The sequence below is a fragment of the Tetrao urogallus genome (assembly GCF_951394365.1).
Source record: "Tetrao urogallus genome assembly, chromosome: 8".
NCBI lineage: Eukaryota > Metazoa > Chordata > Aves > Galliformes > Phasianidae > Tetrao > Tetrao urogallus.
Genome location: NC_136821.1, coordinates 36,099,641 through 36,240,704, shown reverse-complemented (window position 1 = coordinate 36,240,704; position 141,064 = coordinate 36,099,641). Strand labels below are relative to the sequence as shown.

General features: G+C 51.4%; 5 protein-coding genes across 5 annotated transcripts; 2 read left to right on the top strand and 3 right to left on the bottom strand.

The window, feature by feature from the left end:
• Positions 1–5,645: 5,645 nt before the first annotated feature.
• SLC19A1 (solute carrier family 19 member 1) lies at positions 5,646–7,896 on the top strand (the record flags this gene model as incomplete). The annotated part of the gene is made up of 5 exons (XM_079538838.1): positions 5,646–5,867; positions 6,287–7,064; positions 7,224–7,416; positions 7,510–7,651; positions 7,732–7,896. 5 exons carry the CDS (start codon positions 5,646–5,648, stop codon positions 7,894–7,896), a joined length of 1,500 nt encoding a protein of 499 aa, XP_079394964.1.
• A 1,524-nt stretch (positions 7,897–9,420) lies between these two features.
• Positions 9,421–25,013, bottom strand: COL18A1 (collagen type XVIII alpha 1 chain; the record flags this gene model as incomplete). Its single annotated transcript, XM_079539256.1, has 41 exons — positions 9,421–9,634; positions 9,860–9,975; positions 10,157–10,354; positions 10,437–10,688; positions 10,767–10,802; positions 10,914–11,042; positions 11,122–11,195; positions 11,270–11,414; positions 11,545–11,658; positions 11,761–11,804; positions 11,879–11,941; positions 12,068–12,101; positions 12,218–12,289; positions 12,412–12,486; positions 12,716–12,769; positions 12,862–12,897; positions 12,984–13,058; positions 13,139–13,201; positions 13,281–13,307; positions 13,402–13,431; positions 13,640–13,729; positions 13,809–13,844; positions 14,021–14,083; positions 14,177–14,248; positions 14,341–14,412; positions 14,493–14,633; positions 15,439–15,483; positions 15,612–15,674; positions 15,784–15,933; positions 16,002–16,055; positions 16,171–16,257; positions 16,369–16,431; positions 16,522–16,548; positions 16,626–16,805; positions 16,935–16,961; positions 17,054–17,157; positions 17,244–17,382; positions 17,460–17,519; positions 17,607–17,684; positions 19,742–20,286; positions 24,449–25,013. The coding sequence occupies 41 exons, from the start codon at positions 25,011–25,013 to the stop codon at positions 9,421–9,423; spliced, it is 4,512 nt and encodes a 1,503-aa protein (XP_079395382.1).
• Positions 25,014–52,712: 27,699 nt separating this feature from the next.
• Positions 52,713–65,188, bottom strand: LOC306949498 (aryl hydrocarbon receptor-like; the record flags this gene model as incomplete). The annotated part of the gene is made up of 11 exons (XM_079539408.1): positions 52,713–52,862; positions 53,632–55,237; positions 55,412–55,553; positions 55,857–55,966; positions 56,085–56,287; positions 56,931–57,061; positions 57,297–57,420; positions 57,868–57,957; positions 60,086–60,192; positions 64,785–64,966; positions 65,148–65,188. 11 exons carry the CDS (start codon positions 65,186–65,188, stop codon positions 52,713–52,715), a joined length of 2,886 nt encoding a protein of 961 aa, XP_079395534.1.
• Positions 65,189–66,652: 1,464 nt separating this feature from the next.
• On the bottom strand, positions 66,653–89,184 carry LOC306949499 (aryl hydrocarbon receptor-like; the record flags this gene model as incomplete). The annotated part of the gene is made up of 10 exons (XM_079539409.1): positions 66,653–68,159; positions 68,308–68,449; positions 68,752–68,861; positions 68,965–69,167; positions 69,329–69,453; positions 69,641–69,719; positions 71,269–71,358; positions 73,987–74,105; positions 85,195–85,382; positions 89,144–89,184. 10 exons carry the CDS (start codon positions 89,182–89,184, stop codon positions 66,653–66,655), a joined length of 2,604 nt encoding a protein of 867 aa, XP_079395535.1.
• Positions 89,185–92,416: 3,232 nt separating this feature from the next.
• NDUFA10 (NADH:ubiquinone oxidoreductase subunit A10) lies at positions 92,417–133,568 on the top strand (the record flags this gene model as incomplete). The annotated part of the gene is made up of 10 exons (XM_079539172.1): positions 92,417–92,509; positions 92,699–92,867; positions 94,144–94,359; positions 95,131–95,217; positions 97,443–97,564; positions 101,611–101,690; positions 104,588–104,642; positions 111,079–111,164; positions 120,415–120,523; positions 133,111–133,568. The coding sequence occupies 10 exons, from the start codon at positions 92,417–92,419 to the stop codon at positions 133,177–133,179; spliced, it is 1,086 nt and encodes a 361-aa protein (XP_079395298.1). The 3' UTR covers positions 133,180–133,568.
• Positions 133,569–141,064: the final 7,496 nt, after the last annotated feature.

Below are 141,064 nucleotides of genomic sequence, written 5' to 3'. Positions count from 1 at the left end.
GCCGGGCCCCAGCACGGCACGGTGCGGTGGCACACCTGGTGGCACGGGGAGATCCGCGGCACAGCCGGGAGCAGCTGGTGTCCTGCGGACGGATGCGTAGAGAGTCTAGATCTTCGCCTCCAGATCCCCGCACGGATCCCCCGCCGTCATTCCCGAGGGATGGATCCCTCCCATCTGCAGGAGGGTTGGGCGCTGCGCCTCGAAATGCAGCAGGCGTGTATGTTTTCAGGAAGCCGCCACCTTGCGCTGGCGGAAGTCAGCACCACAGGTTTGCCCCTTGGAGGCTGGGGAGGGTGAGTCATCCTCCAGCCTCTGCCCCTGAATCCCAGCCAAGGCATAAAAGCTTTTACCGCAGCCAGACACAAAACAGCCATCAGCAAGACACCAGAGCCAGGCTCTGGGCTTAACCTCTTCCAGGGAGGTGACAACTCCAGGATGCTGTCACCGCCAGCTTGACTGGCCACCGGGGCTGCCCGCATCCTGGCCATGTCGCCTTGGTGTGGTGGGGACCGGGGTAAGGACACTGCCGCCCTCGGGAGGTGACACACACACCTGGCTCCTTAAAGGAGCAGTTTTCCGTGATGAAAGAGGGATGAGAGCATCCGTTTGTGGCCACATAGATGGCTGTGGGGATCTCTGTGAAGGGATGGAAGGGGGGAGAAAGCTCTGCTGTTCCCCACCCGTAGCTCCCTGCAGGGCCAGCATGGGAATCCACACATACAGTGGTGCTGCAGCACTGAGGGCACAGCTACTGTGCTGGTGGGAGCACGCTTCAGCTCCAAAATGTGCCCGTGCTCTCCCACATCCTTTGCACAGCCCAGAGACAGAAGCTGGGGTACCCATGCACAGTCACCAGACAGATCTGGGCTGGAGGCCCCTGACACAGCCCTGAAAGCCGAGCGTCTTCCAACCCACTCCAGTGGCACAGGTTTTGGCACCCGTTTTGGCACCTGCTAGGGACAGCTCTGTATCATGCATCAGAGCTGCACCTTCACAATATAAAAGCAGTTTGGAAATGGATTTTCCCATCGCATCCGCCCAAAGGCTGCAATGGAAACAATCCTAGAAAGCGTGGATGAGATTCTGGGAGCGTTCCTCACCTCCCATCCCTAGGGCTACAGCCAGGCACAGCTCTGCATGGGGTGCTGCTGCCCACGCCATAGGAGACCCCTGCCCAACCCAGGGCCAGAGGGGATGCACCGCAACACAGCGCTCTGCGCCATTCCCGGGGGGCCATGCAGCAACCGTGCTAGGGTGGGGATGCTCCGCAGTGCTGCAGCCATGGTAGGAAGCAGGATGCCTGAATGCTTGGAGACACGGGCTCCAAAGTACCAGGGCCTCCCTCGCCTGCGGTCACTGAGGATGGGGGGACATTCACCTGGCTGTGGGTGCAGCCATGAGTTTGCTTGGTGGGTGCTAGGAGGGCCAGAGATAAAGGGCTCAGGCACCACCAGCGATGCGGCACATGGCGCATGCAGGACCCTGCAGGGGCTCACACCCCGAAGGCAGTGCCCAAGGCTCACCCACCCATGCCACATGCCCGCCATCGCTCATCTCAGGGCCTGAGCTGCTCCCACCCGTGCAGCTTGGGGATGGGGACGCGGGGGCAGCGCTTCTGGTCTCTCTGTCACCATCCAAGCAGGGATGGGATCCCATGCCGGGATGGGACCAGGGACACCAAATTCCTAGCAGTGCAGGAGGTGGCACAGCCCCGGGAGAGGCACAGCAGGGCGTGAACAACTCTGGGGGCTGCCTCTCCCTCCCTCCCTGCCTCGCCGGGGGAAACGCGCCCGGACCCTCCCAAAGAGAATAAAGTCTCGGGAAAGAAAAATCCTACCTGCGTCTGATGGGCGGACGGACGGAAGGGCTCTGCAAAGGCGCGGAAGGACGGGGCAGGGGCAGGGGGTCGGGGAGGAAGGAGAGGGGCAGAGCGGGGAGGGGAGGCCGGGGGCGGAGGGGGAGGCGGCAGGGCGCGGCGGGGCTGGCTCCGAGGCGGCGGCAGCCGGAGCTGTGCGTCCTGCCCGGCCCCGCAGGCCCTGCCCACCCCGCCGAGCTGAGCCCACCCCGTCCTCATCCTCACCCTCATCCTCCCGTTGCCGCCCTCAGCACCTGGGGACCGCCACCGGCAACACCGCGGGGTGACAGCCCTTGGTTTTTGGGGACCCCTGCCACAGCCAGGCGGTGCGATTAGGGGTGCGCCGTCCTAAGCGGGAAGGACCTTTGGGGCGGGCGGTGGCAGCGCGGTGGCACCGAGACGCAGCTGCTGGGGCGTGGGGCCGGGAGGTGCTTCGGGGTTCCCAGCGGGTGCAGGCAGCACCCGGCAGCGCCCCCAGTCCGCACCGAGATGCTGTAGGACATATTGGAGGGTCCTGACCCCTATAAATAAGCAACGAGCCCGCCGGGCCTCTCTTTGAATGGAACGGGGGCAAAACGAGAATCCCCCGGCGAATCCTGTGCGCACCCAGGCTGCATCCAACCTCTGTGTCCCGCACCCGAACATCACCTTCGGGCTCCGATTGTTTGTCTGAGATAAGGAGGAAAAATACAGAAACAAAATAAATGCGGACTTGTGGCGATCGACGGGACTCCCCTGCAGCGGGGGAAACAAGAGTTCTGCCCGCCGGGGCTGCGCGCAGTGAGGCGTTATGGAGCAGAAAGCCCCGTGTTGGGACCTCCGCCAGGCGGGCGCGGGGCTATGAATATTTCATCGGAGCAGCCGAGGGCTGTCGGGTCGCATCGCTTCTGGCACAGTGACTGCCGGGGGCGGAGGTGGACACGCGCAGCCCGGCCCACGCTGCGGGCAAGGGGATGGATGGGGCGGAGCATTCGGAGTTGATGCCCGTTTGTGGCTTTCTGCGCTATTTATGGAGTGATGGATATCCCCGCAGGGACGTCGAAAGTGCTCCCATCGCCCCTGGAGTGCAGTGGGGGGGGGAGGGGGGGGGGACAGCAGCGGGGACGCAACGGAACACGGCGCTGCTGCGGCTCGGTGGCACAGAGCGAGGAACCACCGGCACTTGCGGACAGGCCCCGAGGAGCCCGGAGAGGTGCGCGACGCACGGACGCCGGGAGGATCCGCAGACACAGATCTAAAGGGCTGCAAACCGACGAAGAGACCCGGCTGGGGCTGGCCCTTCCGGGCAGCGCGCCCTTCCTCCTCCTCCTCCTCCTCCTCCTCCTCCTCCTGCTCTGTCTCCTCCTCTTCCTTCCGCCCGCAGCACTGTGGGGGCTGTAGTCTCCTTACCCCCGCGCGCATGGGATGAGACTACATTTCCCGGGTTACCCCGGCTCTTCCCTCCTTCCCCCCTTCCCCCCCCACTTTCGTTCTACTCCTCTTCGTCTTCATCCCGCTTCGGCGGCAGCGGGGCCGCCCGCGTCCCTATGCCCGCCCCCGCGCAGGTACGGCCGGGAACCAGGGGGGCACTGGGATGCAGGGAGCCGCGGTACCGAGGATGCGAGGGATGCGGCGTGCGGGGATCCGGGCACCGCGCACTTCACTCCTCTCCCACGTGCATCTCAGACCTGGCGCTGGAGGCGCACCCGTCCCTCGGCTCCGGAGATGGGGGGCTGAGAGATGCCCTTCAGGTGTATTTTGGGAGAGGGGGGGGCAGTTTGTGGGGAGGTTTCTCCAGTCGGTCGTGCATCCCACCCCTCCCTGCCGGCTGGGCCCCTTCCCACCGCAGCCCCCGAAGCGCTTGTCCCCGTCGTGGGACGGGCATCCCCGCAGGCGGGCCGGGCTCTACGGGTCGCTGTGTCGCCGTTTGGCCGCCTTCGGCCCTTCCTCAAGGTCACAGCCGCCGTGCTGCCCTCCTCACGCGTGCCTGCGTCTCGCCCGGAGCCCCGCACGAAAAAGCCCTTTGCATCCCGTAAGGCTTTCCATAGGGCTGCCGTTTGACAGCCCGATGGCAGGACCCCTCCGTGGGGAAGAATCCGCGCGGGCCGGCGCTGGCCGTGAACTTGCGGTTATTTGGGGATAGGGCTTAGGAACGGCGCGGCGGAGCCGTGCGCTGAGCGGGTCACGGGATTTGTAGACCTTGGTCCCGGTGGCACGGATTCCTGCGCACACGTGGAGCTTGGCGAGCGCTGCCGGGTAGGGAGGAGTGCTGGGAGGACAGCGGGGCATGGGGCGTTCGCTGCGAGAGTGAGGAAGGGAGGGAGCTTCATTCCTCCGCAGAGCTGCAGACCCCTTTTCTTTCTCTGTTTTGCACGTGGCCTCCCTCGTATGGCTTTGAAATGCCAACTGGAAGGGGAACGGCATCCAAGAGCCTGATGTCTGGGAAGACAGATGCAGGCAGGGATAGGGAACTTTGTGAATGTGGACATTGGCAGCTGTGGGGTTGCGTGAAATGGAGCAAAGGGATTTCTGCATGGGGTTTGCAGTCGTAGAATCATTAAAATAGGAGAAGACCACTAAGATCATCTAGTCCAACCACCAACCCCATTCCACCATGTTCCTCGGTGCCACATCTCTGTGTTTCTTGAACGCATGCAGGGATGGTGACCCCCTGGGCAGCCTGTTCCAATGCCTCACAACACCTTCTAAAGAAAGATTTCCTGCTGTCCTGGCCCAGCTTAAGGCCATTCCCTCTTGCTCTATCGCTGTTACCTGTGAGAAGAGGCCAGCCCCCACCTCACCACAATCTCCTTTCAGGCAGCTGTAGAGAGTGATGAGTTCTCCCCTAACTGAACAATCCCAGTTCCCTCAGCTGCTCCCCATAGGACTTGTGCTCCAGACCCTACTCCTGTAGCGATGCATGGGATTGCTGTGACTGCAGTGCAGGACCTGACACTCGGTCTTGTTGAAGCTCATTCCATTGGCCCAGTGGTCCAGCCTGTCCAGATCCCTCTGTAGGGCCTTCCTACTCATACGTAGATTGACTCTTCCCAACAACTTGATGTCATCTACAAACTTACCAACGATGTGCTCAATCTCCTTGTCCAGACCGTGAATAAAGATAGTAAACAGGGCGAGCCCTAATACATGACAGCATAGGCAGAAAAGCAGCTCCTGGAAGTGCTTTCTGAAAGCCTGTGTAGTCATCGGGGGTCTGTGCCTTCCCCATTCCATCCCGTGACTGCTAATCAGTCACGGTGCCAAGTTCAGGGATTTGGACATTAATCCTCCAGCAGACCGTGAATCTCGTGGCAGTTCAGTGCACTTCTCTCCTCTCCCTGACTGTTGCTGCTTGAGCGTAACACTCTGGCACAGCTTTAGGTGATGCCATTATCTTTGGGTCCTCTAAAATCCCACGGCCTAGCCACTGTGAAAATGCACCCAAAGGGCAACATTGCTTTGGGCAGGGGGCAAAACTCCCCTGCCTTTAAAACAGGCGGCAGTGCGGTGGGTGGGGGGATGGACAGCCCCACCACAGTGCATCCGTAGGATCTTGAGGCATGCTTTGAAAACACCGCCTGAATCGGAGGGCCCCCTTTGGCAAAGTAAAGCTCTTTTTGATCTCCGTGGGCTCACATTGTTGCAAGAACATCTCCTGGGGAGAAACGTTAGTGGTTTATTTGTGTTGCTGTTCTGGAGGAGTTTGATGCCGTGCCAAACTCCGCTCTCTCCCCCAGAAGCTGCAGCAGCGATGCGCTGGGGAGCGCCGGCAGCCAAAGCACAGCAGCCCGGCACAGCGGCACCCGCGTAGATGACGGTGCCCAGGCGTGAGCCCCTGTCCCAGCGCAGCACTGCCGCCATGCCCCAACGGGACGAGGGCAAGAAGCCGCCCGTGGAGACGGCGCCGGAGCAGCGCTGGAAGCTGCAGGTCTTCTACCTGTGCTTCTATGGTTTCATGACGCAGATCCGGCCTGGGGAGAGCTTCATCACGCCCTACTTGCTGGGACCCGACAAGAACTTCACGAGGGTGGAGGTGAGATGTGTGTATCCCCGCCTCGGCGCGTTCCTTTCAGCCACTGGCACCAGGGCTTGAGCTGTGCACCTCCCAGCACGGGTGCCAGCACCAGGGAGCAGGGGGTTGGGTAGCTGCTATCCCCCGTAGGCCTGGAAGCTGCTGTCGGGGTGCGGGGGGTTCTTGGTGGGATGGAAGGCTGAGCTTGCTTTGTGCTACTGGGGATGGGGGAGGTGGGGGTGCGTGGCTGGGGCTGCCGGTAGTGAGAGGGTTAGGCAGGATCTCCCCTGCTAAGCACTGCTGACCCCGCTCCCAGCCTCCATGGGAACGCCGCGTTCCCAGCGCAGGAGGGGGTCAGGGCTCAGCTGGGCTGAGCACGCAGGGCCGAATTCCTCCCCAGGCCGGTCACACAGCACTCGGCCTTCCCCCACACATGGCAGGTGACTAACGAGATCATGCCGGTGCTGACGTACTCCTACATGGCGGTGCTGGTGCCCATCTTCCTGCTGACCGACTACCTGCGCTACAAGCCGGTGCTGGTGCTGCAGAGCCTGAGCCACATCTCCATCTGGCTTCTGCTGGTGCTGGGCACCTCCGTTTTGGCCATGCAGCTGATGGAGTTTTTCTACGGTGTCACCATGGCCGCACGCATCGCCTACTCCTCCTACATCTTCTCCCTCGTCGCCCCGTCCCGCTACCAGCGCATGGCCAGCTACTCCCGCTCCTCTGTCCTCCTGGGCGTCTTCACCAGCTCGGTGCTGGGGCAGCTCTGCATCACGCTCGGCAGCATTTCCTTCCTCACCCTCAACTACGTCTCGTTGGGCTTCGTCACCTTCGGCCTGCTCCTCACCCTCTTCCTGGAGCGGCCCAAGCGCAGCCTCTTCTTCAACAGGGCCGAGGCGGCCTGCAATGGTGCTGCACCCACTGAGCTGGATAAGATGGCCGGTGGGGACAAGATGGACAGTGGGGACAAGGCAGACGGCGGGAAGGGAAAGATGGGGGGCTGGCGCCAAGCCGCGCTGTGCCGCATGCTGCGGGAGGTGTGCACGTTGGCCAAGCAGTCCCGGCTCCAGCTCTGGTCCTTCTGGTGGATCTTCAACTCAGCCGGCTACTACCTGGTGCTGTACTACGTGCAGATCCTTTGGAACGACATCTACCCGGCCAGGGAAAACCGGCGGGTGTACAACGGTGGGGTGGACGCCGCCTCCACGCTGCTGGGTACGTGAGTGGGGCATCCTCATCCCGTTGCGTGCCTTGGGGATGGGGTCTTCATGATGCTTTGTGTGGGGTGGGATGGCGCCAGGCTTTGAGCACATGGTGGAGCAGCATGGTGCGATGGTGAAGTGTTGACGGCGTTCCCTGTGTCCCCTTGCACAGGAGCCATCGCCTCCTTCGCAGCCGGCTACTTGAAGATCCGCTGGGCGCTGTGGTCGGCGCTGGTGATTGGGGTGGTGACAGCCATACAGGCGGGGCTGCTGCTACTCATGAACACCACTGGAAACATCTGGGTCTGCTACACAGCCTATGTCCTCTTCCGTGGCTCCTACCAGTTTCTGGTTCCCATCGCCATGTGTGTGGTACTCCCAGCCCTCGTTGGGAGGGCTTTGGGGTGTTTGTGTGGGGTGCTGGCGGGGCTGGTGCTCAACCCCTCCTCATCTCTCAGCTTCCAGATAGCTACCTCCTTATCCAAAGAGCTCTGCGCCCTCGTCTTCGGGGTCAACACATTCTTTGGCACCGTGCTGAAGACCGTCATCACCATCATTGTGGCTGACAAGAGGGGCTTGGGCCTCTCTGTGTACCCCCAGGTAGGACGGGGCTGGGGAGCACCAAGGAGGACGGGTTCCCGTAGTGGCACAGGGCTGGCTGCAGAACCACTCTCTTGCAGTTCTACGTCTACTTTGGCTACTTTTCACTGCTGGCACTGGTCTACCTGTTGATGGCCGTGGTGATGGTCGTCCGGCACAGCCGCCGTGCGCAGCCACCAGAGCTGATCCCCACTGAGGGCCAACTGCAGGAGAAGAGCCCAGAGGCAGCTACCGTGCAAGCCTGAGTGCCAGCACCCAGTGAGACAGGATGGCAGGATGGACTGGCTCCTTTGGCACGGCTCAGTCAACTTTGGCTCAACCAACGAGTGTCACCGCCAGCATATGCTCCCACCTCCCATCTTTCTGTCAGTGCTGAGCTTTCTGCCCCAGCCACCCTGTGACCAGCAAGATGCTGGCAGTACACAGCTAGCACCCAGCCCCCAGGGTCACCTTCCACCCCCTACTTGGGGCCCAAACATACCCAGCAGAGGCAGGATGCCCGTTGCAGCACCAAAGGGTACCACACAAGGGGTACCCCCGTTGTCCTGCAGAGCTGTGCGGAGCCAGGCTACAAGAGGATAACGTTTCTTTATTCAGTGCCTTTAGAAAATGGTTTATGGGACACAACAGACAAAAAATATAAAGATCCACAGGCTTTAAATTGCATTAATTACACAAAATACAGTAGACTGTAAGAAATAGAGGCCGTGTGACTCGCACAGCTTTTATGGTAATAATTTCCATAAAATAATAAAAAGCTAGTTACAGATTTATCTTTTTTTTTCCTTTTCTTCTTTTTTTTTTAGCACCTTGGATATGCCCACACCAATGCAAATGTCTTTGCTCCGCCGTGGCCCCTGGGGCACAATAGCGGTGGCCCAGCAGGTGCTGGCGGTGTCTGGCCTAGGAACCACATGTGGTCAACATGCACACACACGCAAACGCACGTAAACACATGCCAAGGGTATGCCGGGCCACCCCACTCCTGCCCCAGCTGTGGGGCTGCCCCACCGCCCTCAGAGGTCCCCACTGAGTTGTGCTGAAAGCACCTGGGGCAGGGAACACACAGAGGGCTGGAAGCCTGACCCTAATACCGGGGTAGGCAGAAATGGAGCGGGGCCTTTGGGGCGGATATGGGGACCAGAACCCGGGGCTCACCTTGTGCCCAGCGAGGGATGGGTGATGGAGAGGAGGTGCAGGGCTGGGTGGGATGGGTCTTACCTGGGGAGGACGGAGACTGCAGAGGAGCAGGGCACTGGGGAACCCCACCACTGCCACGGGACGGTCCCTCACCTAGGAGGGGACAGCTGGGGTCCTCCTTCGGTGGGCTGGAGATGCCGCAGCCCTTGCAATGTGGATTTGGGGCTGGCCTTGAGCTCCTGGCCAGGACAGAGCAGGGCTTTCCAGTAGGTGACTGCACAGCATCTCCAAAACCTCTCTGCGGAGCATCCTTCCCCACCCAGCCTCCCCTGGTGAGTATTTGAGCAGGGAGGAGGAGCGGGTGGCTGACACAAGGGTATGGCTGAAGTGGTTAAACACAAGGGGTTAGAAAAGAAGTGGAACCAGAGGTACAGGAGGAAGAAGGCAGCCAGCCCACAGCTGCCCAGATCCTCAGGGATAGGGGTGAGCCCCCTCCAGGCCAGAGCAGTGGCAATGGCGATACTCTTTGGCTTTAGGTCTGGGGGAGAAGAAACCCAGTGGGGTGAAGGCAGGAGCGTGGTGGGGAGCAGAACCTCCCCAAGGAGGTGTGCAGTGCTCAGAGAGCAGGGTCATTTTTTGGCGGCAGTCATGAAGCTGTTCTCAATGCAGAGGACGACAAAGGCATGCTGACAGCTGCTGGCTGACTGCTCCAGGAGCTTGCCTGAGCTCAGCGAGGAAGCCTGCCCGCTGGTATCACGCTTGTCCGTCCGCCATGCCTCACAGTAGCTCTCGGGCAGGCGACGGCCCTTGGCATCCGAACCATGCCAGATGCTCTTCTGTGGCCTGAAAGACACAGCAATGTGAGGCTGCTGTGACGGGACCCAGTCCCCAGCCACCCTCCCTGCAGGGATGGCTGGGGCAGGATGCAGCATGCAATACCCAATGCTCAGGGGTGGTCAGCACAGGACGCAGTGCGAGGTACCTGGTGTGTCCACTCCAACCCCGTCCCCTCTCTGCCTGCAACAGGCACATCCTGCACCCTGGCAGGCACAGCGGCCCTGCACTCACCATGCCGAGTCCTGCAGGATGTCCCGGCCATCAAAGGAGAGGATGCGGGCTCCAGCCCTCAGCGGTGCCTCGCTGCCAGTGAAGAGGGCCTCCCAGTTACTGAAAAGAACCTCGTCCTGGGGGCAGAAATGGGGATCAGCCCAACCCAAGAGTTTGCAGCTCCAAAACTCAGATCTGTGGCTCCCAGCAGCCCCAAGCAGGGGATGGTCTGCAGTCACCATTCCTGCCAAGCTGTCTGATGGCAGCTCTGGGTGCCACACGGAGGGACACGCCACAGTGAAGGGGCTGGGGCCGTACCCGGAGGTTGACGATGGGCACAGAGGTGCGGTCGGCCCTGCGCACGATGCTGTACAGGTCCTGCAGGCGGGAGGAGAGGAAGGCACGGAAGGTGCCGGCCAGCCCGACCTGCCGGGCTTGCTGGAAGCACTGGAAGTCAGCGCCACGAATGCCACGCATGCCGCCGCTCAGCGGGGTGTTCAGGGCCACCAGGTGCAGCTGCAGAGGAGATGAGCAATGCTAGGGACACGTCATACCCCACACCATCTCCCTACCCAGGGCAGGGACCGGCGGCACTCACAGCAGGCTGGAAGTCCTGGTGCACGTGGGCAGCCACGGGGGCTGGATCCGGCCAGCGGTGGATGTAATAGCTGTTGAGGAGCTCGTGCTGCTGCAGCAGGGGTGGCTGGGGCAGGCGGTGCTGGTTGGCCACCACCTCATCCCCACGCCAGGGCCGGGCAGTGGGCGGGGGGTTGTGGTTGCGCAGGGGATGCACGGGTTGCTGGGCCCCTCCGTAGTGAATGCTGGGCAGCTTGTCGTATACCTCATTGTCCTGAAGCAAAAGGGAGAGAACGCTCAGGGCTGCCCAAATCTGTGCAGGGGGCATGCAGGTGACAGGGACAGGACTCACCAGTGCCGAGCTGGGGACCAGGGTGTGCTCCTCCAGCTGCAAGGACACAGTGTGTGAGAGCAGAGCTGCTCTTCCCTCCCCAAGAGCATCTCCAGAATGATGTCAAACCCCAGCTGGAGCAGCCTAGAGCCACCTGTCCCCACTCACCAGCACTCTGCGGAAGCCCCCACGCAGGCGCACGTAGAGCTCCTGCCGGTCAGTCAGGAAGATGAGTCCTCCCTCAGGCAGCTCGTGTGCAGCACTCAGCATCGCCTGGTATGTGGGCATGGCACGCAGCTGCAGGCATACAGAGACAAGGCTCAGCCTCGGTGTGGGGACATGGTGATACCTTCAACCCATCCCAGCCCCAACTCACCCCCAGAGATGTCCCGCTGGTGCCTGGTGGCCCAGGGGGGCCTGGTGGTCCAGGGGGACCGGGGATGCTGATCGCTGGGTGGAAGGAGAGTGAGATGGCTTGATGTCCTGTGTCAGAGAGCAGGCAGAGACACAGGGCAGGAACTCACCTTGTCTGTGGGGACCTGGGAAAGAGGGCGGCCCAGGGGGACCGGGAGGGCCTGGGGGGCCTTGCCGCCCTTCGTAGCCAATGCCAGGGGGTCCCTGTGGTCCAGGAGGCCCCGGTGGCCCAACAATGCTGTCCCCTTTGGGACCCTGGATAGGGTGAAAGAGCATCCCTGAAACAAAGGCACAGCCCCAGCACCCAGAGCCTTGCTGCCCCTCGTACGATGGGGTACTCACCATCAGGGTGTGGGGTATTCATGGCAGGGTGTGCAGTACTCACCGGTGGACCTGGGTAGCCCTGGGGCCCTGGTGGCCCAGTGACACTGGGGCCATAGAGTGTGGAACCACCTGGCTCGCCCTTCTCTCCTTTGGGACCCGCCTCTCCCTTGTCACCCTGTGGTACAGCGTGCCCTTAGGACAAGCAGTTGGGTGCACCCTACAGCCCCAGAAGGCGCCAGGCCACGTACTGAGGACATCCCCATGACGCAGAACTTACCCGCAGGCTGGCACTGAACCGGCTCAGGTCGTAGGGGAACTGGCCTGGGGGGAGGGAGAGAGATTGTGAACACAGAGCAGCCACCACTCACCTCTGTCCATGGGGATGTGCCACTCACCTGGGGGCCCTGGGGCACCCACATCTCCTTTCTCTCCCTTTTGACCTGGAAACTGGTGGAAACCTGTGGGGAGCACATGGGTGATACCATCTCAGAGGTGCAGCCCCACGGCCACCACTCCAACAGAGGCACCCTTGGCTGGGATCCCCCAGGCTGCCAGGAGCTGCTGGGGTGCAAAACTCCCCTTACCTGGGAAGGCGGGACGGCTGGCATCGCTGAAGCCCTGCAGGGACACAGACAGCAGCTGCTGGTGCCAGCCCACATGCCAGCTCTGTCAGATAGCACTGGGGTGCCCTCTCCAACCCCACCAAGCACCGAGAGGACCGCAGCACTACTCACATTGTTACTGTCATAGACCACACTGCCAGGTGGCCCGGGAGGGCCAGGGGGACCTGGAGGGCCAGGAGGACCCTGGAGGAAGAGAGAAGATGCATCAGGGTCCTGGACAGGTTCCCATAGAGGACTGGGCCCTGTGCCAAAGGGATGCAGGACCCTTCGGTCCCCTGTCCTCCCTTCCATGTAGCTGCACTCACCCGCAAGCTCAGCATACCACCGATGTCCACTGGGTCGCCCTTCTCGCCCTTCAGCCCATTCATGCCAGGACGTCCCTGAGGAGAAGCACAACATCAGCTTCACTCCTGTCCCCATGTCATGGTACAAAGGACAGAGCTGGTGTTCCTGCCATTGCGTTCCCTCCCCAGCACTGCTTCCATTTCCACCATCCCGTGCGGACACAATGGTTTGGGGTCAGGAGGGCATGCTGTGGGAGCACCAAGGAGGAGGCAGTGGCCCAGAGGCAGAGGCAGGGATAGAAAACAAACCAAGAATGGGTCTTACAGGTCTGCCTGGAAAGCCGATTTCTCCCTTCATCCCTGCTCGCCCATGGGGGCCCTGGAGGGAGAAGAGAGAGGACAGGAATGTTCAGTGCACCAGAGAAGCCCCATCCCTCCACGGGCACAAGGAGGGTAGCGATGCTGACTTACAGATGGGCCCATCGGTCCTTGCAGCCCAGGCTCCCCCTGTGGAAATGTCAGACAGGGAAATGTCATCAGCATCAGGACGGCAGCATCACAAGCAGCACCATGCTCCAGCACGGTACACTCACCTTCTGTCCTTTCATGTTGGCAGCAACAATGGTCCCATCCGGGCTGATGATGACGCCAGGCTCTCCCTTCTCTCCCTGCAAGAGGCATACAAATGGAGCACACACCCAGTGTCGTAGGGCTGGCACCAGCCAGAAGAATGATCAGAAGCTGCTACCTTCATCCCTGGTGCACCTTGGATGCCTGGTGATCCTGGATCCCCCTTCGGTCCCACTGGGCCCTATGCAGAGGAGCAGAGCCCACATCAGCTACCAGCTGGTACCCAGGGGCTGCCCCACTGCTGGCACCCAGACACTCACCGGGAAACCAGCATGTCCTGGTCTGCCCTGCAGGAGGAGCACACAGTGAGCAAAGAGGTGGCTGTCCACGAGCACTGCCGAGGTACGGATAGGGGAGGTATGGCTGTGGAGAGGCACTTACCTCTGGGCCCGGCAGAGCTGCCAAAGGCCTCTGGAAAAACAGTCAAAACGTTTTTTTTTAGTGGAATCTTTGCTCTGGAGGCCAGCCTGCAGCACACAGAGCTACAGCAGACATCCCCTGTTCTTTCCGTGTAACAAGGGCAGGACAGGCCCTTTTTCCCCCAGCTTCATCTCCCCCCAGCATGGGAATAGCACAGGACTTGGGCACCAACCCGATGGAGCCAGAAGCCATTACTTACATCCTCACTTGAGATGTAGATGACCTGTCCGGGGGGACCCGGTGGGCCAGGGGGGCCTGGCAGCCCCACGCCATCTTGGCCTCGCTCACCCTGCAGGACACAAGTTGTCAGAACCAGCTGCCACCAAGGGGCCCCACTCACGTCCCAGCATTGCCCAGCCCACACCCACCTTCTCACCAGGGCTGCCACGGTTGCCTTTCGGACCCTGCGAGGGAATGGAAGCATGGGTGAGTATAGGGAAGGCCCTGGTCCTATAAAGTGCTTGGGGTGACGCTGGAAGCATGGAGGTATCCACGAACTGATGGGGACTGGGACGAAAGCAGCATCTGTGTCTGGAGCAAGGAGCAGGGTTTGGGGCAGGGATGGGGCTGTGGCTCCTACCTGCGGTCCAGGGAAGCCCTCCAGGCCAGGGCGGCCATCTACGCCAGGCACACCAGCATCCCCCTGTAAGAGCATCAGGACAATGTGAGGCACAGGCACAGCATTGGTGTGAGACACGTCTCACCCACCCCGTCCCTCCCAGCATCCCACTCCTACCTTTGGGCCTGGAGGGCCAGGCTGCCCGAGGCTGCCCACCTCGCCCTTGATCCCCGGTAGTCCTGGCACACCCTGTGGAAGCCACGAGGACGAGGGGACATGAGCACACAGCGGCCACACGGTACAAACCAGATGAGGGAGGGATGGAGTGCAACAGAAGCTACCTGTGGTCCACTGGGGCCACGTGGTCCAGGGGAGCCGGTGGCGAGTGGCAGCCCAGAGCCCTCCATGTCACCCTGCGACAGGAGAAGGGGCTGAGCCGTGCCTGCCCCCCTCACCCTGCAAGCACTGCCACCATCCCCATGAAAGCACTTACAAATCCAGCCTCGTACCCCGGCCCTGGTGGACCTGGGGGCCCTGGGGGCCCTGGCTGCCCTCGGGGTCCAACTGGCCCAGGGAGGCCAGCCAAGCCAGTCTCTCCTGGGGGACCTGCTGGTCCTGCTTCTCCCTTGCTGCCCTGCAAAGGGATAAGAACAAAGGAGTGGATGGGATGTGCAGAGCCGTCCCTACACAGCACAGTGCCCAGGTCACCGTGCAATGTGCATGGTGGCCACCAGAGGCTCTTCTACAATCATAAATACTTTTTTTTCCTTTTTCACGGGGGTAAACTTCGCATCAAAGGGGGACACTCGCATGCATCCCACATTTTGTTATGGGTATCTAAGTGCTGCAGCCTCTATCTCCCACCCCACCTATGCTCTCAGCGCTCATAACACCTGGGAATATCCATTCACAAAGCTCTGGCCCCCAGCTCAAAGCTCCTACCCCCAGCTCAGCTCTGGGGCTGTTGTGGGCAAGGGGCAGGCTCACCCCATAGGGAGGGAAAGGACAAGCATGCGGTTCCAGGCATGCCACCTGCATGCTGTTACCTCTTGCCTCTCCCAGAGGCAGGGAAAGAAAGAAGCCGGAGCAGGCAGGAGGGGAGAGGAGGTGGTTTGCTCTGGTTAGAGGAGGAGTGGAGACAGAGAGAAGAAAGATGTGCAAGAAGACAGTGTGTTTCCAAACAGGTATGTGTGCCCACTGGCTCCTTTAAAGGGTATTCTCACGTTAGAAGGCAGACAACCATTTCACTTGTGGGTAGTTCACCCCTCCCTTTGCGCTCCAGGCTTGGGGACATCCAAGCCTGGAGCTTGGATGGGACCCACACCATTGTGTGAGTAGCAGCCCCATGCACCCCTGAGCCAGGGAACCAAGAGTTCCAGCAGTCCCCTCTCCATGTGGCAGAAGATTTATCCCCAGTGCAGCACCCTAGAGAACCTTACCTTTGGTCCTGGTGCTCCGGGGAGACCAAGGTCGCCCACATCACCCTGGAGAGGAGGAGGAAGAAGTTGTTTAGAGGAGTGACCTGGGGGCTCATGGAGCTGAGATGCTCCAGGGGATCAAATATCAGGAGAGAGCAGAGCCATTCTGGGTGCATGGAACAAGGGATGCTCACCCGCTCTCCTTTGGGCCCTGGCGGTCCAGGCATCCCATCTTTTCCAGGAGGACCCAGAGGACCCTGCAAGATGCCCAGGAGGTGCCTTCAGTGCACATGGCTCCAGTGGGCACAGAGCTGCCACCACCATGGGACAGCCCTGGAATGGTCCCCTTGGTCACTCAGCCCCTACCTCTGGCCCTGGGGGCCCAGGGGTTCCATCTCTGCCTGGAAGCCCTGGTGGTCCTGGCAGGTCTGTGCTGTTCATCCCAAACCTTCCTGGCTCCCCCGGCAAGCCAGGCACACCTGGGGGACCTGGGGGACCAGGTGGCCCTCGTGGGCCCTGCAAAAGAAGAAGGGGACAATGGTCACGTGCATCTTTTACTCCTTGCAGAGGAGTCTTGCACTCACCCGCAGGGTCTCCAGGTCACCACCGAACCCAGAGCCTTCCATGTCAATGAATGTCTAGGGAAGAAGCACAGACAAAATATCAGGGCTGAGGTGCCTGACGGCACAAGATGCTGTCCCACGGTGTCTCCATGCAATGTTCTACAGCCTCCCAGGTTCCAGGGGTACCTACCAGCCCGTCCTGCTTGGAGGAGGGTCCTGGAGGTCCGGGGGGACCCGGTGGCCCCGGAGGGCCCCTTGGCCCCACACCAGGGTCACCCTGTGGGATGGAGAGGAGATCATGGTTCACAAGCACAGGCAGGTTGCCTGCTCCACTGTGGCCACAGTCATTGGTATGGCCACCAGCACGGCCACCAGCACGCTTACTCACCTTCTCTCCCTTCTGCCCAGACTCTCCTGGTGTCCCCGGAAACCCTTGGGGCCCCATCTCACCCTGTAAAGGGGAGCAGAGGAATAGGCATCAGTGGGTGGTGGGGCACAGAGCAGCTGTCCTGTGCGGTATCCCGCAACCCTTCCCACTTACAGGTTTGCCGTCCTCGCCGGGATCACCCTGGGGATGGCAAAGGAGAGGGATGAGTGGAGCACAGGGAAGAAAGGGGTAGCACAAGAGAGAGGGGCTTGACTCACAGGTTCGCCGTCCCTGCCAGGGGCCCCGTCCTTCCCTGGGGGGCCAGTGGGGCCGGGGGGGCCAGTGACTTGCTCCAGCGACACGCCATCAGTATGCCGTGAGAGAGGGCCAGGGGGGCCAGGCTCTCCAGGCTCACCTTTCTGGCCCTTGGAGCCAGGGTAGCCAAAACCAGCGCTGCCCTGGGGAGGAGACAGAAAAGCGTCCGACCATGCTCAGTGGCATGGTGACTTCTTTGCACTCCAGGGTTTGTGGCCAACATGGACACAGCTTGGCCCTACATCCCTGCCCAGTTCTCCAGCAGCGCTCACCTTGATGCCCAATTCACCTTTCTCCCCCTGTGGAACAGAAATGGAGACAGATGAGCGTCAAACGTGGATACACTGCTGCAGACTGGTGGGAGAGGCAGCCCCAACAGTCCCTTGCTCACCTTCTCGCCCTTGGCAGTGCCTGGGCCCAAGATGCCACTGGTCCCCGAGTCCCCCTTCAGGCCACGTTCACCTTTCTCCCCTTTTTCACCTTTGGGGCCAGTGCCTGCAGGGATGGCAGACGGACCCAGTTGTGTCAGGGACCAGCACCACTGTGTGGTGGCACAATGGGAAGGGGACAGCTGCCGTTACCTCCTGTGGAGACCTGCAGCCTCTCCTCCACTCTGGTCCTTTCTGCCTGCTGGGGGGATCCCACACTGCTCCTTGTCCCACCGCCCTCCACCACAGGCGGGGAGGTGACAGGGACAGCATCCAGCAGCCCTGGGATGCCCTGTGCCAGCGACAAGGGGACACTGACTTTGAGTTCCCCCAGTCTGTGTATCGCCACCGAGCGCAATGCCAACTCACCTTATCCTTCCCCGAGGGACGGTGCCTGTCCTCTGCCCCGCTGCCAAAATCTCCAGATGCCTGCACTCAGCCGGGGGAGAGACAGAGTGGCTCAGCCCAGGAGCTGAGGAGGAGCCCCTCCCCAGGCTGCATCTGCTCTGTGCTCACCTCGGTGTCATCCTCCTCCTCGCAATGGTACTCGGCCGCCCGCGGATCCCCTCGCAGCCTCAGGTCAGCAATCACACCCTGCAAGACATCGTGCCATTGGGGACGGAGGCGCACCGGGTCCTTCCTGCCCTGCCACCATATCCCCAAAACAGAGGTGGATCACACCAGCCCTGCGCCGCCGGATGCCGAGCCATAGCAAAAAAAGCCATCTGCCTGCTCTGTTCACCAAGAGGCTGCAGAAGGGCTTTGGGCAGCCAGACAGCAAGGCTTTTACAGCAAGTCTTCAGGATGTGCTCTTCATTTCCCTCTTGCCAGAGCATTCCCCATCCCAACTGGCCTCTCTTCTTCACCACTTCCCAGCAAGGGACACCTGCCAGCTCTCCAGCCTGCTGCTGGAAAGCTCCCATTTTGTATTTCTTAGCCTAATCCCCACTTCCTTACCATTTATTTGGGTTTTGCAAGCGCTGTGCGCATTCAGAATGCTTATTTATACAACAAACCTCCACAAATTCTTTCCTAAGTAGGCCACCTCAGGAAGAGCCTCACAGCAGAGCTACCTGCTAGGAGGGCACTGCACCACCCGGCAAAGCCCAGCTCCTTGCTGCCAGGACAGGACATGGCCATGCTCTGATCCCAGCAGGGAGGAAAGCTGGAAGAGGAAAGATGCCTTGTCACTGGGCAGGACACCTAAAACAACATTTCAGCTTGCTTGAAAGCACAGCGCGCTCAGGAAACATGAGGGGTTTGAGAAAACAAGAATCAGAGGCAGCTGCAGTGCGGCCAGGTTGGCTGTTAGCTGTCTATCTGTACATAAAAATATATGGAACTACAACCACCCCCCCCAGGGAAATGCCACCCACATGGGCTCTGAGCTTCTCAGCCCATCTCCTGGGGGATGCTCAGCCCTGTACCACCAATATCCAGCACACCTTTAGGAGCTGATCCTTATGGATCCCTTCCAGTGCAGGATATTCTGTGGTAAATGCTGCCTGCCAATGGCTGGCTCTGCTGCTTGTCTGGGGGCCAGGATTTAATCAGCCCTGTCGGCTGCAAATAGCATGGGCTGGGTCATGAGGCAGTCAGATGCCGGGCAGATGCCGAGCCTGCTGGGCAGAACCTGGGGAGCTGCAAGGACTCAGCCTCCCCTTCCTTGATGCCTGCTTATTCCCTGCGGGAGAACTGGGGGCCATTCCGCAAGAGCTTGCTCACAGCCTTCTCCCCAAGGCACAAACATCACCTGCTAGAAAGGCAAAAGCATCTGTGCTCTGCTCCAGGCTTTTACCTGCATCTGCCAGCCAAATCTCCACCAAACCTCCTGGGGAGGATTTCCTCCGTGGCCATGGCTTGCCACCCCAGCAAGTTCAAAGAAAGAGGTTGCCCTTGAGATCTCCTGGAGCCTCCTCAACCGCTGGTCCACAGTACATCAATCATTAACACCTTCCTGGGAGTTTTTTTGCAGCCTCCTGCCCTACATGGTTTAATAGCTTTGCTCATGTGCCAAGGCAACGTTTAATTTCACAAACGCACTCTGCAAAGCTCCTTGGTAGAAGCACTGTCCCATGGTTGGGCAGAGCATACTCAACCCAAATGAAACCTCACAGAGCAGTGAAACCTCACAGTGGGGGATTTCCATGTCAGCTGCATTTTCCCCACACTTCCAGTAAATCTTATCTAACACATGAACCATTCGCAAGCCACAGACTGAGCTATCACCTTCCCTCCCAGCTCTCATCCGTCTTCCTGTAGATAAGGCCCAACAAAGATATGCTCCAGCCTGAACATTTTTTCCAGCTAAGAGAGACAGTTCAGCAGCCCAGTTAGCAGGCACCAAAGGAGAAGGGTATTTTCAGTAAGAGGAGGCTCAAAGAGAGCATTTGCCGAAATGGGGGTCATGGTGGATGCTACAGCGCTACCACATCACCCCCTGCCTTAAGAGCTTTGGGTTGGGGATGCCCAAGAACATAATGATGGCACCTTAAGCCAATCCCTCTTGCCCAGGTGATGCACACAGAGGGTGTCCTTTGGTTTCTCCTGCCAGAGGTCAGTTCAATCTCTTTGAACCAACGGGCTGGTGACACATCCCTACAGCCTCTCTTCTCCTCAGACGCCGCTGGTTGGGATCACAAATACATTACCTGGTATTTATCTGGGTCAGCCCCTCCAGCCTGACCAACAAAGAGCCCGGCACCTTCTTCCAGTTCCATCTCATCTGGGGAGCGCTCAAAGCGGACCCGCTCGTGCTCCTCGCAGTCCAGGTAGAGGATGACTTCGTCCTCCTCCACGCTGATAGCAAAGTTTGCCCACTGGTTGAGCAGGGTGGGCACGGTGAAGGTGGCAGCCGCGTAGGAGCTCTGTGAGCCCGGCTCAGTGTAGTAGAAGATGATCTGCTGCTTGCCCATCTGCAAGTCTGAGAGCTTAACACCCACGTAGATGATGCTCTGCGTGGAGTCTGTGATGGCAAAGAGCACGCCGGCCCGCGGGGTGGTGGGCTGGATGTGAAAGAGGAGAGAAAAGTCTCGGTAGAAGGGGCTGGGCAGGTGGTACCGGGCCACCTGGCCTGTGTTGGCATTGGGTCCAAAGACATAGCCAGGTCTGTTCTCATGGCCGTAGATTTTGACGATCCCCTCCGGCGGCGGGTCTCCAATCAGCTCCAGGAGGCTGACCTCACTGCTCAGGTTCTCTGCAAAGAGGAGGGAGAGGGGATGGTGAGAAGCAGCACAGCAAGGACATGCAACTTCAGCAGGCCCCTCTGCTCTGTGCCTTTGGGGACGCTGCTCAGGGCCACCCAGTGACGCTGCTCCACAGTCTGGGGACATTAGGCAGCTGGGGGCTCGGCTTCACATTGCAGCTGCTGAACCTAAAAGACCCATCCAGCCACGAGGGAGCCAAGCAGTGAGCTTTCAGGCTATTTTGAGCCTGCGCCAATTAACAGCTACTTCATTTTCTCATCTTGTGGATGTGACCCCCACACTCACCATCCCTAGAGGAACATTTCAGTGCTTTTCTCTGCAGCTAACCCTGCTCCCAACCCCACTGCCTGGAAAGATGCAGCTTCCCAAAGGGAAGGAGGGCCCTTCTCCAGAAAACAAGAGGAATTTTTATACATGGCTAGAGAGGTCTCAAGTCTCCAGTGGGCTGCTGCTCTGCTGGATCTGGATGGACAACCTTTCTCCTGGTCAAAAGGTGCTAGGGTACAAGTAAGCACATCCACATAATGGAGCAGTACCATACTCAAGGACCAGGATATGCACTGGAACAGAGCAGTGAGTGCTGGGGAGCAGGGCCGCAAGCAGATGAGGCAGCAGCGTTCCTCAAGCTGCAGAACGAGGATGCAGCTCCCAAAACGCATCCCAATCCCTGCTGCTGGCTCTCCACTTAGAGTGGCATGGCATCCCAGAGCTCCAATAAAATGAGATATCTCACAGGTACAGCTGCGTGTTGTGCTCTCGCACACCCATGCCCGCTCCAAAGTCATGACCAGCCTTGCAACACCCTGTCCCCATAGGGTCACCATGGCTGGGAACCATCCCAGCCCTTTCTTTGCACCGCCTGGGAAAGCGGCTGGGACTGACATGCACCCTGCCGGCTTCCCAGATGATCTCAATTTCGAGCTCGTCTCCTGCCCCAGCTCATTTTCTCAAGGCACTTCAGGGAGTTCTGGTCAGGACAGTCTCTCCTACCAGGCACAGCTGAACATCTGGCCGTGTGAGCCAGCCCTCTGGATGCAAACTCCTGTTGTTTTGGCAGCACGCACATCCTCATCGCCCACACAATGGGCGCTGGATTCCTCCTCTCCTATGTCAACCATTCGGGCCGGTGCCAACTTGATGTGAGCGAGTAAGCAAGCGTGCTGTGCATCGGTGATTTTTAACTCCAGATTTCCCAGGAGCAAGAAGATATCCAACAGCCGCTCCCAGCTGCAGGTTCCCATTTTGGGGTTCCCAGAACAGCCAAGGACTGCAGCATGGGATCAGGCTCCTTGCTGCCAGTGAGGATGGCACAAAGGGCCTCTATGAGGAGCTGAAACAACTCAGTGCCCCCCTCCCTCCCTGCTGCCGAACGCAAGCCGGGTATATTGGGGTGTGTGCAGGAGCCTGGGAACCCCCACCCTGCTCTGAAGCAAGGCATTTTCCTCCAGAGTATCTTAAAAAAGAAAACCAAATATATGTATTTAAAAAAAGAAATAAAATCAGCCCAGCCCAGCCCAGCCTGGGAGGGAAATATGTCCTTTGGAATGGTAGGAAGAGGCAAATACCTGGGTTTCTATTCCAAAGCGTGGGGGCATCTGAGCACACAGAGCATCCCAAGCTCCTGTGGCAGCCAAGCCAGGATGCCAGGGCTGGTCCTTTCAGAGAGACATCAAAAATGCCTCATTCTAGAGGCAGGGGGATATTTCTCTCTGCCAACCTCAGTTCTGTGGATGGCAGCCAACCATGAGTTGCCCCACACATGACAGCACATGCAGGCACAAGGCAAAGCAGCTTCCATTGCGCTGAGCCATGCCATGCAGTGCTGCGCCAGCTGCCCCTCTGTGCAGCAGCCCTGACCTCAAGAGACACCACTGGGAAGCATGGATGGTGCTTATCTTGGCTTGGAGGAAGCCAAATTCATAAAAGCTTTATGCTAAGAGGAAATCAGAGCTTCCTCCCAGGGGTCCATGCAGGCAGGGGTCCACGCAAGCAGGGGTGTAGGAGCCATCTCTGCAATTCTTCATGCAGACAGCCTGTCCTCTGCCTTGAGGCTTGAGGTGGGGGCTGGGGGGGGGAAGGCTGAAAGAGGCTTTTGTTAGCAATGCAATTCACAGTCCTGCTTCCCTTGGTATTTCAACCATCTCTGGGTTCCCCCTTCCTCTCCAAACACACCACTTGCGCCCTGGCTCAGAGCAGGAGTTGGGCGACGATACAAGGAAGCTTCCCAAGGAAAACAGGCTCGCACCTTGCAACACGCGAGCGAGCCCACGATGGCCACAGACGCATCCAGATCCCATCTGCAGGGTGGGGACGGTCAATCTGCCAGCAGCACGGCACTCACATCCCAGTGCCGTCCACTACAATGCGACATTGTGCGCTCGCCCCCGCAGCAGGACTCCCGCCTTGCCGATATTCCTGATCATGCGCAGCTGGCAGCAGGGGAATCCCCCAGCCGTGGCTTCATCCCAACCCCAAACTGTCCCAAAGAGACTCCTGGGCAGCCCATGGATTGCAGTGGAGGATTGCCAGCACCCCAGAGCTGGCCACACAGTTCTCCCATGGACACCATCGCAGTTCCAGGTGGCGCTGGCACGGAATCACACAGGGATGCCTGGGGCCACGGTGACCGAGCTTTGGCTCCCGCTGCCCTTGGAAGGGCTCCAGAGATGCTCAAGGCTGCTCTGCATCCCCGCCTCTCCCCCTTCCCGTCGCATCCCACAGAGAGCTGCTTTGACAGCCCAGGGGGCCAACAAGGGCATTTGCGCCTTCCTTGTCCCCCAGACTCGTCTGCTCCACGTCACCTGAGGGCACAGGGTCCAGCACGACAACACAGCCCCATTCAGTGGAGCTGCAAAGGGCAGCAGTAGGAGCTCCCATTCTGGCTTTCATCCCCTGCTCCCGGGGGTGTTTCTGTCCCCAAGCTGCCACCCTTGGCTCCTCGCCCCGCCGAGGAGGCCTTAGCTGCTGGCTAAGCCACACAGGGCTCAAAAGCACTTTGTGGCAATAGTAGAGCACCAAGCACCTCTCCTGCTTTCTGAGTAGGGGGATCAAACATTAGCTGTGGGTAAATCATTAACCCCAAGGCAGGGCAGCAGACATGTGGGTGTGCATATGTGAGGTCACAGCCCTGGCCCCATGCGGGGAAGCGATGCCCTGTGGCTCCCTCCAGCTGCTGCCTGGGGTCACCTTGAAGCCCCCATGGTGAGCTCCACATCCCACACCAGTGGGGATAACCTGGGGATGGGACGAGGAGGCTCCTCTTTGCAGAAGGAGCCCAAACCCAAAAACTGAGGCAGGGCAGAGAGGCTTTTGGCCAGAGACGAGGCAGTAGCATCCCTTGGAGCACTAGAAGGCTTTGGCTGATGAGACATGCAGAAGGAAGACATGAACAAGGGTCACCAGCCACATTACCTGCGGACACATTAACAAAGACACAAGAATAACCTCCATCCTCCTTGGGGAGAGAGTCACAGGGCAGAGGCAGGCGCCCACCAGCCGAGTGCATCCAGCACAGGTCTCTGACGGCCTCACAGAAGCCCTGGCACGGCGGGGGGGTTACAGGGACTGAGGCACTACACCCAGGGACCAGGAGCAAGCAGAGGAACCACTCCAAGTAGCGGTGGCACCGAGACTCAAGCAGCCCCTCCCACTCATGCAAAGCAGCCCGAATTTCCACCTCGCTGCCGTGGCTGAGATAATTCGGCAATCTGACATGGTTGGTGCCCAGAACGGAGCAGAAAGGCAGGTGGGCCGGGAGGGGCAGGCAGCGCCCGCCCGCTGGCAGCAGTCTGGGAAAGGAGGGAGCAAGCCCCGCGCCAACAACTCGCAGGGTAGAGGTTAGTAAATCGAACTCAGGAGGACCAGCAGGAGGAGAATCCGCACCGCTCACTGCCCTCAGTTTGGGCGCAGAAGGGCTCTGGTTCCCACTGACACCAAGCAGTGCCGACCCCTCGCCGTCGGTGCTGCGCTTCAGGCCCCCATCACCCGGTGATGCAACACCGGGAGCGGCGGGGGATGGCCGGGGGATGGCCCTGGGTCGCCAGCCCCATGTCTCAGCATGGTCTGCAGCACGTGGCGTGGGCGATGCTCCGTGTCGCTGCGCCGTGGGGTGGTGGGCACTGTCACCTGATGGGAAAGGGAAAGGAGCTCTACCTGGACGGGCGGCTGCTGGCCTCTGCGGGGAACCCCCTGTCCCCTCCTGCTGCCGGGGCAGCTCCGTCGTATTGGGGTTCCCCATTCCCAGAGGCTGTGGAGTCTCGGTGGGGCTGCGGGTGGGTGGTGTACTGCGAGGGGGAGCGGCAGTCCATGCAGTGCTGGTCGGCACCGTGATCCCCGCGGTGCTCCCGTCCCCCTGCTCGGGGCCATCCGTGCTCTCAGTGCTCTCCTGTCCCGTAGGTGCTGCCGTGCTGGGCTCCCGGTGCCGCTGCGTGGTGGCCACATCCCCTGCTGCTGCTGAGCTCAGAGGTGTGCTCAGGGTGGGTGAAATCTCTGCAGTGCTTGGCGCCGTGGGGGTCCCCGTGTTTTTCGGGCTGCCCCAAATCCAGTCGAGAAGCTGCGCGTTGCAGGAGGAGAAGCAGCAGGAAGCCAGCAGCAGCCAAAGCCCCAGGTGGAGCACAGCCATGGGGAGGGGAAAGCGAGCCCCCCGGCTTCGCAAACGGAGGGGCTCGGGGGCAGAGGCAGAAGCTCGGCCCCAGCGAGGCGCCCACAGCGCTCGCATCGCTCTCTCCTCCCCAGCGCCTAGCCTTCAAACCGGAGCGCTGGGAGGAGTGGCCCCGCTGCCGGCCGCGAGCCCTCCTCTCCCAGCCTCCTCGCAGCAGGCACGGCCCCCGAGGGGCGCGCAGCCGGGTTGCGACCCACTCGAGCCCCCTGAACGGCCAGGAGCAGAGCCAGCGGTGCAAGCTCCCTGGGCTGCTGGCCCACACTAGCCAGCTGCCGCTGCTCCTGCCTTAACCCCTTCTGCCCCAGAAAACACTTCCAAGATTTCTGCCGGCTGAGAAAGCAAATAGCCCCTAGAGCAGCAAGCGCTTTCAAGACCCTTTCCTTGCTCGGTTTCACGGCCAGAAGCCCCAGGTGCTGCAGTAGGCTGATGAGCGAGCGGGGCCAGCAGACGGTGAGCTGGAGGAGCACAGCGGGGCCCCAGCACCACGCGCCGGCACGCCTCCAAGCCAGGGCTGTGAGCAACAGCAGCCTGGGGCTGCAGTTCTGCTGGAGCCGGTTGCGAAAGCTTGCAGCAAGCAGCACAATGAGGAGACATGCAGGGACAGCCCAGGTCCTCCATGTCACCATGTCCCCTCACGCTGACCATGAGAACCACAGAACATCCAAGTTGGAAAGGACCCACAAGGGTCACCCAGTGCAACCCCCAGTCCCACGCAGCACTTCCCAAACCCAACCCCTGTGGCTGAGGTTGGTGTCCCAACGCTCCCTGAGCTCCAGGAGCCCTGGGAGCTGCTCCGTGCCCACCGCCCTCTGGGGCACAGCCTTCTCCTCACCCCACCTCAAACAGCCCCAGGCCGTTCCACTGCCACCTGAGCAGAGCTCAGCGCTGCCCTTCCACTGCGAGGAGCCGCAGGCAGCCACGAGGCCTCCCCTCAGCCTCCTCTTCTCCAGGCTAAACAAACAAACCAAGGGATGTCAGCCACTCCTCACACATCTCACCCTCAGACCCTTCACCACCTCCACAGCCCCACAGAGTCCTCCTGGTTCTCCTGCTGTTCCAATTTGTAAAGAAATTAAACAGGAACAAAACAGGGTCAATGAGGCTTGCAATTGTTTTAAAACAGCCTTTTGGCAAGGCTCTGCTAGTCAGGAAAAGTGTGAAACTAATGCTCAGATGTCTATTAGCTCCATGCACTGCTTCCCACGCTGCTTTTTGGTGTGATTTGTGTGAATTTTCCCACTAAAATGGTGGCTGGCACGGGAATAATGCCACGCTAATATGCCTGCCCAAAGCTGATGTTGTTTCACGAGTGCTTTGTGGAACAGCTTTCCCCTGACACAGCACAGCCTACACCCAATGTCATGCATTTTTTGCCTTTAGGGTCGGGTTTCCACGTGCACCCCCTGCTCAGCAGCTCCTTGCAGCTACTGTCAGCCTGCCCCGTCATGTCCCAACAGGGCTCTGTGCTGCTTCTCAAGGCCGCTCCACCCCACGAATGTTCGGAGGACAAGTCTTGGGTGATCACAGAACACCACAGCATGGCTTAGGCTGGAAGGGATCACAAAGCCCAGCCATTTCCACCCCCTGTGCCACAGGCTGGCTGCCCCCATGAGCTCAGGCTGCCCAGGGCTCCATCCAGCCTGGCCTTGAGCACCTCCAGGGATGGGGCACCCACAGCTCTGGGCAGCAGTGCCAGCGCCTCACCGCCCTCCGAGTGAAGAATTCCTTCCTAACACATAAGCCTCCCCTATTTTAGCATTTGAAAGCCATTTCCCTTGTCCTACTGCTAATTACACACGCCTCCCTCAGCAAATGCATCACTTCAGAAGTGATACAAAGGGGGCTTGTTTTTTGCACCAGAACTGACCAAACTCAGGACACAGGGAAACCCTGACCACAGGTCCTGGTCACAAAGCCCCAAAAGGTCCAAGAGCAGAGGACAATGATGACAGCCTCATTCCTGGCTGTCCAGATGGACAGACGGACAGCTAAGCTGTTCCTGGACAGAGCCCAAATCCCTTTCTCACGCTGGTGAGTCAGGGCTGGGGGCTGCCAGTCATGTTGCCCATGGGAAGGATGGGTGGAAACCCAGGCTCAGCAGTTCTTGCAGGGGCCCAGGGCAGTGGGGGGGGGGGGAGGGGGAAGGAAAAGCCCCGGTATCCACGCTGAGCAGTGCAGAGAAATGGCCCTTTTAGGCACCCTGACAATGGAGAGATTCATTTTTGCCACAAAGGGGCTGTTGATGGGGTGCAGGCAGGGCAGAGGAATGTACCCTGGACAGGGGGACACGGGCGCCATTTCCCACGGCTTCTCCCCCAGAGATGCAGAACGCTGGGTGGGAGTACCACAAGCCCCAGCAAGCTGCCTTGCCTCCACCAGGAGCATTCCAAGGAGCAGGGCAGGCTGAACGCGCAGACGCAGTGCAAGCAGAGATCATGAGTGCACCATGCATGGGGTGTAAAGAAAAGAAAAGCCAGAGAGCCCTGGTTCGAGACCTGTATTCCACGCTTGTGGTTAACAAATAACCACACCTGAACAGGGCGCCGAGCCAAAGGGTTTCCAGCAAGCTGGCTGCATGCTCCCCAGAGCAGTGGGAAGAGCATGGTGTTGTGACACGCGACAGGGGACCTGGCCAGGGAAATATCTGCTTGTGCAGTGCCAGCACTGCACACATGGGCTGGCTCATAGTGCCTCCCAGTGTGGTGTTTTGAGCCCTCAGCAGGGAGATCTGGGGGATGGATGGTGGGACCAAGGGGACAAGCACCGCTCGGGAAGGCCCATCCCACGAACCTAGCTGGCTGCTGGGGACTACCAGCCAGCCCCTGTGGGGTCAGACTGCTCATTCTTGAGGGCTCCCCACCCAGAGCTCGTTGAGCAGCGTGAACAGATGGATGGACAGACAGACAGCAGAGGGAGCTCCAGGTCCGAGCACTGCACAGAGTAGAGGTCACAGAGGGGTCCTGAGGGATGCTACTGTGCCCATAGGCACTGCACAGGGATGTCTGCACCCAGCACAGCTCCAGCTGCAGGACCTGAGCGCTCAGCTGGGGCAGGGCGAGACCCCAATGGCCTTGCCCCTTCCCTCTAGGTGTCACTGGCCCACCAAGGACCTCTCTTTTCCAGGCCAGGAACCCTTGAACATACTTAGCTAAGCAAGCCCAGACAGGGCGAGCAACCTGATTCCTCCATCACCTGCAGTTCCCTGCCTCCTCTCTTGCTTTTGGCTCTTGCTCAGGATACCCCCAGCCCCTTCAGCACAGCCGATTCCACCTTCCACCCTCTGCCCCCACCCCCCACAGGAAGCCCCGCAGATTGTCCCATAGCAGCACAACCCATTGGACAACCAGAAGGACATCTCAGATTGCTCCTAGGGGAGGATGAGGAGTCACCTCCTCCCTGCTGCACACACCAGATTTGTATTACGAATGCCTCAGTGGAGGTGCTCAGGCAACAGCCCGCCAGGCCTCTTTTCTCAATGTCAAAAGGGTTTGGTGTGCTAAGGGAGTGTGTTCTGCTGGCAGGGCATCCCTGTACTTCTGCCATCCTCTACGTGGCTCAGCCCAGGGATACGAACGACACCCCATGAGAACACACCATGGCCCCACAGTCTTTCCAAAGCACAGCTCCATCGTTTGCTAGCAGAAAGCAAAGCCCTGTAACATCAGAAGGCTCCTACTGCAATGCATGAGAAAGCACCAGCTCCAAAAGGCACAAAATGCAATGAAGCAAACATTTGAGAGTGCTGCTTCCTACCAGCAGCCCAAGTTTCCCTGACACATCCCTGGAAGCAAGACTCTCGTCCCATGCCCACAGCCCAGCAAGCTCCCAGAAGCATGGGCATCAGGACCTCAGAGCCTCCCAGGCATGGAGCAAAGAGAGACTGCAGTGAGCTGTGGGAGTTTTCTGTTGCTAAAAATCACTGCTGCCAAACAGTAGGGCCAGCTGCCCACTGATAAAGAACTGCACACAGCAGGTCTCGATATGCAGCTCCTTGGTGTGAAATAGAGGCACACAGGGATGCTGCCCTGTCTGTGCATGTTCTCCTGCGTGAGTGCTGCTGGGGAAGTGACAAAACCTCAGCACTAGGCCAGCAGAGAGGCTGCAGGCGGAGCATTCAAGCACTGAGCAGAACAAAATCCAGCAACTGTCAGAGACAGATGGTATCTTTAAAACCTATCGATGTTTGGGATTTTAATCTCTTCCTATCCGAAAGCACAAACAACAGTTAAAAGGCACTCATCAGGACGCACGCGTAAGAGGCCTAAGGATATTGCTACATCTCGCTGACCTCCCATGCAGCCAGCGGGACAGACAGCAGGACAGACAGCAGGACAGGCGCCCGGCAGCAGTGAGCAGCAGCAGAAAGGTGGCTCAGCAGCTGCACCCAGGACAGGGACACCAATATCCCCAGCGCTGCACACTGTCCCTATCCCAGGGATCCTGCAGCATCTTTGGAACAACACCAAACACAAATTCAGTCCATAAACGCGACGTACATGAGCCCAGCCTTCCAAGCCCTGGCAAAGGGCAGTGCTTTTTGCAGGGGAAAAAGATGCTGCATGGTTGCAAGGTATCGCGTATGCCAGCAGCTGCTGAGGCTGGTGACGCAGGTGGTGGCTCAGAGAGGATGCAACCCGCAGCCACACAGCACTGCCGAGACCCCGGGACCGCAGCAGCGTTCCTAAACATTTACTCATGGAGAGACAGAAACTTCCTCCCAGCGAATTCCTCGATAAGATAAACCATTAAAATGTCACGACTGCCTGGGGGAGCGATCAAATCATCCAGGGGATAACAAACAGCCTGGGTGCACCACTGCAGTGGGATACACCCAACCCAGGGCTCCCACACAGCTTCAATGAGCATTGGAACCGAAGTGCCCTAAGCCTGGCCCACGTGTCCCCCCTTGCGACCCTGGCCACGGGGTCATTGATGCCCACCAGGGCATCGGGGCTACTCACTGAGGAAGTGTCTGTCAGTCCTCATGGGAAATATGCAGACTATAGCAGCAGGCACGGCAGAGCTGACACCAAGCAAACAATCTCCCCTCCATCCTCCCTGGCGAGACTAAAAATACCACCGAGCCGCTTCCTCCGGGAGCAGCACAGGACGGGTCAGGTCCCAGCAAAGGCACCATGTGTTGACCTCGTAACTCGTTACCCAGCCCAATCGGAGGGCAGCAATATGCTGGCAGCTCCCTTTTTCTCAGCACAGCCCGCAGAGCCGGCTTTGTCTGCAGGCGGGGAGCAGGCTGGGGGGCACCAGCTCTGCTTCCCATCACTGCGGGGCCGCCCGACAGCCAGGAGATAAGGCAGCGGGAGGCGAGGGAAGGAATGTGCCCCCTTCCTGCCCCCATGGCAATGCATCACCCTGCAGACTAAGTGTTCCCTGGAGGGGGGGAAAGGCACAGAGCCCACCCTAAGCCACCTCCATCCTGGTACTGGTGTGCCACACTTTACCACCACTGGCAGACTTCCTCCTCTGAGTGGGAGCACACAGCATTGGGCACTCCTCTGCCCTATCCCCCCAGGAATTCCCAAACCACAATTGCATTCCTGGAATTCCTGCAGCCCCCAGGGAGGTGCCGGGAGCACGGGGGTGATGGGAGGGTGTTGGTTCCCAGCTCTGCTCTGGACAGGGCAGCCAGGTGCTGTTTTCAGACACCTCCTTACCTGCAAATACAGGGCACAGGAGCTCTGCAGAAAGAGGAGCTTGGGAACCAACTTGAAGCAAAGAGCAATGCTAAGCTGTCGAGAAAGATCTGCCTGGGTAGGGGCTGGCCAGGGCTCAGACAAAGCCTTCCAGTGTTATGAGGAGAAGGAAACACAGCCTGCATCTCCTGCAAGTGCATCTCCAGCACACAGCACCTGAAGGGCACTGTGTCCACCCTGCCTGGGATATCTGCACCCAGGTCTCACCCTGCAGCAAAGAACCCTGGGCATTCCCTTGCACAGCCAGGTGGTGGGGAGCTCTACTCTGCCAGGCAACCAGAGGAAAAAGAAGGCATAGATAGGGAGGGCCTGACCCCAGAGACCACCTTTCAGTTGCCCTTGGTGTCCACGCTGACACCCTGACACTCAGGGGCTTTGTGTGCCTCGAGCCTCAGGGCACTGCTAACAAGGCTCTATGCCCTTCCACCTCTCTGCACTCCTTGTACAACACCCCATCCGTGCTGTTGGCTTTGGCATCTTTTTCCCAATCTTTCACAAGTGCCCACCAAGCTGTGACATCCCACCTCAGCAGCGCACCTCTGTCCCATCCGGGCTGCCAGCCCAGTGCAGGGTCACCACGCTCCACACCATGCCCTGGCACGGCTCCGGTACTGCAGCGAGATGCTGGGAGCAGCCTTCAGCAGCATCACCCTGCCCTTGAACCTGCCCTGCCACACACATCATAGGGCTCAGTGCCTTGAAATGCGTCTGTCTCGTGGCAATGTGATGCCAGTCAAGGTTGCTGCCTTACAAGAGGGTCTTAATTGAAATTCTTGAGGATGTCAACCAACATTTACAGACATTAGGATGAATGGCATCTAATGGGTCTAATTTGCTGCCGGTTGCTCCAGCCTGGCATTCCTGCAAGTACGTCACCGTGAACCTTTATGCATGGAAAGGGTTAAAAACACAAAAAAGCCCCACACTACAAACCAGCAGGCATGCCTGGAGTGGGGGATTAGAGAGAATAGGGCCATTTCTCAGCACTGACTATGGCAACATAAATAGAAAAGTAACATTACACTGGAGCCGGGGCCCTTTTGCCCTGCTCTGTCCCTACAATGCCACCATTGTCCAGCTGACAACTGGCAATTTTCCCTGTGTGGGGCTGACATCCTGCAGGCTGGGCATGGCGCTGGGGGACCGCCTTCCCCTCATCTCAAACTGTGCCCCAGCACAGCCAGGGGTACCCGCAGCACCGTCACCGTGCACCCCAGCGTCGGACAGATGCCCCATTGCATCCCATGCAGTGCTGCTTTCAAAGTCCACTTGCAGGGCTTGACTTTGCAGGGAGCAAGGATGGTAGAGCAGCAATAAGGCAAGCAGAGGGATGTGGCATTTTCCCATTGTGAACAACAGCACGGAGCAAGCAGAGGGCAAATGCGGGAGGCGGCTGCGCGCCCCAAGCACCACAAGCAGCTGCTCCGGGATTCTTTCTTCTGCATTTTAATTATACAACCACTCAAGTTTCTTCCTAATGGGAATGCTGAAAACCAGTTTTTCCTGCAGCAAGGCCAACTCCACAAACGCTAGCAGTGACCTGTGAAAAAAGCCCCATAAATCAACACGGCAATGTCTTCCCCCCCCCCTCCCTTGCAGCATCACCACTACTATTTCACTGGTTTTTTTCCACTGTTTTAGCTTTTTTTTGCTTTTGTTTTATTTTCTGAGTTTATGGTGGTTGTTTTTTTTCCAAGGAAAGCATCTGTAAGTAAATAAACCACTCTGAAGACTCCACAAAACCACCTTCAGCACCGCAGCATCCCTCATGCCCACAGCCACGTGGCTGCTCCTAGGATGAGGCACTCCATGTGGAGCAAGCAAACCCCAGACTTCCAAGCAAATCCCAAACCTCCCCTCCTGGCTGCTGCTGGGCAGCAGACAAAGGGCGCTGAATTAGCAATTCCCCAGTGAGAGCTTGGTGCTGCTAGAGCTGAAAAGAGAAAAGGGGGAGGGGAAAAAATAAATAAATAAAAGAGGAAGGAAAAAAACAAAACACCAGCAGAAAAGTTGACGTACGCAGGAACTGGCTGCGGGACTCCATGCAAGATGCAGCGTGCCCGATGAGCACCCAGCCCAGCAGCGGGGAGCACCCAGCGCTGCCGGCACAGAGCCCAACACACCGTAGTGGTGGTGCTGGGACGTGGTGCAAGCAATAGGAACAGGCAGCAGGACAAAGGGCGGGGGAACACAGGGCAGGAGAAAGCCCGGAAGGGGGCCGCGGGGAAGGAAAGGGAGCACACAGCAGATTGCAAGGGGACATTGTTATTGGCCGATAATCCGTGCGGCAGAGGGTCCTGAGCACAAAACTTGGTCTCAGCCTGTTTAGCTGCCCGGAGATGGGAATTCCCCAAAAGGGATGGCCACGGCCAGCCTTGAGGCTCGGGTGTCAGTCTGTCCCCAGCTGCAGGGTACTTGGACAGACCCTGCTGGCTGCCCCAGCATGCAGCACGCATCCTCTGCCCCCTGCTTCCAAACCCTGTTGCTAGGACACTCGAGGCAGCAGAAATACAGCGCGGGGCGGATTAGCGTCTAGACTGGCTGACCTCTCCCTCTAGGTAGCACCGGGGCAAGAATTGGGCCCCTGGCACTTTCCTTGGAGGAAAGGAAAAAGAGGGCTTTGCGCAGCCCCCAGAAGCGGGAGCAAGGCAGAGGGATGCTGCTGTGCCAAGTGAGCTACCTGAAGCCCATTGCTAGCCGTGGGCCTGCCCAGCAACCGGTGACAAAAGGGCCTTTCATGGAAGGGACATGTCAGCGCCACATTTAGCAGGGGAAAGGGAAAAAAAAAAAAGAGCTGAAAGAAGATTATTACCTCCAGCGCTGCCTCTGGGGGCTGGAGGCTGCGGGGCCCCTTGCAAACATGTACGTTAACTCTTTAGGTTGAGCCCCGGCAGCAAATAGGGGATGGAGCGCTGCTTCCCATAGCTGCCTGCCATAGGTGGCCTGAGTCCTGCAGAGCAGTCACCAGGTGTGGCAGGGTGGCCAGAAGGTCCCCAGGAGGATGGCTCTGATCCCAGTGCAGAGGGAAATAAGGCTCCCCGCTGCCAGCCAGCTGCTGCAGGTGCAGAGCATAGAGTCGTAGACTCGTAAAACAATTCAGGTTAAAAAAAGACCTCTAAGATCATCTACTCCAACCGTCCCCACTAAGCCCACTCCCAGCAAGGTCTTCCTGCCAGCACAGCTACGTTCTTGCCCCAAGAATGAGAGAAGAACCTTCACTTTCACAGAGAAACCAGCTCAGAAATATCCCTCCTCCGACTCACAAAAGTGCATTTTGGGGATACGTTTCCATTCTGAAATAGAATCATAGAAACATAAAGGTTGGAAAAGACCACTAAGATCATCGACTCCGACCCATCATGTTGACTGACCACATCCCTCAGTGCCACATCTCCACAGTTCTTGGACACCTCCAGGGACCAGGACTCAACCACCTTCCTGCGCAGCCTGTGCCAATGCATTAACACTCTTTCTGAGATGAAATTCTTCCTAATATCCAACCTGAACCTCCCCTGATGCAACTTGAGGCCATTACCTCATTCCTATGGCTCCAGCACTGGACCAGAACCATGGAGCCAGCAGGGAGTAAGGCCATTTTCCTCCTGGTGATACCAGGTGCTAGACAAAGGGAAGCAACCCACTCTCTCCGGGAAGGCAGAGCTGCAGAGAACAGTGCCTTGGCTCCTTTCTATCACCTCCGTAGCCAGAGATGCAGGAATTTGCTACACAGCACCATCTTATCGCGTGGTGCCCTGCTTGGAAACCTCCTCCAGGAGTCTGTGCAGATCCCATCCTCCTCTTGCAGCCTCTGGTTACATCGTCACGCCAGGCTGACAATGGCACCTTTGGGCTTATCTCGTGGGGGTGGCAGCACTATAGCCTGCAGCTGATACCCCTCTGTGGGCTTGAGATGGCGCACAGTGGGGCTTTTCTCCTCCACATGCCCAGGGTGAAATCCAAAGCCAGCAGTGCATTTTCCCTTCTGCTGCTGTGCCCAAGGAGGGAGCGCTCCTGGTGAGACCTGGGCTCCCCCAGAGCACCCATCCCTCCCTGCTGCCTCCCAATAGGTCCCCGGAGCCACTGCGCCCTGTGCCAGGGATGCCTGTCAGCTCCTTATCTGGGGTTATCAGAAAGGTGCCCCTTATCCAAAAGTCAACAATCCCCGGCTCAATCAAGTTACAGCCTAATGAGGGAGGTGGAAAAAAAAATAACCTGTTTAACTGCGGTGTTTACTGGAGGGGAGGCAGGTGGCTCACTTACGGACTGTAAAACTGGAGACGGCTTCAAGGGCATCTGGGCAGGCAGACAGAATGATGATGGGAGATTGCTGGGGCTGCCCCCAGGTGCTCTGCTGCTTCCCCCCCTCTCACAGCCGAGCGACAGGGCCAGGGGAGCAGCCCCATCTTCCAGTCCCAGGGCCCGGGAGGAAGAAACCAGCGGATGGAGCTTGGGAATATAACAAAAATACAATAAAAGTCACTAATGACAAATTTCCATCTAAAAGGGGCCGGGATGCGGTGCCAAAAAAAGCAATAAAAATTCCACCAGAGCAACCTTTTTAAGTGCAAACGGGATGTCACAGAGCAGATGTTGCTCACTGAGAGCCCCCTTGCTGCCCTCAGTCCTCTCCCAGACTCCCCTGCTCTGACATTTCCCCCCCGTGCTCCCAGCCCACGCCGACACAGCTCCGAAAGCTCCCAATAACCGCGTAAATGTCCAAACCAGTTCCTAATCCCACTTAGCTCCCTGATTCAATTACATTCTGGCAAGAAACACTGCGGGTCAATCAAGCCCTATGCTGAGAGCCAAAAAACGCAGTGCTACCACACACCTTCCTACATCTGCACAGCCAGCACCCCACAGACCAAAGGGGTGTAGGGCAGAGCTGGGCTTGCCCCCGAGGGCTGCCTGCAGCCCAGGGATGCTCTTAGGGTTCCCAGCACTTCCTCAAACGCCACCAGATACTCTGGAAGATCATTAAAATGCTTTATTAATCCCATACCTCTGGGCTGCTGATTCACATCCGATGCTTAATCCTAGATGTCTCCTTCAGCACTTTGAACTCAGTGGCTTATGCCAGAACTCATTCTGCACTGGGGAAGCTCTCGGCTTCTGGACAAGACGCGACGCGCTCGGTCGGGCTGCCACGTAGGGGCTCAGAGCATCACTCCGAGCATAGCACAGAAAAGGACTGTTTCCCAGCACTAGGTGCCTACTTTTGGGTTTTGTTTGTTGTTTTAGTGCTTGGCAATAGCCCTTGCAGGGCTGTTCCCCTGAGTGCCTGTCCTCTCTAAGTGTTCAGGCTCACTATTTCAGCAGCGCCTACATCGTAATGAAATAAACAGTGTAAGGAGACGTTCTTGCTGCTGCGGACCAAAACAAATAACAAGAGTTGCCAAAGAGGGGCTGCTCTTCAGGGCACAAACAGCACTGCCCCAGGGCTTGGCAGTGCTCGTGCCAGCAGCCACTGTGCCAAGGGCGTGTGCCATGGCCCCATGCATCCAGGAGGGCTCAGCTCCCGTTCCCCCGCAGATATCTGAGATCCAGCAAGGCTGCAGGATGCTGCGGATGGATTGAGTCCAGCCCAGAGCCGCAAGACCACGGAGAAAGTCAGGGTCAGGTCACTTGCTGAAAGGGAAGGGAAGATGAACGCTGCCTGAGAGTGCAGCACTACTCATCTCTTTTTACACTGAGTTCCCAGCTCCAAAGCACAAGGCACTGCGGGGCCATGAAGGCTGGCAGCCATTCCGCAGAGCTCTGCCAGCAGCCTGGGCAGGGGCTGGGTGCTGACATGAGAGACACGTGGTCCCTGTCCTTGGCAAGCCAGCAGATGGGCAACACCGAGGCACTTCTGCTCATGGGCAGCAGTTGGGATGCTCAATGTGGAGCTCCTCCTAACCTAAAGCAGCACCTGCTGGTGCCACCTGCGGCACGCTCCTCACCCAGCCCTCCTCCTTGTCGGAGAAATTCCTCAAATAATGTTTGCGAAAGCGCAGATCCACCTGTCAGAAATCCCCACAAGCCTATGCCAAAGCAGTTATGTCACAGGCCATAAATCTCTCTGCACGGCACCTGCTTCATCTCTGAGGGCTCGTGCTTGTGAGGCACCCGAGCCATGGAGGCCAACGAGCCAGCGAGGACGGAAATACACAGAGCGTGAGCTGCCAGCAGCATGTCACTCTGGCACCTGCTGCATTCAGCAGCACAAGAGACAGCTGATCACAGCTGTCCAGGTGTTGTCTGCTTCCTACCACCACCAGCTTGACCTCAGTGTTCTGGCCCAGCATAGAATCACGGAATGGTTATGTTGGAACAGACCGAAAGCCCACACAGTTCCAATCCCATGCTGAGGGCTGGTTGCCCTGCACCAGATCAGGCTGCCCAAGGCACCTTCAGGGATAGGAGCTCCAAAAATGGGATGGAAGCTCCTCATCACAGCTCCAACAATAATGAAGAGAAACCCAACGTACTGCAGGCTGCAGCACTGTCCCAATTTCCCTGCGTTCTCAGGATGGGACACGCAGTGGCATCCCAGCAGCATCCCTGCCCCAAACTCCTGCTCCATGCCACTCTGAGGGATCTCCAGGGGAAAAAAAAAAGCCCATCTCCAGGCAGCTCAGCTCCCAAATTTGCAAGAAAGGCAGATAAACAGAAAGGTTATCTCCTCGCCAGGACGGCCTTCAGAGCAAACATTCCCGAGGAGCCCATCACAAAGAAGGGCTGGCAGAACAGGCCCTGCAGTCCTTGGACATTGAACCAAGGGGAACAAAAAAGGAAGAAAAAAAAAAAAAAAAAAAAGAAAAGAAAAGAAAAGAAAAAAGCCACACTGAGACATGTTCAAATTCTTTAAAACCCGATTCGCAGCTTGCCACTGGGAGCTGGCCAAGTCAGTGGGACGAGACGGGCACTTCCCTGCCAGCCCTGCTGCTGTGCCTACCGAGTCTGGACAAAGTGGGGGGACCCTGAGGGCAGCGGGGACACGGCCCTGGGTCAGGTACAGCTCCGTCACCTGGAGCCAGGGTGGGAAGGACACGAGGAGCCATTTCTGCTCCAAATAAGCACCCTTAGAGCAGTGCCCAGCCCTGCAGCTTGGCTGTGTTGGACACTCTCCAGAGACCTAAAATAGTCGATTCGGGATTTTGCATGGGAATAATTTTCTCCCTCTGGAGACGTCTTTGTTGCTGAGATCCCTGGGGACCCATGGCCCAGACAGCAGTGTCACGAGCCCAGTCTGGGGCGCCTGGAAAACCTCTCCCCATGCTCCCGGATGGGTTCCAGCAGTGCCAGGCATCCCTCCTGCTGGCTGCACCCAGCGCCTGCAGCGCAGCCCGAGCCGAAAGCTGTACCTAGATGGCATAAAGCCTCGCTCCAGTAAACAATCCACAGATTTCACAGCCCAGCATCTGTTGACTTCCAGCTCGCCCGTACCTGAGCAGCCTCCCACAAACTGGCGGCGGGATGAAGGAGGGGCAGCAGCCGAACCTCCCGACCTGCGGAGAGGTGGGAGCGCTCCGTGTGGGACACGGAGAGCCGCCCTCGCCCGTTGTGGGTCAGCGCTCACAGCGCTCGGCCGCTCCGCAAACAGGCTGCGGGCAAGCCAAGCCTCCCCGAGCGTAATGTACCGGCTCGTGCCTCGTGGGGATGAAGGACTTGGAAAACTGAGCCTCATTCTGCGTCTTCGAGGGCGCGCGCAGCCCGGGGGGCAGCGGTTCCCCATAGGGCAGAGGGATCCCTCACGGCACGTCGGGGCACCGCGCGTCTCCCAGCGCTGCCCCAGCGAGGACCCGCGGATTGGGCACCTCCGGCGCACGGCTGTTCTGGGGCACGGAACCACAGAATCACAGGACTTCCCGAGACGGAAAGGGCCCATCAGAATCACCGAATCTTACTCCTGGGCAACGCCGGCCCTCCCGCCCCGCGGCCACGCGTCGCTCCCTCCGGCCGCTCGCGCATCAGACGAAGCAGCGGATGGGGCGCACGGGGACGCAGCTCCATCTACCCACCCCTCCATCCAACCGTTTCACACGGGCGGCCGCGCTCGCAGAGCACGCCGCGGGCACGGTTCCGGGACCCCCATCCCTCCCCTCTCGCCCCGCGCACGTTACCGGGCTCCTGGGAGGAGGCGGTGAGCAGCAGGAGCACAAAGAGCCCGAGCAGCAGCAGCAGCCTCCGCGGGGCACACCTGCGGGAGGAGAGAGAAGCACAGAGCACGCTGTCAGCCTCGACCCCGCCGCCGGCCCCGCTCCCCCGGCCCCGCCGCTCACCCCGGGCGCATGGTGCCCGCCGCTGCCGGCTATGCGCGGCTCCGCGCGGCACCTCGCGGCTCGGCCCGGCCCGGGGGGGGGCGGAGCGGGACGGGGCGGAGCCGTGGAGGATTCAGCCCGCCTCCAGCCTCCGGTACCGGGCTGCGAGGGCCGCGTTGGGCGGAGGAGGCGCGGCTCGGTTGTCCCCGAGCATCCTCGACGTGCTCCGGTGCTCCTATTTCTTCTCTCTGCAGCCCTGCACAAAAAAAAAAAAGAAGAAAAAAAAGAAAAAAAGAAGTGCCACACCTCGCTTTGTCCTGTGCGGCACTTTGGTGCCCCGCGGCAGCGTGCTTCAGGAACGCGAGCCTGGAAACTTCCAGGGGATCCAGGACTGATGGCAAAGGCGGTGTCTGAGCTAAGTGAAATAACACACGAGGCAAAACCCACAACGGGGGCGAGAGTCTGAGCCCGGAGCTGCCTTTTGTTTGGGTGATCCCGCGTGGCCAGGGCTCTTACATTTCCCCTTTCCAGCCTGGATGCCTTTCTGCCAGGTGGAGGCTGCACTGCGCTGCACCTGAGCCTGTGCAAAAGCAATATGTGGCAGCCCCGAGCCCAACCCCCAGGCTGCCATTGTGCATGGGGCTTTTGGGGCTGCAGGAGGCATTGGGCCTGGATGGTGCTTGGGAAACCTTGAAAACTTCAGCTGATTCGAGTGACTGGGGCAGGCTGAAGCCCACCATCACCCTTTGGCTGCCTTCCTCCCTCCCCATGCTGCCAGTAGGTCACCATCCCCCCCGCACAGCCCTCCTCGCACCATCCTGGCTGCCACCGGGGAAGTTTCCCACCATAAAATGTCCTCCTGCTGCGCTTTCAAGTTGGAGAGCCGCAGAGGACAGATAATGAGGCTCATCTTTTCCCAAGCAAACAAGCGCTGCCCACCAGGGGGGAAGCTGCCAGGGAGGCAGCCCTTTCAAAAGCCAACCAAATGGAAACCAGCAGCGCTTCCATGGCGGTGGTGCCCCAGCCCAAAGGGCCTCCTGCCCCGCAGGCTTCAGGCTCCAGCAAAGTTTTGGCATTTCTTCTCTCCACACGGCTCCTCCAGGGCCCTGCTGTCCCCTCACACCCCGTGCCTCTGGGTGGCCTCCGCACGGGCACCCCAGTGCCATCGTCTGGACGGAGGGGCTGTGCTGGATCCCGGCACACCGCTCTCAGCAGCTCTGCGGCTGGGATAGCACAGCAGCCAACAAGTGTCACCCTGGCAACCCTGCGGGATGACGAGGCTGTTTCCCCCTCCTTTCAGTGGAGAAGGGGGGTTTGGAAATGCCGATGTCTCCAGCAGAGCTCCGACACGCTTGGCCTGCCTCCGCCTCCTCCTCCTGCGCGGCGGCTGTGAGCGGCAGCGTGTCCCAGGCTGCCAATGTCCCCAGCAGCCATGGCCCGTGTGCTGGCGCCTGCAGACCCTGTGAACCGTGGCTGCCAGCACTGCTGAGAGCCGGCTGCTTGAGCAGCGCTGCTGTGCAACGCAGCTTGTGTGGTGGAAGGAGGCGGGTGTCCTGGTCCTGGTGCCGCCAGGCTCCTCCTGGGGGGCTGTGTTTGGAGGCTGGGGAGCAGCAGGGGCTGTCGGGCAGTGAGGAGCAAGGAGGCAAAGCGCGATATTTGGCAAGCGGCCTTGCAGGAAAACAAAGGCTGAAGCAATGCAAAGAGGGCAGAATACCACGAGTAGCAGGATGTCCTGCCTGCGCCCGCCTGCAGCCCTTTCCTGTGCTGCTTGTTGGGGTTCAATCCCCGGTGCTGGGTTGTGGCCTGAGGATGAGGCAGCTCGGGAACATCCACCACGGTGAACCCTGCTGGAGGCTTTGCATTCTTCCCATGGGAAGAAGCAGGGGTCATAAACTCCCCCATAGGAACCCCGGGGTCTGTACCTGTGTGGGATGTAGGGAGGGTTTCCTGGGTTGTTCTCCATGGGGCAGTCTGAGCAGCGAGCATCCAGTAACACACAAGGTATCAGCATCTCACCCCTGTCTGCAAAAGGCATCCCCACTTCCAGAGCTGAAACACGCAGAGCCATGAAGGTGGGCGTTTGGGTAGGACCCAAGGAGCTGAGACAGGGAGCGGGGATAATTGGAAACCCAGATATCCCAGCAAAGAGGAAATCTGGCAAACGCGAGAGCTTGGCCGAGCATGTTACCCTTCCATGTGCGTGGGGGTGAGCTGATCCTGGGGAGAGGGAGCATCAGGAGCCTACCCACACCCTTCCTGTTGGTGCAGAGAGGCAGGATAGTGCCGATGGCTGTGGCTCAGCAGGGCTGTGAAAGCCATGCGATCAGCATGGCTCACATTGAGCAGGGCTCAGGCTAGATAGAAGGAGGTGGGTGAAGGGGCAAGGACCCCAGGGGTGGAGATCCCCATGCAGTGTCAGAAGGGCCCAGCCACGTGTCCCCCCTGCTCCCTGCTGTGGGGTGGTGCCCTCTGCACCCAGTGTGGCTGCCTCCAGGCATGGGCACCCAGTGTGTGTCCCACAGCCTCACCCCTTCCTTCCAGTTCCTCCGTGAGTCATCCACTCAACGGGGAAACCAATACTTGTGCACACATCAGCTGAAGCACACAGAAAAGCATTTCATGGGAACTGGGCCGAGGCAGATGCTTCTTGCATGCCTCATCCATGTGGCTCGCCCTTAGGTCTCTTCGCCTCTCAGCTGGGTGTGGGAAATGGCACTTGTCTGCCTTCCTGCTGTGCCTGGGTGATGCCAGGGGGAGCTGGGGAGGGCAGATTTTCACAGCTGTGCAAAGCCCTGGTGCAAGCACGTCCTAGAACAACATGTGGGTCTGGTCCCCAGTCTTAAAGACGTGCCTTGCAGCTGGAGGCAGCCCACAGAGGAGCCCCTACGAGGATTTGGGGCATGGAGCTGTTGGATGGGAAAGAGCATACTGGAAGGGGCTCAGGTGAGGGGCGAGAGAGCAGGAAGGGGAAAGGTGGAGGGCCACATGCCCCCAGAGTTGGTGGGTGAGGGGATGCAGAGATGTCAGCACCACGTCCCGTGACACCGTCGTCAGATGAAGGCTGGGAGCAGATAGTACCAAGTAGGTATTTCTGTCCCTGTAGTACATGCCTGGAGCTTGCTGCTGGGATGGGATGTGGAGGTGGGTAGGACCTGCAGGCCTGGCAAGCAAGAAGGGAAATGCATGGCCAGGCAGTCAGTGAACAGGTCTCTTCTACCTCAAAAACCACAACCCAGCATCAGACCTGCTACCCTTTCCCAGCCCTTCCGGAGACCTCTTTAAAAGCAGTTTATTTTTAACACAAGAGCATGTTCCTCCCGCTTCCTGCATTGACAGACGGGTGCTTGATTGAGCAGGGGGAGAGCCTTGAACGTGGGGCCATGCAAGATGAGATTGGCAGGAGGGAGCAGGCTCTGGCACGGCGACAGCACTGAGCCCGTGCTGCAGTTTGGGAGATGCCCATGAGCAGCACTGTTGGCTTGCTGGACTTGATGCTAACAAGCTGCTGTTAGCACAGTGGCATGCGGTGGGAGGACATATGGGTCACAGTGCACAGCAGTGCCTGGCAGAGCAGCCAGCAGAGAGCTGGAGGCAGTGCATGGTGTGCACAGCCCCTTTGCTGGGAGCAGAGCCATAGCTACGTTTTCCTTCTGTGCAGGCAACAGCAAGAGCAGACAGCCCTACAACCTGGGGTCCCGGCAGTGCTGCTGTCCTGGTGCCTTTCCAGAATATATGTAGCATCTCCCCCGAAACGATCAAATAAGCCTCAGAAAAAAAGAAAAAAAAAGAAAAAAAAAATTGAAATCCCTGCTCCAGCAAGACTCAAAATAGGAGCCGTTTCCTCCCTGGGAAGAGGAAATGCCTCACTCCCCACGGAGCATCTCGTGATGGCTGGTGCTGTGGGACCATCCTGGCCACACTCCTACTGACCATCAGCATTTCCCACCCCTTTCTGGCCCAGTGGGTGCTGCAGGAGGTGCTCCTCCAGCCTGCCCACAACCATGTTGCTCTCCCTCTTTTTCCCAGTTTGCTTTCCCTTTGATGAACCTTCTGCTCTCCAGTACCAACCCCGGCTCTGTGCTCCCTGTTCTTTCCCAGCTGCTGCGTGAGGTCTTCACGGCCCTATTTGCTCTCTGGTACACGTTGCACTGTGGCTCTGAGTACAGCATTTCCCTTCAGCCCCTTGGCAGCGCGGAGACCTCTGGCTTTGTGGACCACAGTGTTGGGAAATCTGGGATGGGCCTCTTTCTTTTTTCTTTTTTTGACACATATTCTTACACAGTCTCTCGCCTTGCTATTGAATAGCCGCGTGATGGATTTCTTTTGCCTGCTCTTCCTTACCACAAAATTAAAACCAAGTGGTTTCCCAGATGTCCCAGAGCTGTGTCCCATGTGCTGTGTGGGAGCTGGTTTGGGAGGGCATCTTCCCCCTGGCCATTCCCAGACCGCTTCTGGAGGAATGACGGTGTTTACTGCATTAAAAGGTTTTATCCTTACCTTCTGTGTCCTGCGCATCCCAAAAGGTGACAAGGAGCCAGGACACACAGCTTACACTTTGTCACTCACTACCCTACGTGGATTGGTACCTCTGGCTTCTCTGCTGGGGTCCGAGCATTCCCCTGGCAGCAGACAAGGGCAGTGAGCATCAGGGCATCCTACTGCAGTTGCTGATGGTGTGCAAACAACTGCCACAGGGCACCGCTTCCCCAAAGGGCCTGAACTGCTGCCTGAACTGCTGCCCACCCCCAGAGAAGAAAAGACAGCCCCTTTTCTCCCAGCACTTGCGAGCTGCCTCTGGCTCGTCTTCACTTGCTCAGCAAACACCCCTGAACAGGTCAGCACTTTCTTTACAACAAAACTATGTCAAGAATTTCTCCTGAGGCAGCCGGACCCTTTCCAAAGAGAGTGAGCTGCCAAATTCTGCTTCCCCCACCGCCCCCCACAACCCTCCTTCCCTCAGCAGAGAAACAAGGTGCAGGCTTGGCCTCTGAAGGCTCACTGTGCCCTTGTGGCCCCCAGAAGGGGCTCCTCTGCCCTCTCTCAAGCCGTGTCTGCCACTGCTGGCTGGTGGGCTGTGGGTCTCTCCAATGTGCAGACTAAATGGGGGTGGGGGATTCCTGGTCCTGTAATTGGTTTTCCCTCCAGCTGCTTGAGTTTGAAGAGGCTTCTCAAAACTCCATCTCCTGGCTTCTCATGCTCAGACAAGATGTTATGCTTTCCAATAAAAGCCCATTCCTAGCCCTTGCTGCATGGAGAGGCAGTTGCACAGGTGTCCTCACAGGCACACGTTTCACCCTGGGTTCTCTAGAGTTTTTAGAACCTTTTCATAGACCTCTCTGAAGTATGGTAAGCACCAAACGGTGGCCATGCTCTGCAGAATACCTCCCTCCACCTGCTGACAGCCATCCACCCTCGCTCCATGCTGTGGAGAACAGCCAAGTCTGGCAAGCTGCAGGAGCGTGCCCTCCAGGCACAAACAAACATCCCCTGCGTGGCAAAACCAGCTGTAGCTGAAACTGCTTTTCTCAGTACCTGCAACTTCCTCCCCCGTAGGAGCATGCTGCTGGCTGCAGGTATGAGGCTGCTTATCCACATTGTGTTCTGGGTTCGTGACTTCTCTGTCCCAACACCTCGTCCCTCGTGAAGGCACAGCCAACCCTGCCTGGCCCCCTACCCCTGAAGTTGGCTTTTTGGCACATCACCCCAGCAACACAGCTGACAATCATCTGCATCATTCCTCTGGTGATGATTCATCGTAGGAAAGTTGGGTTTCTTCTCCTGCCCATCTGCTGTGAAGGCAAAAGAGCATCTTAATGGGATGTGGCCCTTTGAAAGGGGCTCTTGAAAGCCCAGCATCCTTGGCCACCCAAGGCTTGGTGACTCAAATGCACTTGCGATTTCACTGAAGCCAAGACACCAAGTGTTGGAGCTGCTGAGGGCTCTGATGGAGTGAGTGTCTCTGCAAACGTGGCATCAGGTCCTTCCTGAGCCTGGAGATTGACCATGTCAAACAGCCACAAACTCGTGGGATAGTTGTGGGTCATCAGCCACGATCACAAGTGGGAATGGGCACCATCACCACGCAGCTCCCTCAAGCCCATCATGATAAGTAGCTCCATGCAAAGCTTCTGGCACAGAGGGTGGCCCAGGCCCCCTGCTCAAACTTTGGGCTGTTTGAACTGTTGGACTCCTGAGCACACTAATGGGTCTCGATGGCCATGTGCAACATTACTGGGGATCACCCCATCCGTGGGCAGTGTGCTCCTTCAGCTCAGCCCGGGCCACGCTGTGGCCTGATCTCTGATGAAGGCATCCTTACGGATGTGACCCTGGATGGTGGCCAGCTGGCCACACATTTGTTGGGCAGAGGTGTGATGGACGCTGTGGCATAGGTCACCTTCAGTGGCATTATTCCTGCAGTAGCAAGCTGAAGGGAGCTGAAGAAGAGGCCAGGAACCAAGGATACATTCTGCAATGAGATGTGTGTGAAAGCAGCTGACAGCCAGTCAGCCCTTCTCCAATGGGGTCTCATCTGCTGATGGAATATCAGGTGGTTTCTGTGTTCCAGTTTGTGCCCATTGCTCCTTGTCCTTTTGCTGGGCACCACAGAAAACAGCCTGGCTCCATCCACTTGACTCCCTCCCTTTAGATATTTATGAGTGTTGATAAGATCCCTCCTCAGTCTTCTCCAGGCTGCACAGCCCCAGCTCCCACAGCCTGTCCTCATGCAGGTGCTCCAAACCCTGACCATCTTTGTGGCCCACCGCTGGATTCTCTCCAGCTGTTCCCTGTCTGCCTTGCACTGGGGAGCCCAGACCTGGACACAGCCTTCTAAATGTGGCCTCACCAGGGCACAGCAGAGAGGAACTATCACTTCCCTTGGCCTGCTGGCCATGCTCTCTGTAAAGCACCCCGTGGCACCATTGGCCTTCCTACCAGCAGGGGCACGCTGCTGGTTCATGGCCAACCTGTTGTCCACCAGGACACCCAGGTTGCTCTCTGCAGAGCTCCTCTCCAGCAGGTCAGCCCCTAACCTGTACAGATGCAAGCAGTTATTCCTCCACAGGTGCAAGACCTTACTCTTGCTCTACACTAAACCTCATCAGGTTCCTCTCCATTCAACTCTCCAACTTGTTCAGGTCTCATCGAATGGTAGCACAGCCTTCAGGTGTGTCAGCCTCTCCTCCCAGCTTCTTATCATCCGCAAACTTGCTGAGGGTGGGTTCTCTCCTTTCATCCAGGTCACTGATGAAGACACTGAGCAAGACTGAATCCAACACCAACCCCTGGGGAGCACCACTAGTTGCAGGCCTCCAGCTAGACTCTGTGTCATTGATCACAATCCTCTGAGCTCTTCCAGTCTGCCAATTTTCCGTTCATCCCACTGTCCACTCATCTTCCCATACTTACTAAGCTTACCTATGAGTATATTATGGGAGACAATGTCAAAAGACTTCCTGAAGTCAAGGTATACAACATCCATTCCTCTCTTCCCATCTACTTAGCCAGTCGTGACATGGTAGATGGTGAGCAGAGGGGTCTCTGCACGATTTCCCCTTGGTGAATCCGTGTTGACTACTCCTGGTAATCTTTTTTTCTCCTTCTTTACCTCCAAGCTCTAGGGTTCCTGAGGACCAGTCTTATCAGTAAAACAAAGAAGGCATTCTGTAACTCAGCATTCTCAGTGTCCTACTTACCAGGGCACCCAACCCATTCAGCACCTTAACACCCTTTTTATGTTGTTTAGCCCAGAACTGCACATAACAGTCAAAGCGAGACTAGATACAGTGGGAGAATCCCCTCTTTTGACCATGTGCTGATGCAGATGCACCCCAAGATACAGTTCATCTTCGTGGTTACCAGGGCATGCAGCTCCAAGCTGCTGTCACCAGCACCCCCAGGCTCCTCCTGCACAGCTGCTCCCCAGCCACTCATTTCCCAGCTGTGCCTGTGTCCAGCATCGCCCCAGCCCTGCTGCTCCAGTCCCTGCTTCTGGTGCTGTTGCACAGTCTTGGCTTGCCATCGTGTGGCAGAGACACACACTGGCTCCTGGCAGGGGAAAGCAGCCCTGCGAGGAGCATGTCAGCCAAGGACGGGCAAAACTGTGAGAGCACACAAGGAAGGAAGCGTGGTAGGTGTTCCTGCGGTGGGGTACAGAGCTGCTCCCAGCCGGCAAGGCGGGCACAGAGCTGCATCGAGTTTGCTCAGAGGGGAACGGGACTGACCCGAGGCTGCGTGTGGGGGCACAGGGCTGGTGTGGGTCTGCTCTGCGTCTGCTGGGACGGTGATGGAGCAGACCTGAGGACACTCGGAGTGGCTTTGGGATGGAGCCACTGGCCATTGCCACTGGCAGTGCAATAAATGTGTTTCGTTAGGACAGATATTTGCCATGTTCATTTTACAGGTGGGCTGCAGCTCTACTACAGCTTTATCTCTCTTTTCCAAACTGTGTGGCTTTCTCTCCCTTCCCACTGAACTCTGCAAAGCTGGGCTCTACCACCAGCAGGCAGAGGCTGAACCTCATGCTTGTCTTGCATCATTTTGGCCCGCTTCATCATCTCTAAGAACATCTCAGACCGCAGAGGAGCTGATAATGAGGAAGCTGGCCAGCATGTCCTCCTGGTTGTGGTGCTTGGGCTAGAACAGAGCCAGAAGCATCGCACAGAGAGGTATGTAGTGTGGGTACAAAGAAGAGACTCCTCACAGCATCCCCATGTACCTGGCCAGACCAGGAACTTGATAGCTGGAGGCATCCTGCACCGTATGATTGCACTCTGGGACTGAGCTGCAGCCTCTATGGGGCTGTCAGCTGTGTGGTCTCTGTGTGGTATAGCAACATCCCCTTTTCTAAACCTCCTGGCCAGCCTCTGTGTGCTCACCAGGGCAGGTGAGAGGGTGAGAATAACCTCCTTTGACCTGCTGGCTGTGCTCTTTTTAATGTGTCCCAGGGTACCAGTGGGCTTCTCGTGGGATAGTATGAGCCTCAGCAGGTTGTGCTGCTTTACTCCCTCACCACCACCACCCTTTTTGTTTCACCACTATTGAATGCCCAGCAGCAACCAGTGCCTTCTCCATGCTTGCTCTTGCAGTTAGTGCTAGATTCATCTGTTGCTGAGTTTAAACTGCCCTGACCAAACGCAACCAGGAATGGCAGCAGAGCCATTATTCCACATTACTGGAGGTTCCACCTTCTGGCAGGCCTGTATATCCCATTAAATTCCAAAATCTGGGCTTTTGACGCTCAGGTGGAGTGGGCTATGAGGTCCAGTTGGACTTCTGACCTAGATTTCCAGTTCTCAGACCACGCTGTGGAAAATTCTAAGCACAGATGTAAAAGCGAGATTAAATAAATAAGAATTACATCGACAGGTATGCCACCAAGAAAAGGTCTCTATCAAGGAAGAACAACTTCTTTTGCTGGTATTCGTGTCCAAAGGATTTGTAAAGCTATATTTAAACAGGAAAATCTCAGCTGTTGTGTATTTCTGGGTAGGTACAAAGATAATAAATACATTATATATACACACAGACACTGCAGGATGAACTACTGCATGCTAAAACCATATGGTCTTCTCTCCTTAGAATAGCATAAATGTATATCTTTATTCATAAATACATAAATGCATTTGCAGTGCATGTGGTCAGCTCAAGCAGTCCCAGGCTGAGCAGCAGCATTCCTGGCACACATACACGCGCAGCTCCTGGGCTCTGCAGCCCAGAGAACCAGCATCTCCAAGAGGAAGAGCAGAGCCAAGGGGATCCCCAGCACCCATGGATGGGTGCCATCACCACACTTCGGTCAGCAAGTCTCCGTGTGCGTGTCAGGATTCCCCAAACCACAGCATCCTGGTACTCTGCAGCCTTGTTCCTCCACTTCCTCTGCCAGAGAGGAGAAGGACGGCCTGGATGCCAGGCAGGATGCAGCCACCTCCTCTGTGTTTTGCCCTTTTGCAAATTGAGCTGCTCTGTGGCCTCTGCTCTGCTTAATTGATCCAATGTCCATCTCCAGCAGAAATAAAATAAAACAAAATCGTTCTGCTGTCTCGTTCCTAATTTGCTTCAAATAAAATGCGCTTCTGCCTGAGTGAATGCCCTTCAGGGATACTTTAAATTGTCACAATGCATAAGGCTTTCCCTGAAATCTGCATTTTTACAGTGCTGAGTCTCCGCAATAGCCCCTGGAGCCACGCTTAATGTATTTCAAGGGATGTAAAGACTTGCCTAAGCAACTTGGCTAGAAAAGCTAAGATTGCTTTGATCTAATTTCTTCCCATCTTTTCTCTCAGAAAAAAAAAAAAACAAAAAAAAAAACACAACATAACAGGCGAGTGTTGTTTTTTTCATTCTGGAAACAAAGAAGAAAGCCAAATGCCAGCAGAACTTCTTGACCCAGCTCTGAGAACCCACTAAATCAAACCCAAAAAATCCAACTGCAACAGGACGAGAGGTGTAAAGATCCAAGTCCCTGTGGGATCAGAGCCGCTGCAGCTGATTCAAACTGGTCTTGCTGCTTAAGGAACACACTGAGAAAACAGCAAGGTTGATCCCACCATCAAACCATGCTTCAAGAAAGTAGCTAGGGTGCTCAGTGGGTACAGTCTGCAAACATGAAGCCCCACTAGAGGTCTGTAATTAACTCCAGACCTAATGACAGAACAGAATACCGCCAACAGAGCAGCCATCACTGCTGATGCATGCAGAAGATCTCAGACCTGAGCACCTTTCCTATGGATTTGCAGGACATGAGCCAAGAGCAAGCAGAAAGTCACCAAATGCCCTTCACCTGCATGGCTTTAGTGATGCTAGACTGCCTCCACAGCCAGCACCTACAATGATTGCCCCTTTCTTTTCCCAGCTGGCCTTGCCTGGCTTTCTTTCCCCCTTTCTTCAAAGCCACTTTCACTGCAGAATTCTCCAGGGAAAGAGCGCTGAGCTCAGCCTGCTGCCCTCCTCCTCCTCTCTGTGGGTGCTGCTGGAGAGCCCCAGAGGCTGCCCAGTCCCACCACACCAGGCTCCCTTTTCTGCCAGCACTGGGAAGAACAGCATCCAGTTCTGCTGCTGGTGAGCCTACAGGCTCCTTGGGAGAACAAGTCCCAAATTAACTGCAAGTAAATACCTGAAGGACAGCATCTAATCTATGAGCCTCAAGGTCAGATTGGTAAACTCTCTCCTGCCACTGGAGAAGGAGGAAAAGCCTCTTTTTGCAGAGGTTCCTATTCATGCCCTAAAATGTTTCAGTGAGGGGTAAACACAGGGTGGTGTTTTGTCTGTAGCTTGATTTCTGAAATCCATCAAGAAAATTCAAGCACATCTCAGTCTGAAATAATTAATTGGGGGATCTGAAAACATTTCCTATAGAGACGTTTCTCATTAGCTGGCAGATTATTTTGGTGATACACACAGTTATCGTAAAGAGCATGGAAACTTTCAGCCCATCCAAATTAGACTTCCCAATATTCAGAAATAATAAAATAAGTAATACAAATAATAAGGCAGCAGGGAGGACACGGGCCAGGCGTGATGAATGGTGCATTCCCATGCCAGCCTTCCTCTCTATTTCATGTGCAAACCGTAAGAAAGCCTTCTGCTCTACTGCCCACAGCCCCGTGTATAGTGGATGTGCATGTAGATGGTGTGAGCAAACACCAAGCTCACTTTTATAGAGATGTTTACCTTACAGCCCAGTGCTTTGGGGCCCTGGGAGATGCCTGCTCCCAGCATCCATGGTGCCACCATGGGATATGGGAATATCACCATGAGATATGGGAATATCACCGTGGGACCAGGGCCTGCATGTGGCAGTGGGCTCCTATTGCTGCGTTTGCCACGGCATGAGGAGAAAGAGGCAGAGGGAAAATCTCCTTTGTTTTCCTCCTCTCCTGCTTGCACAAAGTTAGAAGTGTTAAGCTGGACTTTCAGCAGACCTTCAGTCCCACGGTACCGATGGAGCAGAGCCAGCTGAACACTTGAGGAGATCTGGAGCCATGAGTCACTACGGCTCATCTTCCCCTTCTCCAGACAGAGCCAAGCCCACTAGCATCCTCATCAGCTTTTCAAGGTGAAAGCACCCCACCAAGCAAAGCTCACCCACCTGATGCTCCTTTCTACAGCTCAAGGCAGGCCGTAGATGCTCAGATATCAGACAGCATCTTCTCCTTTGGCACAGCTCCAGCTGGGGTCCCAGGGCTGGCCTGGTGCATTGCAAATAGGTGTTATAAGGCCAAGGAGACAAGCAGCAGCTGGTGTGAGGCTGGGAATGAATTATGGATGTGCCGGCCTCCCTGGAGAGCTTGTGGTGGGGAGCAGAGGGGCTGCAGGGCACCTCCTGCTGCTGAGGTGATGGCTTTTGCTTAGCAGACCTTGCAGAAACACCTCGTGGGACAACATCCAGCAGTGCACAGCTTGATGGCATGGCCAAGTCACAGGCCCTGGTCCTACGCGTTGCAAGTCCAAAACCACGTGCTCACCCTTCTCCATTGAGTTTTGAAGTCCACTTCGAAATTGTTTCTGACTTTAATACAAAAGCAATCATGCTTCTTGAGACAGGCACACAACCAGCAAGAGAGAAGCCAAGGGCTGAAATCCAAAAACATTTATTGAAAGAAAAAGTATTGACAGTTAACACAGAACCAAAGCTGGACACATAGGAAGAGGGATGATGTTTTGTCAGGTTTCTTAAAGGGTCGTCATATTTCTGATCTTACACATAGTCTGTTTGTCCCATTCCACAGATGCTACTTCAGTGCTTTGTGAAACAAAGAGATTTTTTTTCTCTCCCCTGGATTGGCATAAAAATATACCTGTCAACTCATGCTCTATACGTACGTATAGGCTGCGTTTCTACTCAGTGGGAAAATATCACCATACCATATGTAAAATTAAGAATCATTCCACTATTTTATTTATCTTACTGAAAACTTTTTTTTTTGTGCACTAAATCTGAAGTCTCCTTAGATTAGACAGCTCCACAATTTACCTGTGATCTTTTTAGGCACAGATACAAGTTACGGCTTATCTGCCATCCTGCTCCCAATACTTGAGAAGGAGCAGGCAGAGAGGGTCAGACCCAGCCAGCCTGATGCTGTCAGGGAGAACTGAACCATGGTGGCCAGGTGAGAGCCACAGAAGCAGCCTGGATTTCTAGAGGCCCAGCAATCTGCACCAGAAATGCACGTGGTTCATGGCAGAACTGCAAAGGCTGGTGTGGAGGAGAGCACACTCCCTGAGGATTTGCCACATGAACACCACTTCTTCCAATGCAGCTACCTGGTCACTGTTGGAGAGCAAATTTTTCTCTTTCTAGAACCACAGCTAGGCTCTGAATGCCACTTAAAGCCAGAACATTTCAAATTTGACTCTCATTAAGGTACATAGACAACACGGGCAGAGTTCACAGTGGGGAAATAGGAGCAAGGAGGCTGGAATGAGAGACAGCATGGGAGCAAGGTGCTCCAAAGTTGGAGGTCCTCCAAATGACCAAAGTGACACAGCTCTCAGATGATGCAAGATAAGGATAATGCTACACAGGCCAGCTGATCTTCCTCACCGTGCCCTGGAGAAAACTGCCATGCCATGGCTGTCACTTCCTTGTCCAAACCAGGGACATCTCCAGGGGACCAGCATGTGCAGCCTCTGCCAAGGCAGGATGGTGCGAAGTTGAAAAACCACAGAAACCAGCCAAGCCAAATCACCAGGAGCAAAGGCAGGACGCACATGGCAGGGGAAAGGTCTGTTGTCTGCAGCTGGAGGGCAGCTCCTTTCCCAGTGAATAATCCCACTTTGCCCAGTCTGATCTTGTTCTCCTAGAGATAGAAGTCACCACTGAAAGTGTGGGGGTGATCCGGCAGCACTTCTGCGTGGGGATGCAGCTTGCAGGGGGGAGCAGGGCTGCCCTTTGGCACATCTGTAGGGAGTCCCGTGCGAGAGCCAGGCAAAACACAGCTGCTGTCAGGCTAGGAGAAGAGAGAGGAAAGAGAGTGGTGAAATATTCTGTAGTGTTTTACTGACACTGATGGGTTGGGTGCCCAGAGGATGCTGCTGGGAGGGGAAGATCCTGCATTGCTTCCCCTGGAGGTGCTGGGGCTCAGCAGTAATCCCTGTACTTGTTGCACACCTTTCCCCAGCTCACCTCTCACTGGCCCTCCAATTCATTGACAAAGTTGAAAGCAGTGCAAGTCCATCCATACTCCCCAGTGGACACCAATTTTCACCCACTGACTTCATAATCAACCTTTGCAGAGCTGACCATGTATTGCAGCCCTACAGTTCACTCATTAATCGTATCCGTAAATTACAGGCTCCCGCTCTGCACTGGGAACAGGGCAGTGATCATGACACCGGTCATGGCACCAAACCTGCTGGAGTTTGAGAAGCATTTAGACAACACTCTCTGTACTGTAAAATAGCAGATCTTCATCTCATATGGACCACCCATCAAAGCTTAACATCGCATGGCTGGAATATGCCATAGAAAGGACAAAGCATATGGAAACCATACCCCAGACAGCCAAGGTCTAAAGGGAAAAATCCACATTCTGACTTTCCATTCTGCAATGCTTGGTGCAAAGAAAAGCCCCTGAAGTCCTTATTTCTGACTGCAAAGTGGCAGAGCAAGGTGATTCCTGCCTACCAAACAGGCAGTGCATGCCTTCCTGTGCTAAGACCCCCCAGGAAATCCCAGCACAGAAAATACTGAGCTCGAGTGCAAAGAGAAACCTTCACCTTGTGGCTGCTCTCCTGGCTCAGTATGGAGGTGTACAATCCATAGGAGTTTGCTGGAGCCTCCAGCACACCGCCAGTGCTTCCAAAGTGCTCTGCAGATGAGCTCAGGAAAGGGTACATGGAGGGAATAGAGCTTGGATGCGTCTCAGGAACAAGCTGGTATGAGGAAGATGGGAAAAGCCCGGAGTAGGGAACCATCTCCTCCTGGGACCTCTCACTGTCTACAGCGTCTATGCTGCATAATCCATTCAGATTGGAGCCTAGTGCTGGCACGGCAGGCCCAGGCACTGGACCCAAGTAGTCCTGACGCTGGCAGATCAAGTCTTGGCTGATGCCATAGAAATCAGGCTGAGCTGAGGATGTCAGGAGAGGGGAGACGTAGTCCTGCCAGGGGCTGCTGCTGCTGCTGGTGGTGAGGAAGCGTGGAGCAGAGGGATGATGGTGAGCACACAGCCTGTTCATCAGCAAGCGCCGGCCAGCTTTGTGTTTCGGCTGGCTTGGTGCTGCCCCACGCCCTCGGCCCGGGACGGGCAGGGAAAAAGTCTGGAGAACATCCTCTGGGGTGGGATGCACAGCTGGGAAGTCACCGTCCAGCTGCTGAGCCTGCGGCGGGGCTCCCAGGTGTGAGCTGGGAGCTACGGTCCACGGAGCGACCTGAGAGAGATGCAGGAAGCGGAGCAGGTCCTCCTCCCCAGCGCCTCTGCTCTGCAGGCCTGCAGGCAGCTCGGCCTCCGTCGGCTTCAATGGCAGCGGGGACTGCTGTGCCAGCGCATCATAGAGAGGATGCTCCCATAGCAGAGCAGCAGCTTGGCCTGGGACAGTGCCGGGCTGCTGTGTTTGCTGGGATGGGTACTGCAAGTCCTTGGCCTCTGCGTGGGCCTGGTATGCAGCAGAGCATCCCAGTGGGCTCGAGGTCGTGCCTAGCGGGGGACGAGCCTGTAGGTCTTCCTTGTGCTTGTTCCCCGGCGTGGTGTGGATGTAGGAGAGGATCTCGTTGCTGGTGAGGAAGTCACTCAGGGACAGAGTGTGATCGGGGTCTGTATCGACCATCACCATTTTCTCATCCAGGAGCAGGAGCTCCAGGTCTTCAGCGTTCAGCCCCAGGCTCTCCAGTGCACTGAAGAGCTCGTTGTTGGAGCAGCTCTCGTCGCTGTTAATTGTCAAGGAGTTCAAGGTGGCCAAGAGAGGGTCCTCCTGCTGCAAATGCATCCACTCCTCTTTGAGGCTGTCCTTCCTTGAGGAAAGTGGAGCGGTGCTTGTGCTCCAGGCCCGTCCTGCGCCCAGTGAGGACGTGTCCTCGAGGTGGGCCAAGAAACTGCTGTTGAAGGTGTGGTTGGGTGAAGGAGCTGGCTGGGGGGCATATGCTGCCTTGTCCTGCTGCAGTACAGCACTCAGCAGAGAACCAGGGGCAATGCTGTCCTTCTGGGAGCATCCTCCATTGCTGTGTGAGGTCTTCTTGGACTTGCTGATTTTCCCTTTGCTCTGGAAAGCATCACAGAAGCCCAGGAGAGGGAAAGCACTTTGGTATAAGAGTGCTTCTCCTGTAGCAAAGGTGAAGGGAAGATGCATGGATCGTTTCCGAAGGTGCTCTCCTCCTTCTTCATCTCTGCAGGGGAGGAAGAGGAGACCGCTGTTTGCACGTGTACAAGCACCTGCTGTAAACTGCTTCTGCAATGCAGAATTGCAATTTGTGTCATCCCAGGCCCCTTTACTACAACCAGCCCATGCGCACCGATGCATGCACACACAGGTGTGCTTATGTACAAACAAATGCACTCACACAAGGGGTCTCTGTGTGACGATGATGTACTCAGGCTTGCTGTTCTTGTAGACAAGCCGTGCATTGGCCTGCACCCACTTCCAGTGCTTGTCCTTTGTCAGCAGGCGGAAGACCGTCAGGCCACTCTCCCCTGTCTTCATCACTGCCGGGAAGAAGCACAGATGCTGGTGCCCATCAGCACATCACCTGAGGCAGGACTGCCCCAAGCAATGCTGCTGTTGCCAGCAGGGATAAGCAGGTAGAGTCACAACAGAAGGATGCCCTGGCTGGTTCCATGTGCAGGGAATACACCTCCCTGGCTAGATGCACCTCCCTGCTCGCCACCAAGAGCATTGCAGCAAGGCATAAAGCAAAGCGTCTTATGGACAAAAAGCTGCCCGGCTCAACACAGCTACCAAGGGAGCTTTGGTCTCAGGGGTGAGCATAAAGGGAAAAGGACTCTTACTTCTGATGTGGTTCTCGGCACAGTAGAGCATGTCAGCAGCATGGATGAACTGGTAGCCGGTGCCACACATCCGCAGCTCTGCCTCGGTGTAGCCCAAAACAATCTTCCCCCTACAGGAGAATGCACCCAGCTCAGTGGCAGGTCCAGGTGGGACATCACCCGGGCTCAGCATGAACCAGCACAGTGGAGGCACACAGCATCACCCCACAGATCAGCTCTGCCACCTACTTGGCATCACATGCCAAGGGAGTGAAGTCCAGTTTGTGCTTTGTCCTGAAGATCATGTTCTTGGTTCTGATCTCCAGGATGGATGGGGGCTGCAGAGGGGTGGAGATAGCAAAAAGAGCCAGCTGCGGGGGCAGCGCAGACCCATCTTCAGACCTTTTGTTCTGCCCGTGAAGGAATCTCAGCCTGCCTTGAAGGTTTAAAGCCTAGAAAGAGAAGATAAGGCCAGTGTCACACACATTGCTGAGTGGAGAGGAAAGACAGGGAGGAGAGCTCCATGGGAAACAAGCCATCTTGCTGCAGAATTGATGCAAAGAACCAAGCCCCAGGAGAAAGAGGCTGCCCAGCAGGAGCAGTGAACCTCCATACAAAGGAGATACACACCCATCCTGTGTGGGTCTGACACTGCCCAGGCCAGGGTAACACCACAGGTCCAGGAGTATTGCTCCTTGTGGCCTCCTTGTTCCCTGGTGGGTGCAGAGGGAAGCTTAAAAGAATGCTATGCTGGTCTCCCCACAGCAGCATCACTGATAACCCAGATACTGCAGTTGCATCAACGCATCACATCATGCATAGGCTGCTCTTTGTTCGACGTGAGCTACACCTCAACCCCACCGAGAAGCATTGCTTATTAGTGATGGATAACCAGAACATCTGTTCAAGGTTCAGTGCCACTGAGAGGACAGGAATAAAATCCACAGGAAGAGGTGCAGGCCAAACACAAACACACACAAAAAAAGCAGAAAAATCCCCTTCTTGAGGCAGGCAGAAAAGAGTTTCAACCCTTTCAATGTCAACTTTCACGCTCCATCATCCCTTAGCATGAGCCTGCTACAGACCTGCACTCACCAGGAAGCCAGAGGAATTATCCAGGAGGCAGCGAAACCTGCACACAAAGCTCCTTTCCAGAAAGGAAGAGTTTTCCAAAGGCAATTGATCAGGCTTGTAGGCAACAGCAGGAAAGCTGAGACTCTTCCTCCCTGTAGGAGAGAGGGGTTGAGGAAGCAGTAAAGGCTGGTGGTCCCAGTCCTCAGCAAAGGGTGGTGGTCCCCAGCAAGGGCAGCATCGTGAACCACAGCTTCTGTGGAACATATTGGCAGAAGCTATGCTTTGTGTTTTGGATGAATCTGTGGCCACAAGGATGCAAACTGGGAGCAGCTGGGAGCTGTTTCCCCAGTGCCTGTGGGGAATGGAGCATCTCGTGCCTACACGTACCTTCAGGAGAGGGCTCACCCTCAGCACTTTGGGGTGGGTTGAAGGCCCAGTGGAGGTTGCGCCTGAATTCCTGGTGGTCCTCAGTGTGGATCAGCTTGAAGATGCTCTGGTGCATAACATCTGTCTAGAGAAAAAAACAGCTGAGTGAGCTACGTGGCCTGCCCCAGCCCCTGCTGTTGGCCATATCCCACCACATCTCCCTGTGCTCAGGCCTCTAGCTGAATGGGGTTGGACACTCCCCACCACAGTTGATGTTGGGCTGGTTTAGGGCACGAAAAGCACAGCACTTTTTAGACACTTCACCCCCCTCTGCTTTGAGCTCGGTACATCAGGGGCACTTCACATCTCAAATTCCCAAGCCACTGAACCCATAGGGAGGGTAAAAGGCTTCCCCTACTGTAGGTCTCATTCCTGCTCCCTTTGGGATGATTTTTGAGCCTGCAGAAAGAAGGGATGGTAGTAGGGCCAGGACACCCAGCAGCCACAGACTTCTCCTTGCCTTCCTCCCTGTATGTGAAGCCCCACATGGCCCTGCAAACCCATCACTGCAATTCAGGGGTGTCCCACGAACCTGATGAAACCCCAGGTAGTCCTGGATGGTGTGCGAGGAGTAGAAGATCAGCCCTTCTGATGTCACCACCAGCACAAAGCCATTGAGTGCCTAGGAGAGAGAGCAGGCCAGCAGCTGAGCTCTACCCACATCACCCTGTCCTAGCAGCTCAGATTCAGATTCAGACATTTATCCACATCCTATGCAAAGAGCAAGCACAAATCTCACAAGGACTTGCAGAATGAAACCAGATACATTAAGGACCCCATCCATTCTGGAATCCTGGTGGAAAAGTGCCTTTCTGACAACAGGGGATCAAAGTGGCATTTCACATTGGCCGCATTAAATTTGACCTGTGTCTGCCCCTGTGGCTCTGCCTGCATGGTTCCCATCCTTCCTACAGACCAGGGAGGATCCTGGCAGCTGGGGGAATGAAGACAGGGGATGTGCAGTGAGGAACAAACACGCTGCATATCCCAGCGTGCTGGCAGTGCCTGCTGCTTTCACACCCCTCCCACGTCCCCCAGGTGCCAAGGACCCACATGGGCTCTGCCCACTCTGCTTACATGGAATCACCCCTCGGCAGCACTGCGTGACAGCAGCAGGACCAAACTTTGGCGTTGTTAATGCCAAAGTTAATTTGTATTTTTAAATATTTATTTATTTATGCATACTCTACAGTTCAGTGGCCCTTCTGTGCACTCCAGTAGCTGCAGGACTGCAAAACCAACATCTAAGGGAACACTGCATTCCCAGGCCGAGCTGCTCAGAGCCTCTGTCCTCCCCAAGAAGGGCTCTTTCCTACCAGCTTAACACGTTTGGGTGGTAATTTGGGTGTTCTCTCTGAGACAGCAGCCTCAGGGCTGGCAGCAGGAGGGACCAGGGCCAGTGTCCCTTGCCCCTGGAGATCTGTGAGGATCACAAGGTGCAGAGAAGTTGCCTCACAGGTTTGACGGTGCAGTTGCTATCCTGGACGGCTTTAGCATGCAGAAGTCAGAGCGCTCTCACAGAGCTCTCAGGAGCTGATACCATCACCCAGCCACCTGTCCCTAAGGACACCAGGTCCTCCTGGATCCCAAAACCTGGCTGCAGGCAGGGCAGCCAGCCCCGTCCCACTTCCCCCACTTGGCCATCCACAGACATCAGGATCAATTAGAGTCTAGCGCGTTGTCTCAGCCAAGTCTGGCTATTGTTGCTGCCAATTCCCATTTCATTGTCCAGGTCCGTGTTTCTCCCCCCTCTCCTTCCCTTTATCCCAGGCACAAATGCTCTCTCTATTTACTGGGTTGACCTCAGTGTGTGGGAATCTGCTGCAGAGGTTAATTAGTGCTGCCAAACGCTTTTTAACCCTTTGAGCAGCCCCGGAGGCCTGGCCTCCTCCGTGTGCTGGTGAGCACACTCTGGCAGCATTCTGTCCTTGTTCAATGGTGCTGGAGAGAGGCAGACTGGAGGTAATATGCACCTGCATGGCTGCACACCCGAGGATGCTGCACCCAGTCCTCAGTCCTAAAGCCCAGCCGCATCCCTCAGCCCTGGATGAGACTAAAATGTTCACACCCTGCTTGGTGCCTCTACAAAGGCAGCATCCAACCTGAGGAGGAGCCTGATGAGCAGGGCATCAACCCTTCTGAGCGCAGCTCTGTGCTTTGACAGCGGAAAGCCCTCGAGGTTTTCATGATTAACCAGCTTGGCTTTAGCATTTCTCTCCCCAGACACTAAGATCCTGGCTCCGCAGCAATCAGGCAGGACAGTAATTATAAGTACTGCTGAGTGAGCTTCTGGGTAGGTGCCAGATGACAGCCAGGCTGGGAACCAGGTAGAGAGGAACAGGGGAACTGTGTCCTCGTGGGACCTCGTGGTGCTGGAGCGTGACCCTTTATGCAGCCCATGCATAAAGGCATGTGAGTATCCCCATCTGAACGTAAGGGCCACAGCGACTTGCTCCAGGAAAAGAGAAGGAGAGGCAACACTCCCTTTCTGCCCCAGGGATCCAAAGAGTTATAAACTCTGCTCAAACACACCCACTATGAGTGAAATTACTGCAGTAAGTCCTGTAACCACTGTACTGACCAACAACCACACCAGTGGGACAGCAGACGGCGTCCTCCCTTCATCACAACATTCACCAAAATGTCTTGCAACTGAGAACAGAACAGCCTGTTCTTTGGGCAAATCTCAAAGGAAAGAGGACCCAAGGAAAAAGTTCTTGAAGGCATCTGCCATGGAGAGGACCACTGACCTGCAGGAGCAGCTCGCCCTCCGGTACTGCTGACATGCCCAGAGCTGGGCTGCTCTCATGGTCTCCATCCCTCTCTGCTCCTTCAGCACCGTGGTTCTTCAGAGCAACTGCAGCAAAGCACAGTGAAGGGACATCAGTGCTGCAGCAACATCTCCAAGTCACCGCCACAAGCAGCCAGAACAAAGACGTTTCCCCTGCCTTTCCATAACTCCAGAATTCCTCTTTTATCCTCTTTTTCTCCTTTTCATTTCCATACCTTTAACAAATCCAAAGCAAAGAGCAGTTAAAGCCAGAGATCATTAAAACAAGTAGGCATAATTGCTGGAACAGCTGCCCAGAGAGGCCGTGGATGCCCTGTCCATCCCTGGAGGTGTTCAAGGCCACATTGGATGGGGCCCTGGGCAGCCTGGGCTGCTATGAAATGTGGAGGTTGGTGGCCCTGCCTGTGGCAGGGGCGTTGGAGCTTCATCATCCTTGAGGTCCCTTCCAACCCTGGCCATTCTGTGATTCTGTGATCTGTGGAGTAACCATGAGATCCTGCACTCCATCCTGCAAAAAAATCCACATGTTTAGTGAGCTCATCAGTTGGAAGTTCCCTCATCATTTAGTAATGGACACAGAGGTCCTTTGTCCCAGGGGGTTCAATGCCTCTGTCCACCCCTTGCAAGGAGCCCTCAGCACCGTGCTATGCAGCCTGAACAAGCTGGGCATTGCAGGCACAGCAGAAACTCCCAGCAAGGAGAATGGATCGACTCTTCTCGTCTCTGTGAGTAAAATGCAGGGGCTATAAATTATTGAAGGTCTTCTGTCCTCCAGATGGCTACGCTGGAGGTACAAGACAAATATAAACCTGGTGGAGAAAAGAGTCAAGGGTTGCTGAGGTCTGGTTTAATGGTTTTGTGTTTGCCAGCAGAAAGAAAACTTGCAAGTAATGGTCTTGAATCACAAACACTGCCTAAATATAGACTTCACTATTGGCATCTGGGCTGCTCCTAAGCTACGGGGCCAGAGGACACATCAGTTAAAATCAGATGGTACATTGTCCTCTGTACCAACACCTGCCACTGAACCCAGCCACCATCCTGCATTCCCCATGAGGGTTTTCCTGACCTTCCAGACCATCCCCAGCGCCCCAGAGATGTTCTGCTCTTGGCCAGGACACTGCACATCAGCCTCCCGAGGAAGGTGAGGAGAGATTGCCACCTGAAAGCAGTGGTCCTTGGGCACAGGAGGGAGGGCTGGGCGTCCTCCTGCATGCTCAGCCTGGGGAAATGATTCACGGGAGGCCGAAGGGACACCTCACTGGTGAACTCCTGAACCTGCAGGGGCTTTGCAGACCTGAGAAATCTCTGCACCGGCAAGCTGGTATTAACATTTTTGAGAGGATATATCCCAGCCCCCTTCCCTTTCTTCCATGCGGGCAAAACCTTCGAGTGGGAACAAGATTTTGCATCGGTCACAGCTTAAAAACAAGAAGACTCAGACCAAAACCCAGCCCTGGGGTTGATACAGGAGAAGCAGAGGAGAACTCAACCACCTCATGGCTCTTCAGGAGCAGCAAGAGTTCATGCCCAGCCTCCTGGCTGGCATCACTTAAGGCAAAAAGCCACACTTATTCTTAATGGATACAACAGTTTTACTTATAATACCTACCACAGATCCCCATTGGCACAAATTTCATTAAATAGATTAATTATTTATCCCTTGTCTGAACGGTGCAGAGACAGCAAGTTCTGTAACCAGGCGTGGTGAATAATGAATGTCCTGCTAAAAGATCTAATTGCACATCTAAAAGCAAGGAAGGCCTCATCTACACATCCCTGTTGCACCACTGAAGGCACACTGGTCTCAAAGGAAGAGCACGTGCACAGGTTTAAACAAGGACAAAGAGGACAGTGGTGTGTCAGGCTGTCACTTCTTTTTGCAGCTCTTCTAACCCTTGTAATGCTGATAAATCACAGTCCTTCAAGTAATGACAATCCTTCACACACAAACAGTGGCAGGACAAGGGGCAATGGTTTTAAACAGAAAGAGAGCAGGTTTGGAGTGGATATGTAAGAAATTCTTTACCCAGAGCGCTGGCACAGGCTGTCCAGAGGAGCTGTGGATGCCTTATCCCTGACAGTGCTCAAGGCCAGGCAGGGTGGGCTTTGGGGTCCCTTCTGACCCATCCCGTTGTATGGCTGGGCTTTGGGGTCCCTTCTGACCCACCCCATTGTATGGCTGAGCTTTGGGGTCCCTTCTGACCCCATCCCATTGTATGGCTGGGCTTTGGGGTCCCTTCTGACCCATCCCATTGTATGGCTGGGCTTTGGGGTCCCTTCTGACCCACCCCGTTGTATGGCTGGGCTTTGGGGTCCCTTCTGACCCATCCCATTGTATGGTTCTCTAAGCTCCAGGAAACAAGGAAGCACCACTTCAGGCTTGGGAACATGGCCCACAGCTGAAGTGCTGGAAGACTGCTCATGCTGGTTGATCTTAGGCATTGCAACAGAGGGTAAAGACTCCCTCCATCCTGATTGTAACACGCAGAGAGAAAGCTGCACTTTCTGCTGTTTGGAAATAGCTTTGCAGACCCTCTCAGTGCCACCTCCAGGACAAACCTCTTGTCCCAGGGGTTGACGCAGGCCACCTGCCTGCACCCAGGGCTTGGCTCCTCAGGAGCTGGGCCCAAGGGGAGGGATTAGGGGAGCCAGGCACCACCAGGCTAAGCTGACACATCATGTGCTGCCCCTCGGGTGTCCCCGAGGTGAAGCTGGGGTCTGGCACGTGATGGTGGCAGCCAACTGCAGCTCCGTCCCACCCTCCTGGGCCTGGCCAGCGGTGCTGGGGTTTAGTGCAATACCACCTGGATGGGATGTGGGATGAAGCAGGGCTGGGCTGGATGGCTTTCCCCAAAGGGTCTGCATCTCTGGAAACACCATGCGAGTTCACAAAGCCCCAGGTGTGATTCCTGGCAACAGGACATGGATCTGAAGGGATGAGCGCAGCGTGATGGTGACCATCTATGTATAGATCCAGATACTCAAATAAAATTAAAAGTAATTGATTTTCAAATAGTTGGGAGAAACAACAGCCTGGAGACGACAGCATTCCTGGCTTGCAGTGAATTATTTAAGAAGGGGGCTGGAGAAATGGCAGCTGGCAGAAACCTGCTGGTGCACTGATTGATCCACTTGTGGGACAGGCTGCCTGCTATCAGTAAACCAAACAATAGAAGTTGAGGAGGGAATAGGCTGTGTATTTTGAAGAGGAGCACTGCAGAAGCTGCTCTAAGGTGAGCTTCATCTCACACGGCTTCTTAGAGTGGCATCACTCTGCATTCACATCAAAAGGGACTGAAGACGCTCTGAAATCACCCAATTTTGTAGGCTGCTTTTCTCAGAGCTCCTGTTAGATAAACTGCTTAAATCAGGAGTTTTATTTGTTTTTTAAGCAGCAGGAGAGCTTCAGCTGGATCCACAGGCACTGTGTGCATCCCAAAGGATGGGGGTTTCCCCTCTCACACCTGAATTGCTGTGACCTGGCTTAAAGCAGGGCAGCCGGTCCTACAGCTTCAGGCACACGGGTGGCTCGGCTGCTGGGAAGATGAAATCAAACCGCATGGAATGACCAAGGCAAATAAAGAAAGAGAGAAGCTCAAAGCAGGGGATTTCCCAGTTTCTCACTCTGCTCACCAAGGTACCCATCTTGCCAATGCCGCCGGGATGTCGGGCTGCAGGCAGGGAGCTGGGATGGCTGCTCATGGCCCCAGGGTCAGCCCCTGCTTCCCTTCCCCAGCACAGCGCCCCATCACACCGCACAGGAGGCCAACTCCACACACCCCAACCTCTGCCGCCATGCTTCACGACAAGAGCAGCCATTTCAGAACTGTTCTAAGGAAGAACCGACCACCCTTTCGGTCTATAAATCCTACAAGCCTTTAAATGATTCATGTTTCAGGAGAGCAGCGAGCCTGCACTGCACCACACACCGTTACTCCTGAGAGAGCAGTGGTGTTCCCACAGCCTCCAGCATCACCACGATGGGTCTGAGGCTCCACGCTGGGCTCTGTGGAGGTGGATGTGGGCAGAATGGAGCAGCGTGGGCTGCCCCAGCATGGCTCCTTAGCGGGGCAAAGCAGCACGGAGGCTGTGGGCGATACGGTCAAACAAACAAATCGACCCGGAGCTGCCAAGCAAACAACTGCTCTCTCAGGCCATTAATTTTTCATTCCATCCGCCTGCCAGTTCCACCGTGCTCGAAAGAGAATGGGGAAAAAAAAGGAAAAAAAAAAAAAAAAAAAGACTTCCCATTCATTCAGTGATTTGGAGTTGGAAAAATATCGTTTGTGAGGTCACCAATAGCTGCTGCTGTTTGGCCAGCATAGTGCAGGGCTGCCCGAACACTCCTCCTATGGGCTATTCACTACAGCGGCAGAACGCAGGAAGGTATTTAATGCGGTGTGTTTTAAAAGGCTCCCAAATAAACTCTAACCACACCGCGGTAATTATCCACTGTCAAACACCGAGCATTTCTCAGGTCCGTTACAACGGGAAAAGCCGCTCTCACAGTGCCTCCTCTCAGCCGTGCCCTCCAGCCCAAGCGCCAGTTTTCTACTTCAGTGCAACCCACAGACAGAACCAACTTCATCTCCGCGCATCGCCCTGATTCCGCCGCGCCCGAAGCCCGCTTCGCCCCGAGCCGCTGCGGCACTCACCGCGGAAGAAGCTCTTAGCGCGGAGAAAAGCGGCGCTGAGCCGCAGGATGGACAGCTTGTCCAGACCGGCCGCCACCTCCTCGGGAAAGGGCAGCAGCGCGGCCAGCCGCTCCAGCTCCCGGTTCAGCCGCTCCCGGTGCCGCTTGGAAGGGTTGGAGCGCCCGGTGTCTGCAGCGTGCAGCCTGCGGGGCGCAGCCACGCGTTACCGCGGAGCCGGCGCGGAACCGGCACCATCCATCCCCCGTCCCGAACCCAGCCCCGCTCTCATCGCTGATCCCAATCCCGCTCCCAGCCCCGCTCCTATCTCTCACCCTGATCCCGCTCCCGGTCCCGTTCCCATCGCTGACCCCGCTCCGCACTTACGCTCGGGCCGCCGGCTTCCTCCGCTTGCGCCCCGCGTACATGGCTCAGCGAGAGCCGGCGGCAGCCGCAGGAGAGGAGCGGGGCAGCGCGGAGCAGCCCGGAGAGACCCCCGCAGGAGCGGCTCCGCCTCCGGCTGGGAAGGAGGGAGGGACGCGGGGACGCTGCGGGTGGGGAGGAGGTGGGCACCGGGACCGGGCGGCAGCGTGGGTACGGCGTGTGTGCGTGGAACGAAGCTGGGAGCTGGGCTCGGTCAGCCTGGGGAAGGCTGCGGGCAGAGCGAACCGTGGCTCTTCTGTACCGGCAAGGGCTATGGGAAAGCTGGGTTCAGATTGGACAGGAGGAAGAAATTCTTTACTACGAGGTAGGTGAGGCCGTGGCAGAGGTCTGCCCTGAGAAGCTGTGGATGCCCCTTCCCTGGCAGCGCTCAGGGCCAGGCAGGATGGGGCTTTGGGCAGTCTGTTGGGCTGGGCGGATTTTGGGGTCCCTGCCAACCCAAACCAGTCTGCAGTTCTGTATAGAAAACGCAGGGGATGGGCCAGGACCCTCCTCCTCCAGCCTTAGCCCAGAGAAAAACTGAGCAGCTTCCGCAAGTACTTGCTCAGCTGAGAGGGAAATGGAGAGATGCTGTTCGAGGTCACAGATCACAGAGTGGCTCGGGTTGGAAGGGACTCCAAGGACCTCCAACCCCCCACCACAGGCAGGGCCACCAACCTGCCCATTTAATACCAGACCAGGTTGCCCAGAGCCCCATCAAACAAACTGTCACACCACTTTTTAATACAAACCACATTTTAATACACAACAAAGTGCAGTGAGTGAGTTGCAGTCCATCTCTTCTTCCGCCCTGACGCTGGTGAATGACATACAAAGAAACCACAGAGTGGAAAATGAGACACTGCCACAAAAACAATCCACGGATGCACAGACATAACGCACACAGTCGAGATGCAAGCAACGGAGCAGCAGGGGTCTGCTGCAGCCCCCAGTGGCAGAGCACTGCAAGGTTTGAGGCTGGTCAGTGTGTAAGGCTCACATCAGGTGCTTCTCCAGGCTGCTGCAGAAGGGTCCAGCATCGCTCTGCTGCCTGCACCCTACAGCTCAGCATCATCCCACCCAGTGCTGATGACTTGCCGAGGCCACAGGGCATCCTGCAGCATCCCTGCCTGGATCTGGTTTATTAAGGATAGATGCAGGGCTGATGGAGCTCTGTCTCAGAAACAAATTTTAAAGCCACAGAATCGGTCCTAAGCACAGAGGCAGGCGGCAAGCGCTGCCTCCCTTGATGCCTTTCTCATTGCTTTGGCAAAAACACACCATCCTCCATCTGATGGCATGGGTAAAGGTAGGGAGAAAACCAGGGGAAGGAGCCATCCCTGTGGTCTGAAGCACCTCTTTCCCTCCCTGGGTTCACTCACTGTGCACACAGCTGCAGTTACCTCATCCCACTGTCTCTCCAAAGATGCCCCCCACTGGCCCTCAGGTCCTGGAGTCCCCACCACACACCTTCACTGGACATTGCACGCACAGAGGGGCTGCCTGCCTGCCAAGGAGGACAGTGGAAAGACAGCAGCTGGCTCACAGGAGGACGTCCTCACTCCCACCTCTGCAAAGGGAGATGCTGAGCAACTCGAACTCAATCCTGCCAGTGTTCCAGGGTGGTTTGTGCAAGGTAAAGCACTTGTAGGTATTTTAATGGCATCCCCAAGAAAGGAGTTCCCGTGCCTGAAGACACCCTGGCTCGTTCTGTACTCACAGTGACGCAGCATGATGTTGTCTGTCTGACGCGTGCCAGGGCCCTCACTGACCCCTAGCACAAGTCCCTGAGGTTGGGGCCATGCGTCCCTGCTGAGCACCTGCTTCCCATTGCAATGGGACTCTCTGGGGAAGCTCCCCCAGCTCTGGGAGCTGCTGGTCAGTGCAGTTTGTGATTCCAAGGATGCTCCCGTTGCTCCCAGCTGTTTTGGAGCTGCCATCCAAGCATCCAGTGGGCAATCTCCTGGGGAAGTGCTCTGGCCCAAAGTGCTGCCCAGGTTTGCCCATACTGGGACATCATCATGCCGTTGGGACACTAGAGTGCTGGAGTCCAAGGGAGGTGGGCAGCTCAAGCCCATCAGAGTGCACTCAGACTGGCTCTGGCAATCAGGAATGATGGTGTCTATGGGAATAGAGGAGGGAAGTCCTACTTGAAACTCCAGTCCCGAGTTGACCAACTGATCCTCTGCACAGGGCTTGGTGCTGGAGCCCAAGGCATCCAGAAGCATCCTCTCCTCCAGACTGGCTGGGTTAATCAGGATCTGCTGTTCTGCTGGAGCAGAGCTGCCCTCTGACATAACAGAGTCCAGAGAGAGCACAACATCCTGGCCTTGTGCACCAGCTGCTTGGGGCTGCTGTGGGGCTTCTGGATTAAATCCCCAGTGCTGGAATTGAGCCACATAACACCCTTCCTCATTGCAGTGCATGAACTCCATGCTCTTTCCATCACGCTCCCTGACCAGCATCTGCTCCATGTAAGAGGGCAACTCACTGCTCAGCCTCTCACCAAAGTCCTCAGGTGGCAGGTCCTCCACGAACAAGCTAAGCAGAGCGTCCTCCCACTGCTGTAGCTCTGTACTGTCCATGCTGAGGCTCTGGGATACGTTTCCATCCACCTCACTCTTCTCAAAGAGGGTTTCAATATCTACCAGGAAGGAGCTGCTGTCCTTGTCATGACCAGCTTTTCCATCTTGGCTTGGTCCCTCAAGCTCAGCATCGAGATCTGGCAAGGTGAACTGAGGGACATCAGCATGGGAGAGAGAGATGGATGCATCCTGTTCCATCGTGGTCCCCAGAATAGAGTTGGGAACTACAGCATGCTGCTTTGTATGGGTGTCTGTCTTTGTCTGAAATTCCTCCTTAGCCTGAAAGGAGCCTAGGAAATTGGACTTTTTCCCATATATGATCGCTTCCCCTGTGGCAAAGCTGAAAGGCAGCTGAAGGCTTCGCTTTCGCAAACACTCCTCCCCTTCTTCGCTTCTTCAGAGTGGAGGAAAAAGAGAGGGAAACACAATGAGTATATTCTCCAGGCCAGGCAGGACCAGCCTCCAAGCAGCAAGATGGGAGCTCGCAGACTTGTCCAAGACCCTGGGCGAGGGGACGCAGCTGGAAACCCAGCCATACTCACGACAGGACTCGCTGCTGGGCGACGATGCAGTCAGGCTCACCCCCTTTGTACACCAGCCAGGCACTGGACTGCAACCACACCCAGGTGCCCCTCTTGCTCAGCACCCGGAAGACTGCTATCTCACTCTTCCCCGTCTTTATCACTGGGGCAGGGAGAAAAGAGAGGTGGCACAGAGACTCAGCTGGGCACCGCAGGGGCGTGGGCAAGTTGTGCCTAGGCACAGAAGCAAAAACTGCAGCCGGCACACCGTGCTGCATGTCAGAGTGTCCCTGCACAGGATGGCACTTTACCAGCTTCCTGTGCAGGTATCAAGCAGGACACCTCATCACAGCTCCTGCAGATCTCAGGAACACAAGGGAGCATGGCCAGGGCTGCACAGCTGCTAGCCCACAGACTTGCCACAGCCCCAGTGTCCCTCCCTAGGTTGCTCCCCTCAGCACTCACCTTTCACATGGCTCTCTGCACAGTATATCATGTCGGCTGCGTGCACAAACTGGTACCCGGACCCTGTACTGCACAGCTCCTCCTCTGTGTAGCCCAGGATGACCTCCCCCCTGAGGGCAGAGCACAAGGCATGGGCACCCTGTGGCACTCTGGCTTTCTGTTCTGCACTTGTGGCCACGGGTTTTGCCATGATGAAGGCGGGAGATGCCATACCAGGAATCACAGGCAATGGGAGTAAAGTCCAGCTTGTGCTTTGACTGGAAGTACAGCGCCTTGCTCTGAAGCTCCAGGATGGAGAAAGGCTGAAAGGGAGTCACGATGGCAAAGAGAGCGAGTGGAAGAGGCCCCAGGGACGTGTCTGATGCCCTCTTCTGCTGCCCAAGAAGAAGTTTCAAGCGTCCTTGGAAATTCAAGGTCTTGCAAAGGATGAGAAAACAAGGCAGGCAAGGTGAGGAAATAGGAGCTGGAAACCAGACTGCCCCAGCTCACATCTGCATGGGACACGAGTGAACACAGGCACGCAGCAATGTGTCCAGGGGTGATGTGATGCCAGTGCTTAGAGGCATCCTGGCATTACCAGAAATCCCAAGGAGTTAGCCAGCAAGCAGCGCAGGCGGCAGGTGAAGTTCCTCTCCATGCAGCCAGAACACTCAGGGCACTGGTGATTGGGGCTTCCTGCAACGCTGCATCCATCAGGAACGGCTGGAAAAAACAAGTGGAAAATGAAGCCACACCTTACAGACCTGCTAGGACACTGCAGAGCTGCAGGAAACCACACATCCGCTGGTCACAAGTGGTTCCCATGGATGGACGGCAGGTCCTGAGGTGGGGGTTGGACCTCTCTGGGGGTGACTAAGGCTGAGCCCACACTTCCCAGCCCAGCACTCACCACTGTGCAGCTGGCAGTTGAAAGCAGCTCTGTCATCCTTGTGGATCAGCTCGTAGATGTTCTGGTAGATGAGATCCGACTGGAATGAGACAATGTGGAGAGCAGGTAGCACCTAACAGGTACTGACCCCTGGCTTTTCTTTGCGGGTGGTAAAAGTACAGTTAATGAGGATAAAGAAATGGGAATAAAGGGTTTTGAGCACAGCACGGAGATGTACCAGATGAACCTCCACTAGGAATGGCAGGGATCGAACAGGCTCTGTCATAGAATGTGCTGCCGACCCACAGCCCACACACAGACTTTCCATTCCATCCTAAAGCAACGGCACGTTTTCCAACTGATGAGGCAGCAGAGAGAGGTTTAAGTTTAGAGAACAACAGAAGAGTGGTGAGGTCTGAAAAATACTTTTGTAAACAGAGCAAAACCTACAACTTCCTACTGTGTGAGAAAACATGTGCCAGAGCATGCCACAGGTACCAAAGGTGTGCCAAGAAGGCAGAGTGAGCCTGGGCAGCTGCACTATTAGCTGTCCCAGGTGCAAGTACAACCAGTGGGTATATGCTGGGAGAAATTGTACAGATATTAGTGACCTGAAACACACTGCTACCAGGAGAAATCCCCTTGGAAGGTATCTACCGTTACCACACACATGCTTGGTGCAACCTGGAGGTGTTTCTGCCTCAATTCTTTTCATCACGTTAGAAATACCCATCCTTGTCCCGAACAGAAACTACCATTTGACTAAGCCTGTGGGAGTGTTCTGGTGCAAACCATCTTCCTAGGAAACACCAGCAAGTCCTCACACCTTCTATCTCCCAACACACACCCCTTCTTCTATAGCCATGTCTTGGAGCAGCCTTTCTCAGCCTGGTCCTGCAAAGTCGTGGCCCTGCTGAGCACACAGGCAGCTCAAGCCATCCTCTGCCATGTCCCTGTCCTCAGAAATGTGCCAGAACAGAACTTGCTGCTTAGCCAGACGTACAGGAGAAGAAGACCACTCCCTGCCTCAGACAGCTGGTTTGACTTGGCCCACCTGCACACGAGGATCCTCCTACAGTGAGCTGGGAAAGGGTGCAAAGAGAACAAAGAGAGGAAAACATCAGTCTGCTGTTGAACCAAGAATCAGCACTGCCCACCTCACAGCTTTGTCTACAAAAAACTGAGTTTGGTAGCCTCATCGTGTTCCTGTTGACTCGGTCCTTTGAGCTTTAGAGGAATCAGAAATAATGGGGTGAATGGGGAAAGAGACCTTCTTTTTCTATGGCACCTCACATAAACCTCCAGGCACTGATGATGCTCACCACCGTGATAACCCCTCCCACCCTCTCAGTGAAGGTGGACATGCCCATCAGCACGACACCACGGGATGAAAAGCTCACACCCCTCTCACAAAGAGGAAAGGATGTAATGCCTACCATTGCTCAGTTTGCATCTGTGGCTACTAAGCTCACAAGCACGTTTGTTGGCTTTCACAACCCCTGAAGAACACAACTCATTTGAAAACATCCATCAGGAGTGACCAAATTCTGGGCAGGGAGAGAAAAAGCACTGACATTGGCTGGCCAGCATCTCCTTCCCAGGCCTGTGCTGCATCCATGTGTGCACACTCAGGAGAAAATAGCACCCACCTGATGAAAGCCCAGATAGTTCTGCACGGTAGGGGAGACGTAGAAGATGTAGCCGTCTTCAGACACAGTGATGACAAACCCATTAAGTGCCTGAAAGTATAAATTGAGCCCAGAGTTATTCTCCTTAGCTTCAGTTTAGCAGCTGGCTGGCTGGACTATCTTAAAGTGCTGGTGTTATTTGGTGGGGAGGTCTCACAGCCAGCATGAGCAATGATCAGAGATAGCCTAGACGTTTTGGTAAACCACTGTATTTTGTAAAACATCACCTGTGTTCACATACAGGCAGGGCAACTACTGTATTAAGAGGCATCAGCCAAGAAGTACACGAAGTAAAGACCAAATTCAGCCGCTGTTATTGTTCAAATATCATAAAGCATCTGGAAATAGCAGCCACTCTGTACTTTGAAAGTCCAGAGGTGACAATATCTGGAAAACCAAAGCCCAGATGAGGCCCTGGCAACTGTATTTGCAATGTCTGACATGACATCCCCCATGCCCTGGACATGCAAAACAATGTGTCTTCGAGGAGCTAACGCCATCCCATCTAATCAGCCTCTGGTTACTCAACAGTCCCTTCCCGTTTGATTTTAATCTTGCTTCTGACTAATGTCTCAGGAGTCTCCATACTTTCAAAGGCCTCCAAACACATCCTGGCATTCAAGTGCCACTGTGAGACACCAATCTGCAAAAATTCCTCTGTTCCGGCCTATGTTGCAGATGACAGAAGACAAGGCTTCACATGCAAGAAATGAAAACAAAAATCAACTCCATAAAACATCTTTGTGCTCACACCAACTGCCAGCTTCACTTTTTGCCTTCCACTCTACAATTGCATGTACATGGCCTGCAGTTAAATACATACCCAACCAGTAGCTACTTGCTTAAAAACGGCCTTTGTAGTCATTTGTGTCACATCCTTGGAGGTCAGGAAAACAAATCACAGAACCACACACCGTTTATGAACCTCTATGAAGAATGTTGAGGCTCAAAAGTTCTTTCCCCCAGCCTTGCAATCCTGACATGAGTGCAACCTTCAGAGAGCTGGCAGGATTCCTGTGTGCTTGGGTAACTCCCTCTACCCCAATTTGCAATTCAGGGCAACTTCAAGTTGCTACAGTGGTAGAAGCATGATTTCTTAGTATGACAACAAACAAAGCAGACCACAGGTTGACCAGCTGCTAACACCAGAAGCTAGCAGGGATGGACAACTCGTGGTCCACCCTGCAGCTCATCCTAGGTGCACTGTGATGGATGGGATGCTCCAGAACAAAGAGAACCAGGCTGGTCAATGGAATAAAAGGACAGAAAAATGGAAATTATTTTAATTATCTTGGATTATTTTAAAACCTGTTGGTTTAAGCATTTTGCTTGATACTATGCACATCCAGCAGGCAGGGAGACTGGTGCCTTCCCTTCATGTGCTGCAGCCCCCACCAACGAGCCCTGAGTCAAAGCTTTTGGCAAATTATAACGTGTGAATAAAATACTTTTTAAGGAAAAAAAAATGGGCAGCTCAGCTGTAGGGATTTTGGTCCTATTAACATCCCACATGCTATCCAGATGCCTTCAATCATCCACAGCTGCCAATGCGCTGATAGCTCAACAAATTGCCAGCCATCATGTGGCCTGGCTCAAACTCCTGGAGAGCACTTGGGAGAAGCCTCACAGAGAGAGTTGGGCAATTGCTGGCTCCCTTCTGGCTATTGTGTTATTCCTCCAATTCATCTGTGACTATCATACTTGCAGACATCTGAGATGAAGAATCATAGAGACGTTAACGTTGGAAAAGACCACTAAGATCATCTAGCCCAATCACCAAAGATGGGAGAACTCAAGATGCAAAAAGCACAGGCACAGGATGCCATGGTATCAGGATTAAAGCCACGAAGATCGAATGCCTTCTGCAGACTTGCCCCGCATCCACAAGGAGCATCATATATTTTCACTTGAGATGCCTAAGTGTTTATTCAGCAAACAGCCTTTCTAAGGAACTTTTCTGAGCCATTTCCTTCTGGCTCGCATTCACAGATTGCAGCCTGAGCTAGCAGCATTCCTGCCAGGTGAATCCCTGTCTCTTTGCTCTCTGACACTTGGCGAGGGCTGTTTCACTAGACATACACTGGCCTTTTCATAAGGCAAATTTGCACTGTCCATTGATTTTGTCCACAATAGTTTCCCAGATCCATCTTTCTTCATTTCGCTCTCAACTTTCAGACTGAGCCTGGGTTTCTTCCATTCCAGACAGCTGTGAACTCACGACAGGGAGCTCGTGTAGGGAAACCAATTCCTAGCGGACATATTATCACACAGCTATCTCCTGTCTTCTCTTGGCATCCACTGGAGCATAAGGAACGCACCACCCTGGAAATTCATTGGGATCATTCCCTACACTGCTGTATTTGATGCCTCTGCACCCTTCTGGACAGAATGGACAAGCTTGCATATTGGTACCTGCCACACTGTAAGCTAAGCCACAGCAAACTGAATGAGAGAAAATGAGCCAGGCAGTGCCTCCAGTGCCCTTCCTGAGGTGCTCAGTGCCTGCTCAGGATGCAAAGATCACAGTGAAGCACCTCCTGGCAAAAAAGGGTCTCCTCTTGCTCTACAGCTGGGACCACACATCCCACTGCTGCTGGTGCAGTCTGATGGGCAGGGCCCAGACACTGTGTCTGGCAGGAGGTAATGGACAACCCCATCGACCAAACCAGGGCACAGTACCTGGAGCAGCAGGTCCCCCTCTGGAAATGGCTCCCTGTTGATCTGCAGATGTGTCTGTCCATTCCATCCTGAGGCTCTGGGCTGATCCAGCATGCAGCTGCCAACATCCGTACCTACAGCTGCAAGTAAGGCAGCAAGAAATCAGTGTGGAGAGGCAAACCGGGAGCCTCCATCTCAGTTTTGCTTGTGAATGGGTGCATCATGCATGTGCAGGCAGCTCAGAGGAAAGAGAAAGAAGTTCAGAATGGGTGGGAACTGGAGCAGAGCCCCTTTACAAAGGCATCCTCACTTGCTCAGCACTTCCTCTAAGATGGTGTCTTCCCTGCTCAGTCCCATTTCTGGGAAATCTCGCTTCTGCCAAGGTCTGAGTCAGGAACAACAGAGGGGAGTAGAGTGTGACAGGTTGGGAAATGCAATCACCACAGTAAGAAATCTTTAGCTCAGGGCCTGGTAGAGCTGGAGCTCACCACTGTGGGCCAAGTGCTACCCCATTCTTAGCTTCAAGCTGCCCTAGTGCTGTGAGAACTGCAGCGGAGAAAGGCCCTCCTGCCTTCGGGACTGATGAACCTGTGGCTGTGAGCTTCCCATGCTGATTCACAGGCTGCTTCAAGCTTCCTTGATCAAAGCCTTCAAGGCAACACCCACAGGTGCAGCTGATACTGGAGGAAAGGTAGGAAATGAGGAAAAACCCTAAACCACCCTAGGTCTGACCACACATTTAATCCATCCCATGGCAACAGATTACCTCAGGACCACTTCAGACCCCTTCAGGCCTTGGATAATGATGGGTGATGCACAAGCAGCAGCCACGTCTCCTGTCATCCCTATATCGCATGCTCAGTCTCTCAAGGGTATGGCATGGTCTCCCCAACCCCAGCATCCCCTGGGTGAGTCAGGCCAGCCCATTCCCCAGATCAGCATTTCCCCATGTGTAAGCTCACATTTTTTCCTGCAGGGGAAAACCATCCTGTGCAGACACTTCCCAAACAAGCAAGAGGTTGATCAGCCTGGACGAGGGATGCAAGCCCTCTGGGAAGGGTTTAGAAAGAAGAGGTTCAACATCTAAAGGTGTTTCAAAAAACAGATGCAAGGCAGCCATGAGACAGAAGCCCCCACCAGGCAGTGGGGGATCACAATCCCATCTTGCAAAGGCTTTCAAAAAGTCAACGTTCTTACAAATCAGGACGAAAGCAAACCAAGAGGAGAGCTTCTCTCATGATTGCCAACTGATCCACAAGGAAAAATATCCAAAGCCCATTTGTACCATTGGTATGACTTCAATTTGCACATGATGGGGTGGAATAGTTTCAAAGCAAAACTTTTTTTTTTTTTTAATTTGTTTTTCTTCTTTTGAAGTGCTGACTCCTCTCTGAAGCGTTGAACTGGGGCAGGAGAATTCAAAAAGAAACCAAGTTCTTCCAAAACAAAGCTCCCAAAGGGTGGAGAGGATGCACATGGTCCCCAGCTTTTTCCCAGCAGCATTCAGCATGGAGAGCTGCAGCAAGCCAGAGGGAGCAGCATCCAACACAAAACACCTGCTTGCTCATTTTACTGTTTCCAGCAAAATGATTTCACCCTCCCCTCCCCACTAGCAGCACAATATCCATCTTCTCAAGGGTTTTTTTGATTTCTCCTTGGAGATGCTCACTTCCCCCTACATTCTCAGTGGCAGAATGGTTCATTTCTGCACAGCTGTGCTGGAAAACTGCAGATTCTGCCTCCTATGGGGCGTTTAGGATGGCCTGGCTTGGGTAGAAGGCTTAAGGGTACAGAGAGCCAGTAGCAGGCCCCAGGAGCTGCTATTGAGCTGTCTATTTCCATCTGTCTGATACTTTCAGTTAGGTCTTGGGACTGCAGAGGACTTTGCTGCCGGGCTGAGGCTGTCCTCAGGAACCACAACCATTCCTCAGTGGTCTGCAGAGTCTGGAGAGCTTCTGTAGGGGAAGAGCCTGCCCACCTCCAGGTGATGACCCTCTTAACGTGTCATAACTGACTACTTTGTTTCCCCAAGTTCTCCATAACTTTCCCCAAGCACCTGCAGTGAGGAGCCTGGAACAAAGCATCCCTACAGCTTTTGCCCCTCCAGGAAGATTTCCAAACTCATTCACGCTCAAACTGCCAAGAACCACAGGGGCTAAAAGTGATCCCACAAGAGATGGGAGATGAGAACAGCCACACAGAGGACTCCAGGCCTATACAACAATCAAGGGATACAGAGGCTATTTTCAATCATTTTAGTTTGGAAGGGAAACAAATCCTTTTAATCAAAGAGCAGAAAAACCACCCCATTTGCACCCATGAGAGAGAGGGAGCACTTGTGAAACATCTGCTCAAGGCACGTTACCTCCTGGGGGATTTCACCAGCACATAAATCCACTCCCATCAGAGACAACTGGCAGAATTGCTGCCCCACAAAAGGCAGTGCTCCCACTGCACGTGCTGGCTGGCTCTGCTCACTGATGACACAAGCTGATGGCTTCAAGCCCCCTGCCCTCCTGCAGCTGCGAGGCATTGCTGGGTGACAGAGCTGACAGGCAGTGCTGTGCGCTGGGTAAATCACCCCCAGTTTAAGACACACATTATAGCATAACATTGAGACTCCCACAAGAAACAGTCGAGATCAGAAAGTTCATCCCATTAAAAGAAACCCCAAGCCTGCCTGAAAACCATTTAAAAGAAGTGGTTTTAGCTCTTTGCTGTACTTCATTCCCTTGCATATCCCCCAAGCCCAGCATGGGAGCACAGAAGTCACCGCTGATTCTTTTTGCCCTTTCTTCCTTTCCTTTACTAGACACCCTGCTTCCATGTCCACTGAAAAATGAGCATAAAATAAGCTTTTGTTAGTTTTTAAGGCTAATGCCAGAAAATCTCAGCACCCTGGTGAATCACATAGCAAGGATTTCCAGGAAAACCATCAATTAATGCAAGACAGGAGATAGCATGACACACAAGTGATCTGCAGTTACTACACAAATCCCTGGCACTTGCTGAAGTAATTTAGGGACCATTCATGTCTTCATTGGGCTGGGAAAGAGGCTTTTGGTGTGCAATGTTAAAGAAGAGGGGAGGAAATACAGCCAGACACAGCAGATCCTGGTGCCCGTGAACTGCACATACATCCCCAACAGCACTCTGCTGGGTTGGTGATCCTTGCCTTCAACAGGAAGTTTCTAAGCTTTGCAGTGTGGAGAAAGAATGAGAAGAAGGAGCAAAGCGATCAAAACTCTTCACCTTTTGCTCATTGTATTATTGAGACAAATTATAGCAGTGTGACCACAGAAGCTGACACGTCCCTTGCAAACTGGCATAGCTTTGTCAACGGGAAAAAAACATTATCAGTAAAAGATCCTGGGGTCAGTCCTGCTCCCATAGGTTGAGTTACACCAGTTGGAGATGAGAGACTTCACCTACAGCAAAAATTCCCCTTTGAACAGATGCTGGGGATGTTTGGTACCACAAAACCAGGAGCTCTCAGATCTTCCAGTAACACCATGCTGCTTGTAACTGTTTTCCTCTTGGACCCAATCCTAAACCCAACAAATTAGCACCAACTTTCTCCACCATTGTTCAACCATTGCACAGTGCCAAGCAGAGCAGGTACACATCATCCAAGGAAAACATCCTTCTGCAGGTAAATGCCAAACCCACAGATCAGAAACTGTTGCAAGAAGTCATCTAGTATTCTCCCAAACAGTGCATGGATCCCTGAGGGAGCCCACGCCACCCCCTCCAACCTGCTGCTACGATCCTGCAGAACCTTGCCCACAGACTTGACTTCCTTCATTGAATTAGTTACTTTAAGACTAGATGCCTGCAACTCTGGGTTATGGGAATAACAAGCAATAAGGAGGTGAATAGAAAAGCTGTTTTAATGCTGGCTGCAGTGGTGCCCCACAGCAGAGCATTACAGAGTCAGACAACAGCAGAGGTTGGAGAGACCTCCTGAGATCTCTTAGGCCAACCCTCTGCTCTAGCAGAGTAAGTCTCCAGCACAGACAGGGGCCTGGCATCTATCCCTCCTACCTGCACAGTGCAGGGACAGTGAGTGTCCCATACTGCTGGTGGGAAATGTGGACATAGGAGAACACATCCTGCAACTCTTTGTCAGATCAATGGTGTTCCAGTGGGGCATCAGCTCCCTCTGATGACAGAACCATACTGCTCAGCTCATCCTCAAGGGATCACAGAATTGTAGGGTCTGGAAGGGACCTCCAGAGATCATTGAGTTCAGCTCCCCTGCAAAGCAAGCCTCCTACAGCAGGCTGCACAGTTGGGGGTTTTGAATATCTCCAGAGAAGGAAAATCCGCAGCCCCCCCAGGCAGCCTGTTCCAGTGGATGCATTTTTGCACCAGCACCTGCTGGTGCTCAATTGCTTGTCTGCAAAGGGCAGCTAACCTTCCCCAGGCTGACAGCGGGCTGTGTGTGGGCCAATGGGTCACAGGAGGTACCCTACTATTGGCCATTGTTTTTATGAGCTCCAGAGCGTGGTCTTGTACTTGGAGAGGGCTCTCTACTGCAGATGCTGCCACCTGCATGACCTTAACCTGGGACAGTGGTATAGCAGCACACACCCTGAGCATGCCCTCTCCACCTGGCAGAACATTTTAAGCTCTGGGTTCTGTTTTTGTTTTGTTTTTGCTGCTCTTGTCTTTAGCACAGTCAGAACTTTGCCACATCAGCAATTACTCCAAGATGTTTCTCCACAATCCTCAGCATCTGCTTCTTTTGTTATGCGAACTCTAGAAAACAAACCCCAGCACAGATCTCCAGCTAGCTGGAGGCTTTCCAAGCCACTCAGCACTAGACAAATCCATCCAAGCTTTGAGGTCTCACTGTTCGCAGCAAGTGGGGGTCCCACCACATCAGGAGTCCAGGGCACCCAGCAGCACTGCAAACGCAGAGCCAAGCTTTCCTCCTTTGGCACACTCTCACAAAGATGAGGATCGGCGAAGTCCCTCCATATTTATCCAGGACACTGTTGGATCCAAGTCCAAGGAGCAACCACTGCAAATTGCTGTTTGTGGACAGAAACGCGGTGAGGTTCATCTATCTTTTACAGAAGTAACAAAAGTGACTTGAAGTGACTTTTTCTTTTGATGGTTTGACTGCTAAGAAGCCAGAATGGGCCAACTGTAGGGAGAAGTAAATGAAAAACTGGACAGTGGTTCACCCTGTTCTCACAGCACCTGAGAAGAGTTCCCAGACGTAGAGCAGCGTTGGCATCACAGAGCTGTTCAGAACAAAGCCATCCTCCAAACTGAAATGTGGGCTGTCATCAAGTTGTCTCCCAGAGGTAGAACTCTAGTTGCTCCTACTGCTAAAACACATCTGTGCTTGAAACCATGTCACAGCCTATGATGGTAAAGCACAAACTAGCTTACTCATTGAAATAAATCCTAGTAGGCAGGTTTCAATAGCACCAGAGTTGTCCTTGCTATCCACCAGCACTCAAAGGCTGTATTCAATGAACAAAGCTTGGAAGAGATCAAGCCCTGAACCTTGCCATGTTTTTCCCATATAACCTAGGGAAGGACTCAAGCTTTCCTACTTATAGCAGGCTCTAACAATGGGAGTCTCGTGGTGTTCCGAAGAGTGAACACAGGACTCCTCCACTGTTACAGGTTCCTGCTTGCCCCAAATGCATGCAGCAAGCTGTTTACTGTCTTGCTGGCACTTGACATGCACCAACTGGGGACCACCAGAACTCAACACACACACCTCTCATATGCTGAGACTGAGATGGTGCTGCACCACACTGTTCCTTGGAGAATGAGGGGATCAATCCAAGCCCATTGAATCCAAGCTGGGAGCTGGGCTAGGCTAGCCTGGGGAAGGCTGTAGGCAGAGCTCCCCATGGCTCTTATGCACCTACAGGAGTAAAATAGGCAAAGCAGATTCAAAGCTAAGTCAGTCCAAACAGTTATTACCCTGCAATAACATCTGATTTCCAAACAGCACCATGCACCAGAACAAAGTTCAAGTAAAAAATCAAAACACAACGACGACGACAAAAAACCCCACTGTTTCTTTCAACTTTCAAAAATGAAATCCTTGTGAACTTCCAGCTGCAATCGTGCTGACCAGGATCCTAAGCAGAAATCATGATAACAGTGACCCTTCTCCAATGCAGCAGAGGACTCAGAAGCATCTACCTGTCTGCTGCCCATGCACTCACCTTGGCTGTCCTCTTGCTGTGCATGCTGATGACCTCTTCCTCATGTCCCAAGAAAGACAAGGATGAGCCAAAAGCAATGTTATGCAGGAATAATGCAGGGATATCTCAGGAGGGACATGCAAGCTTCATACCAGGTAAGAACAGAAAAGCCACGGCGATGCCAGAGGTTTGGAAAATCATTTCCCAGAAAGTTTGGTCATTTATTCCTTTTCTGCTTTGAGTTTGTTGATATGAATGGGCAGGAGGGGTTACCCTATCCCATGCTAAGCATGCTGGCTGGGTATGCAGAGCAAAACTCGCCTCTAGGTCACTGAGCCTGCATGCACCTGACATGCAAAGCATGCACCTGGCTTGCTCTGTCCAGCAGATAATGCAGTCTTGCACAAGTCATGATGCAAACACTTACAGTAGGCATAAAAATCTGTACAACAAACCCAGCTCTAAATCCAACACTATAATATCCTACAATAAGGGCATCTAGGCTTGTTCCCTCAAAATGACAGCCTTGCTTGGAACAAGATATAACCTGGTAGGAACACCAGGAAATGGTCACTTCTTCCGTGAACTGTAGTCAACCCCCAGGAGGGCACAGATCAATCATTTACTAGACAGAAGGTGCAGAGCTTGTCAGAAAACATTAACCATGCTTGCCAAGCTTTCAGCCCATCTATACACGTCAGTACCATTTCTGTCAGGCTTAGAAGAGGTCTTACAAAACATTTCTGAAACATTCCTCTCTGCTTGTTTATGGCACTTTGCAGGGCAGATGATTTATGGTGATCTGGGGCAGCGTCACAACTGCCACGTGCATTTTCATGAGTGTGCTGGTAAATGCACTAGTTTTCCTGCTTCAAACGTCCAGGTAACAGCTCTCACTGGTTTAAGAATAGAACAACCTGCTCTGATGAAGAGCTTCTGTCAGACAAGCTTAGCCCATGAGCTGCAGTAGGACAGAGGCCAGGGATGTGACCTTACAAGGCACAGCTACTGGATGCCACCTGCATTCTGGTGTTGGACATGCAAACCTGTCACAGCCAAAGCATGTTTCTGAACACTCACACAAAGCCTGACCAGCTCAGCAGAAGCCAGCCTCCAGGAAGGCTTCCCTAGTAATTCAAGCAGGTGTTGTATGCTCTTCAGGTCAGCTTGCCCTTCTCCATCTGGGGAGCAAGGTACATGGATCCCTCCATCAACACTAAAAAGAAATCAGATGAAGGTCTGTCACCTCTGCAGGGTCTTCCTGAGAAAGTTTCCAAACCAAAAAAAGCTGTATTGGGATGAAATATGAAGAAGAAATATGGCCAATGAATGCATGCAGATAGGATGAGAGGATTGTTCCATCCATCTCTCATCAGTTTCTCCCTAAACATTTGAATTGAAAAGAAGAAGGTGAAGAAATACACCACCAGCACCAAAAAGCCAGACCCGGGAGCTCTGTAACGTATAAGACCTGGGATCTCAGGCAGTCCAAGACTATGCTTTCCATGAATGTCTGTTTATTGCAGTCACGAGTGAGTAGAGAAGGAGTGTAACTGATCTTGAATTACCTCAAGATCAGGTGGACCAAACCCTGAGCAACTTGACCTATCTTGGACTAGATGACCTTTAAAGGTCCTTCCAACTCAAACAGCTTTATGGTTCTGTGAAAGGCTGCAGGTGAAATATGCAGGTGAAATACAAAGCAGAAAGTAGCAAAGAGAGATTAGATAGTGAGCATGAGTCCATTCCTCATATCTGTTCACACCTGCTTTCACATGCAAACTCCTGCTCCAAAGCGCTGAATATCTGCTGCTTTGGCTTCAGGTCTGTGCAGGGATCTCAGTCTCGGATGGACTTTCTGGTACGTTGCAAGAACCACCTCTAGCAGTGGGATTTTTACTTCTAACCTACAGCACAGCCTGCGTGGGCACACAGCCAGGATTGCCAGCACCCGCCTCCCTGCCAAACCGGTTATAACCACGTACTTTGGCTCCACACAGAATACACAAACATTTCTCCTAGGAGAAGGGGCATGTGCCTGGACTCACTAAAAACATTTGGAAAGAGGAGCTCTATCGATATGACACAAATCAGAATGCCTGACTGGGTGCTGAAGGGGACAGCAAGGGATGGAGATGCTCGCCAAGGTGATGCCATGCTCTCCTGCTGCTTCTGCAGGAGGGAAGGCAGCATGATATGGAACACACCCAGCAGCAAAACTGAACCAGAGAGAGCAATAGGAATGATTTTGTTGTCTTCTCCCACAGCGCCTGAGATGATAAACCATAGGCAGGTTGCCATGACTCCTTGATGACACATGGCTTCAGCAGACAGGGCCAGAACTGACGTTGATCTCAGTGAATCAGTAGAATGATCTGAAGTCAAACAAGATTAGTTTCAAAGCAAACATGGGCAAAGCAAGGGAGGGGAAATAAATCAAGGGCACAGTGCCCAAATGGCAGTAATTGGGCTGGCAGAAGGGCTCTGCACTACAAGGATGAGTTTCAAGCTGAATGTGAATATACACGATGATGATTGCTTTTCTAAAGCAGCTCTCACCCTGGGAAAATGCATGCTGAGAGCACACAGTGGGATGCACTCCTGCTCAAAGGCAGAGACCCAGCTGAAGTGTGCTCGGCAAGGGGTCCACTCATGGTGATGTGCATCCCTAGCTGGAAGGGCCCAGGGAGAGCCCCAGGGGACAGCTTACAGACCGGGCATAGGGCAAAAGCCAGGAGAGTTGAGTTTATTTGTCCTAGAGGAAAGATGACTTAGGAAGAGTTTTGGAGTGTAGAAGAATGCTGGTGGCTTTCTGACTTCAGTGTGCTCTGCCTTCATCTTCTCTGAAACAGCACAGTTGGGTCCATCACCTCTCCCACAGAGCACAAGGCACTGGTGAAGAACCATGTGCCTGTCCCTGTCCCCTCACCATGCCAAGCTCGTCTCCCCCAGCTGCAGGATGAGCACTGCTCTGCAGTATTTACCTGCCCTTGTAAACAAGTTATGAAAGCAATCCCCAGCTGCCTTTCTGGCTTTATTTGTGTTGCAGTCTGAAGTTCAAGTCCCACCAGCAGGGAGGTGACTCATGAACACGTGGAGACAAGCCTGCCTGCCAGGCTCTGTATGGCTGTTTCACTTCCTACCTGCTGCAGAGCCCCATGGCACTGGTACAGAGGGACAGCTGTCCTCCTTTGAACATCAACCAAGCAAGGCAGGTTGATGTTATGCCACCACCATCACCTTGCACAGCAGTAGCATTCCAGACCTACCTTGCCCTCATAGCGTTAGGCTGCATGTCAGCAAGGACCTAACCACACAGGGGGCTGAATCCTATTTCCCAGATTCATTCCCCAAAAAGAAGACAGAGGAAGACATTTAGCAAGGCTTGCTGTCTGTGCAGAATGGCTTCTGAGGAGCCCAACAGTATCGAAAGCACATACAATACTACACACACAGCAAGGATTCTTCTGTGCACATGCAGCCAATGTGACATACTCTCCTTGTGTGGCAAGGTGCCTCCTAATAAGTTCAGCCTCCTAAAAGCAGTTAACCTATGGGAAAGCAGTAAGGAAACACTGAGCACCCCATGACACAGAAGAAAGGAAGCTGTGCATGACAAGTACAAGGCAACCTTTGCTCCTCAAGGCTGAGTTCATCCACAGCAAAGGCAAAGTCTGGAGGAACAGCTGGGAGTCCTCAGCACAGGACTTTTAATCAGTAGTAACTATCTTAGATACACCAACTACCGCTGAAAATCCAGAAGGCAATAGCTGCTGTAGGGAAGCCGTGAGCAGGAGGAAGGGAGCTACACAGGGCTTCAGAGGGGCAAATGTAAGGAGACTGGTCTTCCAGGTATATCAGCTCAACATTCCACTCTGCAAAATCAGACAGGGGTCCCTCGTTATGAGGCATCATGCCCCATTTCACTGAAATGCTCATTTCAGACCCAGAGGATCCACCACAGCCGAACCTAGCTGTGCCAGGCAGGCAAACAGCAGTGAGCCTCCAATGTACACATGAACTCCAGGAAGAACAGGAAAGAAATGAGCTAACAGTGAACATGTGCCTTAGGATCAACTTTGCTTAACCTTCCATCCACAGGGCATCAGGGTGACAAACAGAACAGCCCTGCATTGGATTTCCTACCTATGCTTGACCAGAAGAGATGCAGCAGCCCACAGATCCCTATAATGTAAAGAATTTTTTGAAAATTTTCACATGGATATCCCCTTTCCCCCATCCACGTCCTGTGTGGGCTCCTGCAATGTCCTTCCTGGACATTCCTGGTGCCCAAGTTGTCCTTGCTTTCCCAAGGTTGTTTCTTTTCAGGGACTTGTAACTCCCTGAAGAGGTTTAGATCTGGATGTGAAGCAGTCAAAAATGAAGGGCATTCTTTCCAGAAAGGACAAAAAGTGTTTTCTCTGGAAGATTTGAGGGATTGACATCCCATGATATATCTCCCAGCTCCACCACTGCCTACACATTTTAGGAGACGTGGCACTTTTCTCCCCAGTTTTCCAGATTATCTTTGGTCTACTGCTAAAGATGCAACATCGATGCAGTATTTAAAAGAGGATTATAAACAGGAGGGGAATCAACTTTTTACAAGGGTAGAGAGTGACAAGACAAGGGGAAATGGTTTTAAGCTCAAGGAGGGAAGATTTAGATTGAATATCAGGGGGAAGCTCTTTACAGAGAGTGGTGAGGTGCTGGAACAGCTGCCAGAGAGGCTGTGGATGCTCTGCCCCTGGAGGTGTTCAAGGCCAGGTTGGATGGGGCCCTGGGCAACCAGGTCTAGCACCAGATCTTGCTGGCCCTGTCTGTGGCAGGGAGTTGGAACTCAATGATCCTTGAGGTCCCTTCCAACTCAAGCCATTCTGTGATTCTAAGATTAACATTCAAGGATTTGATATCACAATCATCATCCTGTCTTCAGGGGATACAACTCTCCACCCCAAAGCAATCATCACTTCAGGATGGGATGTGAACAGTGCAGCAGGGATTGAGCCCAGGTGCTTTCTCACTCCTCTCAACCCTGACACAAGGCACTTACCCGTAAGATAATTCTTCACCTTCAGGTATCCTACCGTCAGTCGCAGGGTGGAGAGTTTATCAAACCTGGTGCATACATCTTCAGAGAAGGGCAGCAAGCCAGTCAGCTTGTTCAGTTCCTCATTGAGTCGATCTCGATGCCTCTTGGAGGGATTGGACTTCACCCCCTCAGGAGGTGGTGGTTTGGGGCTGGAAAAGGCAAAGCAGAGTTTGATTAAGTGTGTCCAACAGGCTCTTCCCAACCCCAGAGCTGATGTTACTGCAGCCATAACAGTAAAACACTGACAGATCAAGGTAAGGCCATGAGATAGTAAAAGCAAGCCCCAACAAAGCCATGAGGCCGGGGACAACATGGCCATGCCAGCTGGACACCTCGTGCAGTCCCTGGTTGATGTCCTCCAGTGGGAACATGGAGAACCTTAACGTGTCAGCAGAATACTACAGCCTTGCTCCCATTACCAAGCCTTGGCAGGGAAAGGGACACTGAGTGGAGACCTACAAGCCATCAGAACATCTCTTGGGGGTCTCACAAGAGCATCTTTTGGTCCAATTAGACTCTTCCACCCTTGCTCCTTCCTCTAACTCCTCATCCTGCACCTATCCCACATGGCAGGCCCCTTCCCTGTCACACTTCACATGCTCACATAAGCTCCTCAGGATGGCAAGTGCTAGCTGAGCTCCTCAGGGGGTTCTACCAGCAGTCCTGCCCAGGGCCTGATCAGCACATGGCCAGACACTGGCAGTGAGCAGACAAACAGATAGTAAGAATGAAAAGTAAGAAGGTCCAAGAAGATGTTTTTGAATTTTTCTTAGTTTACTCTAAGTTGTCCTCCTGCATCACATGTATCATCTTACGCAGAAGGAAGCTCCACAACCAGACTTCTTTTCTTAACTCATGAAGAAGAGTGTGAATGCTGAGCCTGAATCCATTCCTTTACTTGTTAACTGATGCTACAAGGGGAAAGCACACATGAAAATCAAAAGCAGTACTTGGATGAAGAGATACCACATAAGGTGGTTTAGGGCACGGCACTTGGAAAACAGCCTTTCCAAGCTTATGATCTCTAATCCTTTCATATGGGCACTTCTAAACTAAACATTTGATGCCAGACTTAGGTTCTGGGACAAACTCTGAGCTTGCAGGTTCTGTGAGAGCAGCTCTTGTCTGTCACAAGCTGGCTTGGAGAGCCAATCAGCTGCAGTTATTACACACTCACCACCACTGAAGTCTCAGCCACAGTGGTTAGAGGTTAGCTAATGACTTACATGAATCTGGGATGTCACCTTGTCTCTTTTGGATTCCAATTTTTTAGCTTGAAGAAAAACAGTTTAGATTTCACGAGGGACCCACACCCCACTCTGTATTCGGTTGAATTGCATCTCCTAACATGCAACCTGTGTTGTTTTGATGTAATTTGTGTAACCACAAACTCTACCTCCACAAAGCAGCTTCAGATAACAGGATCTGCCAGTATTTAGAAGCAATTTAAGCTCTTCCCTCTAATACTGCTCTCAAATCCCATCTGGCAGGACTGCTCACATGTGTGACAACAGAGGAAATGAGTACTAAATGAAACGCAATGAGGTGTCTGTTGAATTTTCATTACAGAGAGCTACTGATGGGTCTAAACATGGATGGAAAATTTCTCCAGAAAACCTCAGTCGGGCTGTTTTGTAAGATGAGAATCAGGATGGACAGACCTTGCTTCTAGAGAGATTAGGTGTAACTCATCACCAAACTTATTTACACAAGCCAAGCAGAACACTGGCACTGATGCTTTGATGTACTCTGTTAGCCACTGGCTTAACAAGCCCTTCTGAAACTGCAGTCATCAGGGAAGAAAAATGAAATAGCTTTCAATTAGAGCGTCAAGGAAAAAAACAAGCAATTCTGTAAGTAATTCTGACTTTCCTCAGATATCTTTAAGGAAAAAGAATTTTCTTTTTCTTTAAAGATATCTGAGGAAAGTCAGATATATATACATATATATATATATATAGTATACACACTCGCTACACAGGCACGCTCCACAGAAAGAAAAAGGGAGCCAAGCAGGCAGTGCTGCTCTTTATGGAAGGGGAAATATACAGAGACATAGCAGGGTCTCCTGCTATGGAGGAGCACTGATGGCACTTGCATAAGTGGGGTGTATGGCCAGCACCAAAGCACTGCAGGGAAAGGGCAGGAGGGCTGCAGAATTGCACTGGCCCATTCATGTAGGCCAACGCCATACCCTGCAGCACTGGATCTCCAAACCATCCTCATGGATGCCAGAGAGAAACGTCTTCTGGGTGCTCTTCACTCTCTGTGCAGTTATGAAGCTTTAAAATGAAGCCAGCAGGAAAACTGACAGCCCCCATCACACACACATAGCCTGGGAAAGGCACAGACATGAACACAACCATGTTATTAGCTACCAGAGAATCTGCACAGGTGAGCACCAGTGGGGAAACCATGCATCCCCTGAAGGCAGAAACTTTGTCTGCTAATGTGTTTGACTTTCTGTCCTTAAGGGTTCTGCCTGTAACCTGCTGGCAAATCCTTCTGGGAAGAGAGTGGGAACATCTACAGAGACTGTGAGAGCCCCAGCAACTGGAGCTGCAGGGCTGCCAGGATGCTGGGGGGTGACCAGGACTTTGCAAGGGACAAACTCGCACATGTAAGGAACATACCCAGGCAGTGCTGGGAGAGGCGGTGATGGATTGATGGTTGGCCTAGATGATGTTAGAGGTCTTTTCCATCCTTCATGACTCTATTATATCTCATCTCCTCTCTTCTTTTCCTCCTGCTATCCGCTCTGTGCCTATCACCACTACTAAAGGAGACGTCAGGGTGTTTGAGCCGTGGGGTAGGGTGAGGGACATGCCAGGATATGTGAGGGACAAGCCCAGGCAATGCCCGGGTGATGACTTAGTCAACTCCTAAAGAGCCCAGAACAGTGCCTGTGCCATTCAGTCACAGAAGGGTCCTGCTGTCACCATTTTGGTTTGGTTGGTGTCTGGTGTCTCAACCAGTTCTGGACTGGAGCCAACTACAGCCCTTCCCTGGGTTTGGGCTGGACAGGTGCCTGTGTCCTGCCAAACCTGCTGAGATTCCCTGTCCCTAGGACAGGCTCCATGCACACTTCCCAGGCATTGTGTGGGGTCTCGGGGACAACACGCTGAGAACTGGCAGCTCCATGCCCGCACAAGCAGTGAGAAAATGTCTTGGGAGGGTCTGCATCCCACAAGCAATACTTGCTTTCAGTCTCCCAGTGCAGAAACGGTGCCAGAGTCCATGATGAACCTGCTGAGAAAAAAAGCTACAGCCCCTGCATTGGCCAGGGGGAGCAAGGACACGTGGAACACACGGCTGTGAGCAGGATAAAGGCTGCAGTGCTGCCTCTCCGGCTGCCCTTTGGATGAGGAACCCTGCCGAAGTGTGGCACTTCTGCAGGCTGGCAGGAACTGAGGGTGCCCAGCACCACATCCAGGCGGATTGTGAAGAAACACTCCTTCCTCCATCGCAGGCTCGAGCTCAGCTCATCCTTCCTTCCTGCAGACCTCAGAAGCAGGCACCTGAGCCTCCTGTGTGCCTGCCGATCTCAGGCCGGGGCGACTGCAGCAAGTTGGGAGGAGTAGAGCACAAAAGTTGGGAAACAGCGTCGGACCGTGACGAAGCCCCGCGTCTGAGTTTCTGAGGGCTGGGGAACTTCGGTCAATAGGGACCGCCGCACAGTCAGCCCGCATCTGCAGCCAAGCACAGCCGAGCATCCCCAGCTGCCTCCAGAAACAGCGCGGGCTGGCTGCCGTTTTACTTCGCCCAGCAGCTCAGCCTCCAGCAGCCAGCACCAGCAGCAAATAACGCTAAGCAGGACGCAGAGCAGCCCTGCCCGCTTCCCCGGGCTCGCTCCGCAGCAAGCTCCCGCCCGCCCCTCAGCCCCGCGGGCAGGGTCCCCCTCCGCACCCACCTCCTGGGCACCGGCTTCTTTCTCTTCCTCCCGGCGTACATCTCGCCGGCAGTCCCGAGCACCGCCGGCAGCGCCCGAAGGAGGAGTTTAAATGGGAGTGAAGCGGGGCGGCCCCGGTCCCAAGCCGCCCCTCCGTGGCTCTGCCCAGCCCAGGTGCCCGGGCAGCCCGCAAGGCTTTGCCTGCTTCTTGGCCGCCGTGTCCCTCCTGCGACCACCCCACTCCCTTAGCAGCTGGTGGAGAGGGGTTGTAGTCATAAAAGCATAGAACCATACAGTCACAGAATTGTTAAAGTTGGAAAAGACCTTCTAGACCGTCGGGTCCAACAGTCAGCCCATCCCACCGTGGCAGCACATGCCCACCATGCCCACCATGACAGCTGGAGGCACTTCAAAGTCACACTTCAGAGTGTTTCAGTGTGGAGGTGACATGCAGCCACTGGCAGAGATGAAAGCCTGAGTGGAAAGTTACCCAGAGCAGGGCGTGCTATTTGATTGCTCTGTCCTGGGAGACCCTTTTGACCCTCCCCATCCTCCTGCCTTCCTCTCCAGGACAAGGAACTCCTGCAGTCACTAAATGCCATCACCAAACAGCGAGTGTGACTTGCAGGCAATGTGGGAACAGCTCTCCTACTCTCATGCATGTACAGAGGAATGCAGGATGGCAGTTGGTTACATCCCTGGTCAAATTAAGGTGATATGACGCTCAGGATTCATACATGAGAGAAAATAAAATAGAATTTTAACAGGGGATTTCTACAAAGCAGTTATGCTGCATATGTTGGCTCTCCCACAATTATAGGAATGTTATAGGAAATTCAAGTAAGCTTCGCGATACTTAACAACTTCAAGAGAAAGAGAAGAAAGGAAAAGAGAGAAAGAGAAATGAAAGGAGGTAGATAGATCACCAGTCCTGGTCTCAGCCCCTATGAGTGGTACCAGAACAAAAGGGGAAGGGATGCTCTCCCCAGCCCCTGTTTGAACTGTAGTTGGCTCCAGTCCAGGACTGGTTGAGACACCAGACACCAACCAAACCAAAATGGTGACATTTCTTTGCCAAGTGCTGAGTGTTGTTTTGTTTTCTGTTATGCAATCTTTTAAAAACTAGGCAACGGGTATTAGCTAAACCACAGCAGCAAAGATGGGGAAGGCAGTGTGGGCCACAGATTATAAAATAATTAGGAAGTCCGTCTACCACCACTCCAGCAAGCCCCTAGAGTCATTTGAGTTGGAAGGGACCTTTAAAGGTCATTTGGTCCAACTCCCCTGCAAAGAACAGGGAAATTTACAGCTAGATCAAGTCGTTCAGAGCCCTGTCCAGCCTGACCGTGGATGTCTCCAGGGATGGGACATCCACCAGCTTTCTGGGCAACTTCTCCCTTACATCCAGTCTAAACCTCTTCCCTTTTCAGTTTGAAACCATCTCCCCTTGTTCTGTTACAACAGACCCTGTTAAAGAGTCTGTCCCCTTATTTCTCATCCCCTTTAGATACTGAAAGGCTGCCATCCAGTCTCCCAGGAGCCTTCTCTTTTGCGGGTTGAAAAGTTATCAGCAGGTGATTCCAGAGCTGTCCAGGGCTGAATGTCCTACCCCGAATCAAGTGCCTTGATCTGTACTGACATGAAGTAACACCATTTTGCTAACAGCTGTTTTCTCCCTGTTCAGCTACTTTGGATTGCCCTGTGTATCTGTTGTACACAAAGAGGCTTTCAAATGCCAGCCAAATGCACACATATTTCATGAGCAGGAACTTGGACAGCAGTGTAGATATCAAAAGAGGTGGCTGCCCAGGCAGAAGACACTAATCTCTCTGCTATAAAACTGTTCCCATTGGACAATCAGCTCACCTGGAGATCTACTGCTTGCTCAGAAGAAGTTGTTGTGGACTTGTCTGGGTCCAGGACTTCATCAATGGCCAGCTGTGAAACTCAACAGTGTGGCTCTGTTGAAGCAATGAGAAGAAATGAATCTTTGTGGATTTGTACCATTCTCTCTGTCCCACAGACACTAGGCTGAGAATGGGTGATGTGTGAGAGATGCTGGCTGTTGTGCTGCACTAGAAAGATACACTACTCTTGATCTCAAGCTGAGAACTTCCCACAACCCCAAAGAGAGGTCTCTTCTGAAGTGCTTTAGGTCACCATCAGGCTATGTCAGGGTGTCACAGAACCACGGCAGGGACACAGGCACATGGAGTCAGTAAGATGCTGGGTGGGGATCTGGGGTGGGAACCAATGCTGAAGAATTGACATCGATGGAGTGCAGACTAAAAAACAGCCCAAGTGATGTCCTGCAACCGTATATTGCACCAGAAGGGAGACATGCAAGGCGGCTGGCAGAGAAGCAGCTCTCCTTTAGCACTACCCAGCCCCATCTTGTGGCAAGGATCAGCAAAACCTCCAAGATCGGAAGGGACGTTCTGCTCGCCGTGTGGGCATTGGCTGAATTGCCAGCAGCACTAGGGACGTGGTATCCGGGCTGTCTTCCCCCGCCCTGGGTCCTCGCTGAATCATAGAATCATTCAGGTTGGAAAAGACCTCTAAGATCGTCTAGTCCAGCCGTCAACCCATCCCCATCATGCCCACTAAACTAAGTCCCTAAGGGCCACATCTCCATGTTTCTTGAACACCCCCAGGGATGGTGACACCATCACTTCCCCGGGCAGTCCGTTCCAGTGCCCAGCCTCTTTTTTGGAGGAGAAATTTTTCCTAATATCCAACCTGAAGATGTCCTCTCTCCTCCTGCAGCCCCTGTTCCAGCCTCCTGGCACGTGGTGTCCCTCAGCAACAATTTCTCAGGAGCAAGCCCACCGAGGGCTTGGTGATGCAGCACCTGCAAGCATTGCTGGCTACAAGTTTGGTGGCTGAGGAGGTGCCTGCACACTGAACAGGGAGTGGGAAGATGCTGGTGCGTAAGCTGTTTTGCTCTTTTCTCCTATCCGCTCCTGCCCTCATGGGTCTCCTGTGCACGGCTGAAGCCTAGGAAGGTTCAACCCACTGCCATACCACCAACATCCACCTCTGATGTGTGGGCCAGCTTATGCAGGCAGGAGGCATTACAATTGGTTCAGCCCTCGTAACACATACAGTATAATTAAGATGCAAGTAACAAAACATTCTAATTTTTAATATTTTTCTTGCAGCATTCTGGTACCCCGCACAGCACCCCGTCCAACGCTCCCCTCGCAGCCACCACACAGCCGCGCAGCCCGCGCCTCCCGCCCCGCCGTGACGTCATCTCTGAGCGCCCGCAGCTCCGGCTCCGTCGGCGCCGCCATGTCCTTGTGGCGGACCCGCCTGGGCCCGGCCGCCGCCGCTACCCTCAGCTCTGCTGCCCGCGGCCGCCTGCGGAGCGCCGTCTTGCCGGCGGTGAGCGGGAACCCGGGGACGGCAGGGCCTCGGGGGGGGCGGAGGGAACAGGAGAAGGGAGGGGGAGGTGACCTTCAGCGCCGAGCTTGCTGCGTGACCCCTGCGCTAGATGTGCGCCTGTGGAAAATACGCCCGGTGTGGCTTAAGAGCGCTGTCAGCTTTTAATCGTATTATTGTGTTGTCTTTCAGGCAGGCGTTCACATCAGCTCCCAGCGCCCTTTGCAGTATGGCTGGCTGGCTTACATGCTGGGAGAGAGAGCCTCTAAAAAATTCAGCAAATACAGTAAAATCTTCACAGTGGATGGCAACCTGTCGTCTGGGAAGGGCAAGCTGGCACAGTATATTGCAGATAAATTAGGTATGGCTTTTTAGGTATGGCTTTATTTTCCCTGTAGTGTGCAGAGTAGCTGGAAGACTGTGTGGAAGAAATGGACCTGAGAGTGTTGGTCAGCATCAGGCTGAGCGTGAGCCAGCAGTGTGCCCAGGTGGCCAAGAGAGCCAATGGCATCCTGGCTGGTGTCAGAAATAGTGCAGCCAGCAGGAGTGGGAGGTGATTGTCCTTCTGTACCCAGCTCTGGTGAGGCCGCACCTTGAGTTCTCTGTTCAGTGTTGGGCCCTTCACTGCAAGAAAGACATTGCAGCCCTGAAGCGTGTCCAGAAAATGTCAATGAGGTCTTATAGGGAGCAGCTGAGGGATCTGGGGTTGTTCGGTCTGGCATAGAGGAAGTTCATGGGAGGTTTTATCGCTCTCTGCAGCTCCCTGAAAGGAGGCTGTGGTGAAGTGGGATCTGCCTTTTCTCTCGTATAACTAACAATAGGGCAGAGGTGACAGCTTCAAGTTGTGCGGGTAGAGATTCGGATTGGATGTTAGGAACAATTTCTTCTCTGAAAGAATGGTCAGGCACTGGAACCAGCTGACCAGGGAGGTGGCTGAGTCACTGTCCGTGGAGATGTTCAAGAAATGTTTAGATGTTGTACTGAGGGACATGACTTACTGTGGAAATGGGTAGGTAGATGGTTGCACTGGATGATCTCAGAGATCTTTTCCAAACTTGTTTATTCTACAAGTCTATGATTTCAATATTTACTGGAATTTAACAGTGTCATTGTGATTGCATAAAAGAAGTTAACCAGAACGTCAACTCTTGGCTAGCAAATTGTTAGATGGTGTCACAGTTAATATTAATGGCGTATAGATAGAGGCAGACTAAAGTGCTGGTGAAACTTGAGGTGACAGGGATGTTGCCAGGTCATTGTGAATGACATTTTGTTTCCAGTAATGTCCATTTACAGCTTCCGACTGTCATGAAGTCACCGAGGACTTTAAGAGGTTTTTGGGAGGTGTTTTCTGTGATGCGCTCAGAGCATCCACGTTAATGGAGAACTAGTATGATAAAAGTTCTGCTTAAAACAAATGTTCAACTCACGTCATAGAGCTGGAGCAATAAAATCTAATAATTGGGTTCCATCAACTTTCTGTGAGGTGATAGGCCAGAGGGCTTTGTGTGCTGTCTTCAGATGTTATTTAGAGTAGACCTTCATACATAAATGAGAATAGGAGATGCTAATAGTAAGCAAGTACAACTCACTGTTCTGATTGGTGTTCTCTTTTGAGTTTCTGCCTTTCTTGTCAGGAATGAAATATTTCCCAGAAGCGGATATCCATTATCAAGACAGGATCACAGGAGACGGACTGCTGCTGGATGAGAGGTTTAATGGCTTCTGTAACCTAGAGAGATTTTACAATGATCCAAAATGCCCTGATGGACACTCTTACAGGCTGCAAGCTTGGATGTTTGGTAACCGTGTTTTACAGTACTCTGATGCATTGGAACATCTGCTCACCACAGGTTAGATTTCACACTGGATACGTTTAATTTCTGTGTTGAGTGAAAATTCTTCAGGTGTTTTTAAGTGTTTTGCTAGAATCTGTGTTTTCAAATTAACACCCTTTTAGTGAGTGTGGTTGTATAACACATTTAGAAGAATACCTTGCATGTTTTGTGTTAGGACAGTGTCTTGTATTGTTTCTAATGAAGGAAATGCATACTGTTATCAGTTTCATTGGTTTTAAATGATAGATCCATATCAAAAAGGCCATCTTAAACGTACCAACACAGCTGAGAGTTCTGTAGCCTTTTTAAAACTCCCTAAAACTTTCCTGATGACATCTTTTGTTCTGTCATTTTGATTTCACTAAGTACTGCTTTGTGCTGGTGATTATAACAAGCAATTTCTGAGTGTCTTCTGGTGTGAAAAGCTTTTCTCAATCAACATCGATTTACCTGTTGCTTGTGCTTTAGTAGAAGTGTTTTCCAAAAAATGATGAAGTGTGAGTACCAGAAAGCATCTCAAACACAAAAATAAGTGTGCTGCTTAAATATATTAGTCCTTAATTGCTGCAGTGCTAGGCAGAGTATGAGTGTATATGGATTAGACAGGCATATTTAACATGCACATCTTTGTGTGAACAGAAAACTCTTGCTCTTTTGTTTTATTTAAAATCTCTTAGGCAGATTTTCAGAAAATTGTCTTCAAGAACAGCGCCATCTGTAAATTTGAATGCTGCTGCCAGGGGTCTTTCTGAGCCCAATCTGACTGGAATCTGCTTTCAATTGCAGGTCAAGGTGTGGTGATGGAGCGCTCCCCCTACAGCGACTTTGTGTTTTTGGATGCAATGTTTAAACAGGGCTATATCCACAAACGATGTAAGTTACCTGCACGAAAAAGGGAAGTTATTTTGTCATAATCTCAGCCAGAGTTTAAAAAAAAAAAAAAGCCTGCTGGAAAGACTGACTACTTTAAATATTTGCTTTTGTTCATGAGGTATTTGCACCTTGGTCTTTCTTTCATTGAAGACCAGTCTCAATCTGTGGGACTTCCTAATCTTTATTCAAGGCCTCAGTTCTGCTTGTATCTTCTGAGTATTGCTTACTTGTATCTCATCAGCTAGAGAGAGCCTCCCTTAGTAAGCATGTGAGCATGCTTATGAGGATGAGCTTTCTATGTGAGATTTTGTCTGGTATTTTTCCTGTGAATTTTCTATGAGATATCCTTCAGGCAGACCTTGATCTTGCAGCATTAGATGGGAGGTAAATCATGGACTGTTGGGATTTGGCCTGCTTGCCTTAGATTGCCAGTTACCTTTTGAATTTTGAAGTGTGCAAATGCTTTCTTGCCTGCACAAAGTGTAAGGAGGAGAATGCAAGACTTTAACAAGGTAATGGAGCTGTTCCTCCTGGAAGCCATAGTTGTTACAGTTTTATGAAGGAGAAATTGTGCTTAATCACCTAATAGTCAGCTCCATGCGGCAAGCTAGCTCAGGGGATGAGAGAGGAGTGCTGGATGTTGTTTGTCTTGACTGGAGCCAAATGTCTGTGATGTAGTTTTGTGGAAACCTGAAGCTTTTGATGCACAGCAGCATGAGCAAACAGTGTGCCTTTGTGGAACAAAAGGCTACCAACAGCCTGGGTGCTGCATGAGGAGTGCTGTCAGCTGCTCACAGGCAGTGATGACTGCATCTGGAGTTCTGTGACCAATTCTAAGCTCTCAGTTGAAGACAGACGTGGAATTGCTGGAGTGAGTCCAGAAAAAGGCCGTGAAGAAGGTCATCAGGAGCCTAGAGTGTCTGACAGAAGGAAAGGCTGAGAGCTGGGATGTTTTCATTTTTGCCTGGAGAAGGCTCTGAGGGGATGAGTGTAAATACCTGACAGGGGAGGAGTACAGAGATGGAACCAGGCTTTTCTCAGTGGTATTTAGCAAGAGAACAAAAGGCAAGCAGTACAAATGGGTTACAAAAAGTTCAAGTTAAGCATCAGTAGAAACCTTTTCTGTTGTGAAGGTGGTCAAATCCTGGAGCAGATTGTGCAGGAAGGCAATGGCAGCTCCGTGCTTGGAGATGCTCAGAATCAAACTGGACACAGTCGAGAGCCACCTGCTCTCATTGGTCCTGCTCTGAGTAGAGTGAATGAGCCAGCTGATCTGCAGATATTGCTTCCAACCACAACCATTCTGCAGCTCTCAGTTATGGATGCTGAACTTGGGCAAATACATGCAAGTCTGAAGTGTAGAAAATACTGATAAAGGTGAATCTTCATCTGACCCCCAAGTAAAATGCAATTGAAGCTCTTATTTCTGCCATTTCATAGCAAATCTGGCATTTTCCTGAGGTAGAGGTATTCATTCCCTTGTTTCCCTGACTGCCTTGTGCTTCTTGTCCATTTTGGCTTAGATTTAGGATATGTTGTTTTTTTGTTTTGTTTTGTTTTTTAAACACATGCTGTAAATTGCAGCTTTTTGCTGAATGAGTTTGAGGGTGGTTATAATGAACTTTGTCCTATTAATTTGCAAGCAAAGCCCAGTAATCCACAATTTAACATAAAATCTAATTAACAAATACCCAATTGCACCAAAATCCTTAATGTTATTGACAGCTTTTTACTGTGATGATGGGAATGGTAGGCTTTAAATTTTTTCACAGGCTCCTTGTGTTGGAATGCCTGGTGATGTTTTTAGCTGAGCCAGTGAGCTTTGTGGAGAGAAGCTCAGACTTCAGCTAGATTAAATGGAATTTGTGCTATTAATGCCACCTAAATATTGAATTAAATGCTTCCCCTGACAGGTTCCTAATCACCAAACTATTACCCAAAGAATGCTTTAAGATGTTGATGTGGTAGAAGAATCTGGTTGTCCATGAATCCTCTTTGTGGAAAAGCCTAGCCTTAAGCTTGGTATATCTACCATGAAGAGGAAACTTCAAATAAAATAGTAGGGGGTACGATTTATTTGGAAATAGAATGTGTTTAGCAAACACAAGAAAAACACTCAAGAAATGATGAGGTGTAATTCTCATGCTGTTCCTTTGCACTTGTTCCTTGTTTGGATTAAGTTCTGCTGGCTTTAGCTTTTGTGTTTTCTTTGCTTGTTAATGCAGGTGTTGAGCACTACAAGGAGATAAAAGATATCAGCGTTTGTGAATTCCTGCCACCTCACTTGGTCATTTATTTAGATGTACCTGTCCCAGATGTGCAGAAGAGGCTTCAAGAGAAAGGAGAGGTAATTCAGGCTCTTAAAAGTTAGTCTTCCTAGCTGCAGTTTCGGGAGCTGCACTCAGGTAGTGTGCTCCTTGCTCTGGGATCTGTGCTTCCTGAGTGCCAGAAGCCCCTTCTCCAGCTTCCCCAGGTGACTGCTCTTTCAGACCTGTGTCAAAGTTAATTGCTTGTCAATTCAAGTAGGGATGACCTGCAAATTCAGTTAGTTTCCTGAAACGAGGGCAGTTATGAAAGCTTGGTGCTTTGATGTTTTTCACGTCCCTGAGCCCTGCATCCCCAAACCTCTATGTGGGGACCAAGGAGGTAAATCCCTCCCCACTGTAAGGGCAGAGCAAGTCCGAGAGTGCCTCCTTAAACTGAATGAATACAAGTCTATGGGGCTGGATGGCGTGCATCCCAGGGTCCTGAAGGAGCTGGCTGAGGTGGTTGCCGAGCCGCTCTCCATCATATTTGAGAAGTCGTGGCTGTCAGGTGAGGTCCCGGACGACTGGAGGAAGGGTCACGTCACTGCCATATACAAGAAGGGGAGCAGGGAGGACCCGGGGAACTACAGGCCGGTGAGTCTCACCTCCGTGCCTGGGAAGATCATGGAACAGATCCTCCTGGACAACATGCTTGATCACATAAAGAATGAGCATGTGATCCGAGACAGCCAGCACGGCTTCACCAAAGGAAGGTCATGCCTAACTAATCTTGTGGCCTTCTATGATGGAGTGACGGCATTGGTGGACGAAGGGAAGGCGACCGATGTCATTTACCTGGACCTGAGCAAGGCCTTTGACATGGTCCCCCACCACATCCTCATCTCCAAATTGGAGGGAAGTGGATTTGATGGGTGGACGACCCGATGGATAAGCAATTGGTTGAAAGGCCGCAGACAGAGGGTGGTGGTCAATGGCTCTATGTCCAGGTGGAGGCCGGTAACAAGTGGTGTCCCCCAAGGGTCTGTCTTGGGACCGGTGCTCTTTAACATCTTTATTAATGACATCGATGAGGGAATTGAGTGCACCCTCAGCAAGTTTGCTGACGACACCAAGCTGAGTGGTGCGGTTGATACGGTGGAAGGAAGGGATGCCATTCAGAGGGACCTCGACAGGCTGGAAAGCTGGGCTCGGGTGAACCTAATGAGGTTCAACACGGCAAAGTGCAAGGTTTTGCATTTGGGCCGGAAGAACCCCGGGCACCTGTACAGGCTGGGAGGAGTGGTCCTTGAGAGCAGCTCGGCAGAGAAGGACCTGGGGGTCCTGATGGACGAGAGACTTAACATGAGCCAGCAGTGCGCTCTGGCAGCTCGAAAGGCAAATGGGATCCTGGGCTCCATCAGGAGAGGGGTGGTCAGCAGGGACAGGGAGGTGATTGTCCCTCTCTACTCGGCTCTTGTGAGGCCCCATCTGCAGCACTGTGTCCAGGTGTGGAGCCCTCAGTACAAGAAAGACATAGAGATTTTGGAAAGGGTCCAGAGGAGGGCGACTAAGATGATCAGGGGGCTGGAGCACCTCCCCTATGAGGACAGGCTGAGGGAGTTGGGCTTGTTCAGCCTGGAGAAGAGAAGGCTGCGGGGCGACCTCATGGCAGCCTATCAATACCTGAAGGGAACCTACACCCAGGAGGGGAGTAAACTCTTCAAAAGGGCTGACAATAGCAGGACTAGGGGAAATGGATCCAAGTTGAAGGAGGGAAGATTTAGGTTGGATGTTAGGGGGAAGTTCTTTACAAGGAGAGTGGTTGGGCCCTGGAACGGGCTGCCCAGGGAGGTTGTGGATGCCCTGTCCTTGGACGTGTTCAAGGCCAGGTTGGACGGGGTCCTGGGCAACCTGATCTAAATGTGGATGTTTGGTGGCCCTGCTAGGCGGGCGGGTTGGAACTACATGATCCTTGAGGTCCCTTCCAACCCGGGTGATTCTGTGATTCTGTGATTCTGTGATTCTGTGATTCTGTGATTCTGTGATTCTGTGATTCTGTGATTCTGTGATTCTGTGATTCTGTGATGTTAATACAACAAAACTTTAAGCTAGCTTTTATAGATCTTTCGTGAGATAGAAAAACCATTGAGCTTTCTGGCCAGTCTTGTACCTGTGAAGGAGTACAGCTGATTCTTGTCACCAGTGTCACCAGTTCCATGTGAGCTGAGGTTTGACAGGTGACTTCATGTATTGTTGATCTTCGACAGTTTATTTTCCAAATCCTCTGGAACTGTTGTGACTCCCATCATCAAGCATCTTTCAAGCTGCTTTTTAAATTCATGGCATTGGATAGATACTGCTGTTGAAAATAAAAGTAACTTCAGTTCTATAGTGTTACCTCTTAAAATTTCTTATCACCATATTACGTTACTGGGTTATTGAAATTATTTTTTATCAGAAAAATGGTAGGAGGTTTTTGTGCAATGATTAAATATGATGTTTGGTTTGGATTTTTTCCTTAACCTCCTGTGGTGTTCGGACGCATGTTTGTAACTGTTCTCAGATCCGTTCTGAGGGTTTAATGATGTTTACCTTATACCTTATTCAAAGGCTGTAGGAAATTGTATTCAGGTGAGGTATTTAACTGTAATAAATATTTAACTGGAAAGCCTGATATATTAAAGGAAAGCTTTATTACAAAAACCATTCTCAGGTCCCTTAAATGCTTGGTGATGTCTGCTTCTTGAAGCAAGTGTGTGTTGGTGTGCTGGGTTTAAGTCAGTAGCGTTTTTTTTTTTTGCCCATTTAAGAGGGATGCTGATCGTTGCCAAAGGGAAGTGACTTCAGAGCTGTGAAGTGGAAGGCTGCCCTTGCTGCTTTGTGGTCTGTGTAGCCTCAATGGCTTTGCCTGCTGCTCAAGTGGCTCCTTTCCTGCCCTCCAGCAGTTTGGATGCTGACTAAACGCGCCTCTACTCTTTAATGAACAAGGCACTCTTGTGTGGGAGAACTGTGGATTTCTTTGTTTTAGCAACTTCAGTTACAGAAATAGAAACTTAATGTATTGTGGGAACCTGCCCGTTCTTTGCCCCTATGAGCAAAAAGGTCAGTGACGCTTTTGAGACATTCTGGCACGAATTGCTGGTGTAACAGAGCTTCCCTAGGGCAGTGGCACCTGCTGGGCATTGTGGGGCTTGTTTGGGGATGGAACTTTGGGTTCCTGGTGGATAGAGTGTTTGTGGTTGGTATTGAGTACAGTTATTGCAGAGCTCTGGAAGAAGAGAAGCCTTCCAGTGGGGCCGGCTGGCAGAGATGCAGCACCTTCCAGTGCGGTGGGCATCTTGGAGGTGTGTTTCCTATTTGAATAGTGGCAGGAATCGTGTCTTGATTTTAGGATTGAACTGAAGGAAGACATGCTAAATGAAAGAAATTCCGGTTATTTTGCAAACGTGATATTAAGGTAATATGTGTAGGAGATGAGGCTTGTAGTGAACTGTCTAACAGCTGGTAGGATATCCTTTAAATCCCAAAAGAAGATAGAGAAGAAAATGGTTGTCCATGCAACTAGCTGAAACTAGAGAAATGGGTTAACGTTGGCCCTCTTGCTGGAAAGGCAGACTGGGATGATCCTCTCCTTTCTTTTAGGTGATAATACATAATTTCCTGGATTATGCAAATAGATAACTTTCCAAGGACTGATGAAATTTAAGTTTTGAGACTGTTGTTTGTTTCATGCAAACTCTGGAAAAATGAGAATTCCCAAAAACTGCAATAAATTGTAAGAAAGCTTTTTGTTTTGCTCTTACATCATTCTGTTGAGCCTGTCTTTTCCTTTATTTACTAGATTCACTACCAGATCAGAAGAATCTTGCTCATGTCTAATGATTAAAACCATGGAGATGGCGGGTGTAAAGCAGTGATTACTACATTCTGTGACTCATTCCTTGCGGTACTCTTGATGTTTAAGAAACTCTAAATGCTCTGTATGACTTAACTCTTGAAACTCAAGTATGGTTCACTGATAGCTGCTAATACAAGAGTGAACTCTTGACAGATGGTGTAGGACCAACTTCTGCTTAGGCTCCTGTGCTGATGGGGAAAAGAAAATACACTTTGTAATGTTATTCTTCTGTTTTCTGTCTATTTTTAGCCTTATGAGAAAAAGGTGCCTGCTTCGTATCTCCAGAACATTGAGGATGCTTATAAGAAAACCTTCTTACCAGAAATGAGGTTAGCAAACCAAACTGCTCTGTCCACTGAGTCTTTGAGTAAAAAAATGTGTCATGATCCTAAAATCTCTTCAAATAGAAGCAAATAAAACCACATAATGTGAGATAATCCTTTTTCTGCTATGTGCTACAATGTGATGCCCTATTTATATGGTGCTGTATCCTTGGTATGCTGTCTGTGTATACTTGTGCATAGTTATTTCCTGCATCTTAGAAGCTTGATGTCACCACTGCAGTGTTGGAGCACTGAAAGTGAAATGTTTTTAGGAGCAGGTGGGAGGAATGTTGTACAATAGTAAATTCATTGGATATTGTTAGTGGAGCTGAGCCTGGATCTGTTGTGTGCCACACTTGAGATGTTACCTCCCCTAACAGCTCTTCTCAGTTGTCATAGCTTTGGCTAATTTCTTGATGGTGATGCAGAAGGAGAGAGATAAGGGCTTCTCTTTCCCGTTTCTAGTTCAGTTTCTATGCCTTGTGAGGCAGACACATTGCATCCAGGAGAGGATTCAGTGGACTTTGTTGATACTGTTAAAAGAGTGCACTGCTACCTGCCTTTACAGGCTGAAGTGCTTGTCTTTGAACTTCCCAGCTTTCTCTGGCTGGGAAGTGAGAATGTGTGAACTGTGAACTTGAGACTGTAATAATTTGTCAGCTGTCCCCATTCTTAAGAAATAGCTCTATCAAAAATCAAATTGCCTTACAAATATAAAAACGTGTGAGTGTGAGCAGTCTTGCTATTCTGAGCAGGTTACTTTCAGGAAAAAAAGCTGTTAAAGGTTACAGAGTCAGGTCTGATTTACATCAAAACTGTCTACTCATGCAAGACTTGTTTTGTTCATGAAATTGACTGTTGAGTTTCATTTATTTAAGTCATAGAAGATCTTCAGGAATATTGTTGCTTGCTTGCTTCCTTGTTGCTTTCTTGCTTCAGCTCCATGGTAAATCAGTATAATTGTGCAATTGAAGTGGATAACTTAATGTTGAGCTTGTCATTCATACAGGGACAGAAGCTGTTGGTGCAGTATATGGTTAGCTGCCTCTAACCTACACAGATTAACAGCTGCCAGAAGAAAGTGGCAGGGAGGAAGGGTGGGAAATGATGGGACTGTCATCCCCCTGAGGGCAGAGTAGGTTTGAATTTACTTGCAAGGAGGAAAATGCTGCTTATTCTTTGGATCAAATCTAGCCTCAGAAAAACACTGCGTTGTTCAGCGAGGCTAAACCTAGCCTAACTGGTCCTGCTGTGATTTCAACTCTTTCCCCTTTGTCTGGATGTGGTCAGTACACTTGTTAAGCAAACACCCTCTACTTGGCATCCTCATCAGTGCCCAGGCTCACAATGGCTTGTCACATCGATCTGCGTGCTCAGGCCTGAAGGGAGATGTCTCCGTTCCCTTGGTGGGAGGAGATCTGCACATGTGAAACTTCAGCTGTGCCTATCTCTGGACCTCGCTGATGACTTGCATGTTGCATAGATGCACACTGCCTTCAACTGCCTTTAACTGTTTGCTTGCTGACTTGCTCAGTGGTGCACCAAATGATGAGCGTGCCTGGCTGTTACAGACTGTAACAAACTAATACCGGATTTCCTGGTACTTCAGTCTTAGAGTGAATATTTGGTGATCATAAAATTTGTGCTTCCTTTCTAGTCTGATATGCCTGAGGATGTCCTTATATGTATCTGTGTCCATCTATCTACATATATATAATCTTTTTAATGCATTTGTGAGCTGGCTGCTATGAGGCAGGTTCTTGGTGACTACGAACAGACAGCTTTTGTCTTTTGATTGATTTTCTGGTCCAGTGGTCTCAGATCACTGATGCTATCTTTCATATCCAATAGCGCTTCCACTGAGCAGCTGTTTTCACATAATGAAAGCCCTGATAGCATGCAGAGTATCAAGTGATTTGATCTGCATTGCTAATGCAGCTGCCAGTGTAAGGCTGAGACCTGGCTTACCTTCTAATTTGTGACAGTTGAAACTGAAGGTGTGTGTTCACATCCTACAGCGGCTCCCTTGAAAGCAAACCACCCTTGTTCTTTTTGTGACTGAGGAGTTCTGTGAGGTTTCTGCTTTTTTTCCCCCCAAGCTGGAAAAAAAACCCTCTTCAAACAGTCCACTATTGGGAGCACCAGTTGAATGGCTGACAATGTAAAAGTTTGGGGCTTTGTGTGAATAAAGGACACCTCGTAAGGAAACTGGTTTTTGTTAGCCAGGGCTGCTCTGGTTGAAAGATGATAATGCAAATGAGGAACCAGCTTGAACTGCTGCGACTTTTTATTTTGTTAGCAGTCCTGCCTCCAGCAGCATTGTTTGCATTGCCAGCCTCGATTCTGATTAAACTTAGAAGTGACTTTTCTATGCTGTACAATTAAGAAAACAGCATGTTGCCTGCCTTATGTTCTTTGTTCTACACATAGATCACACTGCCTCTGTTGCATTGGTTCATTTAGCTCTGACTTAGTAATAATGACGAATGAATGTATTATTTTCTTAAGACTTACCCACAAGTGTTCATGTACACATAAAAATGAAAGGTCTGCTGAAGCTTTGGATTGAACAGTTTTATGTTGTCAAGTAGATTGGGCAATTGTGCCGATGGTAACATCAGTGAAATGGAAACAGATTGGTAGGTGGGATATTTCTATTTTTCTTATTGAACTGAAACTGTAGACGTTCTACAGGTCGTTTGTACAGTTTTATGTCAGGAAAGAAACAACTCACAGATCCAACAGATCTATTGCAGGCTCTGGAAAAAATAAAAAAAGCTTTGGGTTCTGTTTTTGTGCTTTTGAATGTAATTTCTGCTTCATTTTGATGTAGATGTGAGAAGATGTTAAAAGCAGTTGTGTCCTGTGAGCTCAACTTCTTTCTATTTTTTTTTCCATTGCAGTGAGAACAGTGAAATTCTGCAATACACAGCAAGTGAGGCAGAGGATGTGGAGAAGGTAAAGAGTTTGCTGCTTTCAAAACAGAAACATGAAGAAAACACCTTATCTTAGATAATAAACTTAATTAGCTACTTTATGCAATTAGTGCTTGCTGCTCTGTCAGTATTCTGGGCTGGGACTATAAGTGCTTTGCAGTGATGTTGCATGAGTGATTGCATTTTTGTCAGGAGAGTGTACATCCTTCCCCCCATCCCTTTTGCCAATATACCTGTCTGCCTGAGCAAGCAAGTTCCACTCTATTATTACTGCTAATTTTTTTTCTTCAAAAGAATCTTTTGGCTCGTGTAAATTATGCCAAGTGTTTCCACATCTGGATTGTTTTTCCAAACAAATCCTGAGGCAGTGGAAACAGCATTTCCTGAGTCTCTGGGCTGTACATTATTTGTCTCTTTGGTATCACTCTTTGAAGTGTTGTGGCTGGTGGGATAGGTAAGGTTCTTTATAGCTTAATTTGGGAACTAAAGGCATTAACCAAGAAGTAAGTCACACTCAGCAGCCAGCTGAGATTCTTCCTACAAGCATAAAGTCTTCTATTGTCTTAGTCTTCTATTGTCATAAGTCTTCTATTCTATTGGCTTTTGCCACTAAACAGCTTCTTATGATCCAGATTGGTACACAGGTTCCTTTGCAGTAAAATAGCTGTTGTTTGCAATAAGCCAGTGATGATCAGCTCTGAGAAAACAACTTGATAATCAGAGCTGTTGCAAAGCTGGTAACCCTGGGTTATTCATCTGTGTTGACTAGCGTGTGGTGTCTCTACTGTATCACCTTCTCCAAAGTGTTTTGCATGACACATTAACACTTGCCTTATTTCAACAGATGTTCTTGCTTGTGGAAAATAATAGTGGGGAAGTAGAAACTTTCTTCTTTTGAAATTTGCCTCTGTAGCTGCAATCCCCTCTGAAAACAGTCGTTGGCTTTATGTAATTCTGTACAGATTGTAGTGGTTGTGTTTCATTGTCTGGGATGGAAGCGAATCCCTCAAAGTTCATTTGCACTCTGGAGTAGCAGTAAGGGTCTCAATTTAGCAAAGATCTTGGAGAGTGACCTTACAGTGACTTCCACCAGCCCCCTCAACACCATCAGGTCCATCAAGTCCTGTGGACTTATGGATGTCCAGATTGCTTAACTGGTCCTTAACACAGTCCTCATCATCCAAGGCAAACTCTTCCTTTATCCCGACTTCCTCAGGGGTATGAGGCTCCTCAGGACAGCCTGTAGCAGTACAGACAGACAAAGAAGGCATTCAGTAACTCTGCCTTCTCTGTGTCTTCTGTCACCAGGGCACCCTCCTCATTCATCAGTGGGCCTGCATTGCCTTTAGTGTTAGTTTTATCTGCAGTGGATTTGAAGAAGGCCTTTCTGTTGTCCTTGACCCCTCTTGCAAGCTTTAATTAAGATTGTTACTGCCAACCTTGTCATTTGCAGTGAGAGAGGTATCTGACTGCTTGTACCCGTGCTGAGCATATTTGAACATTTTGAAGCCCTGAAGGAGGTAACCTGCTACTGCTTTCCTCACTTATGGATGTACTGGTCCAGCTGGGATGGAAGTAATCCTTCATTCCAGCTGTGACAGCTGACCCAAACTGACCAAAGGGGTATTCTGTACCATGTAACATCACACTCTGCCATGGAGGGAGTTCCAAAGTAGCCTTTGCTTGAGGACTAACAGGGCATCCATCTGCTCCTGTGAGCTGGTGAGTGATTGCCTCGGCATCACTGCTTGCTTGTTTTGCTTTTTCTCTTCCTTTTTGTTTATTAAACTGTCTTTGTCTCGACTTATTAGCTGTTCTTGCTTTTGTCCTTCTAATTCTCTTGCTCTCCCACTTCACTTCCCACTGCCGAGCAGTGAGCAGCTGGGTGGGGGCTTAGCTGCCAGCTGGGATCAGCCCACCACAGCTGTGGAAGACTCTCCACAGCAGCAGTGAAACTTGGAGATCCCGAATTGTGTGTTTTCAGGTCTTCAGAGGGAACTGGTAATGGTTGGGAGTGATAGCTCCCATAGGGCATCAAGTATGTTATGCTGCTGTGGCCAGGCTACAGCTGTGAAATGAGGAGTAGCAAGAGAGGCTTTTTGTTAGGTCCGTAGATAAGAGCAAGTTAGGCTTGACTTCTGTCAAAGGGGCTCTGTTCAGTTGGTAGCTCTGACACTCATATCCACCCATGCTGGAGCATATAGTGACAGCATTACTTTTTTTTTCACAAAGAAGCATAATGTTATTGTTACTGACTTGCATTTTTTCTCCTTGAGCCAGATGGCAAAGCTTAATCCTATGAGCAAGCGGATGGAAAATCTCTTGGCTCTGTGAGTGTAGTACATGCAGTTGGAGTCAGTGATTTTGTTCACTTGAATCCTGCAGTAAACTTTACTCTCCAGGGGCTGACTTTGTTTGGAAACTCAGAGTAGATTCTACTTGTGCAGTGTGCTTTACAGTAGCATTCACCTGAGAGCCTTGTGTTTCCATGCATAAAGGTTTTGTAAAGCTGGGAATGTTGGTATGGACTTTGCAGTCCCTAAAATCCTTGAAGTGCAGTTAGTCATATAAAATAGCTGTTTTTGGAGTACTGCAAAAAGGGAAGTTTCTGAAAATGGAATATCTTTATAATTTTTAAACACCAAAGGCCTTTCTTTGCCTTTGTTGTGAGATTTGACTTTATTTATGCAGATAGCTACCTGTGATCATTACAGGTGGACGGTTCTGATGTAATTCCTTCTGCACTGCTTTCAGGAAGAGAAAATGGTTGAAGGGACTAAATGTTCCTATTTTTTCTTAGTCCTGAAATTTTAAAATTATTTCTTGAGGGATGAAATTAGACAGGGAAAGGGTGAAATGAATGAAAAAGAAGAGGTCAGCATGTGGATAAGAATATTTGAGCAATTATTGTTAGCTTTTCAGGATATCAGAAAGGATAGTAGGAGTTGAGAGCTGCGTTTCAAGGAGCGTGGAAGTGTTGGAAGTAATGAGAGCTTGTTTTCTTCCGTTCTTCCTGAACGTGTTTTGAAGTGGTCAGAATAAAGCCATTTGTCTCCTCATCAGACTTCCTAGAAAAGTCATTGCTAGAGGTTTTATTTTAATCCTGCAGATCAGAGTTTGAAGTCTGTCTAAAGGTCTTATTGCTCAAGTCAAGTCTATGGAGCTCAGCAAATTTGCGTTGTGGCTGAGCGTAACGAGAGTGCACACTGATGATCCTTTTCTTAATTTAGTTGGACAAATCTGGGATAGAGGACAGATTATTGAAGTCCAAGTCCAAGATGGGATCATATTCTCATTGTTAGATATTAGTTACAGAAACTAGGATTTTTTTCCATTTGAAAGAATGACATTGATTCCCTTATGCCTGGATTCAGTTTACCTTTGAAGTGAAAAGACTGGCGTTTGTAAATAAGGGATAACAGAGGGGAATTGTTTTTTGCTTAAAGGGTTTTTGTGTGTAGGCAGCTATATCCTGCTAATAGAGAGTGATGCTTAACTGTTAGCCAGCTTCCAGCTACAAATTCTTTACTGTGCAATTTGGGAACTTTAATTTTGTATGACTTTATAGTGTAATAGTTTTTGAATTGCTTGTAGAAAATGTGCAACTTAGAAAGAACTTCTATTTCTGAAGTGTCTTTTAAAAAGATCAGTTGGGGCTTCATATTGTAATTAAGATTGGTTGTAACAATTAAAGGATTTGTAAGTGCTCAAGTGATCTTGATTAGGACATTTCAAACCACATTTACACGAGAACAAAATAGTAAAAAGTTGGCTTTTTGAATTAAAATAATTTCTGTTTTATTTCCCCTTTTTAAAAAAAGTGGATATAGAAGGGTTATGACTTACAAGCAGGACTGGACCAGTTCCAATTCCTCTGTACTTGTACACAGTGTTTTGTATTATGCGTTGATTTTATTCAGTGACCCCACCTTGTGTAAACTGGAGGAAATTATCTAGGTGGGAGGCTGATGTCAGAGCAGCTCTGTACCACGTCCTTTGCCAGTGTGGAATTGCAAGGATTCCGAGCTAGATGGCATGAAGTTTTTGGTTGCAGCTGCTGTTTGTGTGCTGAGCTTCTTCCTGCAAGAGTTCCTGGGGTTGGATCCTGCATTGCTCCTTGCACCCTGCATTTTGCTTAAGGAGAAACCTGATCTGGCTGACAGACCATCCTTTGTCCCATACCTGCGTTGCCTTCTGCTCTCGCTGGAGTTCTTCTAACAACAGAACTCACCCGATCGCCGTGAAAACCAGCTTAGAAATCGTAAGCTGTTTGTATTGGCTTAATTGCAAAGATTATGGGAAGGAGTCTCATTATTGAAAACTGTTTTTTCTGAATCCTACCAAGCTCTGTGGTATATTAAGACCTGATCTCTCCTGGCCGTTGTTACGTGTTGTGCTGCTTAGTCAGGCCTAAATCATTTATTTGCTACTAATTCCCAGGAGGTGCCGATGCATTCCTTGTGAATTAAAAAGCTGTTCTTCTGGCCTGGTTGGAGGAGCAGGGCTGATGCCATTATTAATGAGCTGCTGGTGAAGATTTCTGATGTGGTAATAAGTGTGCAAAACTAATTTGGGCATTAATTTCTTTTTTCCCCTCGACGTGGTCTGAGCCCTTTTGTCAGCAGATCTATTATTAATCCTGTCATCAGCAGCAGTGGGGCAAGCTCTGCTGTGGAGTAGGGGAGTAATTGCTTTTGCATATCTAATGGGAAGTATGTTGGAAGTTTAACTTCTAAATTAAGAACAATGGACATTTGAACTAACAACATTCGTCTTTTTCTTCTGTAAAGATGATAATCGTACTGAGTCAAGCAGTTTGGTAGGAACAAGAAGTTTCCAAGTGTAATTTTGAAAACTCATCTAGATGTCTGTGGTGCAGCTTTCTGCAGTGTTTTTGAGGCCTGAAACATGTTGGGTTTTTTTTCCGTCAACAGGTGAATTTATTTAACACAAGAAGTAGGCTTCCCATGCTCTTAGCCATGATATCTCACTTAAGAACTTAATTATTTGTAAAAGATAAAAGATGGTTGAACAGCATCTTGCTTGCAATTTTAAATACACTTTGATGCTGTCACATATTAACCGTATTTTTCAAGTCTTTAATCAGCTAATTTAGTGTTCAGCAAATGTGAAAGCTTCAGTTAAATGATGGTTCAGTTACTCCTATCTCTAAGCTGCTACTTCTTGCCATAAAAATGTAATAGTGCCAGAGTAAACCTTTTTAGTAGGGACTCCTTTGTAGTAGTGTGTTTCTATTACCCTTCAGGTGGTAATAAAAGGGACTTAGTGTTCACTGTGATTGTAGGGAATAGGTTACTATGGATTTAATGTGCAGTAAAGGATAAAAGCTTTTCTGATTATTTTATCACCTTATTACTGGCATCTGCTTGCTTTGTTGTCAGTGGATCAACAATATGTCATGATGATTTCAGTCCTGACCTCAATAGCTTTTATCCTTTCCTTCTACAAGAGGCATCTGTGAAATGGGAGGAGTTGCCATGATCTATTCTTTCCCAAGTTGCTCTGAGGTTTTGTCTTAAGTGCATTGTCCTGACACTGGTTTGGGTTTCCTTTTAGCAAGTAGGTCATATGTGATAACCTCAGGCTTGTGTTAAACAATTGCCCAATGGACCAGCAAAGATCCGTTTTCTGATGGAACAAGATTGTAAATGAAGCTCAAATACGGGATTGGAAATTCTGGTGATGCTAGCAGGGTGATTTGCTGAGGTGTTACTTGTTTGAACGGTTCTTGGTGTCAGATGGAGACTTTTGCCCTTCCTTTCTGCTCTGGATGTGTGTGAGCATGGATAGGTTTTCACATCTGATCAAATCCAAAATCTTTGGACTTCTGCTAATTCAAGAGCTACTCTATTCCAGCCTGGAGTGTGCCCCCATTTCTGTCTTGTGAACCGTGCCCAGCAACATCAAGGAACAGTTTCATTGCACTTCAGCTTTTCTCAGTCAGTAGACTACTTCTCCTTTTTGAAAGAAAACAGCCCTCCTATGCAGCACTAAGCATAATGATTTTACTTGCAACAGAAAGGGTTAAATTTAGACTCCTTTTCATTTCTTTCTTTGATTTGCCTTTGGAATGAGCTTGTGTTTTTTCCCTTTCAGTCTCACCAGCAGGTTGAAGAAGAAAGTTATAGATGGTGTAAGAACTTGGAAACATAACACCTCTCCAGCCTATTTAATCCCAGCCAAGGCTTAGGCCAGCAGGCACTATATAGTGCTGGTCACTGTGTGTCTGTGCAGTGCTCACAGCAGGGCTGTTACCTCCAGAAATGTGACTCGGAGATCATACGTTAGCTTAAAATGTCTATGTTGTTCATACAGTTTTACCAGGGAGACCTTTTTACTGCATAAGAGTATATTTCAGTTACTTCATTGCCTGGAAGGGGCTGCTTTGACATTCTCATCAGACCACCTGTTAATATGATTTTTTCCTCTGATTTCAGGTAATTGAAGACATTGAGTACTTGAAATTTGACAAGGGCCCATGGCTGGAACAAGATGATGTTTCCTTCCATCATTTGAGACTTTTGTAAGTATGATATCTTCCAATGTGGTTTAGCACTGGATTTCTGGGAATCACTAAAGCCTTGACCTTTTCTAAGGTATATTTATATTTGCACTGTGCTTCACTTTTTGAAAAGTCAGCAGTGACAGTAGACTTTTTTAATACTGTTGCTGTTGTAAAATGAGTGCGGAGTTCTGTTGCTGCTAACCAGTTGGAGGAGAGACTTCAGGCAAACATCCCTTTCTATTAATGAAGTACAAGAATCATAGAACATTTAGGTTGGAAAAGACCTTCAAGATCATGTCCAGCCATTAATTAACATTATCAAGTCCACCACTAAACCATGTCCCTCAGGCCACAGCCACATGTCTCTTAAATGCCTCCAGGGAGGGGGCCTCCATCACCTCTCTGGGCAGCCCCTTCCATTGTGTGACCACCCTTTCACTGAAGAAATTCTTTCTGATATGCAGTCTAAACCTCTCATGGTGCAACTTGAGGCCATTTCCTCGTGTCCTGCCACTGGTCTCCTGAAGAAACAGCCAGCCACCTCACTGTAACTTTCAGATAGTTGTAGTGCAGTGAGATCTTCCCTCAGCCTGCTTTTCTCCAGTCTGAACAATGCTACTTCCCTCAACTGGCTCCTTGTGGCTTGTTTTCTAGTCTCTTCACCAATTTTGTTGCTCTTCTCTGAACCTCAGTGTCCTCTTTGTAATAAGAGGCCTAAAGCAGAACACAATATGTAGGGTGTTGTCTCACCGGTGCTGTGTAAAAGGGGACAATCACAGAATCCTTATAGTTGGAGGAACATCTGAAGGCCATCTAGTCCAGCTCCCCTGCATCAGGTTGCCCAGGGTCTGGTCCAGCCTTGCCTTGAAAATCTCCAGGGACAGGGCATCATCCAAATGATCAGGCAGCCTATTCCAGTGCCTCACTATCCTCACAGTAGAAGATTTTTCCCTTATATCTAACCTAGATCTACCCTCTTTGAGCTTGTAACCACTGAAACCATTTCCTCTTGTCCTGTTGCCACAGACCCTGCTAAAGAATCTGTCCTTCTTTCATTAGCTCCATTTTAGATACTGAAAGGCTGCCATCAGGTCACCTCACAGCCTTCTCTAGGCTTCTTGTTTCCCGGTGCTGCTGTTTGCTGATGCAAACCAGGGTGCTGTTGGCCTTGTTGGCCACCTGGCTGTGCTGCTGGCTCATTCAGGTGATTGTCAGCACCTTCAGGTTCTTTTCTGCTGGACTACTTTCCAGATAGTTTTTCCAAGCCTATGCTGCTGCATGGGGTTGTTGTGACCCATGTGCAGCACCTGGCATTTAGCTTCATTGGCTGCCATGCAGTTGGACTCAGATGGTTAATCAGCCTATGCACGTCACTCTGCAGATCCCTCCTGCCCTCAAGCAGATTGATGCTCTTGCAGCTTGGTGTCTTCTTCAAACTTGTAGAGGGTTCACTTGATTCCATCATCTGTATCACTGATGAGGGAACACTAATTATGATTGACTACCAAACTCTGCTGACAGCATCTTTTTGGGCCTGGCTGTCTGGATAGTTCTTTACCTGGCAATGAGCACATCTGTCCAGGCCACAAGCAGCCAGTTTCTCCAGGCATTTCCTAATTACTGTGACCTGTGGTTCCTACTATTGGAAATGTATTTTGTGAGCTGGCTAAGCACTGTGTACAGACAGGCATGCAGTTTTAAAACACTATTTATGCACTTGACACGGTGGTGTCACTGCTGCTCTGGCAGCACGGTGTTCTTCATCAGAGCTTGTTGACAGGGCAACCTTGTAGTGAGATTTAGGTGTGGTGCTGTTTAGATTGGCTGTGTTTAGAGTGTTTTTCTGAAAGTAATTTTTCAGCTGTCTGCTTTTTAGTATCTTCACAGCAGTCAAGAAGCTGGCTGTAGGGTAAAAAGGAAACAGCCAAACTTGGAAGACTGTGTGGAAGATAAGTGCTTTTGTGCTCTTTCTGTCTGACTTCCAGAAAATAATCCTAAACCAGAGCTTTATTCTTAATTTGCAGGTTTTTTTCCTTTGTTCTGTGTAATAACAAGCAAAATTGTAACATGTAGTAGTTCAAGGGTAGTGTTTTTTTGGTTTTTTTTTTCTTAAAGATGCCTGTTTAATTGGGTGTGAAGAAATCAAAATCAGACAGTGGAAAGCTTCTTGCTGAAATAAAGTCAAATTTGATTAAAGGAATTCTTTGCAAGTACTCCATGATGATCTCTGTTCCAATTTAATTGTGGAGTGCTACGGGTAAGGTTGCATATGTCTGCAGAGCAATGTTGAAGAGAGACCTAGCCCTCAAACTTGAAGGGATATGAATCAAATCATTGACATGCATGTAAGCAAGTAAGTCTACATGCATTGCAGATGAAGCATTAGGACTGCCACTCTTGAGTCATGTTGATGAACAAAATGTTCCCTGGATAATCCCACATTAAAAAAAAAAATCTACACTTGGAAGAGTATTAATAGGTTTAGCCTTGACTGAAGTGAGATAAGCTTCTCATTTTACAGAATAACATCAGACTGCGTGTATGGGGTAGCAAGTTCAGTATAGTTGCTGCATTTTTAAAGCAAAGCTTAACAATTATACAGTTGTGTTAGTTTCAGGTTCTCTCTCACAGGTTGGTGGAAATGCAGGGTTTTAAAGAAGCATACAGTTGAACACTTTTCTCTGAATTTCATAGAATTACAGAAGAGACCTCTGGCTCACTCTGGCACTTCTGCTCCAGCAGGGCACCCACAGTAGGTGGCTTTCAGAGATCTGCGAGGAGGAGACCCCATAACCTCTGTATCCTCTCTTTGGTGTTATGGGTTTTTTTTGGTTTGTTTTTTTAAATACATTGATGAAATCCCTCTGAGCCTCCTCCCCTTCTCCAGGCCGAACAGTCCCAGATTTCTTACTGCTTTTCCTCATAGGAGAGTTGCTCGGTCCTTTCTGCACCTTGGCTGGACTCCCTCAAGTCTGCCCAGGTCTCTCTTGTCCTGGTGGGCAGAACTGAACCCAGCACTCCCGGTGTGGCAGAGCAGAAGGGAAGCATCCCCTCCCTTGTCCTGCTGCCAGCGCTTGGCTCAGTGCACTCAGGACACCATCGGTCTTTGTCTCCTATGCAGCTTAGTGCCCACCATTCCCATTCCTGCAGAGCTGCTCCCACCTGGGTGCCAGCAGCATGCCCCACTCTTCCTCTTGTTGTGCTTAGAATTTCAGGCTTGATTGTGATACAGGCACTGGAATAGTAAGTTAAATTGATTTATTCTGTGAAAAAGAATCCTGTACATCTCTTTTACTCGTTTGTGCTGTTACTTCAATTGTCTCCTAATATCAGCAATACTGTTGTGCCTTTTGTCTGGCTTTTCTACCAAGGGCTGAAGGTATATCACAGAAAAGCAGCTTTGAGTGGCATCTAAGAGAAATAAGTCAGGATTTGAGTGCCCTTTAAGCATCTCAGAAGAGTTTTCTGTATGTAGTAGTTAAAAGATACATCTGGTGGCTTACATCCCATGAAGCTATGGAAATCAGATTTCCTTTGAAAGGTGAAAATACTTTTAAGTTACTGTTTTTCCTGTAGCTTCACACTGGTACAGGTATTAAGAAAGGATTATTGTTAATTGTGGAGTGTAGGAGGGAGTTAAAAGGAAGCACACAAAGAGTGCTGTATTAAGATATTGTATGAAAATTGCGCTTTGTAACTGTGGAAAAGAACAAATAGCATTGCTGAGGAGTTAATTTTTCATTGAACCCCGGGCGATGATGAGAGGGTTTCCTTTACAAGACCTGTCATTGCAGATAATAAGAAATCACTTCTTCTGTTGGCAGCGTGTGGCTATGTTACTGAGCTCTCACAATGCAACAAACTGCTAATTTAAATGTTAATATGGTTTGAGTTTTACTGCTAACGCTTGCCTTCAGAATAACATTGTCAAGATAGTGGTTTTGTGTTCAGAGGTTTGGTGAAAGCAAAACTGTCCAGGAAATGGTGAGCAGCTTCTAACTCCTTGTGAAGATGTACACCAAGAAAGAACCTGAAAGAACCTTGCACAGATGCCCTGTGCCCATATTAGTTCCTCTTGATGGAAGGAAGCTTTCATGGTGGTGCTGTGCACTCCAGATCATACACACCAGCACCTGCTGCCCTCTCGTGTTCCTGTTAGGCTGCAGCAAGGGTTTGGCTCTGCTGCTCTGTGTTCTCTGCTGCAGGGATGCTTTCACTTCTCCCACCTTCAGCTGTCACTTGACACATCTGGACAACGGGGAGTTGATGGGTATTGTGAGGATGGCTTTTTAATTGCACGTGTATGGGCCCTGGCATATGGAAACCCCCATCAGGGCCTCTCACTTCTTCGGTAATGCAAATAGTAAGCAAGCTAATCAGACCAGGGAGCCGCACCCATATAAATCAGTTGCAAAACACATCTTTTATCTCCTGCCTTGCCCTCAAGTCCTCTCTCCTTTGCCCTAATAGAGAGCAGTTTGATCCTGGGATTGAGGCATAAGTTGCTAAAAGGTTAAGAACGTGTGTGTGTGTAAGCTGGAGGGTTCTCCCAGAGAATGCTTTCCATGTCTTTCCTCCCTTCCAGCCTCTGAGTCAGAGGAACAGAAATCATTCTGTTGGCTCTTGGGAACGTCCCAGGGATTTCCCATGTTGCTGCTGCACTGCCTTAAGTCTGTTTTCATCTGTGCCCTTCCTGACAGAATTGTCTGACTGCGTGTGTGCATTGCAAAATAAATAATGTTTTGGAATAAGTAATGTTTTGAAATAAGGAGCTGTAGGTGGTGTAGTGCCACCTGTGTTAATGTGCCAGCAGGTGAGCGAAACACTGCGTTTCACTTGTCCTGTTTACAAGTCCCCAGCTAGATCTGTTACATTACTGCAGCTCCTTCAGAGTTTGTTGTAGCAGAACGTATTTTTAATGACTAAATCGTCAGCCACCATTACTTTCATTAAAAAGGGGTAGGTATCACCATTTCTTTTATCTTGACGAAAAGGAATCAATTTTCATTTGTAAACAATCTATCCAGGAAATAGTTTGTCACTGTCATACGTTCCATTTAGTTCATTAATTACAATTGGTGTGCTACATAACCTGTGTAGTAAATTGCCTGGTACTGTGTTTGGCATTACAACAGAAATATATTTTGAAGTTGTTACTGAAGAATCTTATGCAAGCAGTGATTGTTAATTCTTAAGTTGTGTTAATGTTCCTTTAAGTACTTAAAACTGTTGCAGACCCCACTGAAGCTGTGCTTCAGTTTCTTTTCTGTTTGTTGTGCTCTGATGAAATGACATCTTGCAGAGGATGGAAGAAATGAGGGAGAGCAACTCTTCAGCTCTGTTTCACACCATTAGCAAAGGAAAGGCACATCCAGTCTGGATATGTCTGTGTGATATCAAATAGGAGCACCTGAAGTGATTGTAAGCAGTGTTTTTATAACTTCTCTGTCACGGAGACCCAAAAAATCTCATAAACCATCCATCACAGAACTTCTGGCACTGCTGGGAACTGCTTCCTTAGCACCTTTTGTCCTTTATGCTTCCACTGGAACAACTCTTCTTTGTCAGTTTTCCTTTGCAGCAGCTTTCTTGTAGGTTGGAAGCATTCTTATTGCACCTTCTCACCTCTTGCAGACCTGCTTTTCTTGGAAAGCTCTTTGTTTTTCTTTCCTGGCAGTGATTGTGCCTGTTCACCAGGGAGTGGCCACGGTTCACTTCAGGCAGGGCATGCTGGCACTGCCTGGCCAATGAGTCTGTTGGTCTGAAGGAGATCTGCAACTCATTGCCCTGCCATTGTGAAGGTCTGGAGCGAATGGGCAAGAAGAAAATGGCACCAAGGGAAAGACAGGGTACAGGGGGACATAACCTGTTGCTGTGCTGTGTGCCTGCTGTGTGAGCTCATCAGCAGAGGAGGTCAGTGCAGTTGGAGCTGGATGCAGGTACCCATGTGGCCATCTCTCCCACACAGCCTGTGTGCCTATGGCATGAGTCAGGAGTGCTGCTCCTTTCCCCTGCTCTCACAAGCATGGGCTAAGCTGTGAGCACACTATGCACCTGCTGGCTCACTCCCATGTGCTGTGCCCTACCCACTGCTGTGGAAGGTCTGGGGTAATACAGGCATGAGAGCAGAGGAAGGAATGCCACCTGCTCACTCACATTGTCCCCAAGCAGTTACTGTGTCTCAGATTTGAAGCTGATACCAAGGTGTGTTCAGGAGAGCCTTTTTTCTTTCCCGCTAGCATCCATCTGCCATTTCTCAAGTTCCATACATAAGCAGAGAACTTAGCTTGGGATGTTTTATGTTGCTGGCTTTATGCCTTGTAGGCCATAGGATGCTTTTAGGTATACAAGGTATGGTTTTCTGAGTATTGTGTCACTTGCCATCACTTGATGCTTGTGTGCCATCAGGGTTCTGCCAGCGGCCTGAAAAATGTGTGTGTCCTTATTGTGAGCTGCCTTTAAAGGAAACAGAACTTCCTGCTCGGAAAAGAGGCAGGTTTGTATCCATCCTGGCTCCTCAGTGCCACAGGGTGTGCAAAGTAGGTGTATGTAGAGGCTTCTGGAGAAGCTATAGCATAGCTGCACGTGTGATTGCAGTGTAGCCATGGGAAGAACTCTAGCTAATAGGATTCTGGACCATTGTAATGGTGAGCTGAAATCCGGTGTTCCTGTGGTGTTAGCACTGTGCAGTCACTTGCATGCTCACGGTGACAGCTGCAATGTCATGAGTAGGTAAAGTGCACTTTGGTAGCTGTGTTACTGCATTATGCTTTGAGAAGATATGGTTAAGTGCCTGACAACAATAAACAGTGGTGCTTTTGTACTGGGGGGGAGAGAAAGCTCAGGGAACTTAATAGGTGCTTGTAAATGCTTCCTGCTGAGCAGTGAATTAGTTCTGGCAAGCAGATGTGGTTTTGTGGTTACAGACGTTGTTGTGGCAGGTGTCTTTGGGTGGTGCTTTTATTTAGTATGCCAAAGTATTTCTGAAGGTATAAAGCAGAGATGAACCTGGAGAAGCCATCTTTGGCAGCGACAGGTTTGCCTGTGTTTTCTGTTGTACAGCATTTCCTTTGGAAGCAGCAGTACCAAGAGCAAAGGATTGGTAAGAGCAGCAGGTTTTCTGTCTAGGTCACCAACTAAAATAAATTGTGCCTGGTGATTGTAAAGGGCAGTTCCTATTTGGCTGAGGTTCCTGAGGGAATAGATTAGTCTGCAGGCTGGTTGACTGCTGGACTTGCTTTGTTCCCCTGTCAAATTATGTTTTACATATGCCTGGACAGACTTTATCTGCATTCTCCTACAGGCTTGTCAGGTCCAGAACATCTGCTGGTGTTTGGCAGGATGCTGATTCTCATATTTCTATAGGATATTTGTGTGGGGAAAAGGCATGGAAATGTTTATTCACCAGTAAATAAGTGGGTATTCCACAGGATGTGCTGATAAGGCTGAGCTAAGTATTTAAACAGTGCCTGCAAGTAGTCCTCTTCAATGCTTAGCTCAGTGTCTTCTTTGCTACTTGTCTGTGCTCTCTGCACAGTGAAAGCACATGACATCAGTACTGATCTCAGGCACGGCTGGAGGGTGGACTGTTCCTAAGGAGTGAAGAGTTGATAGCTGAAGGGCTGCTACCTATTCTTTTTTGTTTACTTAACCGTGGGCCTGAGACATAGCTGGTGCAAAGGTACTCTGCTCTAAATATACCAGGACTCAAAAATAAAACCATAATCGGATTGCAGCTCTGGGCGAGCTTTTCCATCCTCAGTTATCCAAGATCTTCTGGAGTGGAAAGGATTGGAGGAGACCGTGGGAGGGCCGGTGTTCACACGTCATGAGAACAGCTTTCTTTGTACTAGTGAGGAAGCAAACAAGGGCTCTTCCTCCTAGGTTTCAGCGTGTTGAATGCCATGGGGTTTGTCAGCTTTGGTTTTCTTCTTCAGCTGAATGCTCCTGCTACTTGTTTCTGTCAGAAAGCTGTCCCTGGTAGGTGCAGTTCGACATCTGCACTGTGCAAAGGGATGACTTAAACGCAACGTGAACCTCACTGGATTTGCCATTTGACTTTTTGTGTCTTACAGTGCAGAGCCACAGATCTCCAGAGTGCTTATGGTCACAGTGTGTCATCCACAGGCTTCGGAATAAATATGAGATGCTTCTGCTTTTGTTTGCCCAGCCGGTTAGAAAATACTTGACTTAATATTTGTGTAGATGCTAGAATAGTTTGTAGGGAATATCCTTGGTGTTGGCCCTGTAAATAGGCATTTGTCCTTTTTTCTCTTCATCTCTTACTGAATTCCTGTGTTTCCTTACTGACTGGTCTGCAGCAGAATAGCTCACAGTGTCAGCAGTCTCATTTACTATTTGAAACTGTGAGGTGAGTTGCTAAGCTTTGCAATTTAGGGGAAAAAATGCTAGAGGGCAGTTAGTTTCACATTACCTCGGGGCATATGTTTCATTTGTGCCTGTCAGGAAATGCAGTTTACCAGAGACTAACAACACAATTATTTGAATAGCTCTCAAATTCAGAACTTGGTCATGGCTTGCAGTAGAGGACAGCAGATGTGTTTTTCCCCAGATGCACATAGGTGGCACTGTTGATCTGCAAATTAATAGCAGCATGCAGAAGGTGGCTTTCTAGCAGTTTCTCAGACGCTTAAAATTTGGGATATTCGGAAGTGCTGGCTCTGGGTGCTGTAGATTTTTTGGGGATCCTGCTGTTTGCACCCTTTGTCACTAACTGTCCTACCGGCTGCTGCAGGAAACTTCCCCTGATTGCTCCCAGGTGGGATGCTGGGGATACTGCCTGCTTCCAAACATCTGTTTGTCTCAGTGCCCTTTAAAATGAAAACTTTAGGAAGAAAAGTGCTATCTTCTGATAATCCTTGTGAGGATTCATTTGTGAAAGCAAATGGAACAGGAAAGGTAATTAAATGAAGTTACTGTAGCTGGTGGACTTTTGTAGCACCAGCATTTTTACCTTGTTCAGGTATGAAGGCAAAAAGAGGTGTCTAAGAGGAGGTTCCCAGGCATGGCAGAGCCTCTCTGGGGAAGGTAAAACCTTGGGGAGGAACTGGAAAAGGAAGAAGGTGGAGCAGAAACAAGCTGGGGGCAAGGAGGGACGGGGCTACGTGTACATCGTATGCTGAAAAGAGGGAAAAGCTGTCAGAGAACTGCTCAACAGCGAAACAGTTCTTTAATATTCGGTCAAACTCAGAACTGTTGTTGCAGAATCTGGACTAACAGTATTTTTCTTATCCTTGTTGCCCCTCAGTGTTCAGGACAAAGACGGAGTGCTGGATCCTGTAGCTATCCCTCGGTTCATTCCAGAAATCACAATTGGAGGCGCTGAGTACGATAAAATCTATTACGAATTTCGATCGGTGAGTAACCCTGGAAAGGGAGCACCTGTCCAACAGCCAAACGACAGTCCCTGCAAAAGTGTGAGTGCATTCACCACTGTCCTGTGCACAGCCTGGGTGTTAATCTCACGTACACAGATGCACGTTTCAAAGAGCGAGTTCTGGATTTTGCCTGGGTCCCCACCTTTTTTGAAGTCTAGCTTCTACATAAGAGGAATAATGAAACAAATGGCTTGTTTCGTAAGCTGATTTTCTTTTTTGATCTTTAGATGTGGACTAAAGGATAAGTGGTTTTCCTTTGTCTTTGTTTCTCCTGCCCTGATTAGTCTCTGACCTCTGAAATCTAAAATAATCCTTTGAGTCAAACCAGAAAATTGGAAACCCATGGCGACTAAAGAAGGCTGCTTATAAAACCCTTGAGGAGGGGGTGTTTTTCTGAAGTGGGCTGAGGAGGTAGGAACATTACATTGGATCTCAGAACTGTTGTTGCTTTAAATAGTTTGTTTCTGTAAGCGGGCACACATCCAAAGCCTGTTGTGGCCCAGCACTCTCATACACCTCATGCAGGCTCCCACACAATGTTTTAATTAGCTGCTCGCCTTTCTGATTCTGCAGACAATGGCTTCCAATTGACTTAGCACTTTGTCTTATCGGTTATTGTTGTTCAGCTGGCATGGGGTCCTGCCCTACCACGCAGCATTCTCCTAAGGGCCAGGTGTTGTGAATTCTCATCAGAGCAATTGTGGCCCTGATGGCAATTAAGTAATGATGATTGGACAAACAGAAGTTGCAGGTGATGGTTCATTTTCAAGTTGCGTTGAAATCTTCTGTGGTTGCTGGGTTTTTGTTTATTTCCCTAGAAATCACAAAAGGAAAGGAGTATCTGTATGAGTTGTTTCTAACCATGCAAATCGTGATTTGCGCTTTGTCATTTTTCTGGTTGTGCTTGTATACAATCTCTTAATAGAATTAAAACTGTTCTGTGGGCTCATTTGGAAGCTGAACTAGCAGCGTTTTCTTCTCGAATATTCATAGGGACTTCTGAAACAACTGTTAGCAGAATTTGTTCCTCCTCAGTTAATTGTGCAGTGGAGAGGCTCTGTGTTCATGCTGTGCTGCCTCGTTTGAGATTTATTCCTTTCACCTTGTAATGGGGGTTAACAATAAGGGTTAAAGCAGCAAAAAGCTGCTTTAGCTACTGTGGTTCATCTGAGCTACCAGTTTTGTGCTTTTTAGTGTGACGTTTTGAACCCCAAGCTTCAGGCTCAGTCTAAGAGTTTGTGAAGTCCTTCACTCCAAGAGATGTCTATGTGTGTGCAGCACATAGTTCAGAATGGCCTACTGCATGCCTTGTTGCCAGCACGCAACATCCATCTGTGCTGATGGTGCCTTTCTTCCCATAGATGATAGGCTTTTTTGGCTGAAATGTCACCTAGCAGAGGAGCTGGGAGTTGCTGAGGCTGCCTGACACACAGCTAGGACCTCAGAGCTGTGTGCTGGAAAGCAGGGGGGCTACTTCTGAAAGCCTTTTTTTTCCCTCCAGCTGTACGGCAGCACATTCCTCTCTGTGTTGGCATGAAACTGGGAATGTCCTGCCTCCTCAGATAGCTGCCTTCGGGGAAAAGTCACTTCCCTTGCAGCAAAGGGGTGCTTAGGAGTAGGTATGTGAGTACCTGGGGAACAAAGCTGGGATTTTGGATTGCTCTGCTCGATGCCAGTTAGTTGACAGCAGGAGCCTGAGCTTTTCATTGCAAAAAACATTGCCAAAATAAAATCTCCCATCTGCAGGCGTGCTTTTAGGCCCTGATTCAGGGAAGTAGTATGGAAAGTGATAATGTCATTTGGAATAAAGAGGAGTCATGTGTGATTCACAAAGCGTTCTGTTAAATCCAGACAGTGCCGACTACTATTTATTTTTTTCTCTTCTGGATACTTAAACTCTTGTAAGCCCTCAGGCACGGGGAACGTGCACAGTGGAAAAGATGTGAAGCATTCACCTAAGCTACTAGAAAGGTGAGCACAGGGCCAACCCCACGTGCTGTTTAATGTTCTGAGAATCCAATTATTTGTGCTGAAACCTAGGAGCTGCATTTTTCCTCCAACTTTGCTTAGCAGGCGAAGTTGTGAGTTTCTGCTTGCTTGCATTCAGAGGTAATGCAGCACGACACCAAGCAGCACAGACAGGAGAAGCAGATGAACTGTAGACACAAGTCTTGGCTATGAGTTTGCTGGGTCTGATGGGAGGGAATCTCAGCTCATAAAGCCTCGCCTTGCCCGTGTCTGTGCACAGATGGTTGCATCTCTGCTACCACTCTTGCGTTTGAAGACAGATAAAGATTTTAGGCTCACGTGACTTGTAAATAAAGGCTTAATTATGGTGTAATTACAGAACTTGAACTTTTCCTTGTGGGAAATGCGTGCTTTTAAAGTTAGAGTAATGATGTTTACCAGATAAACACAATGATTTGTGCAGGGGATTTTTCTTCCTCGGCAGTCCTGTAACTAGCTATACATCCCTGCTCATACAAATAGGCAACTAAGTGCTGTGCTTTTCAGAGCTGCGTGCACACAGTTCATGCTGCCTAATAACAGTGGTTTTCAGGGATTTTCAAATTCCAGGCAGAAGCTGGGTTTTGTTCAAAATATTAATTAGTCACAAGCAACTGAGGAGGAGGAGGAAGCACTTCTCAGGGAATGAGATTTGAGTACATTTTCCTTTCCTCAAAATCGCGAGGTAACCACATACAGCTCTGAACACCATAGGATTGCTTTTTATGTACATCCTCTTAATTTCTTCTGTAAATGTTCTTTTTTGTATGTGAGGAGGTGGCTTTCTGCCTCTTCCTCTTACTGTGGAGTCATCTGGCAGGGCTCAGACGTTCTGTTCAGGCATTCATAAACTTCTAAAGATGCTTTTCTGGCACAGGAAAAGTAACCTTTTAGTCAGGGTATGTAGATCAGAGATAAGCATGTTCATTCTTAAGTGAAGCAACATTATTTTAGGAACTGTCAGACTAGTAAAGGCTTGAATGCTATGGTTTTTTATTTTTATTTTTCCACAACTGCTGTATCTCTGCACTTTCTTCCAGCCGTGCACAGAACCACAGACAGTGCTCCAAGCTCCGTGTGCGCCATGTGAAGCTGGAGCACATAGGCAGATGTGTTTGCAGAGAAGACAAAACCAAATGATTCTGTGTAATGGAATCAGTGCATTTAAATAATGTACTTTTGTACTTCATGCTCCCAAATCGTGTCGGCAGGTCCTGCCTCAGTCTCCTAGGGATGGTGAAAAGAGGATTTGTTTAGGTGCATGCTCTTTGCTGTCTATATAAAAGTGCAGCTGTCTGAGCTTCATAGTCAAACTGTCACCTACTTTTTTACCTCTGAAAACGAAGCTGCAGAACTTTACAATAACGGTTACATTGCAGATTGCAGGGAAATTATCAATATTTCTTTTACCCAATCTTTGTATTTGAAAAGACAGTGAAATAAATTAATGAGGCTGCTGCTTATGGACAAGAGTTTGGAGTCGAGGGCTTGCTGGTGTTCACTTACATATCAGAGTGGAGAATTTTTTGCTATAACAGGAAAGTTAAGTATTTAATATCTAATCTTCTTTCCCATGTCATCATTTCTAATTAAAGGCATGCATGTTAGCCCACTGGCTCCAACCCTGGTTTGTGCAGTCCCTTTCCTCTATTTGTCCAGTGCCTTGCCCCAATGTTTTTAAAGAGTGATCTAAGAAATCCTGGAGAACAGGGCTATTTTCAGCAGAATGCTATAAAACACAGCTTGCATCCAGCACTCGAGGGTTTTTGTTGTTTTTTTTCCATCCTCCCTCCAGGGGGTAAGAACGTGCAGTGGGAGTATTGCATCCTCTTTCTAGCTTGCTGGGATTCTTTAAGTGCATGTGTGGGTGTGAATACTAAAGAAAATGAACAAATGCTTGGGCACATAAACTCTCTCACCACAAGACAGGTCCATGCACCTAGAAGTTCCTTTTGTAATAAAGCAGATCTTTTATCAGAATGTTTTTTATCTTTTGTTAGCTGGAGTGATGCAACTGGAAGAAAGTCAGGGATGTGTGCCTTACCCTTGGAGCAGGCAGTTTATGAAGAATTCTTTGAAGAATTTATTCCACACTCTTGAACTACCTTCAAAGATGCTTTCTATCACAATATGAGTTCGGGCTCCAGTGAGTGCGTGTGCGTAAGGCTTGCTTAGAACACTGTTAGTCGTCAGCTTCCCATCTGAGGCATCCTCTTGCTCCTGTACTGAATTGGTGAACCCTCTGCTCCTCTCTCTTTACCCACATACTGCTTTTCCCCACCGTGCAGTGCCTGTTTGCTGATCCTGGGGATCCCTTCAGCATCCATCCGGTGATTTCTTGCCTTGATCATTCCTGTTCTCTTCCAAACCAAACTGTGCGATGTCCCTTTCTGTCATGAGATGAAATTTGCACTCTCGCAGTGTGTGAGGAAAGCAGAGACAAAAGTATTGATCCTTCAGCTATCCCTCCATCCGCTACACTCCTCACATTGTGTTTGTCTAGTCAGTGCAGCTCCATATTGTGTGAAAGCAGTGCAGTGAGCTTTACTGTGGAGATAGCTCTTGTGGGGTGCTACACACCTTGGCCTTTGGCCTTGGATTTTACACAGGCTTGTTGCAGCAATTAGTCACTTTACATGTGCATAGGCACACATATACATAATCTGCTCTGTGTGAATAAGTAGAACTTCACAGAAGTTATGGTTTTGGTTTTTTCCAGAATCCTGTAGCTATTCACAGTTTACTTAGGTAACAAGAGTTGGCTTCCATGGTAGTCTTGCCTTTGCAGAATTAAGGAGTTTAAGATATTCTGTCTTCTTTTTTGTCTTCTTTTTTCTATGTTTGTAATCCTATCAAAGATGGATGCCATGGTAACAATCTTCTGTTTTTCCTCTCCTGCCATTTTTCTTTTCTCTTGTCTTGCCAAACTTTTTGTTTTTTAGACCAAGGACTCCTGTTCCATTTCTCATTTTTATGGAGTTGTTTGACAGTTGTAATGCCCAGCCCTATCTGCTTTTGGATTCAGGAGGGGATGAAAACAGGCACGCAATAAATTAGGAAAAGCTCAATTTATTTTTGCTGCTTTATCTCTGCAAAAATATTTTTAGCCATTTCTAAAATAAAGGAAGATGTTGCCTAGCTAGATAGCTGTAGGACTACAGGAACCTGAGGAACTGCTAAAAATGAAGGTTAATGAAGTTGTTTCTGAAGGTTTTTTGGGAAAAGGTAGGAAATAGGCGCACGATCTGCTCCTGTTTCCTTCTCACTGGTCCTCCTCTGTTCTCATCAACCTTAAATGTGCATGGGAAGCGTGAGAAGTTTGAATAGCCCCTCTTCTGCCTTGGAACTATGCAGCTTTTCCTCCCTGCTTACCTTCAAGGATAGCATGGGCAACAGGCAGAGATAACCATCCCAAATATGGAGGGGAGGAGGACTTTGAGCCCCTTGGGACTGTCAGATCTCTGGTTTTGCTTTACATGCCATGCTGTCCCAAGCACCGGGTGCCTATCTGAATCCAAAAGGCAAGTAACGTCCCACTGCTATTAAAATAATCTGCTTTAAACTTGGCACTCTAACATTGAGTCTTGTGAAAGGAAAGTTTCTTGGGAAGCAGCACAACCTTACCCTCTGAAACCCTCCTGTCCTGTAACATAATAGGAACGCGGTGTCCAAGGTAAACCTCTGTTAAGACATTAAGAGCAAGCAAACAAAAAAAAAAACAGCACATGAAAAAATAGTTGGGAAAAAAAGATATTTGGTTGATGGAGGAATGGAGGAAGAAGTTTCAGCTGAACTGCTTCCATTCTTCTGCATCTCCCAGGGAACTTTGAAGGAAGCCCCACATTGGCTGGTTTCTGCTTGGTTTCTTGTACTGAATATCATGCTCTAAATCAGGAAATGGCTTTGGCATGTGTGTACTGAAGGTGCTTGGCTCTGCTTCTCAACCTCCCTCCCATCCCTGCATTGCTCCAGCTCCTTGGGGTAACATCTCCACGGGTCTTAAAGCGTGAAGATATGTGAATTTGAGTTGTTGAGCTGTAGTATGCCATCTTCCTTTTCTCCTGATAGCACCCTTCTAGTGAGAAGCACTCCAGGGGGTTTTAATGTACCAATGGTGACCAAAGAGCTGCTTTCACTCAGGGTCACAGAATGGGGTGGACGGGACCTTAAAGATCATCTAGTTCCAACCAGAGCTCTGTTGGCAGTCCTGTTGTAAGGAGCTTTTTGCACTGTGCCTGCCCAGTTAAAAAAATGAATCTACACTTAGCTAAGTCTTTGTGACTCGAATTCAGTTGCTTTTTCCAACGGTAGACAGTGGACCCTGCACTATGAGGTGAGTAATTGGTGTTCTTAACATGCCCTTTCCTAAGGAAAAACAAAGTATTCTGCCAGTGTGGAGTACACACAGTGTGGAGTACTGTTGCAAGTTGACACTGGAAAATGACTGCAGTAAAATATTTAGCCGTGCCCTGTTGCTTATTTACTCTTGGCTGTCTTGCAAAAGCAGAGCTGGAGATACACATTAGATTGTTTATGGTGTTTGTAGTTGCTCGAATTGCAAGTCACAAATTCCTTTCTACAGATTGGATTCCTGCTGATACTCAGCTATCTGGTTTGAAGTGAAAATGCTTTGGCTTTAAAGAAATAAGCCATGTCCTCCTTATGGACACTTATCTTTCCCTTGGATCTCTAATGATTTCTCTGTTTTTTGTTGTTGGTTTTTTGTTTTGTTTTGTTTTTTTTGAGAGTTACGTGTTGGTTTTTGGTTGTTTTTAAATGAATGAATGAAGGGCAGGAACCACTGAACAATTTCACTAAATTGTGTCTGTTCTAACCTCAATCCACTAAAGCTTTTGAGAGCTGTCTTACTCAGGCTATAGTGAATGCTCACAGCACTAAGGAAAGGATGGTAGGAGCCAAGCTGTAGGCAAATGTCTGTCTTTTCCAGTCCTGTGGAAATCAAACTGTGCACCTCATGAATGCATGTTTATAGGCAGAAGGGAAGAGAGTGGTGATTCTTTCTTGCTCATGGAGTGTTGGAAAAGAAGACAGATTCTAAGCTTATGGATGTAGACCTTTTCAGGCTGTTGAAACTCTCCAGAGCTCTACCTGTACACGTCTGGTTTGAAATGATTTTATTTGCCGTGGCTGCGGCATATAGCAAACAGCTGGCTAAAACTGTTTGCTGCTACTCTGCAGCATATACCACTTTATAGGGCTTTTCATCACATTTATAGCTTTGACAGGCACTTCTGTGGCAGAGTTCTTAATTTAACTGATGAGATGATCTTGTTTTCATCTTTTTACTGATGTTCTTTTAAAGTTGAGCAGTTTGATTCCTCTGAGCCGGTTCTACCTTTGCTGGGTAGAGCTTATTTCATTAGTTCCTTTCTTCATACAGTGGTTTTTATAGCATACTTCTTGAGCTAATCCCTGCTGCCAGCTCCAGGTTCTGCAGTGTATCACAGCAGACCAGAGCTTGATTCTCAGTCTCCTCCATTTTCTTGCAGTGAAAAAATCCACTATCCAGCAGTGTTCCTGCAGGAGCTGGCATTCAACCTCCTGAAGCTGCTGGGTCACTCTGGAGGGGCATCTGCTCCCAGGTAGTGGTAACTACATGGCCTTTCCTACTTTTCAGGGGAAAGGTTGTTACTGTCTGTATTCTGACACTTGGTATTGGGCAGACGTGTGCTCTGTAGGTCTGTGCTGATGATGCCAGGAAAGGGTTGGGTGGGATTTGTCTCACCCTAAGTGCTGCTACTCTTATATCCTTGGAAATGTTTGGTAGAGGTCATGCATACCTCTACAGCTACTTGTTGCTGTTATTAACACGTTGATTAAGTTGTACTTTTTCTTTAGTCTTAAAGTTTTATTTGAAGGTAGAGAGCGTGGAACAGTCCTTAGAGTGTGCCAGCCACTTGACAGTGATGTGGCATTGCTGCAAGTTCAACTAGGAAACTTACACTTAATTTCAAGTCGTGGTAAATGAAAGTCTCTTCCAAGTATTCACTTGATCTCCCATTGAGAGACTGAATTTTTAGTGTCCTTCAGCAAGGGATCCATCTAGCCATCAGCTTTGTTTACTGGCACCTGTATCTTGTACTGGAAGTAGTAGTCAAATATTCAACTCCTCTTTCTGTTCTCACAGCTACAGGTGAGTTTCATGGAGCTGTGTCCTGCCTCCCTTCAGTCACCTCTTTTTCCAGCCATCACTTTTTCTGTCTGCCATAGTGGCAGCTTTGGTGCTGGCTGCTTGTTCCCATCCCTGCCCTTGTATTGGCTCAGCAGCCAGCAGGCTGGGAGCTTCAGCTGGCGGAAAGCTAAGGATGCAGGGTGGAGTCTCAGCGTAGCCAATTTCAAATTCAAACAGCTGGCCCCAAAAGGAGCACATCCTACAGCTTCCCTGCATCTCCATGTTTGCCTCCCACCACTTCTCTTTGCAGCTGTCGGGTATGCATTTGGCCGAAGGAACTCATTGAGTCACTGAAAATAAGCCAGCCAAAAGGAGTGCATAGCTTCTCACTGGGTGAGGGAGGTGACTGGGCTTGTGGAATGTTACAGCAAGCTGCAGAGAGGGTTGGGGCTGCACAGCAGAGAGGTGGTATGATGATGAGTACTCTAGGCTCCCTCCCTTCTCTTGATATCGAGCTGTCTGGTCCATTCAGCCACCCTGTGCGCGGTCGCTGATGCTTTTCCTTTGTGTTGATACAGGCTCCTCGTGCCCTGAGCAAATGCTTCTTCTAGGAGGAGGTGGAGGGCAGGCAGAGCACCATGAGAACGGGAACAACTCCCGTTGCAGAGTTTCTCCAAATGCTGAGTAGACCGGCCTTGTACCATGTTGTGCAGCTTTACAGTGGATGGTTCTGAAAGATGTGAGCTTTCAAGGGCTCTTCCTCAAAAGTCGTCTCTGTTGCTTGCATCTAAGATAGATATTGCACAGAACATAAACTCACATGATTCTGCTTGCTAGGTAAAAGGAAATTCGTTTATATGCAGTTTCCTGGCTGTTTGGAAGGCCCCTCAACATACCCTGAAACTCAGCTGCTTTTGCCAAGGCCCACTGTGAATGATGGAGTATGGATGAATACTTATTATAAAAATTGCTTTGATGTTTTGCATGTCTTTAACCAAAGGCACATGTGGAATTTGTTTTGGACAATGAATTTGAATTCTGCTGGGATTGATATTGTGTTGTTTTAATAGGGGAGGTTTCCCCAGGAATGGAACTGTAAAGCCCTGTATGTTCCCAGAGAGCTCCTGTTGCTTTAATAATCTTGTTATCTGGGAATCTCTTAGGTATCAGAGGGCCAATTATGTGCTGCCCAGAGAGGACCAGGGAGAGATGTTTTTGTGCTAGAATTAATAGACACAGGCTGGTCACAGCAGGTCTTATGCCCTGCCTAACTCACCACTGTAAATTTGTAGGGCAGGGATAGTAATCATTTATTTCCATCTCACATCTCCTCTTTGCTCAGCAGGAGTAACTCTTAACAGGACAGCATGGTTTCTTCTGACGTTTAGACAAGACATTAAAGACAAGTTGAAATGAAATACCCTGGAAAAACTGATGAAGAATGACTTGTAATGGCTTGTGACAGGGCAGGGTGGAGGATGTCTTATGAAGGAAGTAGAAGTCTTCAGTTAGCTTGATGCTTTGTAGAAAGAAGTCTGTTCTGACCCTAAAATAAATAAAGAAAAAAAAAAGATGCCTCCACCTTCCTTAAAAGAGGCTTCAGCTTGGATTAAGTAGCTGTTATCATGGCCTGAGCATAGATTTCATCAAGACAGCTCTCTTAAGCAGGATGCTTGCCCAGTTTCTTTGAAAGGAAAGATCACTAGGACATGCCAAGGGTCCTGTGTGGAACCAGGTTTCGTGTGGAGCTGGGTGGACAATCTGTGCTTAATTAATTGTAAAGAGTGTGGCTGATATGTTATTTTGCTTATTATTTTGTTCATTTTTTATTATTATACCTGCATCTCTTTTGCGTGTGGGATCACTCACTTTAGTAGTTGCCCAGCGTAAGGTATTGATCCTTTTGCTGGGAGTTGTGTTATCCTGTGGCTTAGTTACCTAGTGGGTACAGAGCCTGGTTCACGTTTATTCAGGCAGCAGCTACACTAAAATTTTGCCTTGCTTTAGCAAAACGAGTTGCTAAGAGATGGTTCTGCTGACCTGCTGGTGCAGCCTGCGCTCTCCTAGCTGCACAGAGCACGTGTGCTGCTTTGCTGTATTGGCAGGCTCTCTCTCACAGTCCTGCATGCTGTGTTAGTAATCTCTTAAAATGGCTGCTACCTAAACAGCCTCTTTCCCCAAATGTTTAAGGCTGAAGGTAGAATGACTTAGCACTTGTGGTGCTGCCCATGCGTGGTCTGAGGGCTGTGCCTCTCCTCTTCCTGCCAAATCCCATGCCGTGCTTTGGCTGCAGGTGTGTCTGTTAGCTGACCTGCTGAGTCTCCAGGCATGGACTGTGTTCTTAAGTCTCCCATGTCCTTCCATGCCCAGAGCTGCTGTTCTTCAGCTCTAAGCCTGGATGCTACTCCTTGAACTCCTGCATGCCAAGAACCCGTGTGGGCTACTGTCATAGAACCGTGGACTATCCTGAGTTGGAAGGGACCCACAAGGGTCACCCAGTCCAACCACAGCCCCACGCAGCACCTCCCAAACCCAGCCCCTATGGCTGAAGTTGGTGTACCAGTGCTCCCTGAGCTCCAGCAGCTCGGGGCTGTCCCCACTGCCCTGGGAGCTGCTCTGTGCCCACCGCCCTCTGGGGCACAGCCTTCTCCTCACCCCACCATACCAGGCAATGCAGAGTGGAACAGTCCTTTCCCTTGCCTGGCTGGCAGTGCTAGGCCTAATGCATCTCCATTTAGACTTGTCCTTATTACAGCTTGCTTTCCCTCCCTGGTGAGGATGCAGACCCTCCAGCTTTCCTAGCACATCTGATATCCCAGATGCTCCAGCCCATTCAGCCTTTCCTTCTGCAACGTGTTTCTTGGTTTATTTGGCCTGAGCTCTTGCATAATGTGTCTCCAGAGACCTGTGAAACCATCCATAATTCCTGACGTGCCATCCAACAACACGGCTGACTCTGAGGGTCCCCAGCCCAGTGCCATTGTTGTGGTTTAACCCGGCTGGTGGCTCAGCACCACGCAGTTGTTTGCTTGCTCCCTCCTTTCACAGTGGGATGGGGGAGAGAATCAGAGGGAAAAAAAATTGTAGAAAAAGTAGAACTTGTGGGCTGAGATGAAAACCTTTGACTAAGATAGAGAAAAGGAAAATGGTAATTATACGAACGTATCTAAAAGTGATGCACAAGCAGTTGCTCACTACCCCCAGCTGATGCCCACCTAGCCCCTGAGCAGCATAACTGAGAGAGATGAACTCCCATCCATTCAGAACTCCTTCTTCATGATGTCATGTGGTATGGAATGTCCCTTTGGCCAGTTTATGTCGGCTGTACTAACTCTGTTCCCTCCCAGCAACATGAGCCCTTCACTACAAATGGCCTTGGCTCTGTACAGCACTGCTTAGCAGGCAACTGTAAATATCAGTGTGTAATCCACATCGCTTTTCTCCTAGAACCAAAATGCAGCATCTTACCAGGCACTCTGAAGGAAACAATTCCATCCCAGCTGAAACTAAAGACTTTATTCCATACCATTTATGACCAGTTTGAGTCCCACAGTTTTTCCACGTTCTAACTAACTACCATCACCTCTCTTATGTGGCATCTTGTGTATAGCAATGGGTCAGAGAAGAAGTAATGAGACTGCAGAATCAATGTTTCCATGAGCCCTGGGCTGGGAACCAGTGGCACAGAAGGGTCAGTCGTGCTACCCAGCAAGTCTGCAGCAGTCAGCTCCCAGAAACCTGGAGGGTCTGTGTGGAAGAGCTGCTGCTTGAAGCTCAGTGTGGTTCTGAGGTTGCAAGTGAAGGTTGTTGCTTTGCTCCCAGGATACCTGTGAAATTTGCATTGGTGGGGTGTCGAGAAACTTCAGTTTTTCCAGCAAGTAGTGGTGTCTGGCGTGCTGGTGGAGATGGGCAGAGATTGCATTCTGCTTTAGTGAAGTTAGGTTCAGCTCTTGAAGGCTAAATATGCAATTTCATTTGAATGGTTTAATTTAAATGTAGTAATTAGCTCAGAATTTCATGCGTGAAACTTATGCATTTAATAGTGTGTGTCTGTTCTGGCATGAGATTCTACTGACTTATACCATTCTTCTACTGTGCACCAAGATTAGAGGGGTCATCTCTGATTAAAATGAGGAATGGCATACAGTGGTAGAAATGGGTGAATCCAGATGGAATGTGCTTTTCTGTTGGTGAGAAATTGGCTTAGTTTACATATAAATGTGTTTATATACGGTATTGAAATAGAATTTTCTGTGTGTATTCTCTATTTTTCTCTGAAGGAATTCATTTTTCTACGAGTACCAGTCCTAATTTTGCAAAAAAAGGTATATTTCTTTTTGCAGATAACACAGGTCGCTTCGTAGAGAATCTAAAAACTTCGGTAAACAGTAACAAAATGCCTGATTAAACTTTCTGTTTTCTCTAGCTTCCTGGTCGCAATTATCAGAAGGGCTACAATGCTGAAGTTGGTGACAAATGGATCTGGCTGAAATGAAATCTGCCTCGCTCGGGAGCCCTAGCAGTGATCAACCACAGCACTTGAGTGGAGAAGAAGCTGAGTTCAGAGTGTCTGCTCTGCATCAATTCTGTGTAGCACAAAGGAAAGGCTGGGTAAATCATCTTCCAGCTACAGCATAAGAGAATAGACTCCTGGAAGGCAAATGCAAATCGCCTCGTTCTGGTTTGTTCTTCCCTGCTGAATTCAGGGTGCTTTCTCTTTGGATGCTTGATAGTCTGTGTGTAATAGAAAAGTGGTGTTACAGGAGCAGACTTAAGATCGGTGCTGAACTTCTTCATCAAGACTGTGGCATGCTATTATACAGAATTATTGTTGTTTTCCTGAACGAAGAGAAATTAAACCTGTATCCTCCTGGTTCTCACGAAGTTAATTTCTTGCTCTGTCATGCGTGGTGTTTTATTTGCTTCATTAGAAGAGAGCACCTGCTTAAATAATGCACTCACATCATGTTCTGAAAGCCTCTTACCAGACATCAGTATCAAAGCAACAAAGCACAGGGAGAGGTTTTTGAGAGAAGGCAGAAAGTTTTCGTGATGCGAAGAGCAAAATATCTGTGCTTGAAAGTAAAACAAACAAAAACTGCAAATAATTGCCAGCAGTTGTTCTCACAGCTTCTTCCCTTGAATGGAAACCATAGATCAAAATGTTCGTGGGATATAAAAGACAGAAGTAATTATTACATTTGTAAGTCCCTGAAAATCCAAGTTCTTTCTTTTTAAATCTATGATTCATTTGGTATTAGTTAGTCACACAAATGAGGCACCTTGGCATTGGTTCAAGCACTGCTGTCCGGATTTGGTCCTCAGAAATTCTGTGCTTCCAGCAAAGGGCTGCCTGAGCACTTCAGTCACCGGATGGAAGCACCGTCAGGCATCCTGGCCTTCGGGGCAGTGCCTTTGAATTAAGCAACCAGGTCTAACCTGTGGGCCAAAACTAGGATGGAAAGAGCCCTTTAATGAGAGCCGTGGGGGATCAGTTGGGTGCTGAAATACATGAACCGTGGGGTACAAAAGTCTCTCTTCTCACCGATCTGCGAATTCTCTTTCCATCTTTTATGGCTCCAGTTGCGTTCCCCATTGTGGAAGGGACCAACCCCTTTGGTGCCACTGTGCCACCCTGTGCTGATGCAGCTGGTGGATCCTCGGAGAGGGGCGAGCGCTGGGATGCAGTGCCAAGTATGCGAGTGTGAAACAGTCGTCCTCAGCCCCTTGAAGTTCTCTGGTCTTGAGGCCTGGTCAGCAGCAGGAGCTGCTCAGCGTGGTCCTCACACTGCTGGATTGCGCTGCCAGCTGCTGCCTCCTGCTCCTCACAGAGCAGCCCATAAGGGTTTGAGTCTTTCTTGGTACCTTGGCACTCTTGACCACAGATGTGGTGGAAATGAAGCCTGCCTCGCTTGAGGCTTTGTGCGTTTTCACCTTCTAGACCTGTTTGTGTTCCAGCAAGGCCACGTGCTTCCTCATCCCATGCCTTTCCCAGCAAGGTGTGTCCTGGTGGTCCGGTGCCTGAGAACCTGAGCCACTGATGTCTGTTCCTGTGGATGAGATCCTGCTAGCTTTTCTTTAACTGTCTCACAGCAGCCAGTAATGAGTGTGGAGATGAACAGAACATCTGCTGGGGCTTTAGATTCCCTTTGGAGGAGTCCGGCTCTGTTTTCACAGGTGTCCTCCATCTCAGTGTTGCTCTGCTTTCCAGGTGTTGTAATTCGCTTGGCGGTGGACGCAGTGTCAGAACTCTTAGAAGGGCGTTCTGTGCTTTGTGTGTGGTGCTGGCGCAGCTGTTGGGTTTCACTTTGCTGTAGCAGGGCACGACGTGATGCAGGGCGTTTATCAGAGCCTTCCCTGCCTGCTCCAGTGGGCCCGAGTTCAGCTTTGGATGTGAAGGAGTTGAATTCCAGCGTTGGCATTATGTGACAAGTGGTGTGGTATGACAAAATACATACGGGGCATAGTTTTAATCCAAGTTTTCACTCTTCTTCAAAAGTAAAACCGTTTACAAACTAATTCTGTGAAGGAAATAACTTTCCCTCCCCTTGCTGTGGGAAGGAGCGTTAGCTGTGTTTTTCTCTTCCCTCCTTCCTACTCCGACACTTCAAATAAAAAATCTCCTAGCGAGCCAGCTGTAAAGTCTTTTGAGTTTCTAAGACTATTCTGTGCCAGTTAAATGAAACTGTCTCCAGTTCTTTATTAGATTGGAAAAGATAAAATGACTCAAGTCCTCTTCACACTACTGCGTAGGTACATATGTGATATTATCTGCAGTCTGCCTTGTTATCCCCAGTTCCCACTGCCTATATTAAAGCCTGGGGAAGCTTGCCTCTTGCCTGTCATGTCCCATGCTTGATTCTGCTTACTTTCCAAAGGCAGATTCACGGGGAATGGTGTTGATTCATCTAGAGCCATCTACCCCATGTTATGGGCAGAGCCACCGGGTTTCCCAGCATCAGCATCAGTCCAGCAACGTCCACCACCTTTGGTTCACTGCCCACTTGCTCGAGGAGGGTGAAAAGAAAGAAAGAGGAGGTGGGAAGAGGTCCTGCCACCAAAATGATGGCTTGGTACGCTGCAGCCTTGGGTGAGGCTGTGATGGTTGCCTCTCGGCCTCGGGATCCAGTGCTTTCATGCCAACGCTTGTCCTGCACTAACAGCTCGGCTTACCGCAGCTCAGATTTGGTCTCCTAACCACCCCCTCTGGCCATTGCTGTGGTCGGTGGATCAGTGTCTGTGCTTTCCCAGCACATCCTTTAATAGCCTCCTTGCCAGCTGGGTACAGCTGAAGCTGCCCGGAGTGGAACCAGGGCAGCCTGTGCTGAAGGTACCTGCAGTGTCTGAGCCACTCGTGCTTTGCAGCTCAGCGTGAGCTATTGATTCCTCTCCTGCCCCTACCCACACCGTACTCTTCAGCAATGACATCTGGCCCAGGGCTGCAATTAAGAGATCCAATGAGTTTCTTCTTCCACTTCCTCCTTCAAGGTGTAACTCTTGCGTTTTAATCGCAGTGAGGTTTAGATGTTAACTGCTGCTAAAATTCTGTGAAAGCAGAGCCTTTGCTGCCGAAATTAAATCAGAGGATGCACATTGCTGTGCCCCCACCACAGACGCAAACTGCAGTGAATCTCTTCTGTTGAAGAGCTTGCTGAGCAAGTGTAATTTAGATGCACAGCCAATTCCAGCTGGCTTTGAATGCTGTTTACAAAAGACTGGGCAAAATGAATCATTTGTGCAAAAGTTAATGGAAGCGAGCGGAGCAACGGGGAGGTGGGACTGCACACCGTACCTTGACGAGCTGCTTTTCAGGAACGTGTGTACCTCAGGTTTATTGCAAGCCTGAAAGTCTGTTTATGAAAGTACTTAGAAGGATCCATTTGCACTAAAGCAGACCTTGGAGGAGAAGGAGGTCCGGAGATGAATAAAAGGGGTTGCCTTTCCTCCATAAGTTCCTGGCTACCTGTTCACTTGCAGGTGATCTTGGACAAGCTCCTCATGGGTGCGTGGCCCTGGGAACCCCATTCCACATCCATATTGCTTCCTGTGGTCCTGCTCATCTTGCTCACTTGTGAAATGAGCCTTTAGTTCAACACCAGTTGAAAGGTAGTTTGGGCATCCAAAACTGTGTTCTCTGTGAAGGCCGTGCTTGGTGAGAGCAGCCTAGAGCCATACTCTCTGCAGCAGATTTAGCCTGACCCTTCATCCCTTGATTCCTTTCTTCCATCATGAAGGGGTTTGGGTCTGGTTTCCCCTGCAGCTTTGCATCTCTAGCTGGCCTTCCTGCTGCGCTGGCAAGAAAGTGCCATGTCTCCATCTCTCTCACTTGGGCAATGGCCACCCAGCAGCACTGTGCTCCAGGTTTGGAGTTGTGGATTGGAGAAACCCACTGTGCTAGAGGAAGGAGCTTGGGTGCTGTGCTAAGGAGCTCTTCTGAGAAAGGGAAACATTTCCCCTCGCAGTCATTCCGTAAGACGCACTTAATTTGATCTGACCCTTTTAACCTTGATAAGAGCACAGCATTCCTTACATAGCTGCTGATCAGATAGCGTCACTGCAGGAGCAGTGCGGGCGGTGGGATGGCATGAAACCTGCCAGTTCTGCTCCAGTTCCCAGCTTTAAGTTTTATTTGCCAAATACATACGCACAGCGAGATCAAAACAAAAGTGTTGCCTGCCGGTGCTGTGTAATTCCTCTGCTGGAGCCCAGCCTAGCTGCTTCTATCTGATGGGACCACTCCCGACTGTTTGATTCCTGCTGGGCTTCTCCACCCTGCCCTGCAGAGCTCCAGATACAGACAGTACCCAGATCTTGAGAAAACTTTGTCTCAATTAGCTCAGTGGCAGCCAAGTGCCTTTGGAGATGGCTGGGCTTTCTGTTCATGGCACAGACATAGTTGATGCTTGCAAAAAATTGACCAAAAGTAGGCACAGTCCATCCAGCCATGGCATGGTTGGCCTCTAAGCTGTGCCTGTTTGCCAGCTCCTGGGACTGATGAGGTTGATTTTTATCCTCCTTAGGAGGAAGGGTGTTCAGGAGCCAGTGGGATTCCAGCAGGTGAGATTGGTCGTTACAACAGAGGCTTCATTGACTGCCTTCAGATTCTGGTTTCTGCCTGCTTACAGGGGATCCCTGAGCATCTGGAGGAGGAACCCCTTTGCTGCTTCTTTGCTGTGTTGGGTGTGGGTGAAACTCAGACTCCTGTTGTCCTCAGAGCCCGCAACAGCGGTGTGAGGTCTCCTGGCTTTGGCTTCCCGCAAGCCCTGGCTGCCACTTCCTATTCCCAAGTTTCCTTATCCCAGAGCAGAGTCCTGATCCCACTGCAGTGCTCGCAGCAGTAGCAGTGCCACTGGTCTGTTACGCTTTGAGGATTAACGTTGATATATAGAGTTTGTTTTCATCTTCCATTCAGAATGAGAGCAGCCTGATGCTCGGGTCAGTGTTGGAGCAAGTGGAAGCAAGATGTGCAAATGGAGACTGATGTTTTGCACTTCTAGCCTATTCTGTGTAGGTAGGACCATGCCCAAAGCGTGGCACAGCCTTCCCTTCTGCTCAGCCTGTGCTGTGCAGCGTTGGCCAGGAGATGAGCAGTGGGGCTCCTGGCCCCTAAAGGGCAGCAGAGCTGTGCCACTGGGGCAACCCAAAGCCACAGTGATCTCACAAAGTCCTGTTTGCTTCCCCCTAGGTCCTGGCAGAGCTGTGAGTACACAAAACCCCACGCAGCTCCTCCCCGTCCCCTTTGATTTCCCTGTGCATGGTTTTATGTGCAGAGGACATCCTGACCAGTAAATTCTAAACAAAGTGCAGGGCAACTGCATGAGCCTCATCCAGATCCTCTGGTGTTCCCATCTTGCTGCTTCTTTCCCAGCACGTCCCATTAGGTGGCAATGCAGCCTGTTCCTGCATGCGGCACCCGAGGATGAGGGCAGGGAGTGTGGGGCTTCAGGCTGGGGTCTGCAGGCTGCACTGGGACGGGCTGGTGGCACTGAGGCTCCCAAAGCATGGGAAAGGCACTGGAAATCTGTGCTGCCTTTCTCAGCACACCGCCCCAGGCCTGCAGGGGATGGTGGCACCTGCAGTGCCCTGGCCAGGCTGCTTGAGCTCTTGCTTAAGAATCGAGCAAGCAAAGAGCTTGTCTGGCCAAGTGCCGGCATGCCTGGCTGCGGTGGGGACTTCCCAGGCAGCATCACTCATGGACCAGATGGAGCATCGCCCCTGGAGGTGCCCTGTGCAGCTGTGGAGGAGATGCCTGGCTGTGGGGCAGGGGCTGAAAGGTGGGTCTGTGGTGCTCTGAACTGGAGCTGGAAGGCGGCCCTCGGGCTGTACAAGCTGAGCATCCCGTGTCTCCTATGTTCCACAGAAACGTTATCTGGAGATCAGAGCACTCCCAGGTCCGAATCTCCAACAGAGCGGCGTTTGGCAGCAGCGCGGCCAAAGAGAGTAAAGTCAGGTTAACGTGTGATGCTTCATTGCCGCGTAATTAACTTCAGCTGCTTTTGAGCTGAAGCAAATTACCCTCAAAGCCGGTTTGTGTACCAGGGAGAACTTTGAACTGCGGTCCCAGCCCTTTTGTAGTCAGGGAGGGAGCAGCTCCCGGCTGCGGCTGCAGCTCCGTGTGTGGCTGCAGATGAGATAACGCGGCCCCAACCGCCCCATTTGGGGTGCAGCTGCTTATTGGCCGCAGGGCCAACCCACTGCACACAAAGCAGGGGTTGCTCACCCCGACTGTCACTGACCCCGGGGCACGGGGAACCACTCTGCACCTCAGGGAGCTGCGTTCTTCTTGGCATTTTGTTGTGTTTGCATTTTCACCTCTCGCCCCCAACGGTCACGGCGCAGCCTGGCACCTCGTGTGCAGCCCCATAGCTCAAGGCTGGTCCACACCCTCTGCCTGTTCTAGATCCCCGTGCTGGGGATCTGCTCTGAGAGAGCAGGAGGCCTCCAGCTGGCTTGTCTGGGATGTCTCAGCTAGGGGCAGCCTAATTGACTGTGATAAATTACGAGATCCTAAAAACGAATGAAGATGGGAAGCTCTTATGCCAAGGTCTCGTTGCTGATAGGATGCAAAGCAGATGCGCCTGGAGCTGGCACCCAGAGGGGCAGGCAGTGGCTAAAGGAATGCAATCAGGAGAGGCATAGAGGACACCTCAGCTGAGCCATCAGCCCTGAATGTCCTCGGTGCGAGTGCTTCGTCCCCCTGAGAGGAGCAACTGGGCAGGGCAGGGCTAAGCTGGGTGATGGTGAGCATCCCACCGGGGCTCACAGCCTTCGGGTCGGCCACGTGGAGTAAGTTCACAAAGAGGTTCATCATAAGGCAATCTAATGAGAAGCAGTATAGCCAAGTGCTTCCCATTCCGTGACGCACGTCCAAATCTTAATAGAAGCTGACAGCCTGACCCTGTTACCGAGTTCTGGCCAAATAAAATCATCCTGATAGTTCCCTGGAGAAAGCTGCCATGGCTTTAATGTCTTCTCAAAACATTTCTCTGAGTGCCTTAAAAAAACCCCTGCAGTTGGTCAGAGCTCAGAAAGCAGCGTCCCCCACTCTGGCACCTCACTCCTGCATGAAACCAGGATGGCTGAAGTTGTCCAAATGCACTCACTTGTGTTTCAGTAAATTAGCAGCTCGTTTTTTTTTGCCGTAGCAGCTCATTGCTTTGAGAGGCAGCACTTCTCAATTGGCCACATCTGTGCAGCCTACAGCACGCATTGGACCTTTGGCCTTTGGATGTTGGCATGGTTGGATGGAGCCGGGCACGCCAAGATCGCATCCTCAGAATGGGTGTGATGGTGGGGAGGTATTTACCCAGAAAACAAACAACCTTCAATCCCATCTCTGCTTGAAACTGCCACCATTTGGGTCCTGCGGTGTGAGGACCAGCAGCTCTCCCAGTGAGTCCCTTTGACACGGGAATGCAAAGCACCAGCGCTCAGAGCAGAAATTGGCAAGCACCTGCATGTGGGTTGTTTTTTTTTTTTTTCCTTTTCTTAATAGCCTTTTATTTATTAAGCTACTTTGGGGTCTGATTCACTTGCTTTGCTCGATATTTATTAGTGCTTTACCTGCCTTGAACTGGGGAGCTGCAGGCACTTTGATAAATGGATTGCCTTTCCTGGAACGATGTCTACACATCAGCTAATGGGGATCTTCCAGTTCCCTGGTGTGCCTGCCAAGACACCATCCTGTAGATCAGTGGTGTCTGAAAGAACAACCCCAAGCCCAGCCTGCTCAGGCACAGACCTCCCCACCTGGGGTGGTTTGTGGTTGTGCTGCCATCTGAGCTCTTCATTTAACTCAGGGCTGTCCCATTTTGGAAGAGATGGGAGTCTCTCTGGAGCAGAGGAGGCACAGGGGAGACCTTATTGCTCTCTACAGCTCC